The following is a 138882-nucleotide window of genomic DNA, read 5'->3' as shown; positions in this document are numbered from 1 at the left end:
AGTGACCTTTTGAGTTTGCTTGGGAGTAAAAATCCTCAAACTACAAACCATATTATGTTTGTGGTCACAGTACATAGTTGAATAAAGTCTTGAGCCCAGGCCTCCTGGTTTGTTAGTGGTTTGCACAGTGGAGTACTCCAGGTCCTACCTTCATCCACATCCCTGCCCATGCATCACTGGGGTGGTGTATGTTTGAGTTTGAAATAAGTTTAATGGTTAAGATCACTTGGCTATTCCAGAGGAACTGAATTCAATTCCTAGATCTGTAATGAGCAGCTCATAATTGCTTCAGTGCTTCCAACACATATTTATGGCTTCCCTGGTCTTATACATGCAGGTACAGCATATATGTGTACACACACACAAACACTTGTTTTGAGATAGCCTTACTGTGTAGCCCTAGCTGACCAGGCTGGCCTCCAAGTTGTAGAGAACCTCCCACCTCTGCCTCTGAAGTTCTGGAATTAAATATGCATGCCACCACATCTAACTAAAAAAATAAATAATAAAAATTAACCAAATCTTTTGTGGGGGGGCTATGAGAGATTGCTCAGCAATTAAGAACACTGGCTTCCAGAGGAACTGGCTTCTGTTCTCAGCACTCAGATAGTGGCTTACAGCCATCTGTGATTCCAGTTCCGTCTTCTAGTTTCTTTAGGCACATACTTATATGCAGGTAAAATATTCATACAGATAATAATAAATGTTTTGTTTTTTGAAATATGTTTTCTCTGTGTAGCTCCGACTGTCCTGGAACTCACTTTTGTAGACCAGGCTGGCCTGGAACTCAGAGATGGGATTAAAGGCATGTGCCACCACTGCTAAATTAAAAATAAAATTTAAAAAAAACAAAAAAGCAAAATCCACTGGGTGGTGGAGGTGCAGGCCTTTAATCCCAGCACTTGGGAAACAGAGGCAAGTGGATCTCTGAGTTCAAGACCAGCCTAGTTTGCAGACTGAATTCCAGTATCTGCATGATTGCCTTGTGTGCACCCTAGTATTCTTCCCTGACTTGCTGCCACATGCTCATATACTATAAGAGTAGGAGGTATGGCTCTGGAAGGGGGTTCAGGCAGGAAGTGAGTTGCTTGGGATGATTCTTTTTGTTTTTATTTTTTGTTTCTGTTTTTCAAGACAGGGTTTCTCTGTGTAACAGTCCTGACTGTCCTGGATTTCACTTTGTAGGCCAGGCTAGCTTTGAACTCACAGAGATCTACCTGCCTCTGCCTCCCAAGTGCTGGGATTAAAGGCGAGCTCCAGGTCCACCACCTGGCAATTGGGATGATTTTTGAGCAGGTATTTCTGGCTAGTTACCACATTTTTATTATATATAGGCATCTAACATAGGCACTGTAAGACACCCATAGTTTTTTCTATGTTTGCATGCCATTACAGCAGAAAGCAGAGGACATACTGAAAGAAAAGGACAGAATATGTCCCCTAAGGGACCACTGGGGAAAAAAATCAAAATTAATTACATCCACTTTAGTGTGAGAATCAGGGAAGGCTTGGTATATCTGACTTCTGAGCTAGAAACTACTGGCAAGAGAGAAATGGTATACTCAGTGGCTGGAAGGCCAGGAAATGTAGGGAACTAACTGGTGCAGATGGAGGAGTGAAGGAGGAGCTTAGATCAGCATTAATGCCTCAGGAGATGGCTTGCAGGGTGGCTTTTCAGGTCTTGGTGGCCTCTAGGTTTGTAGAGCTGCACTTGGGTCTGTCTACAATACTTGAATTGCTGAGATGGCACTGTCCATTGAACTAGGTGAAGTAGAAGTGAGAGGGCAGTATAAATAGGCCACTTTTGATAAAGTAGGTCTTAAGAATGTTCTGAAATACTAGGGAAGAAACATCAAGAAATCCATTTGCCAAGTGGTAGCTAAGATTAGTATATTCTGGGTTATGTGCTAGTGCTAGGACTATTGTTAGTATTGTTGATTTGTTTTATGAGTGGGCTAATGCTTTACCACTGAACTATACCTGGCCCAAGTGATCTCTATTTTTTCCCTTACTTTATTAAATCATATAATATTCTTTCAAGGACAAACATAACAGCCAAGGATGCTAGAATGAGAGCAAAGTCACAAGGTAATTCCAGGTGATGCTCTTTATCATTCTGGGAAGTCAGGAAATAATCCAGCTACCATAATGCAGCAACTCCCCATTTGAACGCTTTTTTTTAACATTCTTCTGAAAGTGACAATTGTTTGTAAAGCTGCCTCTATATCGCCAAGCCTCGTGAGCCAGTGGATCCCTCAGCCCTCGTGCACCAAGCTTCTTCTGGTCTGTTTCTAATGATGTCCCTTCTGTTTTCCACTGTCTGTAATCGGAAAGTACCAATTTACCATGACCGTGTCTGTGTTTGTGTCTGCATCTAGTGGTCATATCTGACAGCCATCTGACCTCTCAGGTCACTCCTGAGTGATCTCTTTATCTGTGTGTCTTTTGGGGAAGTTAGTCACTGAATGCTCATGGGAAGGGGCAAGTCGAGAGTCTTTATCGAGATGCGTGTGACATGCTCAAAAAGTTTGGGCCTCATCCAAGGACAGAAGTGTCTGAGTCTCGGGGTCTGAGGTAATTTGGCCAAAGACCAAAGATGCTCTTTGGGCTAGGGATGTAGCTCCATGCTAGAGGCTTGCTTAGCATGTCTGAGACCCCAGTTCCATAATAAAAAGAGAGGGAGCACAAGTTCTGAGGCATCCATTATGCTGGAACAGACTAGAAATGAGTTAGAGATTGATACAAACCTGGATGGCTATAGGAAGCCACTGAGAGCAATGGGGTGTGGGATTCACATATGACAGGTTGTAGGAGCCTGACTTCAATGGCTTATTTTACCATTGGAGCCAGATGTTTGCAGGGGCCCCCACCCTAGTTAGTGTGTGGCAGATGTGCTCTGCTCCATTCCTCAGGAGAGTATGAGTGGCTAGATCTTGGTTCCCCTAGCCTTGACTATGCGTAAGCTATTGCCCCCACAGAGACCCTTGCCACTGTGGAGCATGGTGAATGTGGACTGCTTCCCCCTCTCCCAGTATTGTGCTACCCACCAGGCAACTCTGCTCCACCACAATGAACACTGCCTCTCTGCCTTAGACACCTTGCTGGGATCTAACTAACTTCTCTGGTCTCCATGGATACCTGTAGATACCCCTACAACACATTAATATACTAATAAAAATATAAATATTACTTGTTTATTATATATGATATATTATAAATATATACTAATATATATTATTATGTATTGTTATTAAATAAACAGAAGCCCTTTTGGTCTCTGCTTGTTTAACATTCCCCAAAGGGCCACTGCTAAGTAGATGTGGAGGGAGTGTAGAGTAGCCTAGACTTTTCTCCATTTCAAGGCTCTGCCACTTAGCTTTCATGAAGACCCTGTGTCTTTGAGAAACTAGGGTAGGTCTCCTTTTCTCTAGCTCTTCTCTAGGAATGAGGGCATCTGTTCTGGTGTACCCATAATCCACTGGAGGGTTGGGTAGATGCTCCTAGAGAAACTGCAAGTCTGACTGCAATGCTGCCTTCTGTGGCTGAGAGTTGTTGAATTATCTAGGGTCGAGAAAAAACTAGGCTAGCTAAAAGATAGACCTATCATATTTTTCTTTATTATAAGGGGCAAACTCACAAAACAGGAATGAGAAGTCCCAAGCTCAGCTGTATAGTGCAGGAACCACAGAGAGAACGAACTTTGGCTATTTTTCTCACACCTTTACCTGATCCCACCCCTTAAAGATCATTGGCTGACAGTGTCCCCATGAGAGAGTGCCCTGAGGTCTGTCTGCAGGCATAGCACACATTGGAGGTATCTAAACAAAAGTTATTCCCATTCTCCACTTCTAGATCTGAAAGTGAGAAAGATTCTCTGGAAGTCACTAGACCAATATCTAGTTGAACCACAAAGAGATCAAGGCACAGAACACAGACTGCTGATTTGCAGGCCAATCCAGTCTTTGCTGGAGATAGATCTTTTCTGATGGGACTTATTACCAGAGGAGCTTTTGAGATCCTGTGTGTGCTTCCTTTGCAGGACAAGATTAGATGCACCGCGTTTGGAAACAAAATCCCTGAGCAGCTCCACATTGCCACCCAACTATGCTTCAGATCGCCTGTCAGGAAACAGCAGAGACCCTGCGCTGAAACCCAAAAGGTCCCACCGCAAGGCAGACCCTGATGCGGCCCACAGGTACTTAAACCCTCAACAAAGGCCAACAATGCAGCTGGTGGTCTACCTCAAGGCTGGTTAGGAGCCTGAGGTTGTCCATTCCTTCAAAGCCTTGTCCATTAGTACATAATCCCCTTAGAAGAAGGGATTCAGCAGAAATTCTGAGAAGTGTCCCGTGACGTGCCTTGTTCAGTTCCATCTGGGCACACTCATTTGTAGGTTTATACTTAGTTGTTAAGAGAGCATCTTGGCACTTAGAAGTGAACTAGGGATCTCTTGGAGAGGGTTTCTGAAAGGGTAATGTTTAAAATGACACCAGAAGGGGCTGGGCGGTGGTGGCACACACCTTTAATCCCAGCACTTGGGAGGCAAAGGCCAGCAGATCTCTGAGTTTGAGGCCAACCTGGTCTACAGAGCAAGTTCCAGGACAGCTAAGGCTACACAGAAACTCTGCCTCAAAAAGAAAAAAAAAAAAAAGACCAGAAGGATGAGAAAGCTGTGTGAAGGGTGTTGTAGGAAAGATCTGTTTAAAAGAGCATGTTGGTTTCAGAGACAGGGTTCCAGGGTTTGCAGGGATGATTATAAACAGGAGAGTAGAAAGTAGAAGTACATGGCAGGACCCTGCAGGGGTTTGAACCTGAGGTAATAAAAGCCCAGCCCAGCAGACCTTACAGGTTACTGAGCACCAAAGTCAGAAATAAGCATACACTACAAGGTGACTAAGAGACATTCCCAAGAAAAGGACTGGTCACTATCACTTAGTGGGCAGGCCCCAATACTGTTAGTACATCTGGATTCAGATCTACTGAGAAGAGTAACCCAATCCAAGAATGGGGGCCTTCTGAATCCCCTACAATGGTGGCAAGACTAGACCACTCTTGACTTCTCTGGTAACAGCTTGTTCTCACTGTTTGCAGACCCCGGATCCTAGAGATGGACAAAGAAGAAAACCGGCGGTCTGTGCTTCTGCCCACACACCGGCGGAGGGGTAGCTTTAGCTCTGAGAACTATTGGCGCAAGTCCTATGAGTCATCGGAAGATTGCCCAGAGGCAGCAGGCAGCCCCACCCGCAAGGTGAAGATGCGGAGACACTGAGGCCCTGTGCCCACCTGGAACTCTGGCTAATCCTGATGTAGCTGCCCCATCTTCTGTTTTGTTTGAGTGTTTTTTTTTCTTTGTTGTTTGTTATTTTGGTCCTATATACGTTTTCCTTGCTTTGTTGCCTATTAAGGCTAAAGAACAGAATTGGCGCAAGACCTGGGTTCTTATGTTTTTGGCTTTTCTCCTTTATGGAAAAGGCTGTTAGCTTCTGTAGGGGAACACTCATACCAGAGTAGCCAGTCGAGACAGTGGGGACAGCTGTCTTCAAGTGGAAATGTGTCAGACTAGGTTTATTTAAACACACAAGATGTTTTGGTTAAGGAATTCTAGTTTGGGCTTTACATGTAAATCTTTGCAGTGTTTTAAACAAAGGTGATTCTTTTGCCAGCCCTTTTCTTCCACTGATGCTCATGCTTGGATGAGGTCTCTTGGAGCCATACGGGTCCTGCATTGGGCCTGCTACCCCTACATCTCACCTGCTGTCCAGGTTCTGGAAGCTCATGCAAATACCCTGTTTTCCCCACTGTTCAGGTTGGCTGGATATGGGGCTTAAACAGTACCAGCCCCTGCCATCCCATTTCTGAGTCCCCAGGCTTCCTGCATGCCCTCCAGCTTGCTCTGCCCACCAGTCCTAGGTGGTCAAGAGACTAGCACAGTGGTCCTGACCTCTTGCCAAGAGCATACCTGTTTGCTGGGTTGCTCCTTTTAGGCATATGTGTGTGGTTGTATGGGACAGTTAGACTTGCTGCAGTGGGTCATTTGTAGGAATTGTTTCTAGCTAGAGGAACTGATTTGCTTCCAGTCTAGCGTTTGGGTTGTGGGAACTTGGGGTGTGTGGTAGGGCTTTGTTTCTTTTGTTCTGAGGTGTTTCCCCTCCCGTTAGTCTCTTGGCTTTCTCCTTTTCTTTTCTCCTCAGTTGGCCATCTTGGTTCTTTTTTCCCCTATATCATCTATCTAAGAAGGTGTGTCCGTCCTCTCTTGTCCACGTATAGCTTATATCCAAGGCCAGAAGTCAGACCTGCATATTGGGTTAGTACTTTGTCTGCCTCAGGGGCATGGGTGCTGAGGAAGGAACTTTGAAAATAATAGAAAGTTAAAATCTTTGACACTTTCGGCCTGCTCAGATCCTGGAAAGCTGTAGGGTTTTGCTGATGCAGGTTCATTAAGACTGTCTTTGGCAGCCAGACAAGGACTAAGCCTGCCAAAAACAGGCCTTCTGAGCAACCATGCCACCACCACTCCAGAGGTGCACAGAGGCCTGACCTCGGGCCTCAATGGCTACAGAGATGGAGAACAGCCAGCCAGCAGGAAATCCTTCTTTGGGGTCAGAATTCTTTTGCCAATGTAGAGAGCCTTCAAGTTGAGACTGCATAACTGAAGCAGTTGCAGGTCTTCTGTGGTTTTGGGATGTTTTTGTTTTATTTTTGTTTTTGTTTTGTTTTGTTTTTTTACTGCTCTTTTTCCCTCAAAAAATGATTTGTAGTTGTGTGTGCAGCACTTTGCCCTAATATGTGTGTGCTCTACAATAAAAAACAAATCTAATATATTTTGAAAAAATTGTCTGATGCTGTGGTAAGAGAAAGCTTGACCTTGGTTTGTCCCTTAATTTATTTTTTTAACCTTCCAACTGGATTTGGAGAAATCAAATTTATTCCTTCCAGTACGCTGACAGTGGCCACTAATATTGGCCCTCTTGATTCATGGCGAAAGGTGGACTTGCCCTTACTCACTGCCCTCTCCCCTTCAAAGAGGGTGGTCTTCATAAACCAGGTGACCAGGAACACACCTTGTTGAATTCTAGAAACCACACCCTCCCCCTGGCCCAATAGAGAGGCCGCAGACTAGTGCAAATGCCACAAATGGAGCTGGGGTGTGGAGAGGGGAACTCTGGTAGATGACACAACAATTCTTAGACTCAGTAGCCAGATTCTTGAGCTCCCTGGCTGGAAACTTGGTAGACAAAACAGGAGAGGATGAGGCTGGGCCTTAGTGGACCCCAGTCTATTGGGATCTCTAGTGATGTAGATCCCAAGGCGTTGCCAACTATCTCTGTCTACCCAGCTCTGCTCCAGTGATCTGAGCCACTTTGGTCAAATTGCCAATGTGGACTCTTGGTCAAGCCATTTCACTGCCCATAGAATGACTGACCAGGCCTCTTTATGATCTGTGCAATGGACTGGGATGACAGTGGAACTGAGGAAAGCACCAAATGTCATCCCAACCATGATTTTGCAGAAGTGGTCCCACTCCGTGCTTGGGCACCTTGCCCTAGGGGCAAACAGGTGGGAGAGACTCTTGGCCTAGGTTTCAGTCTGTACTTGGATAGTACCCCCATCTGCGTGAAGTAATAGCCTTAAGCAGGTTTCTCAGAGTCCCACACCTGATTCTTTGAATCTTGCCTGTTCAGTCATGGCACTGGGCCAAGAGCTTTGGTCCATCAGCCCCTGCCTGTCTCAGCCTTCCTGTTTGATAATAGTTGCTTCAACAGTAACTGGTACCAGCCCTAACCACCTAGGAACTCATCCCATTCCTCTAGCCCTGTTGCATGGAGGAGGAAATAGGTCTAGAGAGTTCAGAAAAGTAAAGTATCCTATAGGCCAGGCTCAGTGCAGGAGAGAAACCTGAATATGACATGCTTAGGTGCACATAAGGTGTTCTATGATGTGTAAATACAACAGCAGTAGAGCCCAGTAACTGTAAGTGTAAATAACATGTACAGTGTTCTTGTAAATCTCTATAGCTATTGTTGCCCACAGAACACTTTGACATTTTGTTGAAGTGTGGGATTCATTCATCATCTGTGGTTTTAATTCAGATACCATGTGAAGGAGATGCATTTTACGAGTTTGTCTTAGTTCTCTATTGCTTCCAAAACATTACTTCAAACTTGAGAGTGCTTAAAGCAACAGAATTAGCTGGGTAAGGTGGTGCATGCTTATAATTCCAGCAGAGTCTGGGGCCGAAGGATTAAAAGTTCAATGCCAACCTGGGCTAAAAAGCAAGACCTTGTCTCAGAGAGCACAGTGACTGGCTAAGCATGGTACTTGTCTATAATCCCAGCAGAAGCCATAGGAATATTGCAAGTTTGAGGTCACTCTGGTCCATACAGGGAACATGAGGGCAGCTGAAGCTACATAGTGAGACCCTATTTCAAAGCAACAAAAACAAACTGGTTCATCCTCTGAGGCTCTGGTAGGAAACCAATTCTTGCTGCTTGCAACTTGGGATGGCTCTAGCCAGTCAAGAAGCAAGTTCTCTAGATCCATAGTCACATGGCCTCTTTTGTATGCTACATACTTCTCAGTGCCTCTCTGCACCCCCTACCCCATTTTGTGTGTGTGTGTGTGTGTGTGTGTGTGTGTTTGTATAGACAGGGTCTCACTCTAGCCCAGTCTAGCCTTGAACTGGCAATCCTGCCACTGCACACATTTTCTGTCCCTGTCTTAATTGGGCATCGTAATTAGTTACAGGAAGACCCACATAATCCACAGCTACATGGCCTCCACTTTCTTTTTGTGGCAGTGCCAGGGATGGAACCCAGTGCTAGGCAAGAACTCTACCACTGATCTACACAACTCCTTGTGGAAGTAAGTGTATGCCTTCCAAGAGCTAGGACCTAAGAGCCTTGGGGGCCACTGTGCAGCTTACCACCTGCTATTACTTCAAAAACTTATTGATCCCTCAAAGAAATTGTATTGATTGGATTAAAATTTCTCAGCCTCAGCACTATTTTAAAATTGAATCTGGATCATAATATTTACTCCATTGCTTGCTTGCATTTTTTTTTCTTTAGTGCTGGCCATCAAGCCTAGGGCCTTGTGAATTCTAGGCCTTGTAAGTGTTAACTATGCCCCCAGCAGTTCATTGCTTTCATAAATTTAGACCTATGCTGTCCAATCTGGAACTACAGGACTCTGCCTTCTGAGCACTTGAAATGTGGCTAGTTTCAATTGAGATATGCTTTATACACACCAGAAACTGAAGTTAGTATGAAAAAAGAATGTAAAATATATAATTGATAACTTTATATTGATTACATGTTGAAATACTATTTTGGACATACTGAGTTGAATAAAATACATTATTTAATTTCACCTGTTTTGTTTGAGTTCTTTAAAGAAGTTGTTTTTAGTTGTGCATGTCTAGTGAGGGCTTATGCACATGGGTGCAGGTGCCTAAGGAGGCCAGAAGAGGTAGTTAGAGCCCCTGAAGCTGGGGATAACAGATGTGAGCTGTTCTGAGAACCATCCAGGCCCTGGTTTCTGTATTTAATCAGGCTATTTGAGTTACTTGTTTGCTGGGTATTACAGAGAAATGGATAGATTGCTAACCTAGCATGTGTTCAATCCCCAACACCGTACACAGACAAAAAAAAAGAGATCTTAGAGAACACTGTGCAGCTAGTGTTCACCTATAATCCCAGCACTCAGAAACTGAAGTGGCGGGGGTGGGGGGGGACTGGAGAGATGGCTCAGAGGTTAAGAGCATTGCCTGCTCTTCCAAAGGTCCTGAGTTTAATTCCCAGCAACCACATGGTGGCTCACAACCATCTGTAATGGGATTTGGTGCCCTCTTCTGGCCTTCAAGCATACACACAGACAGAATATTGTATACATAATAAATATTAAAAAAAAAAAAAAGAAACTGAAGCACGGGGATCATGGGTTCCAGGCGGAAAGAATAGTAAATGTGAATGGAAAATCTTTATTTTTGAATATTAGTATCTTAGTTTTTAATATAATTTCAATTTTCTCAATTTTTAAAAGACTTAAGTATATGAATGCTCTATTTGCATGTATGCCTTTATTCCAGAAGAGGGCATCAGATCCTACTATAGATGGTTGTGAGCCACCATGTGGTTGCTGGGAACTGAACTCAGGATCTCTGGAAGAGCAGCCAGTGTTCTCAACTGATGTGGGTTTTCCCTCTGTATGTTGTGATTACTATTGATAAATAAAGAAACTGCTTTGGGCCTATAGCAGAGCTATAGGGGAACAGAGCTAGGTGGGGAAAACTAAGCTGAATGCTGGGAGAAAGGAGGGTGGAATTAAGGAGAAGCCATGGAGCTGCCGCCCAAGAAAGACATGGAGATGGGTTAATATGTAAGAGTTAGCCAATAAGAAACTAGAACTAATGGGCCAAGCAGTGATTTAAATAATACAGTTTCTGAGTGATTATTTCAGTTCTGGGCGACCAGGAACAAACAAATGGCTCCCTCCTTATGACACTCAACCACTGAGCCATCACTCCAGCTTTGTAACTTCAATTTTATATAATTTTTTCTTCCATCCTCCCTCAGTGCTGGGGACCAAACCTAGAAAGGGGAATATGCTAGGAAAAAACAATAAAACTGAGTCCAGTCTCAGTCCCCAGTTTTCTTTTGCTGTTTTAACTGGCGCAGGAAGCCTGTGAGAATAAATCTGGCTTATATACACACACTTTATTTACTCATTGGTGCTAGGAATTGAACCAAAGACTTGATATGTACTAGGCAAGTGCTCTCTCACTGAGCTACATTCTCTAAAACATGATACTTTGCCAGTTGAGTTTTGCAGCTACCTCCAGATCATAGCAGGGTTCCCATTTGGAGGCTTTTGACAGAATGTGGACTAACTGAGGATTCTACGACTGTTGTGAAGACAATCAAAATTAGTAGGAAAGCCGGGTGATGGTGGCGCACACCTTTAATCCCAGCACTCGGGAGGCAGAGGTAGGCGGATCTCTGTGAGTTCTAGACCAGCCTGGTCTACAGAGCTAGTTCCAGGACAGGCTCCAAAGCCACAGAGAAACCCTGTCTCGAAAAACCAAAAAAAAACCCCAAAAAAAATTAGTAGGAAAGCCACTGCACTGGCAAGCACCGAGGAAGTGTAAAGCCAGCAATCTGAGGACCCCAGATGTGTGGGTGGGTGCTGGAGCCCTGGAGCCCTGGAGCCCTGTCTGGTTTGAAGTCTACCAGCCCCATACCAGACATTGATTGCTGCAGTTCTCCCTATGCCCTTAGAGTGGCAGCAGAGCCTAAGTGATGGTGTTTTACAGCCAGTCCTCCCTCATCTAAACTCAGGTCTAGCTGCTCCTTGGGCACCAAGGAATACCAAGTACCCAGAGGTCATATAAACTGTCTGGGCTTGACCATTGCTTCTGTTCTACACAATCAGGGGCCTTGTGGCTAGTGCTTGTATTATGGGGACAAGCAGACGTCCCATGAGCTGTGGACAGAACTGTGAAGAATGCCTCCAACATGGGTCCCCCTATCCTAGGGAAACTGTGTACCTACCGCATCTCCTGCTTCAGGAAGTACCGCTCCGGCTCTTTCTCTGGCAGGACCCAGGCTCCTTGGTTACTGGGGGGTGCCTCATAGTACTGGCTTCCCAGAGTGCGCTGTGCAGCTCCCACGTTCTACCCTTTCCTCTTTTTCACTGTGAGCGAGGCTCCCTCCTTAACTTGTTGTCCCATTCAATTCTCACCACAACTTCTAATGTCACACTTAGAGTCAAATCTACAGCTGGGTGGTGGGCAAGTGGCATCCTCTCTGGCTGCAATGAGTATACCCTTAGGCAGAGTGGTGGTGGCACATGCCTTTAATTGCAACACTACACAGAAACCCTGTCTCGAAAAAAACAAAACAAAACAAAATAAAAATGAGTGTAGCCTCAAAGGAATAGTTGCCTGCATAGAGTAAGTGGTTAGTGTGAAATGGGGGAAATATTGCCCCTCTCCCAAGCAATGCATCCCAGGGGGAAATACTGCCCCCTCCCTCCGTTTTGCAATGAGAAAATGAAAGCCTGAGAGGGGAGACGGCAGGGGTAGTACCTGATTAGAACCTGGATCACAGACAGGAGTGAAGCGTACAGCCCCACTTCCCAGCAGCCCTGTGATAATACCCAACACCCAGCCCCTGCAGCCTCAAAGCTGCCCTCCCAAGCGATGCATCTGGTCCGAGGCCTTAGGGCTTGCTCACAGTGTGAGTCAAATAAAGAACACTGATCTGAGTTCAAGCTCCAGAACCCAAATGCAAGGTAGGAAAGAGCTGACTCCACACAGCTGTCTTTTGGTACCCTAGTCCTGCATCGTAAATATATGCACGCATACACGTGTGCCTACAGGTGCAGGCACTAATGATAATAAATGGTCACTATCCAGGCAGTGCCTATGTCAAGCTGAATCCTACCTGAGGAGGAGGATGACTGAATTACCTATCTTTGACCTTTCCTTTGTAGGGAAGGGTGAAATTCAAGACAGAGGCTCAGGATCTATTCCAGTCTGGCCTGGGACTCACCATCCTCCTTGGTAAGGTCCTTCTGAGAGCCCATTTCCCCGCTCTGTAAAGTGAGGACAGAGAGGGCGCCCCACCCCAGCCTTTCTTTCCCATACTGCCTCTGACTGGAGTATGCCACTGTATCAGGCATGCCCTCCAATCTGCATGCCTGGGAGAATGGGGTACTCAACTGCTGCCCTCTGGCTGGCCTACTGACCCAGCCTTGTGTCCCCCTCATCCTCTCACACACAGCCCACCCCACCCTTCCTGGATCGCTTGCAGGAATTCTAGTCCTGCCAGGCCTCCAGACACCACCTGAAAGAAGCTGCTGGTGTGGGTGAGCCAGCCCCTGTAAGGTTGAGCCAAATAACTGCCAGGCCTTTTCCCTGCCCTTCTCTGCTCCCTGGAACCTCCTCCTTGCCACTTAGGAATCACCTTCTCCTCTTCCCTTTGCAGGGATGTAGACCAAGATAACCTTGGACCAAATTGCTTCTCTATCCTAGGTCTCCCCTTCTGTTTTGTTTTTGTTTTATTTTGTTGTTTTTTGTTTCTTTTGTTTTTGAAGACAGGGTTTCCATGTGTATCTGTGGCTATCATAAAACTCACTCTGTAGCCCAGGCTGGTCTTGAACTCAGAGATCCGCCTGCCTCTGCCTCCTGAGTGCTGGGATTAAAGTCACGCGCCACCACCGCCCGTTTCCATTTACTCTCTTTAGAGTGGAGGGGATGTTGTTCCTACAAGGACTACAGTTGAAGTATATGCATTTCCTAAGGTGCCTGTCCCTGAGAACTCCATTAGAGTGTGCTAGCTTAGCTGAGGGACATCCCTAGTCACCAGACCCTGGCAGCCCTCACTTCAGTGGGATCAGTTCCTGAGCAGTAGATGATGATTACGTTTATTATTTTGCAACGTGTGGTCCCAGAGATGACACCCAGCACTTCATGTACAGTAGGCATGTATTCTTACCTTAAACCTGCTCTGTAGGCTTGAATTTTTAAACTTCTAGAGTGCTGAGATTACAAGCATTTATTAGCACCCAGTACATTTAGTGCTGGGAATTAAATCTAGACCCTCCTGCATGCTAGGAAAGTACCCTATCAATTGAGCTGTGAACTGTGCACCCAGCCCTTCTCCTCTCTCTCTTTCTTTCTTCCTTCCTTCCTTCCTTCCTTCCTTCCTTCCTTCACTCCTTCATTTCTTCTTTCTTTCTTTCTTTCTTTCTTTCTTTCTTTCTTTCTTTCTTTCTTTCTTTCTTCTGTCACTCTGTAGTCCAAACTGGCCTGGAACTTATTAAGCAGCTCAGTCTGGCCCTGAATTTGCAGTAATCCCCTTGCCTCGGCTTCCAGGTACCTCCAAACTACCTCACCTGGTTTGTATGTTTTGTCGTTTGTTTGATTTAGTTTAGCTGTTATTAAAGAGGGCTGGCGAGATGACACATGGGGAAAGAATACTTCATGCCTGGTGTGGGAACCCACACCTTTTATTCCAGCACTCGGGAGGCAGAAGTTGACAGAATTCTGTTTGAGGCCAGCCAAAGCTGCATAATGAAAACCTATCTCAAAAAATGAAATCGAGGAATACCGGGCTGGCGAGATGGCTCAGAGGTTAAGAGCACTGACTGCTATTCCGGAGGTCCTGAGTTCGATTCCCAGAAACCACATGGTGGCTGACAACCATCTGTAATGAGATCTGGTGCCCTCTTCTGGCCTGAGGGCATACATGGAGACTGAACACCGTGTACATAATAAATAAATAAATCTTTAAAAAAAATCGAGGAATGCCGGCGGTGGTGGCGCACGCCTTTAATCCCAGCACTCGGGAGGCAGAGGCAGGCGGATCTCTGAGTTTGAGACTATGAGTTTGAGACCAGCCTGGTCTACAAGAGCTAGTTCCAGGACAGGCTCCAAAACCACAGAGAAACCCTGTCTCGAAAATCCAAAAAAAGCAATAAAATCAAAAGAAACACAACACAGATAGATGTGAGGCATTGCTCACGTCTATAATCCCAGCACTTAGGAGGAGGCAAGAGAATTACTGCAAGTTCTAAGGTTGTCAGCTTATGTGGAAAGAACCTATCTTAGCAAGAAAATACAAGCTGGTTCAGAACATGTGGAAATCCACCAGCCTCAGGGATAGAGATACAGTACAGCAGTTAAGAGCACTGCCTACTCCTCCAGAAGACCCGGGTTCAATTCCCAACACCCACATTGGCAATCTCGTAGCTATCTGCAACTCTAGTTCCAGGAGATATGAAGACTCTGGGTTCTGCCAATACCTGCCATCATGTGCACATACCCACCCTGACACAGACACACACACACTCACACACACGCACATGCACACACACACGCACACACACACATGCACACACACGCACATGCACACACACGCACACACACGTACATGCACACACACGCACATGCACACACGCGCACACACATGCACACACACGCGCACACACACGCACACATGCATATGCACATGCACACACATGCACACGTGCACACGCACACACTCACACGCACACACATGCACATGCACACGCACACACAACTTTAAAGATAAATAAATCTTTAAAAAACTATTAAAAGGTTTTGGTTGTGGTGGCTAGTTTCATGCCAACTTGACACGAGAACCTCAGTTGAGAAAATGCCTCCCTAAAATCTGACTGTATGGCATTTTCTTATTAGTAATTGATGAGAGAGGTCCGGTCCATTGTGAATGGTGCCATCCATGGACTGGTGGTCCTGGGCCCTATAAGAAAGCAGACTGAGCAAGCCATGCAGGAGCAAGTGAGTAAGCAGCTCTCCTCCATGGCCTCTGCATCAGCTCCTGCCTCCAGGTTCCTGCTCTCTCAGCTTTGGATGACAAACTGTTCCACGGAACTGTGAGTGGAATAAACCCTTTCCTTTTTGGTCGTGGTGTTTCATCACAGCAGCAGTAACCCTGACTAAGACAGGATGTGGTTCAAGTGGTAGGCTGCTTGCTTACCTGGCAGGCATCGAGTTCTGCATTTGACATGGGGCTCCCGGCTCGGCAGCGCACACTGACAACCCTAGCAATAGAGAGGCAGTAGAGAGCGGACCAAGAGGACAAGTCCAGACAGGCTACACAGAGAAGCGTGTGTTAAAAGACAGCCTCGGTGTTACACAAAGAAACGCATGACAAATGCTTTCTGTGAAATGGGTGCACTGTGATGGCCTCTCTGGCTTTCATCCCTAATGCGGGGGGCATGCTGCTCTTCTTCCTAACAGTCGGCTCTTGACAGACTAGTCTGGAAAGCTGTGGGAAGGAAATGAAGGGAGTTGGGAAGGGGGTTGATCTCTCAGGGCTACCTGGCTGTGGGGTGCAGTACACCCGTTGTATAAACAAGAGTTCTTGTGTTCTTGATTGTTGTTAGGTTTTTTCCCTTCCTAATTTATACAGGATTTCTAGAAAAAACAGCCTGCCTCTGCCTCCCAAGTGCTGGGATTAAAGGCATGTGCCACCACTGCCCAGCATGGATTTTTTTTTCTTCTTAATCTTTATGTGCATAGGTATTTTGTCTGTATGCTTATCTATGTACCATATTGTGCCCATGGAGGCCAAAAGAGGATGTCAGTCAGATCCCCTGGAACTGGAGTGACACGTGGTTGTGAGCCTCCGCGTGAGTGCTGGGAATCCAATCCCATCTCTCCAGCCCCAGGAATCAGAATCTTTTCATCGCCTCCACCTGGTAAAATTTTGTTTACACATGAGCTGGAGAGAGGGTCCAGTGGTTAAGAGCACTGGCTGCTTGCTCGTCCCAAGGACCTGAGTTCAGTTCCAAGCACCCACGTCGGGTGGCAGACACCTGTAACTCTAGTTCCGAAGGATCCCAGGCTGTCTTCTGGCTTTAATGGGCTCCCACATGTATGTGACAAGCACATGCACATTCCTGCATGCAGCTCACACATACGCACAAACATACACATAGATAAAAATAAACCTTAAGCCAGGCAGTGGTAGTGCATACCTTTTATTGCAGCACTCAGGAGGTTGAGGTAGGCGGGTCTCTGTGAGTTTGAGGCCAGCCTGGTCTATAGAGGGAGTTCCCAGACAGCCAGGACTACACACAGAGAGAAAAACCCTGGTTCAAAAACCCCAAAAAATTAATTAATTAAATCTTTAAAAAGTTGAATTCCTTTGCATAAAAGTTTTAAAACATGGGAGAGATTTAAGGTATATTAGTCTTGGTAGGCTAGCCAACTTTTTAAAATAATTATTTTTATTCATGTGTCTTTGTGTTTGTGTTTACATGAGATGCTGTCTCATTTTAAAAAGAAAAAAAGAGAGAGCGAAAAAGAAAAAGGAAAGAAAAATGGTGCAAGCCCAGCACTTGGGAGGCAGAAGCAAACTGATCTCTGAGTTCAAGGCCAGCCTGGTCTACAAAGGGAGTTAGTTATAGGACAGCCAGGGCTACGCAGAAACCCTGTCTGGAACAACAAGAAAAAAAGAAAGGAAGGAAGGAAGAAAGAAAGAAAGAAAGAAAGAGAGAGACAGAGAGAGAGAGAAAGAAAGAAAGAAAGAAAGAAAGAAAGAAAGAAAGAGAGAAAGAAAAGGGGAATGGCAGATGGCTCTGTGTGTAAACAACCCAAGTTTGAGCCCTGGGACCCACAGTGGAAGGAGACGACTACCTCTCTAGAACTGTCCTCCTACCACACAGTATCCACCCTGGCACTCGTGAGCTTGCACACAAACCTATCCCACACACATTAATAAATACATTTTAAGTTAAAAAGAAAGAACGTTGATGCTGGGCCTGGTGGTAAACAGCAGAATGTGAGGAGGCTGAGGAAGGAAGTCCATGAGATCAAGGACACGTGGGCTATATAATGAGACTAGTCTCAATAACAAAACCGTAGCCAGCTGTGGCGCCAGGTGTGGTGGCACAAGTCTCTAATCCCAGCACTCCAGGGGCCACTCTGAGTTTAAGGTCAGGCTGCTCTGTGTAGTAAATTCCAGGTCAGTCAGTCAGGGCTACCCACAAATAAGTAAGTAATGTAATAAGTAAGTAATGAATAGATAAATGGAATATTAAAAAATCATTCTTATTGGCCATCAAACAACAGGAGTTACTAGTTGTTTTTGTTGTCGGGTTTTATTTGTTTGTTTGTTTTTTTGTGACTGCGTGTCAGATTCCTGGGGTTTGGTTACTCGGGGAACCTGCTAAACTTTTACCTCAGCATGGAGGGTAGAGGATGTTGCAAGCTGGAAACCTAGCTTGGGGCAGGGCAAGGACTAACAGCCATGGCCTCTGAGTTGCTTCTAGTGATGGCTGGTGACCAGTGGGGTCTGGTCTTGATCTGTGCCGGTTGTTCCGGTTTCATCCTCTGTGAATCTAGGGTGATATCTCTGTAAAACGGTGTGATAGCTGTGCCTCTCTCAGGGAGCTCTTAAAACCATTAAACCTGTTGAGACCGAGAGGCCCTTTGCTGTCAAGACAACCACTTTAGCTACAGCAGCAGAAAGATCTGCGTGGAGTGAGCCTCAGCTCACAGGGTTGGCTGAGCAAATCTTGTCGTGGGCAGCTTGGGGGTAGCCAAGTCCTTGCTGCTGAGCAGCTACCGCAGGGTTAGAGGTCAACTCCTCCTCTCTTGACACAGCTGGGGCGGCGGGAGGAGGGGGAGCGAAGGAGGCAGAGGTGGGGGGGAGGAATGGGGAACGGGGGAGGCGGTGATGGATCTCTCTCAGTATTGAGCCCCTCAGCTTGCAGGAAAAGGTTCAGCATAGAGCCCATTGTCCAGATGAGAAAAGTCTTGGGAGGTGGGTGGGACAGGAAGAAAGTGGGGGCGACCGCAGCTTTGTTCTCGGTGTTTCTCGTTGGGATGGAAGAGGGGCAGGAGGGAAAGCTCAGTATCCAGCTCTTGTTCAGCCCCATATGCCACCTCCTGCCGCCCTCCGCCTCTTTTCTTTGCCTCACGTCCCTCTCAAGGATCTTCTGAGCCTGTGCTAACCGAATCCTTTGTGTTGGGTCGTGACGAATGTATAAGAGTTCCCCCTAGGGATGAGAGAACTTTTTTTTTTTTTGACATAGTTTTACTATGTAGCTCTGGTATGTAACTCAGAGATCTGCCTGCTTCTGCCTGCCTCCCGAGTGCTGGAATTAAAGGTGTGCAGCACCACACCCGGTTCCTAGACAGGAGTCTTTACTAATCCATAGTTGAGACAAAAAGCATGACGTGGGAGACACTCTGGAGGAATAGACAAAGTAGTGATCCGTGAAAACTGGCCACACAGACTTGGTAACCTCTGGACAACGGAAAACATAGTGGATGTAGGGCCCGGAGAGGACAGAGAATTGTCCCTGGCATTATGAGAATGTGCACGTAGCTCAGTCGCGAGTGGAAAACAGCCTTCTCTAAACCACAGCCCAGCTTCCCACGCTGGAGACCCACCTCCGGACTACAAGTCCCAGCAGGCCCGCAGAGATGCGCATGCGTGACTGGGGCCCCCTGGCGAGCCCGGCGAGCCCGGGGGCCCGGTCCTTGCCCATTGTCTGGCGAGCAAGGGGCGGCGCGGTACCGCGGGCACGCTCACGTCGTGGGTCGGGCGGGCGTCCGTGGCGTCCCGCGCCTCCGTGCAGGCCCCGCCCCGCGCCTCAGGACCGGCGGGGCCGGGCGCATCCCGCGGCGGTGGCGGCGGCGGGCACAAGATGATGAAGTTTCGGTTCCGGCGGCAGGGTGCCGACCCGCAACGCGAGAAGCTCAAGCAGGAGCTCTTCGCTTTCCACAAGGTGCGGCGGCGGGGGCGGCGGCGGCCCGGGCGGGCCACGTCGGGCCGCCTCTGCCCTGTGAGCGCCGCGCTGCTCGGGCGTGCCTGGTCGGGGTCTCAGGCTGTGCCCCGCGCTGCGCCGTGCGCTTTCTGGCTCCTCTTGTTTCTCTGCCTCTAGGTCTCTGAACTCCTGGTGTCTCTCCCGGGTGTCCCTTGGGCTCAGTGGGGTCCCCCGACTTACCTGCCTTTTACTCTTGGCCTTTTTCAGTTTTTGGTGTGTGGCCCCAACTTGGCCGAGGGGCATCCAGGGCCAGGTTTTGTTTTTCTTTAACTCCTGGGCGGGCGAGAGTGGGAGAAGTGGGGGGTGGGGCTGGGAAATCCCAGCACGGAGCCTCCACCCCCTCCCCAGGCTCAACCCTGCCTTGGGGTCCCTAGTCCAGGGGGTGTGCATGTCTGTGTGCCCAGCTGCATTTCAAACCGTAGTTCCCCAGTTTCCCCCGCCATGAAATGAGGCCAGTTTCCTCCTTGTGGATTCTGGATCTCCTTGCAACCGGGCAGGCCTGACCTTATTAAAGTTGGAAAGACGTGAGACAGAAGGGGTCCCGGGAAAGGCCTCAGTTCCCACCTTCCTGGCACTGACGGTATAGAGCCCTGCAAGGCTAACTCCGATCTGGAGAGATGGGAGTAAGGTTGGATGTTACTTTTATCCCAGAGCCCGTGTGTGCTTCTGCCATTGAGGATCCGATTTCTCAATTCCATTATACACATGAAAAAAATTGAGGTTCAGTAAGGAGCGGACTGCTAATCTTTCTTACCTTGATGTGTGATGGCAGTGGAGTAGGGGTCCGGAGACTTGAAGCAGCTACTTCCATCCTGAGCAGAGCTTAGGTACCTTAGACTTCACTTAGGAGATGCTTCATGGGAGGTGCTGCCATGGCTTAACTTTTGCTGTTGAGGTCCCAGGCAGCAATGATGGGACTGCCAGGATTCACAAACACAGTGACCTGCCAAAGACCTGAGAGGAGAGGTCCCCCAGATGTGAGCCTCTGCTCTTGCTGGTGAGCCCCCTGAAGCAGGAAGGAGGACGGGGTCTTAGCCAGTGTGTAGGGGACCTGCAGAGATGGGGTGAGCCTCTGAATCAGCTTGCCTCACCCTGGCTGGTACTACAGTGGCAGTTGAGGGTGAGGCACAATTTGAGTGGGCAGGGCTGGAGAGATGGCTCAGAGGGTAAGAGCACTGGCTGCTCTTCCAGAGGTCCCGGGTTGATTCCCAGCAACCACATGGTGGCTCACAACCATCTGTAATGAGACCTGGTGCCTTCCTTGCAGCAGTATATTGTATGCTTAATAAATAAATAAATCTTAAGAAAAACAATTTGAGTGGGCAGCAGTGATAGGAGCTAGGTCACCTCTGGGCAAAGGGTTTGATTGCCAAGGGGGGTGTTAGGAGATCCCTAGGAAGCAGGCCCCGGATTCTTGAGTTTGGAGTTCTGATCAAGAATGAACATGAACTTTTACCCTGGGTGTCGGGTTCAACTCCAGCCTAGACCACAAGTTGCCTGTAGGGTGTGCATCTCATGCTAATTCCCTCTTCCTTGGTGCTAGGGACACAGTGGAACCCAAAAGAGACAGCTCTTCATTGAAGGTGTGGTTTAGTCATTGGGAAGAGGATAGGAACAAAAAGTCAAAACAGAGAAGTAAAGTACATATTAGTTCACAGGGCGGCTGGTGCTGTGGATAAAACATGGTGTGGTGATGACGTAGGCAGGACCAGCTCCAGAGGCCTTTTGGAGCTGGCCATTTGGGAGTTCCAGGTAGAGCAGTGTGGTGGGGGAGGGGGCAGAAAGAGTGTGGTGTCAAAGCCCTGCAAGCAAAGAGCTTTGGGATAGCAGTCAGATGAACTGAGATGCCCAGAGGGGCCTACACGGTGAGGACCTGGCTTTGGCTGTGGATCAGCATGGAGCTGCTGGAGGGCCCCAAGTGAAGGAGGTAGGAATGGCTGGCTGGTTTTCCTAGGGACGTAGGGAGCACTGGTCCAGGCAGGCAGTGGATAGGCCTGGAGCAGGGTGTGAGCAGGATGACTTCTTTGTGTCTTGAAGGTAAGACGGTAGGGCTCAGGAATTGATCGGACACGAGATGCAAAGGGATCTAGCCTCTCTTCCATACAGCAAGCCTGATGGTGCCTACTCAGGGCTTGTGGGGGCCTTGCCATGGTGCCATGCTGCCATGCTAAAGGAGGTCAAACCCAGACAGGGCATGGCAGTGCTCGTGGGAATGGGAATTCCCTGACCAGCTGGGCTGGTTGGTGGTGCTACTTTCTTGGATGGGCTCATGCCAAGTGGAAACAGGGTGGATGGAGTACTGTGATCAGCCCAAGACGGCATAGTTATGTATTTATTTTGGAGATAGCATCTCACTGTGTGGCTCATGCTGTCTTCTAGCTCAGGATCTTCCTGCCTTAGTCTTCCAAATACTAAGATAATTGCCATGTGCTACTAGGCCGTATTTGACATCTCTTGAGGGTATTCATGTCCCAGCCATAATTGGGCATGGGTGGGAGGAAGCACACCCAAAGAAGGAATAGGTACTGAAGCTTAGTGTGTAGGGAAGGGCCCTGGACCTGAACTCACAGAGCAGGGAAGCAGGTCGGGAGCATCAGGACCCCAGGTGCTGTCACCACTTCTGGTGGCACTGGGATTCTTGTTCTCTGACTCTCTCCATGTGGGGAGGTGGACAGTACCTCCAGGGCCTGTAGAAGCACAAGTCCCAGGGTATTTTGCCCATGTTGCCCTCTCCTCCTTCACAGACTGTGGAGCATGGCTTCCCCAACCAGCCCAGCGCCTTGGCCTTCGACCCCCAGCTTCGCATCATGGCCATCGGCACCAGGTCTGGGGCTGTCAAGATGTATCCTTTGCTACTGTGGCGCCCAGGGGTCGTGAGGACCTCTCGTGTCCCACCCACTTCCTGCTGGGATCCTAGCGTGGCAGGTGCTTCTTGGAGTCACGGGTCGTCTGATGAGGTTGACTGTGCATGTGTGCCTGTGACAACTCCTTTCAGAAATGAAAGAGGTGGGTGATTAGAGGGGTCAGTTTGACCACTGGTGTGCCTTGTTGTCTTTCAGCCTGCCAATCCTTAGGTGACTCTGCCGTCACCTTGGCTACCGTGACTGGGGTAGTTAGGGTGGCTGATGGGCCCAGATGCGAGGGTGAGCATGTCACACACACACACACACAAATACGAAGATCCATGTGTTCACCCAGGGGGTGAAGGCAGTGCCAGGCTCAGCATGGTGAGTGCAACAGTGCCCCCATCTGGACCCTGCTCCTGTACAATGGACTGAGTTAGCGGTACAAAGCATGCATTTTCCTGCATTCCGGGCTGGGGGTGGGGCAGCACTGTGTTGGACTGCTTATCCACCCTGGAAATGCCACCCTAACCTGCCTTCAAGAAAACCAAGGGTAGATTCTTACTAAAAAGTTGCTTAGTAGAGGTTCCTGCCCTCCCTCTCCTTTCCCAAAGCTAGGGACTCTAGTCAGGTTGGGGTGGGAATGTGGCCCATGGCTTATGAGCTGATAGCCTGTGTTAGGGAATGGAGCTGGACGGGGATGGCCTTCCCTCTATTGTGGGCCACTGGGTGTGTGTTGGGACAGTGACCAGCTGACCGCTCCAGGCCCTGAGGGTGCTGTGCTGCCACTATCCTCAAATGCTGCAGCTTTGTACTGTGTTGGACGTGTCCACTTCTGAGGCGCCCACAGTCCTCACTGCCTGGTGCTGGAGCTGTCCTTGTGGGAACTGGTTCCTCATGCTAGCGCAAGTGAGGAGGCCAGATCCTAGTTCCCCTTCTCTTCCCTCAGGTTGGGAAACTGAGGCTGGAAAGCGCCACTCTTGTGTCTGAAGCCTCCCCTCCCCCTGCAGGGTAGGCCCCATCTCCTGGGAGACCCTGCTTCCCGCCAGCTGCCCCTGCCCTCTTTGTCATCCTGGCCAGGCTCTGCAGGGAGTCCCAGCTCAATATCCAGGCAACAGCTCTTGGCTTGTCACTAGGACAACGTCACTGACCCATCTCGTAGCCCTCTTGGGCCCCTTCAGGCTTTGTTGGCCACCATCAATCCTGGAGTTGCTGGCTCTCAGGGCACTTGTTCAAGCAGGTCACCTGTTTTCTAGTCTGTGGAAGTGTCTGGGCAGTGGAAGCTGTTGGCTGCCTGCTCTGGGGTTCTTGCCCACAGCTAGAGTTGGCTTGGTCTGTTGCTGCTGTGTTCTGGCTAGGCCTGTTTAACTTCTACCGCAGGGCACTTGGTCCATGCAGCTGCATCAGAGGCCCCATGTGCACCATGCTGGAGCTACAGTGCTGAGCAGGATTTTATCTCACTCCATCTGCACCAGCTTTTTGCATTTGAGTCTTTAGGCTGCTGTATAGACGAGGGCTAGAATATCTACAACAGCCCCTACTGGGGGGGGGAGCGCTGTCTGGAGTCTGTGGACAGCCTTGAGGGGACAGGAGCAGAGCTGCTTCAGAAAAGAGCCTCATCCGGAGACGGCTGGCCCGGTGGAGAGGTGTTGGGAACGGCCTGCTGGAGTGTCCTGGCTTGGCCTGCACGTGCATGTCCTTGACAAGTCACCTCAGCTACGGTGCACCTGGAGTGGAGTTTACAGGGCTGCATCGGGATGCAGCCACCGTCACCCAGATGCATTTCCTGCCTGGTCAGGTAAACATCTGCCTTCCACCAGCAGCAGGTGGTCCTCATCCCCGCTTCCTCCTGCCCTTCAGGCCAACCCCATTTTGGTCTCTGCTCCTCCCCCATCAGGGCCGCCTCCTGACCCTGCTAGATGACAGCAGCCTGCATCTGTGGGAGATCATCCATCATAATGGCTGTGCCCACCTGGAGGAAGGGCTCAGCTTCCAGCCACCCAGCCGGCCGAGTTTTGACAATGCCAGGTACTAGAGGAGCAGCCTGGGGCTAGCCACTGGGCAGGAGTATTGGAGAGGGCCTATGAGCCTGCTCTGCTCAGGTTCAGAGTAGGGTGTGTGGAGCCCTGCCTGGGCAGAGTCCTGCTTGACAGTGGTGTCATTGAGTCTGAGGCCTGTCGGTAGGGTCTGTGCTTCTTGCTATGGGAGCCTTTAGTTTGGGAGTCCCAGTGAATAAATATGTTATAACCCATCTCCTTACACCTGCAACTAGCACTGTGTTCTCTAGGGGTTTGGGACAGTTTTGTGCCAAGGTGACGTGTTGACAGAGGTTTCTGTCCCACCAGGTCCCACAGTTGTTCAGTCCCAAAGAAATATACAGAGGTCTACATTAATTATAAACTGATTGCCCATTAGCTCAGGCTTCTTATTAACTCTTATAACTGATATTAGCCCATAATTCTTGTTTGTGGGGGCTGGAGAAATGGCTCAGTGGTTAAGAGCACCACCTGCTCTTCCAAAGGTCCTGAGTTCAATTCCCAGCAACCACATGGTGGCTCACAACCATCTGTAATGAGATCTGTGCCCTCTTCTGGCCTGTAGGAAGAGTACTGAGAATACTGTATACATAATAAATAAATCTTAAAAAAAAAAATTCTTGTTTGTGTTAGCCATGTGGCTTGGTACCTTTTTCCGACAAGGCAGTCCTCTGTGTCTGGGTAACAACTGCAGACTGAAACTTTCCTCTTCCCAGAATTCTTGTTGCCCCACCTCTACTTCCTGCCTGGTTGTCCCACCTATGCTTCCTGCCTGGCTACTGGCCAATCAGCGTTTATTTAAAATACAAGTGACATGGTATAGACCATTGTCCCACAGCAGTGACATTAGCAAAGTCTTAGGCTAGCCCTGAATTCTCAGTGGTCTTCCAACCTCAGTCTCCCAAGTATGGTATTCTAGGTATGCGCCACGACGTCTGGCCTTCCTCCTGGCTTCGTGAGTTGGGAAGGGAGATGGGCTACTGGACCATTGTCACTCGGAGGGTTCCCCAGAATGGACTTGGTGAGGCAGTAGGAAGATGTTCTAGGTGTACACAGCAGGCCAGGCTTCCCAGGTAAAGGGCTTTGCCTACAGGTCAGCTCCTGGGCTGTCCCAGACACTGTAGGCAGGCCCCTGAAGTCTGAGATGCCTGGAAGGCTGGTGTTGGGTACCCTGGCTGGAGCAGGGCTCTGACTCTGCCTGAGAGAGCAGAGCAGTGAGAGGACCTGCGAGTCCTTTGGGACCCGGGGAACGTATTTTTATCCCTTTCTTTGCCGGCATGCTGGGGAATAATTGAGTGGGCTAATTACACTGTACATTTCCCTCCCAGGGTGCCAGCCTGTGCTGTGAACAGGCCCTGTGAGTGCAGAGGGGTACAAGAGAGGCCACAGCAAGGGCCCAGCCCATCCCGCCTTCCCCAGCAGGTAGATGGGCTTGGCCTCACTTTCTCCCTCTTTCCTGCAGTGCCCCTGCCAATCTTACCCGTGTCACTGTGGTTCTGCTGGTAGCTGGCAACACAGCAGCCCTGGGAACCGAGAGTGGCAGCATTTTTTTCCTGGACCTGGCGACCCTGACTCTGCTTGAGGGGCAGACTCTCAGCCCAGATGCGATTCTGCGCAGGTGAGCAGCAGGCCAGCAGCAGGCAGGGGGAGCTTCCCAGTTCTGGGGCGTTCTCCTGACTCTCTGGGGCACTCTCTGCAGTGTGCCAGATGACTACCGCTGTGGGAAGGCTCTGGGCCCTGTGGAGTCACTTCAGGGACATCTGCAAGACCCCACCAAAATTCTCATAGGCTACAGTCGGGGCTTACTGGTCATCTGGAGCCAGGCCACACACTGTGTGGACCACATTTTCCTAGGTAACCAGGTAAGTGAGAGAGGCCTGCATGCTCCTCATTCTGGGCCCTTGTACACACCCGTTGGCTCATGCCATCCTATCCTCATCCGTAGCAGCTGGAGAGCCTGTGTTGGGGGCGTGGTGGCAGCACCGTTATCAGCTCACACAGTGATGGCAGCTATGCCATCTGGTCCACAGACACTGACAGTCCCCCAGCGCTGCAACCCACTATAGTGACCACACCCTATGGTGAGCCCTGGGGAGACTTGAGCCAAGAGTGGGGACTGAAGGGCTGTCTGGTTTTGATGAGGGTACTGGCTAGCCAAACCTACAGGAGACTCTGGGGGGTATTGCTGGGTCTGGGCCATACCGTGGGGAGAGGCACATGGAAGAGGAATGGGAGGTCTGACGCTCTCCCCACCCCCAGGCCCCTTCCCCTGCAAGGCCATCAACAAGATTCTGTGGCGGAGCTGTGAGTCAGGGTAGGTAGAGGGGGCAGTGTGGGAGGGGCTTGTCTGGCTGGGGCCTAGAGGATTAGGCTCTGGGTATATAGGGGTGAAGCCCTTACTGGGTTATCCAGCGTGCGCCTGGTTCTGCAGGGGCTCCTGGTTCACATGGCATCTCTCCCTTTGCAGAGACCACTTTATCATCTTCAGCGGTGGCATGCCCCGAGCCAGCTATGGTGATCGCCACTGTGTGAGTGTACTGCGAGCAGAGACACTGGTGACCCTGGACTTCACCTCCCGTGTCATTGATTTCTTCACAGTGCACAGCACACAGCCAGAGGATGGTGTGTATTCCATCTCCTCATCCCAGCTGGCCCAGTGTGGCTTCAAGCTGAGCTCACTCGCCCAATTCCACAGAATTTGACAACCCTCAGGCCCTCGCTGTGCTTCTGGAGGAGGAGCTGGTGGTGCTGGACCTGCAGACACCAGGCTGGCCAGCTGTGCCCGCCCCTTACCTGGCCCCACTGCATTCATCGGCTATCACTTGCTCTGCCCATGTTGCCAATGTCCCCAGCAAGCTGTGGGCCCGCATTGTAAGTGCTGGTGAGCGGCAGAGCCCACAGCCTGCCTCCAGTGCCTTGGTGAGTGTGGATGTTTTATGACCCAGGGGTAGTGGGGTGGGGTCTGTTCCTGGTGGGGGCAGTGTCTAGCCCAGACTGGAGATGGAAATGTAGTAGGCGTGTGGCCAGAATGAGATGGAGACCTTCAGCTTAACTTGGAGCTCTCATCTTTGTTGTCTTTCTTAGAGCTGGCCCATTACTGGGGGCCGGAACTTGGCCCAGGAACCCTCGCAGCGTGGGCTGCTACTGACTGGGTAGGTGTGGGTGTGGGTGGCAGACAAGGTCCTGCAGCCATGAGGCCTTATTTGCTGTTTGAATGTCCCAGGTTCTTTGGGTGCTGAAGTGCGTGGTGACTCAGGACTAGTCCTAGCAGACCCAGGTTGTTCCTGTAAGGAAGCCTCCCTAGATTCTGGCTCAAAGCCTTAGTCCGCACTTCCTCTTTGCCTGGGACTGAATTCCAACACAGCCCAGGCTCCACCCACCTGACTTGCCTGCCATGGACTGGAAAATCTGGGTTGGCCTATGGTGACTCCTCTAGTCAGGTGCTGGAGAGCCAGGCTAGGTCTGGGCACTGGTGACTCAGGCCTTACTAACTGCCCTGCCCTGCCCTCCTGCCTGTGTTGGGACCCTTAGGCCTCTTAAGGCAACTTGCCCTTTCCTGTTGAGAGCCTGCTATGGCCTCAGGGATGACGGGGAGCCTGAACCACCTCCCTCTATAGCTCCTTCTCAACTGCCTGGCACCCCGCTGGGGTTCTGCAGCTGTGTCCTCTCCCCACCCAGCTTCCCCCTCTTTTGCCACTCAGCCTTCCCGCTGCTTTACCTGGAAGGCCCCCTTGGGCCTCTTGCTCTTCCGGGGTTTCTACACCTACTGTGATTCCTGGGTACCCATTTCTCCCCTCTGTCATCTCCTAGTTAGTAAGGTTGTCATTCCTTTACCCTCCAACCTGTTCAGAGGGTTCGGGCATGTGCGAGTGTAGCCCTGATGTGCTGTAGGCACTGAGTACCCATTTGTCCTGTGTAGCAGGTGCTTGCTGCTGTATGTAGTACAATTCCAGCTAGTGTTGGACATATGCAGTAGGTCCCTATAGTGACCACTGGAAGAATAACTGAGGGGGTGTGGATTTCCCAGGGGGGGGTCTGACACCTACTCTCTCCACAGCCACGAGGATGGCACTGTGCGATTCTGGGACGCCTCTGGTGTGGCACTAAGGCCACTCTACAAACTGAGCACAGCTGGCCTCTTCCAGACGGACTGTGAACATGCTGACAGCTTGGCCCAGGCTGTGGAGGATGACTGGCCACCCTTCCGCAAGGTGCCTCTTCCCTCTTCCCCCGGCTTGGCCTTTGAACCTGACCTAGTTCTGCCTAGTATCATCATTCCATCTTGTCCCCTCAGGTGGGCTGCTTTGACCCCTACAGTGATGATCCCCGGCTAGGAATACAGAAGGTTGCGCTTTGCAAGTACACAGCCCAGATGGTGGTGGCTGGCACCGCAGGCCAGGTGGGATTGGTGGATTGGTGTCCCCAGGTGTGGCTATTGGGTGGCCTTCTGCAGGAGATGGCCTTGCAGGGTGTGGTGGTGAAATAGAGAACCCAACATAGGCTGTAGGTCAGAGGGGGAATGGAGCATCAGGTAAGGTTGGCCGGGGCGAGGACAAATGGAAAGGGGGGGCTGCCACTTGAGTAAGGGTAGGGGAGCCCATAGAGGCTTGAAACTGGGAGCAGGACTCTGGGCACGAGATAGGCCCAGCAGCAGCGGAGCACAGTGGGTCTTAGTCATAGACCACCGTTAGCACTGGACTGTATGGAGGGCTCAGTGTGCGGAAGACAGAGACTCAGGAAAGAGTCACGGGCTCCAGGAGGGCAGGGGCCCCAGATTAGGTCACCCGTCTCTTGGCACTCAGGGAAAGCTTTTGTATATAGTAGGTATTCGAAGGGTACTGGCTGGGTAGGTGAATTCCGGAGCTGCTCTGGCAGTGTCTGGAGAGGGTCCCGAATGCCCCTCACCTGAGTCCTCTGCCTGTGGTGGTCCAGGTGCTGGTGCTGGAGCTCAGTGACGTGCCGACAGAGCAGGCTGTCAGTGTGGCCAGTGTGGATCTCCTCCAGGATCGTGAGGGCTTCACATGGAAGGGCCATGAGCGGCTGAGCCCACACACGGGGCTGTTGTCTTGGCCTGCCGGGTTCCAGCCTCGCATGCTGGTGCAGTGCCTCCCACCCGCTGCCGTCACTGCTGTCACTCTCCATGCTGAGTGGAGCCTTGTGGCCTTTGGTACCAGTCACGGCTTTGGCCTGTTTGACTACCAGCGCAAGAGCCCCGTGCTGGCCAGGTATGTGGTATGAGGTGAGCAGCTGGCGGCTGAGCCCTGATGAAACAGTCTGGGATTCAGTTTATTTCCAGAGGTTGCTGTGGCAAAGGCAGGCTGATTGGGAAAGCCTTTATAATCTCTCTATCTGCGAGAAAACTGGTCACCCCATCCAGCTCCTGGGGTCGTAGGTTCTAGGACCAAATTGCTCTGGTTCCCTGACCTGGGCTCTGATACCTAGCTTCAGGCTAGCAGGAGTGCAAGGTAGTTCCATAGCACAGCTGGCCCTGTCATTCCTAGGTGCACCCTTCACCCCAACGACTCTTTGGCTATGGAGGGGCCACTATCACGTGTGAAGTCCCTCAAGAAGTCACTGCGACAGTCATTCCGGCGTATCCGCAAGAGCCGTGTCTCAGGCAAAAAACGGGCTACTACTGCCAGTAGCAAGGTGAGCAGGGACTGGCGGCCATGTCTGTGCCCGGCCCAGAGCCCTCAGATTTGCTTGGTTGCCATGCTCCCCCTAGTGAACTGGGAAGCAGGTGCTCGGATGGCGATGCCTGCTGGGTACTGGCCAGAAAGGAAGACCACTTCTAAGATCCTCTGGCCTTCCAGTTGCAGGAGGCCAATGCACAGCTGGCGGAGCAGACCTGCCCCCACGATGTGGAGATAACACCTGTACAGCGCCGCATCGAGCCTCGGTCTGCTGATGACTCCCTTTCTGGTGTTGTACGCTGCCTCTACTTTGCTGACACATTCCTTCGAGATGGTGAGGCCAGGGTAGGGACAGGGGTTGGAGAGGCTAGAAGGCCTTTGTACTGGTAGGGGAGGTGGTTTTCTGAGCACCTGCTATGCTGAGCTATACTTTGGGACACTTTGACCACCTGTATAGCCCAAAGGGACATATTTTGGGGGTTTGCTAAGTGGGCTGCACAAGCCTTGTAGAGCTGAACAAGAAGCAAGGGTGCTATGGTGAGGTGGGCAGTGAGAGCAGGGTGGCCAAGGCCCTGTGGTGGACAGGTCAGTCAGGGACTTGCCATCGCCTCCGGTAGAACGACCCCTCTGTGCCTTAGGTATGTTGTGGCCCTTTTTTTACATTGTATTATGGTAGCATGAAACACAGAATTAGTGTGCTGTCACCTACAAACTTCAGCTGCCACCTCTGGGGAGCTGCTGCCATCGTGTGCCCTCTCCACACTTCACTTTACTCTTTTAGTTTTTTGAGCTACGACTTCTCTGTGTAACAGTTCTGGCTGTCCTGGAACTCGCTTTGTGGACTAGACTGGCCTTGTGGACTGAGATCTGCCTGCCTTGGCCTCCCAAGTGCTGGGATTAAAAGCATGCGCCACTCCCACTCCTGCCCAGCCACTAGACAGGGTTCCGTTGTGTAGTGGTCCTGGCTGTCCTTGAGCTTGCTCTGTAGGCCCGGATGTGAGCTACCACTGTCCGGCTTATGTATTGCTTGTTTTTTAGACAGAATCTCACCACATAGTCCTGGCTGCCTGGAACATGCTATGTAGATCAGGCTAGCAGAGATCTGTTTCTGCTTCCTGAATGCTGGGATTAAAGGAGTGTGCTACCGTGACCAGTCTTGCAGGAGAGAGCTGCATTTGCTGGAATGAGTTGAGGGTGCAGCTTGATAGCTTGATGGTATCAGAGACCAGTTTGTGGCCTGATACCCACCTTGCAGGTGTCCTTAAGGTGGCCTTTGCCTCTGGATCAGAGCTACTCTGGTATCTCAGACTAGTGGGTTGAAGCCATAGAGCAGGTGCGAGATAGAGGGAGCACAGATTCTTGAGATCTGGTCCTACAACCAGTTAGGAAGTAAAGGTAGAGGTGAGGGGAAGGCTTTGTTAGGAATGGGGTCCCCAGGAGGCCCTTCTCACTTGGCCTGTGCCCCCACAGCAACCCACCACGGGCCCACCATGTGGGCAGGGACCAACTCGGGCTCAGTGTTCGCCTACGCGCTGGAGGTTCCAGCAGTCGCAGCAGGTGGTGAAAAGCGGCCTGAGCAGGCAGTGGAGGCTGTGCTGGGCAAGGAGGTACAGCTGATGCACCGGGCACCTGTGGTGGCCATTGCTGTGTTGGATGGTCGTGGCCGTCCACTGCCTGAGCCCTATGAGGCTTCTCGGGATCTGGCACAGGCCCCTGACATGCAGGGTGGGCACGCTGTGCTCATTGCATCTGAGGAGCAGTTCAAGGTAAGCGTCCATAGGTGATGGAGATCCATCCAGGTCCCCATCTTGGAACCTTAGAACCTCTTCTCTGCCCATTTCCCCTGCCTGCTGAGAGTTAAATCCCTCCTATTCCACCAAAGAGCCTTCAGCCGGTAGAGGTCCTTGAAGGACCTGGGTACACCCTAGGTCTGCCAGGTTCCCCTAAGGCCTTCTATCTCACAGCCATCTCCAAGAGCCCTCAGGGACTTGTTCGGGTGCAGGCATAGAACATATGAATATGTCTAGTTAGTCTGGCTGTGGGTGAAGATGAGGAACGCCGTGAAGCCTGGACTGAGCCTATGGGGGCTGGCTGGTGCAGTGGGTGTCATTTCTACATTTACGGGTGGGTTGGGGCATGCAGGGCCAGTTGAGGGTCTGTAGCTGAGTGAGGAGTGGGTAGGACAAGGCTGGGCCTAACTCATAGGCTGTCTGTCACCAGGTGTTCACACTACCCAAGGTGAGTGCTAAGACCAAATTCAAGCTGACAGCCCATGAAGGCTGTCGTGTGCGGAAGGTCGCCCTGGCTACATTTGCCAGTGTGATGTCTGAGGACTACGCCGAGACCTGCCTTGCCTGCCTCACCAACTTGGGCGATGTCCACGTCTTCTCTGTGCCTGGCCTGAGGCCTCAGGTGCACTACTCCTGTATCCGGAAGGAGGACATCAGTGGCATCGCTTCCTGTGTCTTCACACGCCATGGCCAGGGTGAGGTGGGGCAGGCGCTTGGGAACAGATGCTGGTACAGAAAGGTCAGGCTCAGCCTTCCTTACATGCTCCTTTTCTCCTGGTCACAGGTTTTTACTTGATTTCTCCATCCGAATTTGAGCGCTTTTCCCTGAGTGCTCGCAACATCACAGAACCACTCTGTTCTCTAGATATCAGCTGGCCTCGAAATGCCACCCAGTCCAGGTGTGTGAGGAGTGGGCCCCTTCACCTCGGGTTCTGCACTCCCTGGGGTTAATGCCCATTCCTGGTGTGAGGATGGGAGGTAGCACCTGTAATAGCTCCCATCACATTCCCATCTATTTCTGTAGCCATAGGCTTCAAGAGTCACCCAAGCTGAGCCAGGCTAATGGGACCCGAAACATCACCCCGGCCCTAGAGAGCTGTGAAGGAAGCCCTAACTCTGCCCATGGCAAGAGATCTGGTGAGAGGGCACAGGGTTGGGGCAGGCATTGGCTTTGAGGGTACCTGTGTATGCATGTGCACGTCCGGCTGTGGGCTGGTCTCTAGATGCAGAGAGTAGATACTGAGGAGCACTTGTTCCAACAGACACCACAGAGCCAGCAGAGGCCACACTCTCACCTGTGTCCATTGACTCAGCGACTAGTGGAGATACCACGCTGGACACGACAGGGGATGTCACAGTGGAATATGTGAAGGATTTCTTGGGGTGAGGCCAGCTGCTCTTTCCCAAGCCTCCATCCCCAGGGCAACTAGGGGTCTTCCTACCCCAGCCCCTCTGATTACTGCCCCTCCCCAGCTCTCCTGAGGACTCTGAGAAGAACCTTCGGAACCTGGAAGCAGATGAGGCCCGGGCCTACGCCCTTCTGATTAAATGAGGTGCTGTGAGGCAGCCGAGCCTTACCATGCAGCAGCTGCCATCCCTTGCCCCGGCTGGGACCCTGGCAGGCCTCTGGCAGGCCTCTATAGTGGTGACACTCCTGGAAGCCTAGCTGCCTTTCCCTAGCTGTCAGAGGCTTAGGGGACCCACAGTCATGATCATCACCGTTCAGTGCTAGAAAGGGGCTGCCCTGTCAGCCTTGAGATCCTGGACATGTAGAAGGCCACTTCTGACTGGGTGTAGGATTCAGGCTCATCTGTTCAGTGAGCCCATTTCACAGGACAGTCACTGAGGCTGATAGGTCCTGCCTGTTGAGCCAGCACATGGAGCTTATGTGCCTACCATATCCTGCTATGGACCCAACCTAGCTGGAGCTATTTGGACCTTGGGAGCTAGTGCCTCTGCACCCTACATTGGGCATAGATACTACCCATACCCTCTTCTACTTGGTACCCTCCTAGATTCCTAGCAAGCCCATCTCAGGATGCCACGAAAGGGCCAGGGTTTGCTCCCCCGAGCCATCACCATCTGCTTATCCCAACCCACTGTCTGCCTTGCCTGGCTCCTTAACATTGAAGCCACACCTATTAACCTGTGGGATCCAGTCTTACTGATGCTGGGCCCTAAAGCCACCCCCAGCTTGAAGGTCAGTTGGAGGGAGTGTGCTAGAATCCTGTCTTGCACTCCATACTGCCCTTTATTTCTCCTCAAGCAGAGTATTTTTCTAATGCCTGGACTGTGCTGGCCAGTCATTTCTAAGCAGTCTTGGTACTTGCTCTGGGCCTGTGTGTATGCTCATGTGACTGGAAACTGCTAGGCACCATAACTGGAGTCAGTCGGGAGTGTGCATGTGTGTGGGGCCGTGAGGATGGGCTTCCCTGTAGACTCCACCTTGGGCTTTTCTGTCTTTTTTTAAAAACTAGTTTTTAATATTAAAAGTACTGATTTTTAATATTGAAAATAAAAGCATTTAATATCTTTAAAACCACATCTGCTGCACACAAGTGGACACACTGCTGGGGCTTTCGAGATGTGAGCAACACTGGTGGAGAGCTGAAGCAGACGCTGGGAGGCCTCTTCCTCACTGGAGTCTCAAGTCTAGGCACTGTCTAGGCTGGGGCTTGGCGGAAGGTGCTCCAGGCATGGAAGCAGCGGGTGAAAGCCCGCTGTTCATTGCCTTTGCGGACCAGGCGCAGGCGGCGTGGCCGCTCATTTTCTTTAGAACGTGTGTGCTGGATATATACCTGGTGAGGAAAACAATGGGCCTGAGTAGTCTTCTGCTGGACTACCTGCAGTGCCCCTTTCCAGACTTCTGCCCAGGGTGATGGAAGGGGCAGGTGGTTCCTGAAGTCATCACGCTGGCTTTAGTATCGTCCCTTTCTTACCTGGCAGGCCTTCAGACTCAGTTTGATCTCCACTTGACTTGTCTGGGTCCCAACCCACATGTAGACCTGAGGATGTAGTGGAGGAAATGGTCACGTGGGTGTTTTGTAGTGCATCCCTGGGGCTGGTGGGAACGCTTCCCTTCTGGCCCCACTGTCCATCTACAACAGGCAGGGGCTGAGGTGGGGAATGTCTTACTTCCTGGCCATTGTCTAGCAACATGATGTCATCATCTGCCAGGTCATCTTGGCAAAAGTCAGAGCATTTCTCAGTCACTGCGAAGTAGCCCTTTTCATTGGAACACCTGAAGAAGGGCAATGGTCAAGGTGAAGGTAGGGTACTCCGTGTCATTGTCACCAGGGCTTGTGTACCCCGATGCCTACACAAGCTAGAGGAGGGGATAGGGCACTCACCGGAAGAGCCTTGTGTGTTTCATGTACTCTGCGTCGTCATCATAGGGTTTCTGTGCACCAATGCCTACCCAGAAGAAGTTCTCTGGCTCTTCCCCTTCATTGATGACCTGCGGGAAGGGCCAGTCAGCCAGGGCCCTCATCTGCTCTCACCTCCATGCCCACCCCCACCTCTGTCACCTGTTTGCTGTAGGAGGCATCAAACATGGTGTTGAGGATGTCTTCTGCCAGCTTGGCTTCATCAGGGTCTGATGCCCGGCCCACCCAGGCATACACAATGCCTTGGTTGTCCTCACTTTCAAAGGGGACCTGTGTGCACAAGGGGCTTGGGTCAGGCCTAGATTCTTACCCACCACCCTCCTCTGCCATCTTGCCCACAGCCTCACCTTGAGGATGAAGCAGAACTCAGAGTTGAGAAGGCTGGAGTCAGTGTTGATCTGGATGCACCTAGGGGATGGGGAGTGGTCAGCAGTGTGATCCCCACCATGACATCCTGCCCTTTCCCCAAGCCAGGTACCCACCGGGTGCAGAGGGCGCTGCCATTGGTACGGATCTGATAGAGGCTTGGCTGAAGAGTACCCTGGGCCACTTTCCTCTTGCCCCGGTGAATGATGAACTTTCTTTTGAAATGGGACAGGAACTTGGGGTTCTCCTGCTGCTGTGTCATGCGTACTACCTGGGGATCAGAAGTGCTGGGTAGTTCCCTAGGCCCTACCTGCCCTTTAAGGGTTAAGCACTCTCAGGTCAGGTGTGATCACCCTACCATCCCAACCCTAGGCTAGAGGGCACACCTCCAGCTTGCCAGGGAACAGACTCTCGAATTTCTTCTGAAGGCTAAAGGTGAAGGTGAGCCAGCCCATGTTGGAGGCCTCCCGGCCCTGCCAGAAGTAAACGATGCACTGGAAATCCTCCTCTGGCTGCTTCTCCTCTGCCTCAGCTACTGCTTCCTCCCCTTCAGTGCCCTCTGCCGAGGCCTTCCCCTCCTTGTCTTCTGTCTTCTCTTCCTCTTCATACTCCACAGGTACCCAGTACCTGTGATTTAGACAGTGGTGAGCAGGGGTTGCATAGGGAGAGGACAAGAGGGTGAAGTATTACTGTAGTACCTGCAGAGGAAGACATAGCAGTCTTGTGTGTAGAAGTGGCCAAACTCCTCCTCCGGCAGCCGCGTGAACTTCCTGCCCTCCAGCACGAAGCCTTCCATGCCATCCAGGTCCTCATTCCATTCCTCCATCAGCTGCTCTGCCTGCCATCCCATCCCCAAGTGAGGTCTGAGCACCATGCTGTGCAGAGCCCCCCACCTCTCACATTCCTCCCCTCACAGGCTTCATCCCACCTCAGCCAGTGCCATGGGTGGCTGCCGAGGCAGGAAGAGTGCAGTGAGGTCAGCCTTCATCTGGTCTTTCTTCTCAGTGTCACGCTTCACTTTCCCAGAGAGCCCTTGGCCCTGCAGCACGGCCTCGGCATTTCGAGTGTAGTCTACCGTCAACACGTCGTCCCAGTTTTTGAACTTGGCCTTGAACACCTGTGGAGAACAGTGTAATGCCATAGCTGGAAAGGTACAGCACAGTTAAGGTTGGGGCTGAGGGATTCAAGCAAGGTTTGGAAAAGCTGGTCAGAGCTCAAGGAGTGGGGTCTAAACAGGAGCTGGAGACGGCTTGGGAAGGGGGAACTTAGCAAACAGAAGTGGGGACAGGCTATAGAGTGGATGGTTCTGCAAAGGTGGATTTGGGCCCACCTCTGCAGCACAGTAGTGCCAGCAGGCCAGAAGAGGGGTTAGGGCACAGTGGGCAGTGGAAAGCAAGCCACTGGGTGTTGGGACATACCTGAGCCTCAGTGCCCTCCAGGCTGCGGCTGACCACTGCATGGCGCGGCCGGTGCAGCATCCCACACAGCTCCTGGCCCAGTTTGAGTGCAGCGGCACGCACTAGTCGTGGGGACTTGCGGCCAAGCCAGATGAATACATCAGACCAGCAGTCCAGGATATACACGCACCGTGTGTCCAGCAGGCTCTGCAGCTGTCGGACGAGAGGCTGGAGGTCAACACCTGGCCAACATAATTAGACAGGACCTGTGCCCACCTGCTGCCACCTCACCAGTCTCATTCCTGGCATCAGTTCCACCTTGGGCTGTTTTTTATGTTCCACTGAGAGCTTGTAGTTGATCTGAGGAAGTTCCAAGTAGCCCAGGCCCAGGCCCACCTGGCAGGAGAAAGAGAAGAGTATGGCAGACCCCACCACAGTTGCCCTGATCTGGGGTCAGGCTCCCCAGCTTGCCATTTGGACCTGCTTCCTTTCAAACTAAAGCGCTCCTACCAGTGGAAGGGCCTAGTGTTTGCTGGGCTTTTTCTAGTGCAGGGAGTAGTACCAGGATTTTGTCCGCACCAGACAAGTGTTCTACTACAGAGTCCTACTCCAAACCAGGGGAAGACATTCAATTTTTTTACTATTTTTAAGTAGGCATATTTTGCCTGTGTGTGTGTGCATCACTTATATCCTTGGTGCTTATGGAGGGAAGCCAGAAGGCGGTGCTGGGATCTCCTGTAACCAGAGCTGCCATGTGGGTCCTGGCACTTGGATCCAGGTCCTTTGGAAGAACAAGTGCTTACCCCCCTTTTCTTTCTTTCTTTCTTTTTTTCTTTCTTTCCTTCCTTTCTTTTTGGTTTTTCGAGATAGGGTTTCTCCGTGTAACAGTCCTAGCTGTCCTAGAACTAGTTCTTGTAGACCAGGCTGGCCTTGAACTCACAGAGATCCGCCTGCCTCTGCCTCCCCAGTGCTGGGATTAAAGGTGTGCGCCACCACCACCTGGCAGAAAAAGTGCTTTTAACCACTAGGCTATCTCTGCAGCCCTGGAAGGACTTACTGGGTTTTGTTTGTTTGGTTAGCTGGGTTTTTTCTTTTTTTTCGAGACAGGGTTTCTCTATAGCCCTGGCTGTCCTGGAACTTGATTTGTAGACCAGGTTGGCTTTGAACTCACAGAGATCCACTAGGCCTCTGCCTCCTGAGAACTGTGATTAAACGTGTGTGCCATCACTGCCCAGCTGGAAGGGCTTTTAAATACTTGTTTTCCTTGCTTTATGCAAGCTAGGTTCTTACTTTTGTTTCTGATTTCTTTTCTTTTAAAAAGATTTTATTTATTTATTATGTATACAACATTCTGCCTCTATGTATACCTGCACGCCAGAAATAGGGCACCAGATCTCATTACAGATGGTTGTGAGCCACCATGTGGTTGCTGGCAATTGAACTCAGGTCCTCTGGAAGAGCTGCTAGTGCTCTTAACCACTGAGCCATCTCTCCAGCCCCTGTTTCTGATTTATCTTGTTTCTTTCCTGCTCATAAGAACCATAATCTCCTGCCACTCACAAAACTAAGGCGACCTTCTCAGCTCCAGTATCCAGGAGCTCTGGACCTTTGAGAAGAGCATGCCAGCTCTATCCTCAAACTGGCTTCCAGACTGGAAGAATGCCCTCTTCTCCCAAAGCCCACAGCACACCCAGCCAACTGAAGACAGGCTTACTCTGTGCCCTAGCACCATGACTTACCTTGTATAGCTTGGGCTGGGGTGGCCAAAAGTCATCCGGCACATGTTTCTTGATCTCAGAGGGCTCCCCACCCAGCACCTCCCAGAACTCTGGGGGCTCTTGGCCCTGCACCAGGAGTGTGATTTCTGCCTTCCCTTTCCGCTCATTCTTGTTAATTTTCTCTGCAAAGAGCCTGAGGACAGATGCAAAGTTCTCAGCAAGGCCAGGTTGTTCTCAGGAACACCTTCCTTTGCCCAGAACATTCCAAAAGACCCACTTACCTGGCCTTGGTGGTATTGCTCAGTGTGGCCTGGACCCCCCGCCACACATAGATATCCAGTCCTCGGTCCAGGAGGAACACAAATCTGGATAGGACGTAAAAGCTGTACTGTAACTCCCTGTCCCTGACCCAAAAGGCGGGGCTCTGGCCCTTTTTTGGTAGACCTCAGGCTTTTCTTCCAAGCTCCGAGGAGACAGTTGAGATTGCTTCTTCACAGGTGAGAAGGCAACTGAGGGCAAGCACTACTACTTCCTCTCTTATCAGGGTGCTCACCTGGGATCCAGTGAGGCCCCCTTGAGGGGCACAGGCTCCAATTTGATGTTTTTCTTCCCATACACACGGTACATCCTGGGGGCAGGACAAGAAAGATTTGATTTGGACACCAAGGGCAACCTGACCTTATCACCCTTGCCTCCACCCATCCCTACGTGCTTACCTGGTGACATAGTGCGTATCTTCCACAGTATAGAAGCCACTGGCTGTGCCGCCCTCAATGTAGGAGATGTCGTTGTCAAACACCTATTGTGCAAGTATGGTTCTTCATCACTGAGTTGTTCCTTGCCCCCATCAACTGCCTCTGTCAGACTTGGTAGAGTTTACACAGCTCGAGTGGGTACAAACCCACAGTGACTCTGAGCAGCCTGGGGCACATGCACTGGAGCCCAGGGCAGATGGGACACAGTCTGAGAGGGGTTTATGGAAGCTTGCAAACCTGGGTAGCCTGGGGTAAACTCTCCAGCTGCATGCCATATCTAAAGGTAACCCAGGTGGCAGCAGGGGAAAGGCCAGTTTGTCAACTGGCTTTGCGTTTTTTTTCTTAAGCTTGGCCCTGCCCTTAGCCCCAGCAGTCAGAGGCGCCACCCTGTCTCTCAGCTACTCTCCTTATCCTGTACTGGTTCCTATGCTGACCTGCTGACCCCTCTCCCTCAACCATGGATTTCTGGCTCTGACCACGAGGCCTCAGACCTCACCTTGCTGTCTCTCAGCTCCCTGCCCCACCTCTGTACATAACGCCCGCCCAAGTTCCCAGTCTGCTGGCTGCACCTGCAGGAACTCCTCGCTTTCGTCGCCCATCTCCTCTCGAACCGTACGGCACTCAGCACCCAGGTAGTTGCGCAGGTTGACTGCATGAATGGCAGAACAGGCTTTCTTGTCCAGTGTGGCCTCCCCACCAATCCAGTAGTAGATCTCCCAGTTCAGGGAGCCGCTGTCATCCAGGAAGGTCTGAGGAGACCAAGGCATCAGCCACGAGGGCCTTCATGGGCTATTCATGGTTTCCCAGCCCCAGGAAATGTATGTGGCTTTCCAGGCTACATGCATGCTGACCACTGACTGACTGCCGAACTGCCCCTGGCCTCACTGAAGCCCCCCATGCAGAGCACTAGGGCTCCAGGAGCCAGCCCACCTTGAGCACAATGCAGAGCACTAGGGCTCCAGGAGCCAGCCCACCTTGAGCACAATGCAGAACACTGGGGCTCCAGGAGCCAGCCCACCTTGAGCACAATGTAGCAGTCAGCCTCGTAGAACTTGCCATGGAAGGCTTCCTCCACCAGCACAGGCACAAAGTTCTCAATTTGCCAGATGGTCAAACCAGGCAGCTGGCCCACATCCTCCGTGAAGAACTCGGAGTAGTCAAGGCGTGGCTTCTCCAGGCCTTGGTCCCAGCGCCTCACCTTCCCCCCGGGTGCCCGGGCATCTGTGCTTTCCTGGGGACACAGGAGCAGTACTTGACTACTGAGACACTAGGACTGACCTTTGCTTGCCACCGCCACTCTCTGCTCAGGGTTCCTCTTGCTGACTTACCTCTTGTTTCTTGTTTTTCTCCTGGGCGACATCTGACATGCCCTTTAGTACTTGCTTGGCCTGGTCATCCTGGGCTGAGTCCTTGCGCCTCCGTAGCCGCATCTTGCGAGCCATGGGGTCTTTGGACCCGCTCCCTACTTGTGGGAGGTGCAAGCATATGAGCCCTTGCCAATGGGAAAGCAAAAGTCCAGAGAAGTGCCCTGCTCCCAGGCTAGACCATTCTCCTCACCAGCCGCAGCTGCAGCCACTGTGGCAGGGGAGGCACCGGCCAGCCTCAGCTGGTTCTGTAGTGAGAAGTCAATGTTGTACCACTCAGCAGTTCGGTCAGCAGGCTTGGGCGGCATGACCAGACTGGGGTTTTCTCGCACATCCAGGACCTGTTAGGTGAGCAGAGACGGTGCTGGGCTGGGCGCTCATCTTCAAGCCACTCATACCTGGTCTCCAACTGTGGTCCACAGCTGGAACCAGGAACTAAATCCTTACCCCGGGCAGCTACAGCTGCTGTGGGGCTTCAGTGACACTACAGTGTGCTGAGAGAGGGTGCTTTCCCCAGTGGTTCCTGGGCACTGCCCCTACAAGGCTACTACTAGGTCTCACTCCAAGACATAGGCACACCCTCTGCTCCATCTCTCTTGATACCCTGTCCCCACTGCCTGACCTCAATCTCTGTCAGGAAGTGGATGGCCTCTGGGAGGGTCACCAGGCGGTTCTTGTTCAGGACGAGTTTCTTCAGCTTAGGGCACCTGTAAAGACAGGACCAGCCAGAGCCTTAGGGGATATGGTGTTGCAATTAGGGTCGTCCCAGTTCTTGTCTCAGAGCAAGGGATCCACATGATCCACATGAGGGTCAGTGACTTTCAGAAGAGGACAGAAGCTACAAACTTACATGGTGCTGGACCCCGTCTGATCTCGACCCTAACATTAGACTAGGAAACCCAAGCTGGGTGTGGGATAGGATGGGACAGGCTACTCAGTCATTAGCAGGATGCTGGCGGATCACCAAGCTGCAGCATCGGCTCCATCTTGAGCTCCCACTCTGGCTCAGCCTGCCCAGTACCTGCAGAGGCTCTCAGGAATCAGCTCCAGGTTGTTGTTAGCAGCCATGAATTCCTCCAGGCTGCTGAGTTTGCCAATGCCAGAAGGTAGTCCATCAAAGTCCAGCTTGTTGGAGTTCAGGTACAGCTTCTTCAGCTTGGTCAGCTTGCAAATGGCTGACTGGAGGGGCAGAGCATCAGTTAGGGTAGAGCCCAGCACTCCTGCCCAGCCCACCCATGTCCCAGGCACAGGCTCACAGGCAGGGAGGTGAGCTGGTTGCGGGACAGATTCAAGGTCTCCAGGTGCACCCACTGGTCGATGCACAGGGACAGCTCTGTAATCTGATTGCTACTGAGGTTGAGGCGGCGCAGGTTAGGGAGGGTGTACAGGCACTCCGGCACCCTTGTCAAGTCGTTGCATGAGAGGTCCACATCTGGGCATTGGAGGGGACATCAGTTAGGACCACATCTGGGGCATTGGAGGGCACATCAGTTAGGACCACATCTGGGGCACTGGAGGACACATCAGGCAGAACCACATCTGGGGCATTGGAGGGCACATCAGTTAGGACCACGTCTGGGGCATTGGAGGGATACATCAGTTAGGACCACATCTGGGGCATTGGAGGGCACATCAGTTAGGATCACATCTGGGGCATTGGAGGGATACATCAGTTAGGACCACATCTGGGGCATTGGAGGGATACATCAGTCAGGACCACATCTGGGGCACTGGAGGGCACATCAGTTAGGACTACATCTGGGGCACTGGATGGGACATCAGTTAGGACCACATCTGGGGCATTAGAGGGGATATCAGTTAGGACCACATCTGGAACATTAGAGGGGATATCAGTTAGGACCACATCTGGGGCATTAGAGGGGATATCAGTTAGGACCACATCTAGAACATTAGAGGGGATATCAGTTAGGACCACATCTGGGGCATTAGAGGGGATATCAGTTAGGACCACGTCTGGGGCATTGGAGGGCACATCAGTTAGGACCCATACAACAGCCACCAGAAGAAACAAGCCTCATTGTGAATCCCTATTATTTATTTTACCACCAGGTTGTGTGGCCTTGGGCAAACCTCTGTGACTAAAGGTGTGTTATCTGAGAACCTCAGAACAGCTTGTGGTCTGGGGGCAGAAACCCAGAGTAAATCGATCACGGTGTGCAAAATTGTAATCCCAGCACATGGAAAGCCAGGAAAGAGGGACTGCTATGATTCAAGGGCAACCTGTCTACACAGTGAGTACCAACCAGGCCAGGCAGCCAGTCACACCACAAAGCCCTATCTAAAAAGCTGTTAAATAGTAACCTAATGTATCTGTGAGATGTGACTGCAGAGGCAGGACTCCACCCCTTCATTCCCAAGGAAGTAGACAAGCTCAAAGGAGTGGAAACTTAGGAGCACACCAGACAGTCCAGACCTGAAAGGTTGCTCAGGCCCTCCAGGCTGGTAGGGAGGTTGCTCTGGGTGCGCTGAGTGTTCCGCAGGTGCAGGGTCTGTAGGGCCGTCATGGCTGGGAGCTGCCTGTTAGGAAAGGACTTATCACCCTAAGGCAAGTCCATTCAAGGGGTGTAGCTGGGGACGGGGTGGACAGGCGGGCATGATGTTCAGCAAGCACAAGACAGAGCTGAGGCCTGAGGCCTGGGGATGGGAAGAGCCAGGACCTCTGGGATGCAAGGGAAAGCAAGGCACCTACCGGAGCTGTGCGTGCAGCAGTGGGTTTCCACTCAGCACCAGGGTCTGAAGGTGCACGAGGCGGCGCATCTGAGGGGGAAGGCTCTCTAGGCGGTTCTCACTGAGGTCCAAGTACAGCAGGTCCGTAAGATTGATGAAGAGCTGGTTGGGGATGGAGTCGATGCTGCAGAGCAGAGGGGAAAGGCTGAGGTCAGCCTCCATCCCACCTGCTTCGTGCTGCCCACCTGCTGCACCCGGGGTCTCCCCAGCACCTGTTATGGCTCAGGTTGAGCACCAGCATGTTCTTGGCATTCTCCAGCTCCCGTGGGCATTCTGTCAACTGATTATGGCTCAAGTCCTAGGGAGCAGGGGCAAGGTCAGGCTAGGGTGGCCCCACCTCATGCCTCTGCCCTACTCAGGGATCTAGCAGAACACTGCACAGGGAGTGATGAGCATTCAGAACAGGGAAACAGAGATCCTGAGAGGAAGGGGCAGGGTTAGGGAACGGATACCATGAGTGATACTGGCCCAGCACTGGCTATTTAAGGGATGATGATGGCCCCAGAGGCTGCCATCATGAGTGAGGACCAAATGCCTGGGCATCCTAGGGGCCAGATGGGCAGGGAACCACTGACCAAAACTGAGAGATCATCCAGTTTGAAGATATCATCAGGGACTCCAGAGTTCTTCAGGCTGTTGGCCCGAGCTACAATAGCCTAAGGGCATAAGGAAAGAATTTATGATCATTACTTTCTGCCAGCAGGGAGAAACGCAGGTCAGGTGGAGAGGTCTTCAGAAATTGGAGGTCACACCTGAAGACTCTCCCACCTCTGACCTTTGCTCACAGTCCATCCGAGGGGCTCATCCTACCTTCCTGTAAATGCCTATTTAAACTGTAAAACCTAATGTGTCCCAGAGCCCAACAGGGGTCCCCAGAGCTGTGGGCTTGGCAGGTGACAAGCATGCACTGTCACTGAACTGCATCCCACCTACTCTTTTTCTTTTTTCCAGAAACAGGGTCTTACTATGTAACTCTCTCTGTCCTGGAACTTGCTATGTAGACCAGGCTGGCTTCAGACTCAGAGATCTACCTGCCTCTACCTCCTGAGTGCTGGGATTAAAGGCGTGAGCCACTACTTTCATCTCCACTTTCTACTTTTCATCCTGAGTCAGTTTCCCTAGCTTGTCCAGTGGAGCTTGAGCTCACTCTGTAGCCCAGGAGAGCCCTGAACTTTCCGTTTATCTACTTTAGCCTCTCGTAGCTGGCATTATAGTTTCTATGTCACTGGCTCAGAAGAATACGTGTTCTTTTTTCCTTTTATGTGTATGTATGGATACCTGCATGCATATATGTGTACCATGTGCAGCTGAATGCAGGCATAGTAGACTAGTCATGGCCTTGACAGACTGAGGCAAGCCAGCTAACTCCCCAGCTATGTGATGGTGATACTAGATAAGACACTTCATCACTGTGTACCCCTGAAACCTCTCTTCACTGAGGTGTAGAAATTTGAGCGAAGCCGGGCGATGGTGGCCTTTAATCCCAGCACTCGGGAGGCAGAGGCAGGCGGATCTCTGTGAGTTCGAGACCAGCCTGGTCTACAGAGCTAGTTCCAGGACAGGCTCCAAAGCCACAGAGAAACCCTGTCTTGAAAAACCAAAAAAAAAAAGAAAAAAAGAAATTTGAGCGAAGACTGAGGCCAGGGAGTGCTGCTTCACCTGAGTCTGGGTGTCTAATGCAGCAAGAGCCACATCTGCTGTCTCCCTACACACACCCTACCTGCTGGAGGAAAAGGATGACTTGCCGAGAGCTCTTTAGCCAATGTGGAGTGTGAATAAGAAAGGCCCCCACAGGCTCATATATGGAATGCTTGGTCCCCAGTTAGTGGACTCTGTGGAAAGGTTAGGAGGTGTAACCTTGTTGGAGGGGGCGTGTCACTGGGGCAGGCTTTGGGGTTTCAAAAGCGCACACCATTCCAGTTAGCTTTCTCTGCTTTGCGGTTGTTGTCTCAACATGAGCTTTCAGGTATTGCTCAGCACCATGCCTGCCTGCCTGCTGTGCTCCTGGAACCATGAGCTCACGAATAAGACACTTTCTTTTATAAGCTGCCTCAGTCCTATGTCTTTTCACTGTAACAGAAAAGTAACTAAGACAGCTAGGAGGGGGCAAAGTCCTGGTTTACAGTCAGTAAGCCAGGTCCAGAGCCTGGTTCCCAACATCTACAGGTTGTGGCCCCGTAAGGACAGCGCTGGCCGGAGCCTGTAAAGCTGGCAGGGGTCTGATTTCCAGGCAGTCATCCCAGCTACACTGCTGTCTGAGAAGTCACCTGTCTGTGTGGCACCCAACAGACAAACACGGACCGGTACCATGCTCCACCTGCCCACAGCCTGGCCGAAGTCCACTCACCCGAAGTGAAGGCAGGCTGGACAGCTCCCCGTGCAGCGTAGTCAGGTTGTTGTGGCTCACAGACAGGTGCTCCTGGACAAGACAAGAGCCAGAGGCTCAGGGGGGTACCTAAGATGTGCAGCTCCTCTGTCCCTGTAACTCTGCCCCATGCCAATAGGTCCCTCTCCTTTACACACCCTGTTTCCCTGTTTACCTCCTAGGCCGGGTGTCCACTCCCACTCCAGATCTTTCTGTGTTCTCTCCATGTGTCACCAGGCCCAGCCGCAGTGACAGGGGCCCTCCCCGCTGCCCACTATCCTTACCAGCTTCTGCAGAGCCGCCAGTTCTTCAGGCAGGTAGCAGAGGCCTGTGCGGTTCAGCTTTAGCCATCGCAGGCTGGTCATGGCCTTAACATTCTCAGGGAAGTAGCCACCCTGGTGGGAGCAGGCATGGTGAGGACAGTGAGGGAGAGGGGTCCCCAGAGTCTAGAGGCCAGAACTGTTTCTTACTCACAAGATTGGAGGAATGTCTCTTCTGCTGCTGGAGTGTCCCAAGCAGGCCAGAATAGCCTGCTGTGTTTCAAGGAATACCCAACAGTCTACTCTGGTTAGTGGCACTCACTTCCACACAGTTTGGGGCTATCTGGGTAGGAATCCCCCTGACACGACCCAGATTGCACTAAGAGCCCAGCTCCCCACCATTCCTGGTACAATCTCTTCATTCATTCCTTATATGGAATGCCCACTTATTCCCCCCCCCCCCCCCCCCCGGCCATTTTTTTTTAAGATTTATTCATTTATATGCCTGCTGGCCAGAAGAGGGCACCAGACGTCATTACAGATGGTGGTAAGCCACCATGTGGGAATTGTACTCAGGACTTCTGGAAGAGCAGCCAGTGCTCTTAGCTGCTGAGCTATCTTTTGTTTTTGTTTTTTTTTTTTTTTTTGAGACAAGGTTTCTCTGTGTAGCCCTGGCTGTCCTCGAAGCCAGAGATCCGCCTGCCTCTGCCTCCTGAGTGCTGGAATTGAAGGCATGCACCACTACCCCACCACCGCCCAGTGGCTAACCCTGATCATCTGAGCAGCGTGAAGCTTAATTGCCTTCTGTTACTGTCTCCTCCTTCAGCCACATTCCCCAAGGTGACTCAGACGTTCCCAGCCCAGAGAGGACACACGGAGGGGAGACCCCAGGTGGAGATGGTGGGGATGTGGACAGGGCAAAGCAGTGACAATGGTGTGCTGAGTCAAATGTTCGTCCATGTGCAAGCAAACTCAGGAGGAGCCCACCTCCTCCCCCTTAGCCCCCCAATCTGACATCTAAAGGGATGCCAGGCCTCTGAGCTGCCCCTCCAGTCCAGCTTTCCTCTCCCCTGGGCTCACAATCAGTCTGCCTCATTATTATTATTATTTTCAAAGCAGGGTTTCTCCGTGTAGCTATGGCTGTCCTGGAACTCTTTTTGTAGACCAGGCTGGCCTCAACTCAAAGAGCCACTTGCCTCTGCCTCCCAAGTGCTGGGACTATAAGCGTTTGCCACCACGCCCATAGTCTGCCTCTTCCTTGACTATCAAGAACTTGGGATGCCGATGACCAGTGCCCTGGCCCATCAGTCTAGCAGCTGCGCAGACACACCGCGGAGGACCTCGCACACCTGTCAGACACCTACATACTAACAGATCCCTTTCCATTCCACGCCTCCAAACAGGCTGGTCCAAAGGGGCAGGTGAGAACCCCAGGGCTGCCAGAGGAGAAGCGACTGGCCCGAAAACACAGGGTGGGGCGGTAGCCGGCTAGGGCGTGTGCCCTCGGTGTCACGGGCTCGGGCGCGAGACCCGCCGGGCCCCTCTCCTGGGCCACCCCGGTCCCCCGAGCCCCGGCTCCGGTCTTCCGCCGCGGGCGGGGCAGGCCCGGGAAAACTCGCCGAGGCCCGCCCGCCCCGCCCGCCGGTCCCGGAAGCGCAGAGGGCGCGGCCCAGAGGGACGGCCTCGGGGTCACCCTCCTACTACCCCCCCCGCCCCCCGCGAACCTTGAAGTCGTTGCCGCTGAGGTCCACGCCGCGCACGAACGGCAGCACCCCGGTGGCCTCCATGGTGGCGCAGCTCTCGGGCGGGCAGGGAGAACGCTGGGCGGCCGGCAGCCGCGGGCTGGGTCAGCGCCGGCCCCGCCCCTTTAACCCGCGCGCGCCTCCTCCCGGCCGCGGCCTCTGCGGGAAGGGCGGCGCGGCGGCTCCGGGACCTCTAGGCCTCGCCCGGCCCAGACTTCTCGCGAGCTCGGGCACCGGAGAGGTCTGCGGGGCTCCGGGACTCCCGCCGGAGGCGTCCGCCACCTCCGCTGTCCTGTCGCGGCGTCGAGGATGGGCTCCAAGCACTGTTGCTTGGGCGGCTGTAGTCTGGGAAGCGGGCCGTGACCCCGGAGAGATCACGGTGCCGACGTCAGGGGCGCAGGCGGCTTGTGGGTGACAGATCGGCGGTAGTGAGACTTCCGGGTCTTTGGGGCTTAGCCCTTGTGTTTCTGGCCTCAACTTTGCTCCTGGGTGACATGCTTCCCAGAGCTGTCGGGAGCAAATGGGCTCTCAAAGTGTAGCAGTTTAAGGACCCCGGTGCACAAACACTTCAAAATAATAGCGAAGCTATGTGTTACTCTCGCCTGGCACCAGGACTCCCGCCACTGCTCTTTAGTGGCTTGTTTCTGGCGCTAGAAGACCCGGCGTCTCTCTGGGGCCAGGCTGTCAGTGCCTGGCTAGCACACGGTAGGTTTCCCATAGGCAGACATGGCTGTCCTATGGCGTTCGAGGGTCTGGCCGCCGGTGTTACAGCAGGGAACACGGGGCCGGTAGGGTTCGCACGACAGATGGCAGAGCTCTTTAGCTCTTTGGCTGTGCGGTTCCGTCTGCCTGGCTCACCAGAGGAGCCTGGGCCCGGACAGCGCTCTCCACACCGAGGCTCCGAGCACAAGTACACACAAGGTCAGACCGGAGGCTTAGGCGGAACTGCCGAGAATTCGAGATCAGCCTTGGCTTCAGTGGGATGCCCTTTGGCAACAACAACAAAAAGTAAATGAATTAGATCAGGCCCTGAATAACTGTCACTCCCTCACAACCTGCCCCCCCCCCCCATTTTGTGCAGACAGCATAACCTTGTCCCTTTAAATCCGGAGAGCGCCCGTGGTTGCCGCCCCCGACGGTCAAGGGGCGTGCCTGGCGATCATTGGCTGAGCTGCGCAGTTTTGAGCACGTGTGCGCACGAGTTGTGCTCTCGGATTGGAGCGAGGGCTTGCTCGTCCAGCGTGCCTTTCGGGTCACCTGCCGCCCCGGGGCTCGGCGTTCGGTTCCCGGGCCTTGCACGTTCCATTCCCAGGCAGGTCCTGGGGCTCCAGGATCCTACTCGCTGCGTCCTCGGGTCGGTGTGTTCAGGCCGGGACGCAGGTACGGCTGCAGCGCGCGGGGAGGCCCGGGGTCTCCCCGCCCTGGGCGTGACACGCGTCCCTTGGCAGGTGGAGGCGTGGCTTGTGGTCGCACCGCGGTGGGAGGGAGGATTTAGGGACTGAAGACCTGAGTTCGAATTTTAGCGTTGGCCCTTCCCTACTTGGGTATAGCACATGATTTCCATGGCCTCAGTGATGTCCCCCTTGAATAGAGTTTAAGAGCCGTTTATGTGTGGTTACACCTTTCTGCTCAGCCCTGATTCATCCAGGACAATCGGTTTTGGCCCAAGAGGAAGGACAGATAACCAGGCTATTTTGCTATTTTTGTTTTGAGCAGGGTCTTTATTATGTAGCAGCTCTGGCTGTCTTCCAACTCACGAGGTAGATCAGGCTTGCCTCGAACTCACGGAGATCTGACTGCTTCTGCCTCCTGAGTCCTGTGATTAAGGTCTATACCACCACCCTGGGCCTGCGTTGGTTATTTTTAATCACCCATTTTATTCCCTCCTGCCCGGAGTTCGAATACAAGACCTTTCCACATGCAGGGCTGAGGCCCACTTTAGACAGGTGATGGAACGGAAGCCCCTTTCAGTTCTCAGAGTGGGTTCCTGGTCCGAGGGCAGTGGTAGACAGTAATGGAGGAGGAGAAGCGGCTTCTGAGATTATCATAGGCCCCCTGGCTGGCCTTTGACCTTGCCAGGCCCCAGGACAGGGTCTTATTTTTAGTCTGGGAGAGCAGACAGCTGTCCATCCCAGCTGAGTCACAAAGTGCCTCAGGGTTCAGCTACTCCCGGCATCTTGTCACTTGGCAACTGAGCCCCAAGGCACCCATGGCCCCAAGGGAGGGCTGAGGTCTTTGCTGTCCCAGCAGGCAATGACCTTCTGGCTTAGTGGACTGGGCCCTGGGAATTTCTGTTTCCTTTCCCAGGTTCCTGACCCTATCCAGCTTTCCTTACTGGTGCTCTCGTGCAGAAAAAAACAGAAACCCTGGCCTATGGGCCTCCCTCTCACCTTCCTATCCCCAACATTGTTCTGAGTTTAAGGGCCTGGCCAGCTTCTCCTCATTCAGTGGGCTATTTTGGGTTACTTTGCTCACCACAGGACCATGGGGCCTTTATCCTTGACTTGTACATGCCCTCAGCTTGGCATCTGATGGGGTCACCCTGCCTCTGGAAGTTTTCCTGTCAAGATTTGGGGGAGGGGCCAGTAACTGGATCCCTAAATTTGCTGAGGATCTATCAAAGGTCCGACAGGTCCCACCCAAACAGGCTTTCTGGAAACCCACATTGCAAGTCTTTCTGGGGGCTTTGGGCTCCTCCTGACAGGCTGTCACACAGTGGCTGTTGTGGGCGGGTCTGGATTCGGAGTCTAGAGCATGACTGGGAGCCATGGGGAGTAGAAATACCCAGGCTTTGCAAGTGGATGAGGCTGGAAGTTGTGTTCTGAGCCCCGAGCTGTAACATTCACTCTGTTGGCTTGGCAACTTGTGTTTGTGTAGAGTAAGGGTAGCGATGGGGAGACCTTTTCTCAAGGTCTTGGCAGATGTCAGAGACTTTGGAGGGTGAAGCCAGGAAAGAGGCTTGAAGCCTTCCTGTGTGAGCCCCCTCCAGAGGGGGGAAGTGTGCGGGTTTGAAGTAGGGGCCTGGCAGTTCCCTTATTTCCGTCTAAGGAACCCTTTGAGCATCGTGAGGCCCCAGGAAACACCATCTTGATTATTGCTAAGCATCTATGCATGTTGGCCCTACCAGTCCGGCTGTCCTCTCCCTCCGCAACACACCCCTGCCTCTCTTGCAGGCGACCATGGCAGAGTTCTCACAGAAGCAGAGGAAGCAGCGTGGCGACGAAGGCCTGGGCAGTGTGGTGGACTTCCTCCTGGCTAATGCTCGTTTGGTGCTAGGTGTGGGCGGGGCTGCAGTGCTAGGCATTGCCACCCTGGCTGTAAAGCGGGTAAGGCCAGGCTGGCAAAGCCTGCCTGAGACCTCCACAGGAGGAGGTGGGAACTGGGGGGTGGCGGGACTTTTTTGTTGTTTTGTTTTGTTTTTCAAGACGGTTTCTCTTTGTAGCCCTGGCTGTCCTGGAATTCACTCCAAAGACCAGGCTGGTCTGGAATTCACAGAGATCTGCCTGCCTCTGCCTCCTAAGTGCTGGGATTAAAGGCGTGTGCTACCACCGCCTGGCAGTGGTGGGACTTTTTGAGGCTGGACTGGAACAACACGGGCCCCCTCCTTTTTCACTCTAGCTTCCTGGTGTGCTCCCCCCCAGCTTTGCCACGGCTCCCGATGCTCTGATCTGTGTCACTTTGCCTATAGCTCATCGACAGGGCCACTAGCCCTCGGGATGAGGATGACACCAAGGGGGACAGCTGGAAGGAACTGAACCTGCTGAGAGCCACATCACACCAACAGCCCCAACCCCCCCCTGCTGCCCTCAGCCAGCCCATACCTCTTGTGTCCCCCTCACCCTCTGTCCCAGGTGAGCGGTACTTCTTCCTAGCCAATGTGGTGAGTCCCGTGCAGGAGATGCAATCTTCACAAGGTTTTGCTCCTCTTTGGGTTGGGTGCTTCTCAGGTGGTCCATAGGTATCGTAGGTCTCTGTTTCTCTGTTGTGCTAAGGATAAAACCCAGAGCCTCGCAGATGCCAGGCCAGTACTCCACCACTGAGTTGCTCCACAGCCCTGGGCTCCTTGATTTATCTGTCTGCTTTCGACCATAGCAAGCTCGCACCATATAATGGTGGAGAGCCTCAGATGGGGAAACTTAGCCTGGAGAGATCAGGATATGTCTTCCCCATTCTCCGTGAAGTTGTTTTAGTTGTAGGAGCCAAAGTGTTGGGACTCTGGGCCAGTGGGACTTTGTCCTCCTGTCCTCACTGTCCTAAGGACCTGAGCTCAGGGCTTTCTCAGTGACCGTCACAGGTGAGGAGGAAGCCCAGTGCGGTCATACAGCTAGTGACCAGGTAGTTTTCCTAACTTGTTAAGGGACCTTCTGATCTGTCCTGGATGCTTCCCTCTGCAGTGGAGCCCACACCCGCTCATTCTCAGACCACACCGACGCCTCAACCCAGCTCCCTAGCACCCTTGTGCCTGACGTTGCAGGAGAAGCTGCTGGCATTTGAGCACAACCGCGTGACTGTCCCAGAAGCCCATGTGGCTTTGGTGAAACAGCTGGCTGGAGACATTGCCTTGGAGCTGCAGGCCTACTTGAGGAGCAAGTTCCCAGAACTGCCCTTTGGTGCACTGGTGCCAGGCGGGCCTCTCTACGATGGGCTACAGGCAGGGGCTGCTGAGCGTGTGCGCCTGCTAGCACCCCTGGAGTTAGAACCAGGGCTGTGGAGCCTGGTACCTGGCATGGACACTGTGGCCAGGGAACCTCGATGCTGGGCTGTGCGCAGGACCCAGCTTGAGTTCCATCCCCGTGGGCGCAGCCCATGGGACCGCTTCCTGGTCGGGGGTTATCTTTCCTCCCGTGTCTTGTTGGAGCTGCTACGGAAGGCTCTGGCAGCCTCCGTCAACTGGCCAGCCATTGGTAGCCTACTTGGATGTCTGATCCGGCCCAATGTGGCTTCTGAGGAGCTGCTGCTGGACGTGCAACATGAGTGTCTGGAGTTTACTTTAGCTGTGCTCGTGGTGGTCCCTGGGGCCAGCACTGATGGTCGCCTTCTGCTGGCTTGGCCCCTGGAGGGGCTGGCTGCCAATCTCTGGCTACAGGATCTATATCCTGTAGAGGCTGCCTGTTTGCGGGCCCTGGATGACCAAGATGCTGGCGCTCGCCGGAGGTTGTTGCTGCTGCTATGTGGTGTGTGTCGTGGCCATCCGGCTCTGGTGCGGCTGGGCTGGAGCCACCTGACCCAGGTGGTTCTGCATCTGGGTAAAGAGGAAGTAGCCTGGACCGAGGAGGCCTTGGGGGATCGCTTTCTGCAAGCCCTGGAGTTTCTGGTGGGCAGCTTGGAGCAGGCTAACCTGCCCTGTCACTTCAACCCCAGTGTGAACCTCTTGGACAGTTTTCGGGAAGAGGAGATCGATGACATTGGCTATGTACTGTACCGTGGTCTGCAGGTCCCTGAGAGCCTACTCTAGGTAGATGAGGCCCATCATTGACTTGTTCTTCTGATGCTGGAGAGCAGCAGCTACCTCCCTCCAGGGACACTGCAGAGTGTGGTTTGCTTTATTTTAGCCAGAGTGGAGGGGAGGATGCATTACCTAAGCCTGTGGGTAGGCATGTGCCTGGGTGATGGTGACGAGAATTCCCAAATCCAGAGAGTCTGGGTTCATGTCACCTAATGTGACTAGCCTGTCCTGGCTTTTAGTGCCAGCTGCACTGATGCCCCTTGGCCCTCTGGGGTTATCTTTTGATCTTGGGCTTAGTCTGTCATCACCAGCAATGAACATGGCTTTTGATTTCCTAGACTTCACCTACATTTTGCCAAGAAGGACACTTAATGTTCTTGGTTGGGTAAGAGCCCCAGGTATCCTGGAAGCACCCACAGTTGGTCACTGAGTCTTGTGTTTGTTACTCTCTGGGGCAGGAATCATCTGGCACCCTGGAAGGTAGCTTCTTAGCTGTTGAAGGATGGCGTTCTCCTGCCGGTCATGCATTTGTTTCTCTGGTTGAGTCCTCGGGCATTGAAATGGAAGTGGTCTTCCTTGCTGCCTGCCTGCCTGCCTTATACCCTAGGGAAGAAAGGTCTTGTTTCCTCTTGCTAGGTGGGTTTTTCTGTAGGTCACAAATTACCTCTGGGAGAGCCCCTTCCTATTTGGGGGCTGAGCTCTGTGCTGCCTGTGTAAGGCTATCTCATAGTGGCTGCTCCTGGGCCTCACTGCAGGGTAGAGGACATGCCCCTCCCAGAGGCCTGCGTGCAGCCATGGCCTATGCAGCGTGCCAAAATATTCATGATAAATGTCTGTGTCCTCACCTGGAACCCTGATTAAGGTGGCATGGCTGGAGGAGGGATATTACCTCCCCTGCCAGGGGCCCTTTATATTTTTAGGTCTCTCCCACCACACACACACACACACAGACACTGAAACAATGCTATGCCTTGAAGAGTGAATAAAAGAAGGATCATTTTTATACCTGTGTGATTCTTGCTGGCAGAAAATGGTCTTAATACCTTCACAGGTGGCTGCTTGAAGCTTCACAAGTCTTGTAGCTGGCTTGATGTGGAGGCTTGAGGTCATCATGGAGATGGTCAGATTCCATTTTCAAAAGTCCTTTCAGGAGCCGGGTGGTGGTGGCACGTACCTTTAATGTCAGCACTCGGGAGGCAGAGGCAGGTGCATCTCTGAGTTTGAGGCCAGCCTGGTCTACAGAGCTAGTTCCAGAACAGCCAAGGCTACACCGAGAAACCCTGTCTCAAAAAACCCCAACAACAAAAAAGTCTTCAGGCTGAAGAGATGGCTCAGCAAGTGCACTTTTATCCCCTACTCACCAGGGCTGAGGTGTGCCGTCTGCACTATGGGAAAAGAGCTGTTGGGTCCCAGCCTGAGAGACCCTCGTGTGTGTGGCCTCAGTAACAACTGAGCATCCACTTGATATACAGCTGCCTTGCTCAAGTACCAACCACTCAAGGGACACTGTTCAGTCTTTGGTTCAGACCATCCCTGCTTCAACTTAGCCTTCAGTCATGGTTTTATCTGGCCTTGAACTCATGCTATATCCAGTTGCAGATTTCCAGGTCTGAGAGAGGTCTGGGTCATAAGTATGCCCCAGTGTCCCATTCTTTGGAGACAGTGTGGACAAAGAGGGGGAAGAGAGCTGCCTCACTCCTCAGGTCTCTAAAATAAGCCTTCAATTCCATGCATAGCCTTTGACACTTGTACTTCTGTTTGTTTTTCAATTCAGGCATCTCCCTGCCTCTGCCTCCCAGATCCATAAGGCGTGTGCCACCACTGCCCAGCAACGTTTGCACTTTGAATGCTACAGTTTTCCTTTATAATCATTTACATGTCTTTAAGAACAGCCTTTATTTGATGAGTCAGCCAGTTGCAGCAGAAAATGCCTGGCAACACCAGCTACTTTGGTGACAAATTCCTTGACACTGCTTGACAAACTCCAGGGCAAGTTTTTAGTTCACTAAGGCTGGGCCTTAATGGGTGGATGCCCAATGCCCGGGCCTTTTCCAAATTTGGATTGCAGGCAGTTATTACCACCCTCCAGTGTGGAAGCTGGCATTTGAGGTAGGGTTATTTGGCCTCAGTAACAACTGAGGGGTTGACCTGTCTCTTGGTGGTAGGAAGTGGGTGTCCCAATTTGCCAGAGCTGTTACGAAGAATGAGAGAGAATCTTTCAGGGCACCTTGGGGTCCTGAGCCTGTGAACTCTGTGGTACAAATATACAGTGTCCCTAAGTGTTGAAATTTGGTCCATGGTGGCTGATTCTGTCAAGCTCAAAAGAAAATTTCTCTATTAACAGGAGTGGGCAGGGGCTGGGGCACAGCTTGGGGGCAGAGCCTGTGTTTAGTATGAGGTCCTGGCTTTAGTCCTCAGCACAGATTAAAGGCAGTGGAGCTCAGCAGTGGAGGACCTGCTCACCACACAAAACCAACAAAGGATCTACAGGCATTGAGGCAGACATGATTTGTCTGCCAGACTCTCTAGGATTGAAGGGGCCTATTTGGCATCTGCCTTTAAAGTTGTTTTCAGAGATGGGTTTCACAGCTGTGGTGGTTAGTTTTTTTTGCCAAGTTGGAACAGCTAGGGTCACCCAGGATGAAGAAACCTCAATTGAGAAAATATCTCATTAGACCAGCCTATAGGCAAGGTTATGAGACATTCTCTTGGTTAATAATTGATGTGGGAGGGTTCAGTTCATGGTGGGCAGTGCCAGTCCTGGGCAGGTGGTCCCTAGTTGTACAAGAAAACAGAACTGAGCAAGCCATGGGGAGCAAGCAGTATTCCTCCATGCTCTCTTAAAAGCAGAAAGGTAGAGGGGGGGAGAGAGGGAGAGAGAAAGAGAGAGAGAGACAAGAGAGATGAGACCTATGAGCACACGCTGGACAGGGTGAGTGGGTGTACAGCTGTGCGGTCGTGGCCGCTCTCAAGTTACAACTCTAACCCTACTGAGAAGGATGTCCCTCCCCAGTTCTGATATTGCTCAGTGTGGCCTTGGTGCTCATTATAGCAGCACATACACTAAACAAAGATTAGCATGGCCCTTGCACAAGGATGACATGAACATTCACTTTTTTTTTTTTTGTCTCTTGGGTTACACTCATGTCTGTAAACTCATTTGTGATAGTTTTAGGGAAGGTTTCTGAGGGTGCTGCTGGGGTTTAGAGAACAGGTTGTGCCTGAGACTCAATGGGATACATGACCCTAAGTGAAGGCAAGCCTGCTTACTGCCCTGAGTGTCTTCTGAGTACACCTTGCCTCCACGAGCAATTTTGGTTTTATCAGTGCTATCTGAAATAGTTCAGCTGGGCCTGCAAGCCTGAAGCGCCTCCTTCCTTTCCGCCTCAAGGTGACGGTAGCAGCACCCCAGACCCTGTGGCCAGCAGAGCAGGTATAGTGGTGCATGCCTGAGGCAGGAGGATCAGGGTTCAGGATCATGTTACTGCATACATACTAGCATGGCTGTAAGATCATGAAAAAAAGGGGTGGGAGAACAGTAACTTCATGTTGTTCATGTGCAGACACTACAAGCCTTTAAAGTTAGCTGAAGGTTTTAACATTTCATTGCTATACAAACATCCAAAATGACTGAGATGGCCACCCAGATAGCAGTGATGAACGTCACAGCAGCACGGCTCACAAGCATGTGACACAGCAGTCCCTCTCATTCGATTTGGTGCCCCGCAACCTACTGGGGGCACAAAACATCTGAGGGAAGGCAAGGGAGCCATCACTTTCCATTTCATCACCATCAGCTTCTCATCTTCACTGTGCTTCCATTGCATGCTGCTGTGAAAAACATACATGCCAACTGGGGCTTCCTGCTACTTCAGGATGTGGGAGGAGATGGCCCTACATATGAGCAGGACTACTGCCATACCAAACGGAGCTTACTCAGACATAGAGATGAAGTATGGGGGCTGGAGAGATGAAGTGTCAGTTCGGAACGCTTGTCCTAGAGGTTTAGAGTTTGGTTCTGAGCACGACATGTGTGGCTTAACAACTGCTTGTAACTCCAGCTCTAGGGACTCGAGGGCCTCTTCTGGCCTTGGTCGGTACCTGCATACATTCCAACACACATAATAAAAATAAATCTTTAAAAAAAAATGAAGCAATGCTGGGCAGTGGTGGCACACACCTTTAATCCCAGCAATCGGGAGGCACAGGTACAGTCTCAACAAATCCTGTGAACGTTATGCTAAACCAAAGAAGCCAGGCACAGAAGGCACATGAGGTTCTTATGTGAAGTGATCAAACAGGTCAGCCCGGCAGGGACAGATGCTAAATGCAGGCTGCAAACTGTCCTCACTGAGCAAGTCCCTCACTGTTGAAAGCCTGCTGTTGGTCAGGCTGAGAGCTACTGGTCTAAGTGAAGGCTACTGTTCAGACCTGAAAACTCTACTTGCTTCATGAACTAGCAACTCGAGCAATCCACATTTCACTTTTCAACTGTAGGAGAAGCTAGCACAGCTCTTCTAGAAGTTTATGAGGGGGAAAAGGTACACGGCCTCTTCTGGAAAGTATGAAGGAAGAAAGTCAGTGTCTCAATCTGCCATCTTCAAGGGACAAGCCACAGCAGGAAAGAGCTGGGACAAGAGGGTGCTGAGATGGGTGGAGTCCCAGGAAGAAGCCCCCGTGGCCTTCACTGGCTCTTGCTGGCATCCCTAGACCGCACACCATCAGAAAAAGTGGATGAAGTATTTTATTAAGGCACATGAGCAATGAGTGTCCTAGGTGGAGCAGGGACGGTAGCTTCTGCAGATACATTAGGAGAGCTCCTCCTCAGACAGCTTCACAGAGCCTGTGTTGGCTGGAAGCACTACCCGCTTCTCACTTGGCAGACAGCAGCCACAGTCAGGGCTCGGATGTCAACAAGGTCAGTTTCTGCTTACACAATGACTGACCATCTTCTCACGTTTCAGCAGTGCAGCAGCTGGAGTCACTCCTGAGCAGAGCTGGATGGACTCCTCAACAAAGGAAGGTCAGCCCCCAAACCCAGCACATCCCTAGGTTTTCAGACACCGGATGGCCACCTGGTCCCAGTTAGCTCATTTCCTGGTCTAGGCAACGACCTCTACCTTGCCTGCCCTCATCTGTTCTGAGGACAAAAAGGGCGGGTGTGTCCAGGCTGGTGGCAAAGGCTACATTTCCGGGGCTTTTTTGCTGTAGATCCTGCATCTGAGGAACCAGCTCTTAGTCTTTTGCTTGCAGCCTCTGGTCTCTGGGCTTTTCCTCTGCCTCCTGGCCATGGTGGGGCTGTAAAGTTCCCTGTGGGAGGAGACAGGAAAAAGCTGAATTCACAAATGATACCCTCAGGTAGCAAGAACAGACTCACTCCAAGTTGTGGTGGTGTAGACCTGTAATCCTAGTACCTGAGAGGCAGGTCAAGGGCTGCTTGGCCTACATAAGCCCTTCTCTGAAACAAAACCCAAACCAAGGGACAGTGCTGGGCAGAGGTGGCGTCCCTCTAACAAGTCAGCTGAACCCATGTGTTAGACTCCCTTTGCTCTGTGAAGGTCAGCTCCATGTCAAGAATATGGTATATCCTACCCTGTTACCTCCTTTCTTTTTCTTTTTTAATTATTTTACTTTACCCATCTTTAATCCCAGCATTCAGGAGGCAGAGGTAGGAGGATCTCTGTGCTATGAGTTCAAGACCAGCCTGGTCTACAAAGTGAGTTCCAGGACAGCCAAGGCTGTTACATCAAAAAACCCTGTCTCAAAGAAAAAAAATAAAACAAAAACAAAACACAAAAAAAAGATGTCCCTAGGCTTTTATATATATACACAGCCTATGTGTGTGTGTGTGTATATAAACTTATATGAGTACAGGTACCTGCAGAAGGGGACAATGGATTCCCTGGAGCTGAAGTTCCAGGTGGTTGGTTGCGAGCCACCGGATATGGGTGCTAGAACTGAACTCAGGTCTTCTGGAAGAACAGCAAGTGTTTCTAACCACTGAACCAACTTTCTAGCCCAGCTTTCTTATTCTAAAGAAACAGAAGCTCGGGGCTGGAGAGATGGCTCAGTGGTTAAGAGCATTGCTTGCTCTTCCAAAGGTCCCGAGTTCAATTCCCAGCAACCACATGGTGGCTCACAACCATCTGTAAGGAGGTCTGGTGCCCTCTTCCGGCCTGCAGGCATACACACAGACAGAATATTTAAAAAAAAAAAAAAAAGAAAGAAACAGAAGCTCTCAGAGATACTGTCCCGATGAGGAGGCAGTGGTGTAACTTTCTACACCGTTACTATGTCAGGAGCAGATGGGGAGCCTGTGGTCACCAGCCAGCTCCCCACTCCCTGAGCACCTCGCCTGCAAGGAACCTTCTAGCCTATAAATAAGCCTCAGTGCTGGCTGCTCTGTCACTGGAGACATCTGGTTGTCTGGCTTGGAGGTCATATGTCACTTCTGGTGGCTCCAGAAAGACTCAAGTGTGTACAAGGCTAAGGGCTCTGTAGTTATTTAAAATATGGGCACAGCAGAGGATGCACTGAATGGGGGCCTGAAGTCCGGTGCTCTTTACCAGACCTTCTGAGCACTTCTTGCATCTGGTGGCCAGCATACATAAATCATTGGAAGTCAGGCATGGTGGCACATACCTGCTATTCTGGTACTGAGGAGGCTAGGAAAGGTTTGCAAGATTGAAGCCAGCATGGGCTACATATATAACCTGCCTCAAAATGTGTACCCCAGCCACAAATAAATGAAAAAAATGAAAGATCATAGTCTGAGATTAACAGGAGTCCTATGGAAATTAGTGATACCATCTATTGCTGAGGGGACTAAGGCTGACAGTCAGCTATGTGAAGGTAAACACCTGGGATCGGAAAGATCTGCTTAACTGCAAAGTTGCTGCTCAGCCTTGGTTTACTGCTATGCATTGCCATGGCAAGGACACATCTGATCCAATGTCTGGATGCCTGTCCTTTAGCAATCATTCCTGAGACACTAGTTAGGCTGTGTAGCTCTGGACAGGTTTCTACAAACTACCACAGTCAGGGTGCCATCAGGGTGTGGCTGACATCAATGACCTAGCAAGGATGACAGTCTGCAGGGGAGGAAGACGCTTATCTTACCTTGGGCCTTGTCACTGTGACACCAAATACAGTCCTTCACTGACCTGCACCTCACCTTATTTGGAAAGCTGTGATCTAATGCAGATGAAAGATGCCTGCCATAGAAGGGGTATTTATCACAGCACTGGGCACAGTAGCTACTCTTTAATGTGAACACAAGATCCTATGGTTCCTACCTCGCTGAACAATGAGAAAACTGAGTCAAAGTAATGACCCTGCTGATTCTGCACTAGACTCATTTGCCTTCCCTCCTTTGGTCTCTGCAGTGGTAGCTACTGTGAGAACCTACATAGGGACCTGCTGCCCTGCTCCCTCACCTGGAGCCACGTTCTCATCTACCCACTGAAAGAAACCACACTGCTGCTCTCGTGGCTTGGCACAGGTGTGGAACTGGCGTCCTTTGTTGGGTCCATCCTTCTGCACAGTCCGTGTGACAACAGGCTGCCCGCACAGGCAGGACGTACTTCCATCACTGTCACTGCCAAGGCTGCCAAACCCATCCATGTTGCTGTCTGAGGCTGACGGCCATCCCACAGAGTTGCCGGGGAGTCTTGATGCAGAGGTGGGGGGCCCTCCTCCAGTGGGATGGCTGCTGTCAGCCCACAGGAAGAAGTTGCAACCACCACCACTGCACTTATAGAACTGCCGGCCCTGGTTGGGGCCCTGCTTGCGGACAGTGAGCAGCACAGCCTCCTGGCCACAATTGCAGGTCACAGAGTTGCTTTCACCAGCAGCAGTGGGTGGTAGGAAGGTTTGAGCCATTGCCTTTGAAGGTCCAGTATGTCTGTTGACCAGAGGCTGAGAGAGATTATGCTGACTGCTGTCCATCCTGTTGGTGACCTGGCTGGCCTGCAGGTGGCCAGAGGGCTGGGTAGCTCTTGTTGGGGCCCGTGAAAATCGCAGGCCAAAGATTTCCTTCAATGTCTCATCACATCCACCTATGCAGCCAACAAACTCCAGGGGCATGGTTGGGGGAAGGCTACCACGCTTAAACTTCAGCTTCAACCTAGTGAGGCCAAGATGAGAAAAGATGTGAGTTTTTGTCTGGTGCATGGTCAATCACAGCCTCCCTGCATACCCAGGAAGCCCATTCAGAGTGCAAACGAACTCTCAGATGTAACACACCACCCAAATATAGGCACCTCCACAAAGGTCGACTTCTCTACACCACTGGCCCCTCAGGGATCTGGGCTCTTTCAAGGTAAGGACGTCAAGACAGGAAGAATGCATCTAGTCTACTTTCATGTTTTCATGTGTGCACAATACAGACTTTTCTGGAAATAATGAACCATGATGGTTCAGTGGAGTACAGGGACAGAGATGGACACAAATCCAGTCTTGCCTAAATGAAAAGCAGTATTATTCCCTTCAGTAGTGCTATATATCTACCTTGGAAAGTAAGTATTTTATCCTATACATCATTTTCAAATGTTAGTAAGAAATGCATGTGCGACTGGGCGGTGGTGGCACACGCCTTTAATCCCAGCACTCGGGAGGCAGGGGCAGGCGGATCTCTGTGAGTTTTAGGACAGCCTGGTCTACAAGAGTTAATTCCAGGACAGGCTCTAAAGCTATAGAGAAACCCTGTCTCAAAAACCCCCAAAACAAAACAAAACAAAAGAAATGCATGTGTGAAGCTGGCATGGTAGCACACGTCTTTAATCCCAGCACTCGGCAGGCAAAGGCAGGTGGGTCTTGTGACTTCCCCAGAGCACAGCTGAACTAGACCAGTCAGCTGCTGGGGCTGCTGCTCTGACTGCAAGCTGAGAACAGTATTCCCTAGGGCAGTGGTTCTCAACCTTCCTAATGCTGAGGCCCTTTAACACAGTTCCTCAAGTTGTGGTGACCCCCAACCATAAAATTATTTTCACTGCTACTTCATATATTTAATTTTGCTACTGTTATGAATTGTAATGTAAGTATTTTTGGAGACAGCGGTGTGTCAAGGGGGTCGTGACCCACAGGTGGAAAACCACTGCCCTAGATACTCCTGCCTGGGTTCCAGTGAGAGGACAGGAAAGAGATCTGCAGCGCCCACCCCAAAGACACCCAGCTCACCTGTACACAGGGGATGGCTGACAAATGGGACACACACTGCTGTCCCTGCTGGCCTCCAGCACCGAGTCAGGAAACCACACAGCTGACCGACATTCTGGGAACCCTGTGCAGCTAAGGTAGAACCTGGAGAGCAGAGTGGACAGGTCAGATCCAGGAATTCGGAAGGCACACTGATTACACCCATCTGCCAGGAAGATCCGTCTTTCATTTTCTTGGTTTTCTGAGACAGGATCTCACTGTGTAGCCCTGGCTGGCCTACAACTTGCAATGTAGATCAAGTTAGACTGATCATAGAGATATACACGTCTCTGCCTCCTGAGTGCTGGGATTAAAGGTGTGTTCCATCATATCCTACCCTAAGAAAACCCCTCTTGTATGCTTCTCATGTCCCTAAAAGAATGCAGCTATAGCCAGGCAGTGGTGGCACACACCTTTAATCTCAGCACTTGGAAGGCAGAGGCAAGTTGATCTCTGTGAATTAGAGGCCAGCCTGGTTGTGGTGGTATGAAAGAAAATGGCCCCCAAAGGGAATGGTCTTATTAGGAGGTGTGACCTTGTTGGAGGAAGTATGTCACTGTGGGGTGGGCTTTGAGGTCTCTTCTGTTCAAGTGTCCCTCAGTGTGACTGTCAGTCAACTTCCTGTTGCCTGCAAGATGTAGGTCTCTCAGCTATTCTTCCAGCACTATGTCTGGCTGCATGCAGCAATGCTCCCTGACATAATAATGGACTGGAGCTCTGGAACTGTAAGTGAGTCCCCTCAAGAAAACTCAAAGACACTGGTCAACAGAGCAAGTTCCAGGACAGCCAAGGCTACACAAAGAAACCCTCGGGAGGTGGGGAGATATGCAGCTATTGCTGAATCTACTTAGGCCTACACCACCAGTGACTACGTTGGTATTTTTTCTAGTAAATAACCCTAGCACCTGGGAAGCTGATGAAGATTTAGCAAATGTGAGGCAGGCCTAGGCTACATACTGAGTTTCAGGTTTACCCATGCTATCTAGTGAATGAGACCCTGTTTCAAAAACAAAACACTACTGACTAAGGTAAAGCCATGTACAAAGTGCCCTGTGCATACTTCCATAGTACTATGTTTTGTCTTACCTCTTTAAAAATTGCCACTCTTGGGGTTGGAGAGATGGCTCAGTGGTTAAGAGCACTGACTGCTCATCCAGAGGACCTGGGTTCAATTCCAAGCACCCACATGACAGCTAACGACTGTCTGTAACTCCAAGATCTGACACTCTCACGGACAAACATACAGATAAAACACCAATGCACATAAAATAAAAATAAATAATTTTTAAAAATTAAAAAAAAAAGGCCACCCTTAGGTGGATCTCTGTGAGTTCAAGGCCGGCCTGGTCTACAAAATGAGGTCCAGGACAGCCAGGGCTACACAGAGAAACCCTGTATCAAAATACAAAAACAAAAAAAAAACAACCAAAAAACTTTGCCACTCTTAGCCCAGTGTGGTAATATATGCACATATTCCAGGCACTTGGTGCGGGAGTGGGGAGAATTTAGAGATCAGGTTCAGCTTAGGCTACATAACAAGACCCTGGCTGAAAGACAAAACAAACAAAACAGAAACCCATTTTGGGTTGGGGTAGCAAGTAGGAAGCTGCCAAATATGAGACCCTGGGTTCTACTCCTATACTTCAAATAACAAAAATGAAAATAGACAAAACAACAACAACAAAAATCTCTGGGACTAGAGAGATTGAGCCATGGTTAAGAATACTACCCATTCTTGCAGAGGGCCCAGGTTTGGCTCCCAGCACTCAAACTGGACAGCTCACAACCACCTGAAACTCCAGTTCTGGAGATTCAAACTCTCTTCTGGATCCTGCAGGCATCTGCATCCTTGTGGTGCACATACATAAAATAAAAACAACAGTTAAAAAACAAAAAAATCCAAAAAAACAAAAATCCCACCCTTAATGCAGCATTGTGAAGTAGACACGCCCCTTGTGCAGGGGGTGTAGGGGTGTGAGAGGTGTTGGCAGCAGGGGTGGATTATCTTATTTCATGTGCCTGTTGCCCACAGAGGTTAGAAGAGGGCATCAGATTCCTTGGAACTAGAGCTATGGATGTTGTGAGATGCCTGCAGGTGCTGGGAACCAAACCTGGGTCCTTTGCAAGAGCATCCACTGGTTGTAACTGCTGAGTCATTACTCCACCTGCCTCCTTTTAATGGAATATAAATTCCTAAAGCACTTGGCGCCACGATGGTTCCTTGCTACCCTCACAGTTCTGTCACCTGGCCCAGTGTCTGCCAACAACAGGCCTGCCTCTAAAGAATGACGGGCTGACAGGGCCTTTGAGAGCTGGTGGTTAGCCCAGCGAACACTGGGTGAAGAGAGGTTAAGAGGGAGCCAGGTACTAACCCACCACTCTTCTTGGTCTTCAGGACCATATCCTTGTTGCACTGAGGACACTTTCGAACAGGCTCTGGCATGGCTGGGTAGAGCTCTTCTTGCTGGGCCACCTCTGTTCCTTCTCCTAAGTATTGAGACAAGGCTTCATCCAATCTGGAGAAAAAGCAGATACACAAGCCAGTTTCCCAAAAAAGGCCTTTATTGCACTCTTAGGCATCCATAATACACAGGAGACTAGAACCAGTTGTCAGGGAGCCATAGGCCAATGCAGAAAACAGAGAGCAGAGAGGAGATAGAGCTCTCCATCCTACTGCCCCTGGATCCAGGCTCCTAGCATGATGCCAGCTCTAGGCAGATACAAATCGTACAAATTTAGCAATGTCCATCTATATTCCTGCCACCGGGTAGTCTCAAGGATTAAAAACTGGGAGCTGGGCAATGGTGGTGCACACCTTTAACCCCAGCACTCGGGAGGTAGAGACAGGCGGATCTCAGTGAGTTCGAGGCCAGCCTGGTCTACAGAGTGAGTTTCAGGACAGGCAGGACTACACAGAAAAACCCTGTCTCAAAACAATCACACAAACAAACAACAACGAAAACACAACTGGGGCTTGCACAAAGGATCAGTGAGTAAACATGCAAGCCTGACACTGACAACCCGAGTGTGATCCCTGCAACACCCACAGTGTAAGAAGAGAACTGTCTTCTCAGAATTGTCCTCTGACCTGCTTACACTTGCCTTGGCATGTATACAGTCACACGGCACACACACACGCACATGTGCACGCATGCACACTCGCACTTACATGCATAAACATATGGAGATTTGAGAAAAAAAGAAAGAAAGAAAAAGCTAGGTGGTGGTGCACACTTTTAATCCCAGCACTTTGGAGGGAGAGGCAGGTGGATCTCTGTGAGTTCAAGACCAGCCTGGTCTACAAAAGCTAGTTCCAGGACAGCTAAAACTGTTACACAGAAAAACCCTATCTTGAAAAACCAAAAAAGAAAAAGCCCCAAACTGCCATTCATATAACAGCCATATAGAATATCGTCCCTACACACCAAGCAGTTGTCCAGTGGATACTGGCTGGGTACCCTAATCTAAACCAGTCCTGCACTACCTGGGGTGAGTCAGACCCCAAAGGATGAGAGCTCAGTGACCAACACTGCTCCTCTTTCAGACACTAGCTACAAATTTCAGGGTGTGACCATAAAGGGCGCTTCCCATGGTCTGAGTCACTGGGTGGCTAACATAACTCGGGACAGCCGGACAGCTGAGATGCAAAGGATGAAGTATACAAGCAAGACTATTGCTGTGCTTCTCCTGGGTGCATCGTTTTCACGTACTGCATGTACTGAGCTACCTGAAAGCACAGGACACACTCGTTATGATGTCGCCAACACTCAAACGCTGCTGGTGAACCATGGCCACTGGTGACCAACCTTCAGTCTCACCCTGGAGCTGCTGGAAGAACTAGCCTCCTAGCCTTATGGAAGCTGCCCTGGGAACTAATCCTAGCTTGTGACTCAACAGGTGTTTTCCATCAGCCAGGTGACTGGCAAAAGAAAGACATTATCACTCTAGAGTCCAAATGTGCCAGAAGATCCAACTAAAAATGTTTCATGCTGGTGAATCATAGCATCAGGGCCAGAAAAAAAAATTATTTTTCCTTTTTTTTTTTTTTTGAGACCGCGTATTATTTTGTATTCCTGGATCTCCTCGAACTCAGAACAATCTTCCTGCCTCAACCACTCAAGTGATAAGATGACATACAGAAGTCACCATGCTTGACTCGAAAACATCCTTTCTAACAAAACACATACTCTGTTCACTAGCTGGCCACCTCCGAATGCTCCGGAGAAAGGTGGATTCCACACTAGAACCTGGTTAACTGGTTTAAAGGACTGCTGCCTAACTCAAGCTAGAATAAACAGCAGAGAACGGCACTACTGAAGCTCAGCACTATTAGAGACAGTTTCCCTAGAAAGACGTGAACTGAGCTCAGAGTGTTGTAGCTAGCCCCTCCCACAGGGCAACTGGTAGATATGAGCCAGGAGGGTCTATATCACCCCACTCTGTTGAACCTTCTCAGGGCTCCCAGTCCTCTCTGGGAAGTGCTATGGCATGGCTGGGAGCTACAGGACCACTTGGACAGGGGAGCAGGGTTTGACACTCACTTCTTTGCCTTAGCCACTGCTTCAATGAAAACCTGCTTGTATTTCTGCACTTGCTGTCTTAGAACCTGAAACTTATCCTTCTTGCCCTCACAGATCAGCTTAAGATCAGCTTCCAGCTCGGCACGGAGGTCAGGCTTGGACATCTCATAGCCCATGGAATCGTAACCTGCAGAGAAAGAGCAAAGCTGCGAGGTTCTAAATGACACCACCAGGGACTTGGACACCTTGCCCTCTCCCTTGTCCACTGCAACCTCCCTCCTGCTTTACCTTCCACAAGTCCCATGCCCAGGTGCCCAGGAAGGAACCGCTTGTCTGAGGTGAGTCCCACATACATCCGGGCTTTGATGGTTTCAATGTGTTCTGCATGAGTTGCATCAGTACCTAGAAACCATTTCCTTCTTATCATCATCGTCATCATCATCATTGTCGTCGTCGTCATCATCATCATCGTCCTCACTGACAGGGTCTAGTATAGTCCCAGCCGGCCTGAAACTTGCCGTGCAGTCAAGGCTGGCCTTCAACTATGAATCCTCCTCTGCATCCCAACCGCTGGAACTGCAGATGTTTGCCACCATGGCCATCTCATACCTCCATTATTCTGAGGTGACATAGATAGCAGCACCAGCACAGCCTGTGGGTTCCTCATTTATCTCTTTTGCCTGGGCAGCTTTTGCAGATAAGATCTCTTATTCATGTCTGACTTATGCTAGCAATCTCAGAGACCACCTTGACTCTCCTCCCTCCTAACACTTGAAGGCCCATCAGAATTGTCAATCCCAGTCTCACAACTTCTCACTTAAATTCTCCTCTGCGGTGTCAGACTGTGGCTGAGTAGCCTCATTTACATGTGTGCAACCTGCCCTTCTCTAAAATCACTCATTGTTCCCCTCTAGCCAAAGCTATTTAAACTGTGCTCTGAGGGACCTTTTAAATGGAACCGTGCTGACAGGAGATACAAACTAAAATCCCAGTGGAATGTAAAACCACACTTGGCTTATTTTAACTTTAGGTCTCTGACTGAGCACACACGCGTGGGTGCAGGTGCCCATGACGGGACATCAGATCCCCTGGAGCTGTAGTTAGGAAGAGAACTCAAATCCTTTGCAAGAGCAGGACGCTCTCTTCACTCCTGAGCCCTCCTTCCAGCCCCGTATTGTACTTTTATCTAAGGATAACCTTGAATTCCTGATCTTCCTTCACCCTCCCAAGTGCTGGGATTATAGGCCTATAAAGGCTACTCCTTTAAAAGCATGTGCCACCACCACCCAGCTGAGTTATTTGTTTTTAATCAAAATGAACAACCAATCCAAAGGACATGAGGTACCCTCAACTGACTCTTAAGTCATAATAAACACCTGTATCATCACACACATGGTACAGTGTAGAGAACACTGGAAAGACTGGGGTCCCCTGGCTCAATGTTAGAGTACTTGCCTAGTGTGCACAAGACTCTGCGTTCTAAGCCTAGCACTATAAAAACAAATTTAAAAAGCATATTAACCCTGGACTTATTTGTAGCAGACTAACAATATACAGATTGCTGAGGTTAGCTAAGTTCTTAACCTTTGCCGGTTTAACTTCACTGGTTTTTCTTTTTGAGTTGGGGTTTGGAGTGGAATCAGGGCTTCATAAATGGTAGGAAGATGGTCTGCCACTTAATACACTCCAGCCCTTCATTTAACCTATAGAATAGGGATAGGAATATAATGCCATCCCTGAGAGGAGGTCATGCCTGGCTCCCACACAAGATACTGACCGATACCATGCTTCTCCATGAGGGCAATGAGGTCAGCCTCGGTAAGCAGCTGGGGTGGGCTGGTCTCCCCATCCACCATTTCCACAGTGCTGGGCTGAAAGCGGAAGCCTTGCTCATAGACAGGGAGGAGCTACAGGAGGAGCAGGTGTGGAGTTCAGACCATTTTGTCATCACGCCCAGGTTAGCCCTGCTCCAACAGGCAGCACAGCTGGAGCACACCTGCTGCCCTCTCCCTGGGTGGGCCCACCTCCTTATCACCTTGTCACTCCAGTGGTCATATGGATACACATCCAGGTAGTTACGGGCCAGAATTACGAGGCCGTGGGCTACAAAGCGTTCCTGGGCAATGTCAATCTCTACAGTTGTCTCTTGCCCCTGAGCATCCTGGGAGCAGCAAGCCAGGAAATGGCGAACGATGAATTCATATAGTCGCCGTTCATCTCCCTGAAGAAAAGAAAGAATGTGAGACTCCTTTCAGAACAGCATGTCTCAAGGAGCACAGTGCTACTGAGTTTCAGCTTGGTTTATGCCACTGCAATCTAGAAGTCTGCACAAAATAGAACACAAGGCTCCTTAAGCCTGCAACACTGTGAGTCCTTGGGAAACTAAACTCTTGTACTTTTTTTTGGCGATAGTGTCTCCTTACGGAGCTTTTCTTGGCCTAGAACTCACAGAAATCTGCTTGCCTCTGTCTCATGGGTGTCAGGCTCAAAGGTGTAAGCCACAAGGAAAAATTCACAACCATAACCAGGCAAAGATAAGCAACTCTCATTCTTTTTTTTTTCTTCGAGACAAGGGTTTCTCTGTAGCTTTGGGGACTATTCTGTATCCTGGAATTAGCTCTGTAGACCAGGCTGGTCTCAAACTCACAGACATCCGCCTGTCTCTGCCTATTGAGTGCTGGGATTAAAGGCGTGTGCCACCACTGCTTGATGCAACACATTCTTTGATATGAGCCGCACAGGAGGTGAAAGTACAGGTAGCACTGGACACGAACACTACCTGCCTGCGTGCACTCTAGCAGTGATTTGTTGAGGTAACATTTCATCAGTCAGGTAAGCAGGATTTAGTAAGGCTCCCCATACTAAAAAAGCCCAGGGCCGGGCGATGGTGGTGCACGCCTTTAATCCCAGCACTCGGGAGGCAGAGACAGGCGGATCTCTGTGAGTTCGAGATCAGCCTGGTCTCCAAAGCCACAGAGAAACCCTGTCTCGAAAAACCAAAAAAAAAAAAAAAAAAAAAAAAAGCCCAGGAGACACTCACACACATATCTAACAATCCCAACCCACCTTCCCCCTCCTTTTTTTTTTTTTTTTTTTGAGACAGGGTTTCTCTGTGTAGCCCTGGGTATCCTGGAAGTCATACTCTGAAGAGATCCACTGCCTTTGCCTCCCAAGAGCTGGGATTAAAGGTGAGTACCATCACCACCCAGTCACAATTCCCCTCTTAAGGATTCATTTACCCCTTTCATCTCCCCAGCCAAAATGTTATTGTTTATAAACAGTAAACATATAATGTACATATAAATACATAGCTATTTGTATAGATCTCCAGTTACTTCCTCTGAGTAAATTCTGACCTCCACACATGTGCTGTGGCATGTGTGCCTTTCCCGACAACATATAGAATGTAATGAAAACTAAGGCCAGGCATGGTGGCACACACTTTTAATCCCAGCACTTGGGTAGTAGAGATAGACAGATCTCTGAGTTTGAGGCCAGCCTGGTCTACAAAGTGAGACCTTATCTTAACACAAAGGCTGAGAAAATTTAAAACAAAAACAGAGTCACTGATGGTTTCCTTCATCCCTCTCTTGAAATGAGAGACATTTTGGTATCACTGTTCCAGAGCCAAAGTCCAGTCTTACTCCTCACCCTGTACCTGTGCTGTGCTCCAGCGGAACTCACACTCAGAAACTCACCTGCAGGCCACTGGTGTATTTGGTGGGGTGAATGGGGGGGTGAGCTTGATCAGATTTGTTCCCATTACGTGGAGTGGGGCCACCTCGCTCTAGAATGTTCTGAGCAAATGCCCCCCAGTGTGGATCCTGGGTCTGCTGTTCCACCAACGCAGCCAGGTTTAAGTCTTTAGGGAAGATGTTTGTTTCTGTTCGTGGGTAGCTGATATACCTAAGAGAAAGGTACACCAAAGGACACTGTTAGGCCTTTCCATTGGTTTGTAACCACTGGAAGTTGTAGTCTTCTGACACTGCCGATGTGACTGTAAACTATCTAAGCTGGTAGCTGGAGATAGGGCCCCTTACTGGGTGAAAAGCAGCAGGTTTTCCTGTTAGGTCATTCTGGAAACATACAGACAAGAAAGCAGAAGGATAATGTAGGATAAAGGTCTTTGACTCTCAGTTCCTTGAGGCCAGGGACACACCACTGGCCCCTCTTAACAGTCTGACAGAGGACGCTATGTGTTGTGAGCCTCAATAGATTTGACTGTTCCGACAGCATTTTCTTCTAAAACTGTTTGTTTTTTGAGACAGGGTTTCTCTGTAGCTTTAGAGCCTGTCCTGGAACTAGCTCTTATAGACCAGGCTGGCCTCAAACTCACAGAGATCCGCCTGCCTCTGCCTCCCGAGTGCTGGGATTAAAGGCGTGTGCCACCACTGCCTGGCCTTCTATAACTTTTTTTTTTAATTTATTTATTTGTTATATATACAACATTCCTTCCATGTGTGCTTGCAGGCCAGAAGAGGGCATCAGATCTCATTTCAGATGGCTGTGAGCCACCATGTGGTTGCTGGGAGAACTCTGGAAGAGCAGCCAGTGCCCTTAACCGCTGAGCCATCTCTCCAGCCCCTTCTATAACTTTTTTAAAATTAATTTTATTAGTTTACTTATGTGTTTTATTTATATATACACCTATGCACCATCACTGTGCCTGGGCTTCCAGAGGCCAGCATTGGATCCTTGGACTTGGAATAAGAGATGGTTGTAAGCTACCATGTGGGAGCTGGGAATTGAACCTAGGCCCTCTGTAAGAGCAGCAAGTGCTCTTAACCACTGAGCCATTTCTCCAGCTCCTGAATAGCTTTTCTTTTCTTTTTTAAAAGTTTTTTTTTAAGGTTTATTTATTTTATGTTTTGTCTGCCAGTATGTATATGTAACAGATGCATGTCTGGGGCCCTTGGAGGTCAGATGAGGGAGTCAGATCTTCTGGAACTGGAGTTACAGATAGTTTGAGCCACCAAGTGGGTGCTGGGAATTGAACCTGAGTTTTCTGTAAGAGCAGTCAGTGTTCTTAACCACCAAGCCACCTCTCCAGCCCCCTATTGCTTTTCTTATAGCATATAAAGAATAGTTGCTCAGGTGTTGGAAAGATGTCTGGGTACTTCTTCAAGAAGACCTGGGTTCAATTCCCAGCACCCATAAGGAAGCTCACATCTGTCTGTAATTCCAATTCCAGGGAATCCAACTCCTACTTCTGGCCTCTTCTGGCACCAGGCACACATGGTGCCCAGACAAAATATCCTTATGCATAAAATGAAAACAAACAAACAAACAACAACAAAAGAGCAGTACAAGCAAACAGAACTGCTAACATGGCTCAGTGGTAGTGTCTAGCATTCTAGCATGCATGAGGGATGACCCAGACTTAGTCCTTAGTGCTAAAAAAGGAAAGAAATCTCAATGTTTTATTTTCAAAACAACTTTAACATATACAATGTATTGTATCCTTACAGCACTCAATTTGGACAACCCACCCCTCACGTTCTCATGCAGTGGTGAGTGGACAGTAAGGGCACTCAACTGCTAGGGCACTCACTGATCTCAGAGGTAGGAGGAGTCTAACAGGATCCTAAAGGTGTTGCCTGCTGGCTGACACTTTCCAGGACTCAGGACAATTGCTGAGGGGTCAACAGTGGGGTTTGGCATAATGATAGTATGCTTACCTACTGTGTACAAGCCCTGGGATAAATCCCGAGCATGAAGGCAGGGGAGGGGCTGGTTTAAGATTGCTCTGTGAACTTATACCTACCCTTGTGTGTAGAGTTTTTCTGCAATCCTCATGGTTTCTTTAGCATTTATTCTCAATTTCCGAGAAGCCAGCTTCTCCAGCTCCTGTCAGCAGAGACAGGATGAAGTTTGTGAGTCAGAGCACAACACAAGCACCTAACTCATCTTCGGGCAGGTCTGGCCCTGTCGCTTCAGCTACAGCCATCATGCCAAGAGAGGAAGACTGTCCAAGGGAAGATTTCTGGATTCAGTCGGCCAGGCAGATCACAACCAGTTGGGGTTTTGTTTGTTTAAAATGTACTTTTAACAAGAACAACAACAAAACCAACCAACTAAACACCAAAGAAGAAAACCCAAATAAGAGCATGGTGGTTCTTGGGAAGCAGAGATGGGCAGATCTGTGTGAAATCTAGGTTAGCCTAGTCTATGTGAATTCCAGACCAACCAGGGCTACATAGTAAAATTTGTTTAAAAGAACTACAAAACATAAATAAAAATATTTTTCTTTTTGGCTTGAAACAGTAAACCATAAAGTCCAGGCTGTCCTTGAACTTGTGGGTCTCCTACCTCTACCTCATAATGCTACAGTCACTGATCTCTGGTATCCAACACGTGTTCCTAAGGAAGCTATCGAGTAGTTCTTTTTTTTTAAAAATATTTATCTATTTAGTATGTATACAATATTCTGTTTGTGTGTATGCCTGCAGGCCAGAAGAGGGCACCAGACCCCATTACAGATGGCTGTGAGCCACCATGTAGTTGCTGGGAATTGAACCCAGGACCTTTGGAAGAGCAGGCAATGCTCTTAACCACTGAGCCATTTCTCCAGCCCCTTCGAGTGATTCTTAAAGATAATGTGCAGCTGACACTTGCCCAAGGAGTTGGCAGGTTTACAGCACCATGCCCAGATAGTGTGTATGTGTGGATTTTTTTTTTTCCTTCCTTCCTCTTTTTTGGAGACAGGGTTTCTCTGTTTAAGATTAAAGGCATAGGCCTAGCCTCAATTGGGATTTTTCCTTTTTTAAGACAAGAGCTTTGTATGCAGTGCAGGCTAGCCTTAGCTATCATCAGCTTCATGACAGCTAAGATCACAGACAAGTGCTACCACTCCTAGCAGAAATCTGTACTTTTATTAAGTAGTCTGACAAGAGAATTAAGCTAATGAAGGCAATATGAGAGCCACACTTAAGAGACCATGACTCGAGTCTCAAAAACTGAGAACATCCTCTGAGGCTTTCTAATTCTGCAAGCTCTTCTTTTCTATTGACAGTCCGACAAAGGCTGGGCATGGTGGTACAGGATTTGAGCCTCATACTCAGGAGACAGAGGAAGGCAGAGCTCTCAGTTTGAGGCTAGCCTGGTCTACAGAGTTCCAGGACAGTTAGGACCCCGTTAGAGATCCCATCTCAAAAAATCAAAACAAATAAAAACTTTAAAAAGGACCAATAAGACATCAAAATTATTTGACTATATATTCATATATAAACATGAATGGCTTGCATTTCTCTTTTGGTTTTAAAACCTTATAGTTGTATTAAGAGGCTGAGCTAACTCAGGTCTTCTGCGTGCTTTTCTGTATGGTCTTGAGATTTGAATGACATTCTTTCCTTCCACTGGACCATAACCATGCAGAATCATAGCCCTAACAACAGGAAGTAACTGTTCCTTAGTATCTGGAACATACATACCACAGTGTCCAAAGCTTGAGGCCTCCACTTGCTTTTTGGCTTAGACCTGACCTCTACCACGGTTGCCATGGGATCCTAGAAAATCAAGCACACAAAGCCCACATTAGCCTGGAGTATACCACTTCAAGTTCCCATGATGTAGCCTTTCTCAAGGAGCCTTCCACGTAACATCACGCATTGAAACTGTGGGATGTTATCACTCCTTCCTACTCAAGCCAAGACTTGGAAAGACATTTTCACAAGTTGTTAAGTGGTCTAGATCTCATGAAATTCTGAAGTCTTTGATCTGAGACTTGACTTACATGCTCCCTGTTACTTTTTTTTTCTTTTCTTATTTTTTAACTTTTTAAATTAAGGATAATGGGGCTGCAGTGTAAGTCAGGGCACTTGCCTAGCATTCATGAGGCCTGGAGTTCCAACCTTAGCATTATATACCTTCATACTCGAGATATAAACAGTAGAAGTTATACAATAAAAACTGCAAAACTTTCAAAGACACTGTAAATGGACATGAATTTAAACGGTTTACTAAGGAGGAGTTTGTATATCCCAATTCAAATTTTTCTTTACAAGAGAGTGGGGACCAGCTGCTCTTTCCAAGAAGCTCAAAGACTGTCACTTGTCACTGAGTAGCCATTACAGCCTAACAGAACAGGTGTTTATGATATGTCTGTGTGTGTTGAGGTAACCTGTGCCATAACCTGTGTGCCATAAGCATATGTGATGGTCAGAGGACAACTTGCAGGAGGTGGTTTCTTCCTTCCACTATGTGGGTCCTAGGGATAGAACTCAGTTGCTCAAATGTTACTCTCCTATCATCTGGAATAAACAGTCCCCACGCCACCCACAGGCCACCTTCTATTACTTTCTCTTGTATTTTTGTCCTGGCATTATTGTTTTCCAAAATTACCTATTTCATTTGTGACCTTTACTTCCTCGTGTGACCAATGGAAAGAGGTTAGAGCAAATGCTTAAGTTCTTTCCCAGATCCTGAGGTCCAGCTCTAAATGGGCTTAGATGACTCATCCTAATCTCAGTTCAAAGTATATATTTCAGAGGGGGATTTCAGCGAACTACTTCTAAAATTTTTGTCTTGATCTAAAAATTCTACTTAAAAAATTTTGAGACTTGGTTTCATGTAGCCCAGGTTAAACTCAAACTCAACAGGGGCTGAGCTGATCCTCCTGCTTCTGCCATCCAAGGGCATACACTGTTATACCCAGCTGTCCTTGCTGTCAGATCAGGACCTACTTCCTAAGTTCCTGCTGTGACTGTTAGCACACAGGCCTCAGGCTGGGTGTCTATGGGGAAGAATTCCCAGACTCCCCAGGGACCACCTGTGAATTACGACCCAAAAAACAAAACAAAAAAAATAACAAAATTTCTGATTCTGTAAGAAATCAGAAATTCCCCTTTGTCTCCAGAATTGAAAGCGTTCCTTTAAGACTCTGTCATGAGCCGGGCGGTGGTGGCGCACGCCTTTAATCCCAGCACTCGGGAGGCAGAGGCAGGCGGATCTCTGTGAGTTCGAGACCAGCCTGGTCTACAGAGCTAGTTCCAGGACAGGCTCCAAAACCACAGAGAAACCCTGTCTCGAAAAACCAAAAAAAAAAAAAAAAAAGACTCTGTCATGCTGCCATGGTATGTTCCTAAATCTCTTCTAATGGTCTCCTGTTTTAAGAGCATCATTATGGCTGGCCATGGTCATAGCCTGTAACTTTAATAAAGTTCATTTTAAGGTAATTTCATGTCAGCATCCATCTATGAAGCACCATCAGTTTCTTTATTATTTTTTTTTTGTTTTGTACTGTATTTCGAGACAGGGTTTCTCTGTGTAGCTTTGAAGCCTGTCCTAGAACTCACTCTGTAGACCAGGCTGACCTTGAACTCAGAGATCTGCCTGCCTCTGCTTCCTGAGTGCTGGGATTAAAGGAATGCACCACCATCCTTTAATGCCTGGTACACCATGAATTTCTAACACTTGCACAACCCAGGGTCTGACTCCACAGACAATGCTGGCCCTGAACCTGCCGCAGCCTCCTAAAGGCTAGCATTACAAGCATGTCCCATCATGACTGGCCACTTCACACACTTTTAGTGCTGGCTTTCTAATCATGCTGGTTTCCAAAAAGTGTTGTGTGTATGTGTATACATGTAAACACGCACACGCACACGCACGCACACACACACACACACACACACACACAGAGGCTCACATGTAGAACACACAGCAGCCTTCAGGAGTTGGTTTTTTCCTTTCACCATCTGATTCCCAAGCATTTATTCAGGTTTTCAGGATTGGCACAGGCACCGTCCTGCAGGCTCTGGGGGTATAAACTCTAAGCCAACAAACAAGCCTAGTTCAGTGGGAAATAGAGCAGGAAAGAGTTGCTGGGAGCGCATACAATGCTTCTGGAGCCCTAAGATCTCAAAGAGCTCCTTACCTCCATACACAACTGATAAAGGACAAGACAAGCTGTGTGGTTAAAGAGACGGTATCTTTTCCAGTTGAACTCTACAGTCCCATCTTTGTGGTCATGAGTTACTGTATCGGAGAGAAACAAACAGAGCTGCCTCAGAGGAGCCACCATATGACAGAAAATGATACATTACAGTGAAAAATCAAAGCTTTTTTTTAAATTAATTATTATTATTTTTTTTTTTTTTGGTTTTTCGAGACAGGGTTTCTCTGTGGCTTTGGAGCCTGTCCTGGAACTAGCTCTTATAGACCAGGCTGGTCTCGAACTCACAGAGATCCGCCTGCCTCTGCCTCCCGAGTGCTGGGATTAAAGGCGTGCACCACCACTGCCCGGCTAAATCAAAGCTTTTGATACAGGGAGGGGCCTTGGACACATAAGACCCTTTCAGTAGAGTCTGGATGATGACGGGGCAGGGTGAAGGGCAGTAAGGCTGAATGATAACCATACCTTCACTAAGCTCTGCAGCCCCGTCTTCCCGGAGCCTGCAGATCCCAGAGCAAAGAACCTTGGGGCTTTACCTTTAATTCTGTGGAAGACTTCTGGCACAAAAGCCTGAATGGCTTTGAACCTCTCCACCACAAACCCCAGTGTTGGGAACTGGCAACTGCCATAGCTGATGAGCTGCTCTGCCAGAACCTCAGGGAAAATCCGCTGGAGCCGCAGGGTCTGGAACCTTGTGAAGGCAGCTCCTACAAGAGGAGGGTGGAAGAAGGAAGAACCAGACAGCAATGAACCATAAAGTTATTGTTGGCCCCATGAGCCAACACAAGGACCCACTTAGGCAGCGGCAGCCCCTCCGGCTCCTCACCAATCCGCAGATCCAGCTCCTGCCTCACATCCACTGCATCGCTTACTCTCTGGTCAGGCTCAGTCAGGTTTTCACAGGCTGCCCTGACGGCACGTGGCGTGATCTCAGAGAAACGGGCCCGCAACACCTGTAGACTGGGCTTTACTGTAGAAGAGAAGGAAGCACAGATCCAAACTCAATCCGAAGTGCATTAGCACAAAAGCAGGTGCTCTTTTTTTTTTTTTTTTAAAAATTTCCAAGACAAGGTTACTCTGTGTAGCTCTAGCTGTGCTGGAACTAGCTCTTGCAGACTAGGCTGGCCTTGAACTCACAGAGATTCATCTGCCTCTGCCTTCTAAGTGCTGGGATTAAAGATGTGCCATCACTGCCCAGCTTTGTCTTTGCTCTTCTTAAACTATCATGACATCCAGGCAAACCAAAACAAGAACCTGGTTTGCCTTTCACCTCTTAGTTTAAATTAATGGAAAAAAATAGCAAAGAGGGAAAGGATTTCATAATCCTTTATAACAATTTATTTATTTTACATCTCGACTACAACCACCTCTCCCTGCTCACTCTCCTCCCACTCTCTCCCCACTTCACCTCTCCACCCCCCTCCATCTATCCCTCCTCCAAAATCACTCATAAAGAGACAGGCTTTCCCTAGGTTTCAAGCTGCCATAAGACCAAGCAGCTCTCCCTGTATTCAGGCTGGGCAAGGTATTATAATCTTTAGGTCTTGTCAGAAATAACAGTGGAATCCATTTCAGCTATGAACTAAGATACTTTAGGTGAACCTTTTGAGATTTAAATCTTACTTGGATCTTTTGGCTTAAATTTAGGAAAAAGAACAACTTGAACAGTTAAAAGATCTCTTAAAGTTTTATTTTAGGAGGCCAATCAATGGTGATGCACGCTTTTAACCCCAGCACTCAGGCAGAGGCAGGCAGATCTCTGTAAGTTCTAGGCTAGCCTGGCCTATAGTGAGTTTCAGGACTGAGACCCAGAGAATCCCTGTCTCGGGGGAAAAGAAAATTGTAATGATGTGCATGTATATGTGCGTGGTTCTGTGTATGAGTCAGGAGGAACTGTGTATGGAGGAACTTGACCACGCCCACTTAACGCCCCCAAGCAGAGACACTCAGCAGGAGACTCACCAGCCTTGCACACGTGGATAATCTCAAACCCGATGTTTTCACCTTCTCTGTCACAGTCAGTCCAGATCATCAGTGCCTGACAATGCTGTGCCTCTCGCTCCAAAGTCTTCTGAAATTACAAGGGAGAGTGCAGTGAGCAGGGAAATTACTTGGCTCCTTTATGCTACAGAATCTGATTTAGGAGGCTGCAGAGATGGCTCAGTAGCTGTTCTTTGGAGGGCTACAAGACAGTTCACAACCATCTGTTCCACGGGATCTGACACCCTCTTCTGGCCTCTGGGGGCACCAGACATGTATGTGGTACACTGACATGCACACAGGCAAAATACCTATACACATAAAAAAACTAAGTTAAATTTAAAAGAAAGAAAGAAATCTGACTTCGCTAGGCAACATAGCTCATGTCTATAATCCCAGCTCTGGGGAAATTGAGGTAGACTGCTATAAGTTCAGGTTAGCCTGGGTCACAGACTGAAACCCTGTTTCAATAATAAAACAAAACCCCAACCAACCAACCAACCAAACAAACAAACAAAAACAAAACAACATCAGAGTCCACTGAGAAAGGTGACTGAGGATCAGCGCTGGCTGTGGCGTATTTAGACTTTTGGGGAGGTATGCAAGGTCAGAGCAGAGAAAATTGCTCATGGTACGGTATCTGCTACAGTCCTCCAGACCCGTGTGTTTATAGAAACTGAGGGTTTCACACAGCTCCATCAATATGATGAAACCCAAAACTCAGCTCTAAAACACTTCTGCCATCAATTCTGATCAAACGTCAGTCACTGAGTAAGTTCCTCCCTATTCCCCTCCCTGACAGGGTCTCAGATAGCTATAGAGTTGAGGATGATCCTCAACTCTGGCTCCTTCCGTCTCCATGTCCCCAGTGCTGGGATTGCAGCTGTTTTATGGAGAACGATGATGAACTGAGTCATACATACCAGGGAAGCACTCTACAAAGTGTTCAATCCCAGGCCTGTTCCTGGAGGTTCATTCTAACAAACTTTCCCAGGTAGAACTAAGTGCCTTGAACTGGTCATTTACCAGTATTATTATTCTTATTATTGTGTGGGAGGGCATGTGGATGCCACAGAACAACTTTGAGGAGTCAGTTCTGTCCTTTCACCTTAAAAAAATACTTAAAAATTTTTATTATTCTTAATTAGGTGTATAGTGTGTGTTGGTGTGAGGATTATGTGTATTTGAAAGCAGGTACCTGAAGGGGCCGGAGGTATTGGATTCCCCAGAGCTGGAGTTCAGGTGGTTGTGTGCTGCCTGGTGTGGAAACACTTTTCAGCACTGAGTTCACTGCTCTTTCCACCTCTGGTCCCAAGCAGTGAACACAGGTCACCAAGTCAGGCTGGCCTAACAATTTTCTTTACTTTTCTTTAAGACATGGTTTCTCTGTGTTCCTTGGCTGTCCTGGAACTAGCTCTCTGTAGACCAGGCTGGCCTTGAACTCACAGAGACCCGCCTGCCCCTGCCTCCCGAGTGCTGGAATTAAAGGTGTGAGCCACCACTGACAGTTTACCTTTTTGAGACAGGGTCTCAGTATGCAGTCCTGGTTGACATGGTACTTGCTATGTAGACCAGGCTGGTCACAAAGTGAGAGATCTACTTCATAATAATTTATCTTTTAAACAGCCAATTATAGTTTGTAATTTTTTTCAAGACAAGATCTTGCTAAGTAGTCCTCACTGGTTTTGAACTTGCAACAATCCTTCTGCCTCTTCCTTGGAAGTAAGAGATGTGAGTCCATATTACTCCATCTTACTTTAAAGCTTTTAGAGTTTACCTGAGGGTGAGATGGGGGCTAAAATTAATTATTTAGTAACATTTATTCCTTGAATTTCATTTGAAAAGTTCCTTGGGTACTTAGGTGGCTCACGCCTCTCATCCTAGCAATTTGAGAGGAAGAGATAGGAGTATTTATGCAAGGAGAAGTCAACCTGGGCTATATGGCAAGACCATTTCTTCCAAACAAAACACTTCATTTACAATATACAATATTCATATACAATAGGTGGAAGAAACATTTTAAAGTCATGATACTGGTTGGGCATGGTGATGTACACCTTTAATCCCAGCAGAGGCAGGTGAATCTCTATGAGTTTGAGGCTAGTCTGGTCTGTATACTATATTCAAGGCCAGCCAAGGTTACATAGTAAGATTCTGTCTCAAATAAACAATCAATCAATTAATTATGATACTGAGGTTGGTAGGAAATTTCAGTGCAATAAAAATATAGGAATCACTCAGTTCAATGACTTCTGATTGTTTAATCTCAATGTCTTCCAAAGATCTTACCTTGATGTCTATAAAATTTTCTGGGCAGTACTTTTCAATTTCCGCTTCAAAGAGGACTAGGGGATTGCAGCTCTGCCTAGAATAGAAACAGAAACAATAAGGCCTTTACCTGCATGGACAGAGAGCCCCTCTCCATTAAGAATGTCTAACTACAGCAGACGCACAGGAGACCCTCCCATGGGAAATGGCCTAGAGAGCTGGGGACAGATGCTACTCAGAAGGCCGAAGCAGAAGAATCACTAGATCCCAGGACTTCAGAGCCAGGCTGAGCAACATAGCAGGCCATGGCTCAAAAAAAAAAAAAAAAAAACACCAAAACCAACCAAACCAAACCAACAACAAAAAAAGGCTGGGCAAGGTAGCATGTGCCAAACATCCCGCACTCGGGACTATTAGTTAGTCAGAAAGACTGGAGATAGACCATGTCTCAAAAGAGAGAAAGGAAAATTGACCAGATGATTATAAACAAAGCTATGAGTTTGTACATAACACACTGTCCACTCTCCCAAGCAGATGGACAGATGCAGAGAAGAAATCGGAAGTCTTTTATGCACATCTGTAATGGAATAAAGACTGCACTGAAAAAATTTATTTAGGGGAACACCTCAAAGTGGGTATTTATTCTAAAGGGATGATAAAAACTTATAGTGGGGTATATAGCCCTAGGTAATTTTAGTATTATAAATTAGTATTTACGAATTATTATAAATGACATGGTAACAAAAACATGCTTCAAAATCCCTGTAAGATTTGTCACAGCTTACTTCCCATACTAATTGTACTGACCATTTCCGAAACCTCATCTGGAAATCATGAGCCAGCAAATGTCCAGAGACTGAAGTCATTATCATAGTAACATTCTGAGAAACAACAAAACAAAAGTTAGTCTTTCTGTAGTTATACTTTGACAAATAATTCAATGAAAGGAAAAGAACAGACAATGAACATAACAAATGTAACTCATTCACTCATATTCTCTCGCTCTCTTCTCTCTTCTCTCCTCTCTCTCTGTTGAGAAGGGTCTCTCTATTGTCTTCACTGTCCTGGACTTCCCTATGTAGTAAAACAAGCTAGCCTCAAATTTACAGAGATCCATCCACCTGCCTCTGTCTCCTGATTGCTGAGATGAAAGATGCATGTCACCATACCCCACTACCGTTCTTTATTTTTAAAAAATGTATTTACTGTACTTTATGTGCATTGATTATTTTGCCTGTATGTATGTGCACCATGTGCCTGTCTAGTGCTCTTGGAGGTTAGAAGAGGGCATCAGATCCCCTAGAACTAGCGTTTAGAATGGTTGTGAGCCCTGGATTGGTGCTGGGAACAGAACCTTCATTCTCAGCAAGAGCACCAAGTGCTCTTAAGTGCTGAGACATCTCTCCAGCTCCAATAATCACCATTCTAATACCAGTTCCATGATGCCTTTTGGATCATTTAAGATTTACTCAGGAGGACAGACATGGTGGCACATGTTTTTGATCTCAGCATTTGGGAGGTAGAGGAAGATATATCTCTGTGTGTTCTAGGGCACTCAGGACTACATAGTAAGACCCTATTTAAGAAAAAAGTCGGGGCTGGAGAGATGGCTCAGAGGTTAAGAGCACTGCCTGCTCTTCCAAAGGTCCTGAGTTCAATTCCCAGCAACTACATGGTGGCTCACAACCATCTGTAATGAGGTCTGGTGCCCTCTTCTGGCCTGCAGGCATACACGCAAAACAGAATATTGCATACATAATAAATAAATAAATAAATATTTTTAAAAAAAAGAAAAGAAAAAAGTCCACAGGGATGAGAGTTATAACAGTTATCAAGTGACTCAGTACTTGGTTTGAGGTCCTATGTTCCTTCCCCAACACAATGTCTCGAAATGTGTGTAGTAGAAAGATGAGGGCTTTTTTTTTTGTTTGTTTGTTTGTTTGTTTGTTTGATTGATTGATTTTTTGAAACAGGGTTTCTCTATAGCTTTGGAACCTGTCCTGGAGACCAGGCTGGCCTCGAACTCACAGAAATCAGCCTGCCTCTGACTCCCAAGTGCCGGGATTAAAGGTGTGTGCACCACCACCAGCTGGACCTTTAGAACTTAGGTAAAACACAAGCAATTTAGAGAGGATCTGGGTATCTTTTTCATTTTTATTTATTTTAATTAACTTGTTCATTACTATGTGGAGATCAAGACAAGTGTCAGCAGTTGGTTTTCTCCTTCCACTAAGTGGGTTCCAGAAGTTAAATTCGGGTCATCAAGCTTGAAAGCAAGAGTCTTTACCTGCTGAGTCATCTTACCTGTCCCTTTTATTTTTTGCAACAATGTCTTATTACACAGCTTTGGTGTCCTGGCTAGTTTTATGTCAACTTGGCACAGGCTAGAGTCATCTGAAAGAAGGGAACCTCAACTGATAGATGCCTTCCTAAGATCTGGCTATGACCAGGCTGTGGTAGCACACACCTTTAATTCTAGCACTTGGGAGGCAAAGGCAGGCAGATCTTTGAGTTGAGGCCAGTCTGGTCTACAGAGTGAGTTCTAGAACAGCCAGGGCTACAAAGAGAAACCCTGTCTTGAAAAACCAGAAGGGAAAAAGAATGACGAGGGAGGACCAAGTTCATTATGAGTGGGGCCACCTCTGGACTAGTGGTCCTGGGTTGTGTAAGAAAGCAGGCTAGGGGGCTGGAGAGGGGGCTGGAGAGATGGCTCAGTGGTTAAGAGCATTGCCTGCTCTTCCAAAGGTCCTGAGTTCAATTCCCGGCAACCACATGGTGGCTCACAACCATCTGGAATGAAGTCTGATGCTCTCTTCTGGCCTGCAGGCATACACACAGACAGAATATTGTATACATAATAAATAAATTAAAAAAAAAAAAAAGAAAGCAGGCTAAGCAAGTCACAGCATCCCTCGGTGGCCTCTGCATCAGCTCCTGCTTCCAGGATCCCGCTCTTACTTCCTTTCACAATAAATCCACAGGAATGTGGATCCTGGAAGTGGTGGCATGCATCTTTAATCAGATCCCTGTGAGTTTGAGGCCAGCCTGGTTTACAAAGACAGTTCCAGGACAGCCAAAACTGTTACACTTACAACAACAATAAAAACAAACCCAAACAACAATGAAAAACTGTGATGTAGAAGCATAACCTGAATAAACCCTTTATCCCCTAGTTGTTTGGTTATAGTGTTTCATTACAGCAATAGTTACCCTAGCTAGGCTGTATCTTAAAAATAACCCTTCTGCCTCAGCTTCCCAAATGCTAGGATTAAATTATGGGCTAGCCACCATGCCTGTCTTATATATCAGCTTTATGATGGAAACACTTTAGTACCTACTTGCCCATACAGATGATAGTCAAATTCATAAATCTTGTTGAATTTTGAAAGGCCTTCTTTCTGTAAAACAAAAGAAAAATACGTAAAAATTTCAAATCATATTTTAAAAAAATGACCCCCCAACAAAAGAATGAGCAATACCCAGAGGATGGGAGAAAAGGATATGAAAAAAGCAAATGCAACTTGACACTCGAGCATTCAAGAGGCTATGAATATTATAAGCTTGAAGCCTGCCTGGGCTACAGAGAACAAGATCAAACAAACAATTTCCTAAAATATTTCCTAAATATAAAGACTAAGCAGGATGGGCTGTAGCTCAATAAAACACAGTTTGCCTAGCGTGCACAAAGCCATAGGTTTGATTTCCAGTTGTGTGTGGTGGCAATGACTTCAATTCCAGCACTTGGGAAACAGAGGTAGGTGGATCTCTGTGAGTTTGAGGCCAGCTAGGCTAAATAATTAGGATCACTTATTAATATTGCTACCAAGCATTAAACCTATAGAGTTTGTATCCAGAAGGTAAATTTTGAATCCAGCTAATGGAATGCAGATGAGGAAGTAGACTTGTCCAAGGTCACATGACAAGTCAATGGGTCACTATCTTGACCACCTGTTCTTTTCTCTCTTCACATTTTTGCTATTTCAGTCATACAACCAATAAACCAATAAACTTCCAATTCATGCCAGTGACTCTTCTGAGCTTCAATTTATGTCTAAATAAAGTTGTTTTTGAGGCTCCTTCTGATTCTCAAACCCATTCTTCAGCTACAGTTGGGAAGGAACAAGACCCTCTCAGTACCCACGCTTCCCTCCTCAGCCATCAGGACAGTCTTAGCAGCTCCACACCTGCTGCATGTCCATGCAGAATACAACAGTGAGGCCGCCTAGAGGCTGAAACACTCAGGGGCCCAGAAGGAATACAACAGAAGATTGTCTCTCAGCCTCAAAAATACAAAATTTCTGCGTGGAACACTAGGTAAATTGGCCTTTATGGCAAAATGGTTTGTATATTTTTTCTTTTTGATGTGCTGGGAATGGCGCCAGGGCTTGGAGCATACTTGGCTATACTCTCAAACCTGTAAGGACAAATTTTGAAAGGGATATTATCAATATCTGATAATTACAAGTACAGTGTTGACTAACTCTAGGAAAAGGCTGGGTAACAGAGGCTTATAATCCCAGATACTTATAAAGCTTAGGTAAGAGGATGGAAAGTTTAAGGCCATCCTGGGCAACCTAGTGAGTCCTGTCTCAAGGTAAAAAGTTTAAAATGACTGAGCATAGTTCAGTCAGTAAAGTATTTGCCACACCAACCATGAGGAACTGTTTGGATCCCCAGCACTAGTGTCCTCAGCTGGGTGCTGGGTGCTGGGTGCTGGGTGCAGTGGCCCCTGTAATCCTGACCCTGGGGGGGAAGCGGAGACAAGAGGATCCCTAGAATTTTCTGGCCAGCTAGCCTAATCAAGTGGGCAAGTTCCAGATTCAATGAGAGACTTGTCAAAAAAAACCAAAAAAACAAAAACAAAAAAAACGAAGTGAAGGGTAATAAATGAAAACATCAGACATATCCTCTAGTCTCCATGAGCACACACATTTGCATATATAAAATGTAATGGTTTGAGTGAGAATGCTCCCATAGGCACATGTATTTTAAGGCATAGTCACCAGGGAGTGAAAAGATTTTGAAAAGATTAGAGGGTGTGGCCTTGTCAGAGGAAGTGTGTCTCTGGGGGCTTAGAGGTTTCTGAGACCCAATCTCTTTCTGTCAGCTGCCTATAGATAAGGATGTGAAGCTCTCAGTTCCTGCGTTAGGATCATACATGCCTGCCTGTGCGCCATCATGCTCCCAATCATAATAATGGACTAACCCTCTGAAGCTATTAGCCGCCCCTAATTAAATGTTCTCTTTATAAGAGTTACCTTTGTCATGGTGTCTCTTCACAGCAATAGGACAGTGACTATGACATAAATTCACACACACACATGATGCCCACATGCAGGCACTCGAACCCTAAACACACACACACAAATGCTAAGTGCAATGATACACATCTTTAAACCTAAAACTTGAGATGTGGAACTAGAAGAACCATGAATTTAAAGCTATCTTTGACTATATAATGAGTTCAATGCCAACCTGGTTACATGAAACCTGGGCTTAAAAAAACAAAAAGGAAACCATGTAATATAACAGCTTCTGATGTAGGAAGGTCATCTGTCTATACGTTACTTTCATTGGTTAATAAAGAAACTGCCTTGGCCCTTTGATAGGCTAGCCCTTAGGTGGGTGGAGTAGACAGAACAGAATGCTGGGAGAAAGAAAGCAGAGTCAGGCATACGCCATGAAGCTCCGCCCGAGATGGATGTAAATTAGAATCTTCCCGGTAAGCCACCACCTTGTGGTGCTACACAGATTATTAGAAATGGGTTAATCAAGATGTGAGAATTAGCCAATAAGAGGCTGGAATTAATGGGCCAGGCAGTGTTTTAAATGAATACAGTTTCCATGTAATTATTTTGGGTGTAAACTAGCCGGGGAGCGAGATGGCGGGAAGCGGCCCGCCACTCCTTCTACAAGCTTCTGACTCCTTTTTATTGGTTTTTTTTTTATAATAATTTGGTCTCATTCATTCGTGCCTTTTTTCTTTTATGTATGTGAATGAAGAAGGAAGAGGAGGGCTGGGTGGTGGTGGCACATACCTTTAATCCCAGCATTTGGGAGACAGAAGTAGGTGAATCTCTGAGTTCGAGGCCAGCCTGGTCTACAGAGTGAGTTCCAGGACAGAGCTACACAGAGAAACCCACTCCAAAAGCCAAAAACCAAAAAAGAAGAAGAAGAAGAAGATGATGATGATGAAGAAGAAGAAGAAGAAGAAGAAGAAGAAGAAGAAGAAGAAGAAGAAGAAGAAGAAAAGGAGGAGGAGGAGGAGGAAGAGGAGGAGGAGGAAGAGGAGGAGGAGGAGGAGGAAGAGGAGGAGGAGGAAATAGTAGTAGTCAGGTAGTCAGGGGCTGGAGAGATGGCTCAATTCCCAGCGGTTCACACTGTCTGTAACTTCAGATACAGGGGATTTGGTGCCCTCTTCTGACCTCCACAGGCACTAGGCACACACATGGTACACTTACATGCGGGCAGAACACCCACCTACACACATCAAAAATTTAAATTAAAACCAAAAAGATGAAAAGCAAAAGCAAGGCATGGTGATGACTTTAACCCCATCACTTAGGAGGCAGAGGCAGATGGATCTCTGTGGGGTTGAAGTCAGTCTAGTCATTCAGCCAGAGCTACACAGATAAACCCTGCCCTGTCTCAAAAAAAAAAAAAAAAAGAAAAGAAAAGAAAAGATCAGTAACACCACTAGTACACCCATTCTTGGTCCTGCTCTTCAACACTATCCTAGAAGTTCCAGCGAGAACACTGGCAAGAAAAAGAAAAAGAGGACAACAAGATTAGAAAAGAAAAATTTACAGACACCATGACTGTTTCGCTATATAGCCCTAGCTAGCCTGGAACTCACAGAGATCCCCTTCCCTCTGCTTCTGAGTGCTAGAATTAAATACATGCACCACTATGCCCAGCTTAACATGATCCTCTCCGTGCAGGGCTGGCCATCCTAGAACTTGCTCTGCAGACCAGACTGGCCACTAACTCACAGAGTTCCACCTGTCTCTGCCTCCTGAGTGCTGGGTTTAAAAGTGTGCGCCATCACCACCCAGCAACATGATCTTTTTCTTATTTATTTGTTTGTTTATTATGTATACAATGTTCTGCCTGAATGTATGCCTGCATGCCAGAAGAGGGCACCAGATCTCATTACAGATGGTAGTGAGGGACCATGTGTTGCTTTGAGCATGAGATAGGGGAGTGGTTTCTGGTGGGCTTACAGCTGACTCCCCCGCCCCCCCAGAGCTAGGGTATGGCCATTAGACAGGGAAGGCACTATATAAGCTGCCCTGAAACACAATAAAGTTGGCATTCTTGGGGAATTCAAGGATGACTGTGTCTCTGTCTATGTATGTTTCAATCTCCAGCCCCTTGCCCGGCTTGCAAATCATAAGCTAGGTGTAGAGTGCAGGACAGGCTTAGTGAGTTACAATGTACCAACTGGGTTCTAAAAGAAACTTAAAACAGTTTCCCCTGTACCTCCAAAAGGTGTGCCACAATAGGCAGCTTTCCCTGCCCCCTGGTTGCTTCTTCATAATGTTAACTTGACAAAATAAAGGAAGAATTCATCAAGGTTGCAGGGTATTAAAGTCAGGGAGAGTATGTTGGTGGAGTGGCTAGTTGGACATAGGCTTCCCTTCTGCATGGCTGCTAGGAAGGGTGGATGGGATTCAGGGAACCCAGGTATCACTGTTGAGTGTGGCCTTTTTGCTTTCCTTGTGGTTGCTCATGGAAGGGGAAGGGAAAGAGGAAAGTCAAAGGGAAATCTGCAGAGGATGTTCTAGAGAAGAAGACAAAGGAGATATGGAGGATGTTTCAGTGTATATTCTTTTGTAGAGGGCAATGAGACACCCCTAAACTGTAGTAGTTTAATCTAGACCTTCAAAGAAAGAAAGGCCTGGTACTTTTCTGCATTGATCTTGACCTAAATTTTGACTGGAGGATAATAAAAATGACTTCTAGAGAAAAGTATCTATCCTAGTATTTCCTTATCCTACAAAAAGAGCTTTGTAGAAGGAAGGACACTCAGTTTTTTAGATTGCCCGTTCACAGATACAAGCTTTCAAAGTCTGAAAAGGGTATCTGAAAGCCAACACAGATAAAGGCTTCTGTCTGCTTGATCCACCTTGACCAGGAGTGCTGGCTGCCACATGTCCATGACCTTACAAAATCTAAAAGTTCCTTTCTATTGCTGTGATAGACTGCCAGGACCAAGACAACTTAGAGAAGAAAGTAAGTTTGGCTTATGGTTCCAGAGGGTTAGGGATCATAATGGTGAGGACAACATGGCGGCAGCAGGCCTGATGGCTGAGGCAGCAAGCAGAGAGCACACATCTGGAACAGCAAACACAAAGCAGAGATGGAGTGTGGCTTTTAAAACCTCAAAATCTGGGCATGGTGGTCCAAGCCTTTAATCCCAGTACTTGGGAGGCAGACACCAGCCTACTCTACACAGGGAACTCCAGGACAGCATAAAGAAATCCTGTCTCAAAAAAACAAAAACAAAAACAAAAAAACCCACACACACACAAAAAAAACCCTACAATAAAAAACCCAACCAATCCCCCAAACTGAAAAGAAAATAAACAAAACCCCAAAACTGACCCCCCAGTGACATTATTTCCTCTAAACCTACCTAAATAGCACCACCAACTGGAGACCAAGTATTCAAATATCTGAGCTCAAAGGGGACATTTTCATTCAAACCACCATTTTTTTTTTCTCTTCAAGACAGGGTTTCTTTGTAACTTTGGAGCCTGTTTAGGAACTAGCTAATGTAGACCAGACTGGCCTCAAACTCACAGAGATCCGCCTGCCTCTGCCTCCTGAGAGGCATGCACCACCATCACTCGGCTTGTTTTTAAATTTAAGACACAAACTTTATTAAAGATTTATTTTTATGTGTATGATATTTTGCTTGCAAGCATGTCTGTGCATCACATTCATGCAATGTGAGGCCAAAAGAGGGCATTAGAAGCCCTGGAACTGAAGTTACAGGTGGGTGTTAGCTACCATGTGGGTACTGAGAATTAAACACAAGTCCTCCAGAAGAGCAGCCAGTGCTCTATTTTTTATCCCATGATATAAATATGCTTGTAGTAAAAATGGATAACTGGAAGCTTATCAATGGAGAGGGCAGAGAGGACCCTGCCTGTAATCCCCTACCTAACATGTTTCTCCAAGAAGAGTTTAACAGGGCTTCCTCAGCTGACTTCTGCTGAGCGCATAAACATCAGATTTGGTGATGTTTTGCTATAACTGCTGCTTCTCTATTTGCTACTTGCTGCTCATTCAAAAGCAAACCATTATAGATACATTCTGAACTGTACAAAATACAAAAGGTGTTTGGCTGGTATGTGCTTTCTTTCTTTTCTTCTCCTCCCTCCTACCTTAGGAAAATCTGTTTATTGAGCATACTGAAAAGGGTTACAGGCTAAGAACTGTCTAGAATCCCACTGTAGGCTGGCTTGCATTTTTTATGAGCTTTGCCTGAGTGCTTACAAAACCTCATAGTTTAACAATATTCGTACAGGTGATCTTAATCTATTACATGCCATATATAGTTTGAACTTAGTTGTTCTTTAATAAGATGGCACATTTTCTTAATTGTTCTTTAATAAGAGGGCTAATGTAATATGACTCATGATATTAAGAAAATAAATAAAAGGGGGAAGTAAATAGAAAAGGCAAATGTTTGGAGGATGTAAGAAAAAGACATTTTTAGCAGAAAAGGATTTCTGTATGACGTATGATAAGACTTTGCCCTGGGTTAAGATAAAAATGTATTTATAGAATGAGAAAGCTTGCCTGTCCGTGGTGGTGTACACCTTTAATCCCAGCACTCAGGGAAGCATAGGTAAGTGGATCTATGTGAGTTTGAGGCCAGCCTGATCTACAGAGTGAGTTCCAGGACAGCCAGGGCTATACAGAGAAACCTTGTCTTGAAAAAAAATAAAACCAAACAAAAAACTGAGACAAAACTTGGAAGCCTTAGCAAGTCAGGAAAGTCTGAGTAAGTGACAGAAAATATACAGAAGATGAAGCTTAGAAATAATACACAAAATTAAAATTTCTAAAGTCAAAGTTCAATCAACCTCTACTAAAACCAATAGAGCTCTCAAGTTATTGTTCTTTGTAGCATTCACAAAGACTGGCTTTTAGAACAAAAATGTATGTTTAATCAGGATTTATGTAAAAGTGTTTGGTTTTTCCCACTTTTTAAACTAAATGTTACACAAAAGTTAAATGTACCAGACTGGTATAACTGACCTCAGTATTCAATAATGTCTAAAGGTCTATATTAATGTCAATAGAGGGACCATTCTCAAAGTCAGCTAGGTCCCAGGAGACTATGGGACATCTCTTAAAGGGTCCTGCAGCCCTTAAAGTCTCCTGTCCTCTTCATCAGAGAGGCCATGGTAACGTCACAGGGCCTCTAAAGAAGGGAACCAGAGAGGAAAACACCCTCAAGGCTTCCATAGAGAAGCTACACATCTTTACACAAATGCAACAATGCAAAGAAATAAATCATAAAAACTACAGTAACTAAAAATATCAGATTTAATTTTAAAACAAAAAACCTATAGTAATCATGAGAGCTTAGAATATAACTCAATGGTGAAACTTGACTCGTTGGCTGAGACCCTCCACACTATGTGTAAAGGGCAGAGGTCAATGTCAGGCATCCTCTTCTTTGCTCTTCACCTTGATTGAGACAGGGTCTCTCACTGATCTTGGGAGCTTCACGATTTAGCCAGACTGGGTGGCTGGCAAGCTCCAGGGATCATTCTGCCTCTGCCTTCCCAGCGCTAGGGCTACAGGTGCATGTCTGTCACCGCACCCAGCTTTTTATGTGGGTGCTTGTGATCAAACTCTTGTTCTCACACTTGTGTAGCATGTGCTTACTGACAATCTCCCTAGCCCATTTTGTGTTTTTTCCCCTTAAATTCAAATTTGAAAGAGAATGTGTGCCACATGTACCTGGGTACCTGGAAGCTAGAGGAGAATGCTGGGTCCCTTGGAGCTGGAGTTACAGATGGTGGTGAGCCATCTGACGTGGGTTCTGTGAAGAGAACTCAGGCCCATACAGGAACAGCCAGTGCTCTTAACCTCTGAGCCAGCTCTCAAAACTCTCATTTTGTGTTTTTTGAAAGAGTCTCACTATACAGCCCAAGTTGACCTCAAATTTGCTTTCCTGATTTGTTTTCTGAATCCTGGGATTAAGGCTTTTCCTTGCTAATTGATCTTTGACAAGGGTACCGAGTCTGTTCAAAGGACAGACTTCATCAAATGATGCTGGGACAATATAGATCTCCATATATCAAAAGAATGAGGTGGGATACATATACAGAAATATGAGCTTAAAAAGTGGATCAAAGACAACTAAAACTTAGAGCCAGCAAGATGGTTCAGAGGATAAGGGTGATTGCTGCCAAACTTGATGATCTGAGTTCGATTCCTGAAAAGCACATGGTAAAGAGAGAACTGACTCCCACAAGAGTTCCTCTGACCATTATACACATGCTGTGACACGTGCACGACACAGTACATGAATGGATAAAACTTTAAACTGTGAGGCTCTGAAGGAAAAAGATATGTACATACATTTTTCTGACAATGGATTTGCTAGGCTGTTCAGGATAGAACAGTTGCCATGCAAGGTTTTGAGTTTGTTGCACAAAGTTCTTCAAAAAAGAAAACCAAATGGCCAACAAATACAAGAAAAGTAAGTCAGTATCATTGGCCAATAAGTCATTATGAAATTGTAAATTGAAAACACAGTATCTTTCACACCTGTAAGGATGGTGATAAAGTAAAAACAAGAAAAGCCGGGCGGTGGTGGCGCACGCCTTTAATCCCAGCACTCGGGAGGCAGAGGCAGGCGGATCTCTGTGAGTTCGAGACCAGCCTGGTCTACAGAGCTAGTTCCAGGACAGGCTCCAAAGCCATAGAGAAACCCTGTCTCGAAAAACCACAAAAAAAAAAAAAAAAAAAAAAGAAAACACAAGAAAAGCAAGTATTTTTTTTTCTTTTGTTTTTTTTTGTTTTCTTGAGGCAGGGTTTCTCTGTGTAACAGTCCTGGCTGTTCTAAATTCACTTTGTAGACCAGGCTCGCCTCAAACTCACTGAGATCCACCTGCCTCTGTCTTCTGAGTGCTGGGATTAAAGGCATGCGTCACCACCATCTAGCAAAGCAAATGGAAAAGTTTGGTGCTTTCTGAACAAACTAAAGGTAGCGCCACATACCCCAACAATCCCGCTCTAGGACTCCAGAGTTCAAGAGAAGAACATTACGTGCTTTAGGCTGAGGGAGCAGTGAAGACAGAAATTTATTTGGGGGCAGAATGAGGAAGTTAGCTGTTTCCCTTAGATAAGCTGTTTGTCTGTTGTCTCTTTTTTGCCACTACTGGGTGTCTGGAATTGGGCCAGTTGCCTTCTGCAATCCTCAAATACCTGCTTCCTGGAACTTTGAGGTAAGTTTCAAGGCCTTGGCTATGCCAGGGTGAGGGTAAGGAGGTGGGTGTAGGGGGTGGAATTCATGTTCAGTTTGGAGGAAATGTCTCACAACAAAGCTTAAGTGTGTCAAGTTTAAGCATTATACTCTCTAGTTCCAGAAGGTAAGTTTGTCTCTTTAAAGGTGTGCCGTTGTTTGCTCTGTCATGCTCACCACCATTAACCTGCTCTGTTGTTACTGAAAGGAGAAGTATTGGCTCAGGACCCCCAAGAGCCATGCTGGCCATGCTCGAGCTGGCCAGAGTCCCTTCAGTTCTGTTTTTGTTAGTGGGGGGTTGGATTTTCTTCTTCTTCCTTTTTCCTGACCGCCTTTCTTTCTTTACTCCCCCCCACATAATCTGCCAGCTGGAGATGAGATGGAAGACTGTCTTCACAGATTACCAGCTTCTGAAATAAAGCACTGGTTTAAAGATTCAGTGCCTGGGGAGAGATGGCTCAGCGGTTAAGAGCACCGACTCTTCCAGAGGTCCTGAGTTCAATTTCCAGCAACCACATGGTGGCTCACAACCATCTGTAATAAGATCTGGTGCCCTCTTCTGGGGTGCAGGTACACATGCAGGCAGAATACTGTATACATAATAAATAAATCTTTAAAAAAAAAAAACCAAAAGATTCAGTGCTTGTGTACTCATGGGTATCTGCAAAGCAACAGCAAGCTCTGCTATTCCAGATTCAGCCCTGCCCTCTTCTGGCATGTAGGGAGAACACTATATACACAACAAATAAATAAATAAATAAATAAATAAAAACTTAATTTTAAAAGGAGGAGGAGGAGGAGGGAGATGCAGCAGCAGCAGCTTGGCCTACATAGTTAGTTCCAGAACAACCAGGGCTACATTACCTGTCTGGAAAAACAAAACAAAACAAAGAAAGGAAAGGAAAGAGACAAAGACAGAGAGAGATAGAGAGAAAAGCATCCCAGGCCTAGTAGGGAGAACAATGTGGGGGGAAGACGTCTTAAAATAAACATTTAAGGGGCTGGAGAGATTGCTCAATGGTTAAGGGCACTTGTTGCTCTTCCAGAGCTACCTATGTTTAATTCCTCGTGGCTCACAACCATCTGTACTTTCAGTGCTAGGGGATCTGATGCCCACTTCTGGCCTCTATGGCACACATATGAAACACATGTATGGCTCCATGGGCATACATGTGAAACAAGGCATACATGCAGTCAACCCTCTTCCCCGCCCCCCCCCCCCCAAAAAAAAGAAAAAAGAAAGAAAAAAAAGACATTTAAACAGTAGTTAGGCTGGACGTCAACTGTAACCCAGTGCTTGGAAGACAGAGGCAAACAGATCTGTTTGTTCAAGGCCAGCCTGGTCTACTTAGCCAGGGTCACACAGTGAGACCCTGTCTCAAAAAAAGAGAAAAAAATTACTACTCAACGCTTTTTTTTTTTTTAACTATTCGACACTTTGAAGAGGTGAAGTTGGGGGCCCGCGTCCGCCCAACCTTGGCTCCCCTCCCACTGTTTCAGAACTGGAGGCAGAAGTCTAGAGATCCCGCTATTTACAAAGAGAAGGAATGGCTCGTAGAAGGTCCTCCAACTGAGACATAATGCAACAGTTCTTGGGGTTCTGTCTTTCATCTTCCGAGACAGTCCTATCTCTGTGTATCTTGGAATCAATCTAAAGGAGTAGTAAATAATTTCCCCTCTAGCTCCCAAACCTTAATATTATCACTGCCACCGAGACCTAAAGTCACTGGGACCGTAGAATGCATAGGAACGATAAATAAAGTTGGGACGCTAAGTAAAAGGAGTTTGGTACGGGTTTCCAATTCAACTGAACTTCAGCCTCACCAAGAGAGAACGCGAAAATACATGTTTGCTCACAATCGCTTCAGACCCATAGAAGACCCATCGTCCATATGTATTTGAGACGATCACACAGAGACAACGGGCAAAGATCTATTAAACACCGTTAAAGGGCTACATTTAAAGCGGCCTGAAGTCCGAGGGGAGCCCGAGGCGTGAGGACGGGTGGGAGGGGGTCCCGAGCGGGCTACAGGCGGAGTCGCTTTCGCCTACGTTTCGGGTACCCGGCGCCACTTTGTGGGCGTTCCTCAAGGAAGTCGAACAGAAAAGCTCCTTACCCGTCGCATGCGACCATTGGACAGCAAGTCGGCGATCCCCTTGGCTGCGTCGTTTTTCTCAGCCACACAGAGAACTTTTCGTACTCCTCGGAAGGCCACTTCCATGGCAGCGCGGGACAAGGCACGGCCTCCAGGCCGTCGCTGCCACCGGAACGCTAAGAGGGTGATTGGGAAGATCATTCCCTAGGCCCTGCGCCAGCAGCAACTCCACGGTGCCCCGTACATGTTGGGGAACACCTCCGAGAGTCACTTTAACAGTGCACCTTTTCCAGGCCACTGGCTGCCTCAGCGTGGAACCCACGCCTCAGAGATCCGCTTAAACTCGCGCTCACTGACAACTTCCGCTATCCGAGCAGCCTCGAACTACAACTCCCAGAATGCTTCCTGCCCCGGCACGCTCACCCAACACCGTTTCTCCTCCCTCCCACCTCACTGTATTCTATTTTCCCTTTCTTTAGGACTGTAGTTGGTTAATGGGACTTGTCCTGAGGAGGGACTGACTGACAGTGCCTCTTAAAAGGCACCACTTATTCGGAAGTTAGTGTGAGCGTTTCCGGGTCACGCGACGCTGATGCTTGGGAGTCATGTGATACCAAGATGGTGGTGCCGCGGTAGCTTCCCTGGGACAGTGCAGTCCTAGGAGCCTCCAACAGTTTCTGCTCTTAGGTTTTGGGGAGGCCCATTTAGCTGACTCTGCGGCCGTCCGTGACTAGTATTAAGGACCTGATCAGAGCTGGGACTGTTGATGTCACTGGTAGGTTCCGGGGAGTGCTAGTGATTTCGGTTCCAGAAGCCTTGTGACAGCCGAGGGGAAAAGCGAGAGAGTGGCTAGCCTCCTCCGTCATCTGCGCTTGCAGCTTTGGAGTTCATGAGGCTTCCCAGGGTTTCCCAGGTCCCAAACCTTGATAATCTTCGGGAATTTGAATTCTTGGGTGTGTGAGAGGCATTTTAGGACCCCTGAAAGTCCAAAGAAGGCCGTAAGAACTTTGCTTCCTCATCCAGAGGCTGGACTTCCCCGCCGACTAACCCCGCATTATTTTCCATTTCCTCTCAATGTTCTCTCCGTATTTCAGGAAATATGATAAGCGCCCCTGATGTGGTGGCCTTCACCAAGGAAGACGAGTACGAGGAAGAACCTTACAATGAGCCCGCCTTGCCGGAGGAGTACTCAGTACCTCTCTTCCCCTATGCCAGCCAGGGGGCTAACCCCTGGTCTAAACTGTCCGGGGCCAAGTTCTCCAGGGACTTCATCCTTATTTCCGAGTTCTCTGAACAGGTGGGACCTCAGCCCTTGCTGACCATCCCCAATGACGCCAAAGTTTTTGGCACTTTTGATCTCAATTACTTCTCCTTGCGGATCATGTCAGTGGATTACCAGGCTTCATTCGTTGGTCATCCTCCTGGTTCTGCCTACCCCAAGTTGAACTTTGTGGAGGACTCCAAAGTGGTGCTGGGAGACTCTAAGGAAGGGGCCTTTGCATATGTGCACCACCTCACCTTGTATGACCTGGAGGCCCGTGGCTTTGTGAGGCCCTTTTGTATGGCTTATATCTCTGCGGACCAGCATAAAATCATGCAGCAATTCCAGGAGCTTTCGGCTGAATTTTCCAAAGCATCCGAGTGCTTGAAGATGGGTAACAGGAAGGCATTTGCCGGGGAACTTGAAAAAAAGCTGAAAGACTTGGATTATACGAGGACTGTGCTGCACACAGAAACCGAGATCCAAAAGAAAGCCAATGACAAAGGTTTTTATACATCTCAGGCAATTGAGAAAGCCAATGAACTGGCCAATGTGGAGAAGTCCATCATTGAGCATCAAGATTTGCTGAGGCAGATCCGCTCATACCCTCGCCAGAAGATGAAGATACCAGCTTTGCATCCTGGCGATACGGAGCACACCCAAGACCAGGCTGCCCAGGTCTCCACTACCTCCAACCCCGAGGAGTCAGCTAATGCAGACCTTTATACGTGCAGACCGGCTTACACCCCGAAACTCATCAAAGCAAAGTCCACCAAGTGTTTTGACAAGAAGTTAAAGACCTTGGAGGAACTCTGTGACACTGAATATTTCACTCAGACCTTGGCCCAGCTTAGCCACATTGAACACATGTTCCGGGGAGACCTATGCTACCTCCTGACCAGTCAGATTGACAGAGCACTTCGAAAACAACAGCACATAACAAATTTCCTCTTTGAAGACTTTATGGAGGTTGATGACAGGATGGAGAAACAAGAGAATGTGCCCTCTCGGCCCAGTCAGGACAGGCTGCCATCCAGGCCTGTGGAAGAATGTCCCATTCCTAAAGTGTTAATTAGTGTTGGTTCATACAAGTCCAGTGTGGAGTCTGTTTTGATCAAGATGGAGCAGGAACTTGGAGATGAAGAATACAAGGAAGTGGCAGCAGCAGAGTCAAGCAATTTTGACCCCCAAGAAAACCTGGACTACCTGGATATGGATATGAAAGGGAGCATCAGCAGTGGGGAAAGCATCGAGGTTCTGGGCACCGAGAAGTCATCCTCTGTGCTGTCTAAATCTGACAGCCAGGCCAGCCTCACGGTGCCATTGAGCCCCCATGTAGTCCGTAGCAAGGCAGTCAGCCACAGGACGATCAGTGAGGACAGTATTGAAGTCTTAAGCACCTGCCCATCTGAGGCCCTCATTCCTGATGACTTTAAGGCCAGCTACCCAAGTGCCATTAATGAGGAAGAAACCTATGCAGATAGTGAGGGGGCCATCCATTTCGAGGCAAGTGTCTGCCCACCAGAACTGGGTGAGACTCAGGAGGGCAGCTTGGAAAATACCCCATCCCAAATAGACTCCAGCTGCTCTATTGGAAAGGCGAGTGAAGGTCAGCTGGTTCCTCTTCCCACCCCGGCTGACACTCTTTCTGATGAGGATGGTGTGGTGAGCATCCCCCCACAGAGCTCCAGGCAGAAAGACCAGGGGTTCCATGTGGACGTCGAGATGGAAAACATTGACCCTTCTCCCCGAGACAACAGCTGTGAAACGTTCCCAGCTTATGAGCTGGATCCAAGCTGCCTCCTGGCTAGCCGAGATGTTAGTAAGACAAGCCTGGATAACTACTCGGACACCGCAAGCTACATGAGCAGTGTGGCCTCTACCAGCTCAGACAGAACCCTCTCTGCTCACTCTGCTGGCCTATCCTCTGAGAGACACAAAAAGAGAGCTGGCCAGAATGCCTTAAAATTCATCCGCCAGTACCCCTTCGCCCACCCAGCCATCTACTCCCTGCTTAGTGGGAGGACGCTTGTGGTCCTGGGCGAAGACGAAACCATAGTCAGGAAGCTTGTCACCGCACTGTCTATCTTTGTTCCCAGCTATGGTTACTATGCCAAGCCAGTCAAGCACTGGATTTCTTCCCCTTTGCATATTATGGATTTTCAGAAGTGGAAGCTTATTGGCCTACAGAGGTAACTGGTTCCAGGTGGTGGGGAAGAACACTAGACATTAAGAGATGAAGCAGGTTGTTCTGTGGACCCCAGGAAAGGGAAGCTTGCTTTTTGGACAATGGATAACCAACTCATATTCTTACCTTTGGCAAATTACTCTTGATTTTGTTGCCTTATCTGTCATGGAGAGGGGGTTCACAGTTGCTAAGTGATTGCCAGTGCTGGGGGCTCCTTCCCACTTTCGTGTCAGACCGTTTGGGAGAATTATTCTTTGTGTATGTTTGGTGCTAGCCATAGAACCCAGGGCCTGTGTATGCTAGGCAGATATACTACTTCTGAATTATATTCCCATCCCCTGGGAGAGTTTTAAATCGTGAAATCCCAATCAGATTCTGAATCAGTTGGTCTGTCTGAAATAAGAGCTGGAGTCTTGCTTCAGTGAAATCAGAGAGTGAGTGGACTTGAAGATGCTATGTTCGTTCTGACTGCAGCTCACATTGGCATAAAGAATGTCACTGTGGGAGATGTAGAACTCCAGTAGCTTGTACTCTGCTGCTGTATTTGCTATGGAAGTGAGCAATCACAAGAGCTTGTCTTTTCCCTGTTTGAAGTTATGGTGTTACCTTGCTGTGGCTCATTCATACAAGTGTTTGGGCAGGTCAACTTTCTTGCCTGTGTTCCAAGAAAATTGAATGGTCATTTGCTAAGTATTATGAGGCTAGTGAAGAGCCAGCCTCTGCCCAGTGCCTGAATTCCAAGGTAATCCAGCCATGTTGACTCTGGCCCCCATCCTGCCACCATGCCACCAGCTTAACTTCTCCGAGGCTTTTGCCTTCACTGTAGTCAGCCGGTAAAGCCTGTCTTACGATACAGGTGCCTATCGTTGACTTGTCTCTACAAGTGTGCATTCTAAAATGAAGGCAACAGGCAGGGCACATGCTGTAGCATATGAGATAGTGTATCCTACTGAGGGGGGCACAGATGTTGGGACACTCCTATGAGTGTCAGTGCCTACACAGTGCTCTAAGGGATGATTTCCCCGGACAGGAGCCAGAAGTGGCATGGCGATGGGAGGGTCTCAGCTAAGCCAGAGAGGCCCTGGGAAGTGGCCTCTTCTCCTAGCAGAGACAATGCATTTCACTATTGCAGTTGAAAGGGAGCTGGAATCTTCCTGAAACCATGAGGCTGGGACACCTGAGGTGAGAGCTGTCAGAGAAGGATGTGATGGCAGCGGGAGCGGCAAGGTCTAGGTCAGTGCTGGTGCTGCCCCCTCACCGTGGTGGATCTGGACACCTCAAGTTACATTGTGTGCCTCTGTTCCCAGTGCCACCTTCCAGAGCTGGAAAGGGGCCCGGATTGGGGGATGTCATTTTAGAACAGTTCCTGGCCTTAGTAACCGGTTAGCTACGTGGAGGCCAGTCTAGACTGTAGTAACAAGACATTGGCTTTAAGAAGAACAAAAGGGATGCAGAGTGAGAGCTTTTGTGAAGTGGCACTCTTGTCCACAGAACCGTGAGCTACCGCAGGGCTATTTCTGTGAGCAGGGTTTGTCTGAATCCTCCAGTCTTGGCTTCACCTGGAACTGCTCAAGAAGCTTTCAAAGAATGTCACCTTGAACCACCAGCTCCCCTGGCTCGATTCTTTTTCCCCACACAGGCCTTCTGCCAGACAACAGAAGGTTGGGTCAGCCACTGATGAGCCTCCCATCATTTTAAATGAGCACCAGGGACAAGTGTGGGACTTGCTGAACAGCAGTGACAAGATCAGGAATGATGGGTAAACAGGACCCAGTTCTAGCAGGAGAGAGTCAGGGGAGTTGGAGGCTTAGGCGAGGTCCTGGCTGGGTGACCTCAGACTCCTCAATCCTGGTGGCTTCCCTAGTTTGGATGGTGACAGTGACTTGGGGGGAATAGGCTGTGTTCACTGTAATGGAGCACAAGGCCTGGGGCCTGACTGTGTATTTGGCTTCCTGAAGAAGAGTTTTATGGGGAACAGAAATGGGAGATGTTGGAAGGAGCCAACATCTAGGAGGGAGTGCCAAGGCTGAATCTCAGGAAAGGGCCTAGGCTGGGCGTTAACACAGAGATGGAGGGTCAGACAGGGAGAGCTGCGCCGAGCCTAATGGAAAGCCAGAGGAGCAGACTCAGGTGTGCCTGTCCTGAGATAGAGAAGCTGGTGCGGGGTGAGGCACTGGAATTGGCAGAGGGTGAGAATGCTCTCTTCAGATCTCTTACTGCCCTCATAGACTGCTTCTCACCTGTAGGCCCCAGTTCTCCCTTGTGCATGGGGTGTGCTGTCCACCCACTGGTTTAGAGCCTGTGTGTGCCTGCCGTTGGAATTCTGAGCTGACCTTGTCGCGGTCTTCAGGCCTTCCACAAGCCCCAGGTCCCATTCTCTTTCAAGTCCAACACTCCCATGAAGAGGAACAAGTCAAGACTCTAAGACATCCTTCATTGCAGTCTCAGCTCCCAGGTCAATGCCTGGCTAGGTAATAGATGCTTAGTAAATAATTATGAGATGCACCAAGAAGGAAAAAATAGCTGTGGTCCCAGTGGCGTCTCTTTTCGCATAGTATCGTGCCCTAAATGTTAAGAGGAGGGTCGTCTGTAAAATCTTGTCTGTTCTGTTTGCTAGGCCTGTGGGGAATGCCTACACTCGTGGTTAGACTGCTCTAAAGGAGAGCTTTTGTTTTCTTGTGCTGGAATGAAAACCCTGACGTGTGCATGGCAGGCAAATCTTCCACCTACTCTACCCCACCCCCCTTGAGGAAGGCCATTTTTGTTTTGTTTTACTTCTAGAAGTTTATTACAGACTCAAAGGTGGGAGTTTAAAGAGGAGATACTCAGAGCACCATGCTGTCTGAACTAGGCATGGAGGTCAGCCACATGGACAAGAAGCCAGCTGGCAGGGAGGGGAGCCTTGGAGAGCGAAGCTCAGTATTAGGGAAAGCATGCTTAGAACAGAGATGGGAAGAAAAGGAACTTACGCCTGAGAAACTTGAGGACTTTAGGGAGCAGCCTCGGAAGGCTGAGCACTTGGCCTGTTCACTTCACCCCGGAACACATGCTGCTGGGCACTGGGGACATAGCACCAACGGAGATGCAGCCCAGGGCTCTAGAATGGAGAATTCCCTATCAGCCACCACACTGGGTGGATGTGGGCACAGAGTAGTAACAGTGATTGCAGCACCCACTGAAGGCCAGGTCCCATCCTAGGTGACTTAGTTTGTCACACTGGTGACCCAGATCTCAGAGACGAGACTTGGAAAAGGTAAAGGAGATTGCCTAAGCTAATAGACCAGAGAAGAGGGAGACATGAAGGTGCTTCCATCTCTGTGAGGGACTCCAGGGACAGCAGATGGCCAGGCCCTCCTAGAGCACCAGTCAAAGTTTGGTTCACTCTGTGGAGCAACCGTTTAGTCAAATAATAGATGTTTCAGAGGCCATCAGGAATCAAATTGCCCAGGGCCTTGGGAACCAAAGCATTTGAACTTCCTCTAGTTGGGTGGGAGTTAGTTTGGGGACAGTAAGCCCTATCTCTTAAGTATCTGCCTCCACTTTTCTAACCCTTGCCTTTTCTGACCTTGGCCTGTCTTTTTCAGAGTGGCCTCCCCTGCCAGTATGGGTACCCTCCATACCCTGAGCCGTTATAGCCGCTATACGAGCATCCTGGACCTGGACAGCAAGACCCTACGCTGCCCCCTGTACAGGGGAACACTGGTGCCCCGCCTGGCGGACCATCGCACCCAGATCAAGCGAGGCAGCACATACTACCTGCACGTCCAGAGCATGCTCACCCAGCTCTGCTCCAAGGCATTCCTCTACACCTTCTGCCACCACCTGCATCTGCCTGCCCACAGTGAGGAGACACAAGAAGCCGTGGCCAGCAGACAAGCCAGCTTCCTAAAGCTCAACCTGGGACTCGTGAATGAGGACATCAGAGTGGTGCAGTACCTGGCTGAGCTGTTGAAACTGCACTACATGCAGGAGTCACCTGAGACCACCCAACCCCTGCTCAGGTTTGACTATGTCCCCAGCTTTTTGTACAAAATCTAAGAGTTCCAGCCACCGTGACCAAGACCTGTGACTTGGTATGGGAAGGGAAAAGGCCGGTGTGACTAAATGGTTGCCTGAGCTGGAGTGTTGAGCTTTCTGGTGTCAGCAGGAAGGAAACAGGTGGCAGTCGTGGTTCCCATCTAGCCCTGGGCAGTGTGTGAAGTGGGCCAAGCAGAGGTGGAGCCTGGCTCTCCAGAGGTGGCTGCTCTGGGGAAGTAGCTGTCAAATAGGGGTTGTCCTTAATTTTCCAAGGATCAACAGTCTGGGCAGGAAGAAGAAAACTCCAGACCCTTGGGGCTGGAAAAGATGAGGCTAAGTAGCCAAAGCCCAGATGACACCTGAGTGTCAGCCTGGGAACTGGTGTGTGTAGGAACAAGACAGCCATCACCTCCGTCTACCTCTACCAAGGCCCTTTACTTGGCTTCCTGGAGCCCAATAACTGAGGGGAGGCTCCTGAACAAGGACCAGGAGGAAAAGTGCTCTGGTCAGTTGGAGAAAGACACATCTGGGCTCTGGGGGATACAGAAGTGGCCCCCTGTCCTATCTTCCCCTCTGTCAAGGAAGTGCTTATTGAGTCCCTGGAGGTCCTTCCTTACAGTGGTCCTGGATGTGAAGCAGGTATCAAATGGCTATAGCCCATATGAGAACCTTGGGAGCAGTAGAAGAAGCAGGCCCTAGCCCATTCCCCACTTGTATGGCAGGAGCTGCTCACTGGCTCTTCTCGACCACACCATTAACTCGAACGCTCCTGGAAAGGGATGCAGCACTCTGCTACCTCTCCTGGGGCCTAGGGGCTTGGTGACCACTGAGTTCTGACTAGAACTTAGGAGCAAGGCTATGCCATTCCAGCTCCTGGGTGGCTGTCGTAGACCCATACCCGAGAGGCAGTGTACACCTCTATCCTTACAATCATCCCCATGTGTGTCCCTTCCAGTCCCACTGGTGGCCATCGTCATGACCTCCCGGGGACTCCTGTTGCAGCTGTTTCTGCTGGGCCTCATGTACTACATGGAGCACTCCTCAGTCTGGAAAATGTGAGACCTGTTTAAAAATGTTTTCTCCCTAAACAGGGGAAGCTCTGGTTATTAGTGCTCCTTTTTAATTTGCAACAAAACTGCAGTAAACTGGACCTGGATCAGCCCTGTGCACGCATCGATTAGATGCTGTGTCCCCTGCACTCAGGTCTCTCAGCTGGCCACACCACTGAGGTCTCTCACAAGAAGGAACCCTGTAGAAGCCAAGTAACCAAAGATGGCTTGGCAGCATGTCACTCCTGCCTTTGACACGAGGTTGGTTCTGGTCCACGGCTTCAGGTCATGGTCCCCATTTCACTTTAGACAGTTTGTGGCTTTCTAAGGCTTTGACAGAGATCCAGGATTTTGTCACTGTATTTACAGACACCTTAGCAACTGTGGTTTCTCCTCATGGGCTCCCTCATCTGCTGCTGCTTCTCAGTGTTCTAGATGCGACTTTGGCTGGTTGGCAAGGTGGTGTTTCCTCAGGCCTCCAAGGATGAATGTGTTCTGGAGCTCAAGAGCCAGGCTGGGAGGTGGTCAGTTTCTGGTACTGCCTCAGCACGGGGACTCGGAGGTGAACACTGTTCCCTACGCTGAGAAAGGCGGATGAGCTGCAGCCACACTTGGCCTTCTGGATACTGAAAACACAAACTCCAGTGGTCTGAAGTGGAGCTCCACGTGCAGGTATCTCCTTGGCATTCAGCCACATGGTGACTCAGAAGACAAAGCCATGACTGATGTGAAGTGGGCACAACTGTCTTGTGTAGCAGCTGTGGAAATGGCCTCTCTTGAACGGCTCCTCACCAACTACAGACTCACAAGGGGTCAAACTCTAGGATTTACTTTTTTTGTTTTGTTTTTGAGATAGGATCTCATGTTAACCCAGGCTGGGTGAAATTCAGTATGTACCAAGGATAACCCTGAATTCTTGATCCTTCTGCCTCCCCATCCCAATTGCCGAGATGATAGGTATGTGCCACCAGACCCAGTGACTGGATTTAGGCTTGGTGATTTGGAAGGATTACTTAATGCTGAAAGCATGCTTCCTCTCAGGATCTTAGTCACAAGGACTGAGTTTGGACCGAGGCAGTTAACACTTTTTTCCTCTGCTGTAGAGGACTGGAATCCTCTAGAAGTATTTCTACACACCTTGATGCTGTGGAGACCTATGCAGCAGGACTCAACTCCTTGAACTTTCATTTGTCATTGGGCGTGGTGGCACACATCTTGAATCCCAGCATTCAAGAGGTTGATCTCTGTGATCTAGAGGTTACCCTGACCTACACGATGAGTTCCAGACCAGCCACAGTCACATGACACCCTGTTCTCAAAGAACAAAAGGTTTCCATCTGAAGCGTTTCTCAGTTACTAGGCTAGTAAGGCTTTTGTTTGTTTTGCTCTTTTGAGACAGCCTCATATGGCCAACGATAACTCTGAACTTCTGATCCTCCTGCCTCCGCATGCTTTGCAGGTCTGTCGTGCCTAGATTATACAGTTTTGGGGAATGCGCCCAGGGCTTCATACATACTAGGCAAGCACCCTACCAACTGAGCTGCATCCCTAGGCTGGCTAATTTCAACTATCCTATTAAAAACACCTCACAGCAGGATAACAGAGCCCCTTCTTTATTCCTATCATTTTGAATTCTGGCAGTAAAACTGACAAGTCAGGTTTATTTCAGTTTGGCTGCCAAGCAATTATTTGCCTTCCTATTTTTAGAGCTGTCTAGTTTAAGAACCATCCAGTTGAGCTGGCACATTACTTTTACCATTGTACAAGTAATGCTTGTATGTTACTGGACATGCACATGCTCCATTGCTGAGGTCAGTCCACGGTCTTCCATACAGTGTTGGGGGACGTGGGAACATACTGGCTTGAGTTGCCTCACCATTTCTCTTCAGTAGAACCTTGAATTAAAAATGTTTTAATTCAGCCAGTTGGTAATGGCGCACGCCTTTAATCCCAGTACGAAGGACGCAGAGGCAGGTGAATCTCCGGGTTCGAGACCAGCCTGGTCTACACAGACCCTGTCTCAAAAACAAATGTTTTAACCCCTCCATGATTTGCTACTGAAGTGGCTGAAGTTACTCTTAAACTTGAAACTGGACTTCAGTCATGACCTGTCATTCCTGATCTGACCTTTAACTCCTTTATTTTAGATCAGTTGCCATATTTAAAGTACAGAGGATTTCAACATAATCCTAGGAAGGTCAGGAGATTTCCTTTCTCCCTTGCCAAGTATCAAAGCCAGCAGTGCTGTGTGGTACTGGATGGAGGCAGAGCTTCTAGGTTATCTCATATGCATCTTGGCTACCTGCCTACTTTGCTCAGTCTATGCCACTCCCCAGCCTGAGTGCTACATATTGGACCAATGTCCTGTGCTAGAGCCACCATGGTTTAGCTCTCAAATGGTTGGGTAGCAGTAGCTCACCCAGTCAGGGATGATGCATCATCAGGTGTGAGGCCTCTGGAGGTACCAAATCCTCATGGCAGTAGGCCATCCAGGCTACCTTCTACTTCCCTAGAAAGCTCCTAAGAAAGTGCCTTGGCTTGTACTCTGAAACAAATAGCCAGCTTTCTGGCTTTACCCTAAAACTGTGATCAAACTGGACACACTCACACTTAGGCTGCAGAAAGGAGCAAGGTTTAGATTCCTTTTGCTCTGAAAGCAAAGCCTTGCTTGAGCTTAAACACAGTTTCCCCGAGTCCTTGGCCCAGTAAGGTTTGGTAACGTTAAAGCTTAGGGAAGGAACAGCTGGGACAGATGAGGTGTAGCCGTGGAAAAAGCATCCTACGGTGCTGGTGGTTTACAGCATAGGTCCCCAAGAGGCACAGCTTGGAGCTGTGTAGTTTTCTTCAGCTAGGCAGGAATTAAGTTCCTGGATTTAAGGTTGCTAAAGTAGTACAGTGGCCCCACAATCAGAGGTGAGGGGACCAGTATGCCACCACACTCCCCGGAAACCAACACAACTGCCTTCACATGGTGGAGACAGCACCAACCACGGACCAGCTCCCAGGGAGCCTTGGCCAAACTCTTATACTGGCCAGCTAGAGCTGCAGGCTGGACTGAGGCATACAGCAGTTAGCAAGCAGCACGGTCTGCAATGAACTCTTGCTATTTTCTAAGAAGCTATTTTATTACTGCATGTCCCACCATGTCTGTGAATATGTGTCCCAACCTGCAAGTTGCAGTCATAGTACTGGAACCAGAGCACTGCTGATGTGACCGTGTACCACAGGCATTATGCACAAAGTTTAACCAGAGTAAATGCCAAACAAATAGTATGAGGAGTGTACTTTTAAAAATATTAATTTATTTGAGTTCAGATATTTTTAAAATATAAAAATTGGTTGTATTTTTTAAAGCTATAATTCTTGTAGACATTCTGTGGATAAAAATTTGTGTGTATTAAATTGGTTTGCAATTTAGCCATGTGAAAAATAAAGACTCTTTGGGAAGGTGGCATTTGGGTTCCTAATTACAAGCAGCTGATATAACACAAAGCCCTTGGCCTCTGCTGACTCTCAAACCAGAAAGGGATTTTCTTATCTATAGGGACAACCAGTTCTATAGTTTGTGTCCTAGGCATGAATACATACTGAGTATGTGCATTCCCTCTAAGTCACAGTGACACCATAGCCTTTCTATAAGGTAATTCAAACTGCCGCCGCAATTTTTTTCTTTAAAACAAAATGTTACGTGCATTGCTATTTTGCCTATATGTATGTCTGCAGCTCATGTTTACCTGGTGCCCTCAGAAGCCAGAAAGTGTTGGAACTGGAGTTACAGATGATTGTGATCCATCGTGTGTGGGTGCTGGGGGTCAAACCAGGGTCCTTGGAAAGAGCAGCCAGTGCTGAGCCATCTTTCCAGTGCCTGATCCTAACTCTTGCTTACAACTGTCTCATTTATAGTCTCAAGCTCAGAGCAGAAAACTCAGTGTTCCTCTCCATTCTACTGGGCAACAGAAGAGGGTGAACCTGAACATTTCCTTACCTGCCACAGGGCCACAGGGCCACTGAGAAAGGAGAAAGGAGAATTCTGGAATCTTTAATAGCTCTGCCTCATACTGCAATCAATAAGTGAGATCAAATGACTATACAGTACTTTTTCCAGAATAATTAATTATATACGGCTGTTGAGAAGTGAAGTCTCAAATTTATAGTCCTTGATAACCTGTCCCAGATTTCTGAAATAAGAACAGCCTGCCAGAAACACCCTCCAAAGCACAGGGCAGGCTCAGTGGCCTACTACAGGGCAGCTTGGTAGTCTCGAGGGAGCACAGGGTTCAGAGGGTCCCGGAACAGTCCTACCCTCAGAAGTCGGGCAAGCCTGGTAGTAAGAAGTTGGAAGCAAAATTCTCCACGTCTTCCCGGAGAGTCCTCAGAGCACTCTGGTACTTCTCATCCCCCGCCAGCTTCTCCTTGAACTCTTTCAGTGTGGCCTTCCCGGCCATGTCGCTCTGAATCTGCACAGTCAGCTCTATCCCTGTGCAAAAGACAGTGAGTGTCAACTGGGGCCTCCTTCACTACAGATCCTGCTGTAACTAGGTGATTCTGGGCCGTGTCCTTTGTCAACAGACATTTATAAACCTCATACAGGAGGGATTTGTAGACCAGCTTTCATCCATGGCTGGGTCTTGGCTACTAAAACACACGAGCAACTATACACACAAGCAAGATATTTGAACTCCCAATACTCGCCCTCCCTTACCTCTGTGGATAAAGTGTGCAACTTTTTGAAAGTCTTCCTCCAAAAGTCCACGGGATGTCAATGCTGGGGTCCCCAGTCGCAGTCCACTGGGCCGTAGTGCACTCTTATCACCTTTGAGACAAGCAAAGTCCTGAGCTGCGTCGAACACACTACTGTGCCCACTGTATTTTCAAAGGAAAGTTGGGTAAAGATCCTAGTCTGTGGATCCCAACTTGATCTAGCAAGGAGGTGACTGACTTCAAAACTAGGGTGTAGGACAAAGAAGCATGTGGGCCACTGTATTAACCAATGAAAAGCAGTCCTGTGGGGTGGCTCCGGGTCCTTCAGAGGTTAACATCTGTGTGGGCCTGACAGGAGAAATGCTACTTGGTTTTAAAAGTTCCTGTCTCTCTTACAGCTATGCCACTCAATTGTCCTTTCCTTTCTGCCCTTCCCTGAGGTGGTCTGTCTCCTAAGCTGAATACTTTCGTCAACTCCAACACTGGCTGAAAGAAATGCAGATAGGAGGGCCATGGAAGGAATGACCACAGAGGAGTCTCACCTGGGCAGGTATTCTTGTTGCAGGCAATAGAACAGGCTTCTAGTACCTTCTCAGCCCTTCCACCATCGGTACCCTTAGAACGGAGATCCACTAGGATCAAATGATTGTCAGAACCACCTGGAAACAAAGTTGGATAAAATGGAATTAGAAGGTTGGCCACACAAGGAAAAGAACCTGCGGTTCTGGAGAGGTGGGCAAAGATGTTCCACTAGGAACTGGGAAGAGGACATGACATAAAGAGGTGCAGAGCTTCTGCCTGTGCCATGACATGGAAGAGACCCACACAGGCTGAGGAGCACTCAAGTTCTCATATTCTGTGACAAATGACTCTAGGTAAACGTTCTACCACTGAGCCACATCCTCAGCCTTTCTGATGCCCATTTTAAGACTCTTTTTGGGATAGGCATGGCGTTACATGCTCTCAATCAGTCCCACCACTCGGGCAGAGGCAGGTGGATCACATATGAATTCAAGGCCAGTCAAGACTACATAGTGAGACCTTTGTCCCAAAAAACCAAAATAACAAAAGAGCTCCTTTTGAGTAGTGCCGGCTCAATTAACCATGCAGATGGGGTAATGACCATATATGTTCTGGAGGCTCTGTGCTTTTGTTCTAAACCCCATGGCAAAACAGACTGGATACCCGGCATTCATAATGTTCAAGACCAGAAGCAGTATTTTGAGATCTGAGGGTTTTTTTTCCCCCCACATTTTGGAATATTTGCTAGACCTTATTAGTTGAACACCCTAACACAAAAATGCTAATCCAAACTTTTTAGGCATCTGGTTTGTATTCAACGCCTTCAGATTCCAAAGGATATATATATATTAGTGACATAAATAATGCTAAGATTCAGATCTCGAGGGCTCCCTAAAGTTGATGGTGTTAAAGGCCTGCTCTCTATTCTAGCGTTACCAAAAGGTGACAGAGCCAGATGCTGGCCACTGTGGTGTAAGCCTATGTCATACCTAGCATTCTGGAACTGGAGGCCAGCCTGGGCTATGTAATGAAACCGTTTCAAAAAGACACTCACCCTGTCCCCCAAAAGACAGGCTTAGCAGTTTTTTTTTTTAAATATTTATTTATTATGTATACAATATTCTGTCTGTGTGTATGTCTGCAGGCCAGAAGAGGGCACCAGACCTCATTACAGAGGTTGTGAGCCACCATGTGGTTGCTGGGAATTGAACTCAGAACCTTTGGAAGAGCAGGCAATGCTCTTAACCACTGAGCCATCTCTCCAGCTCTGGCTTAGTAGGTCTTTAGGTCACTGAAGGACTGTGGGATCTCAGCCCCTTTTTTTCTTTCTTCTTCCCTGGCTGTGAACTAAATGGCTGCGGTTCGCCACAAGCTCCTACCATGATGTACCTGCTCAAAAGTAAAGGGGCTAACTGGGTTAATCTACTGTGGACTTGATCACACACTCCAAAACTGAGCTAGTCTGTCTTTGTGTTACGCTGATTACCTCAGGCACTTTTTTATAGACACAGCTGGCTAACAGATGAAGAGGACAGCAGTAATAACAGAACTTTCTGGACCAAGCCCAAGGTCATAAAGATCCTCTAGGTCTTTCCACTTTGAACTCTTTTTAAACCATGGTGTGGCCTTGGAAGATCACTGTTTACTTCAACCCCAGGCTGTACTGCAGGAATGATTCCAAAGATCCCAGGTCAAAAAAAAAAAAAAAGACTGGCGTGTCATAATGCTGTTATACATGACAGGAACCAGGGAAAGCCTACTGTGCCCTGGCCTCATGGATGGTGTGAGCTATCAGCAAGTGGAAGAATCCTGACTCTGTCACCTGCAAGTGGGTGCAGCTGTAACCTGACATCTCTGTTGTCCAGAATGTGCATTGGGTGTCACATGGCAGTTGCTAAAACACACAGAAGGGAAAGAACTATAGCTGAGGTATGCTCAGCTGTGTGAGGTGGCAAACCACACCCTGACCAGATAAACCAAGAGGCAAGACTTCAGTATACCCACCCAAGAAAGGTCAGCCCAGTTTTGTGAGCATTTAGTATACCTGTGACTATTTTGTAGCCTAGATCTGTGAGGGCCTCAGACAGAGCCCTGCAGTTGGCCACCACTTGGAGCTGATAGATTTTGAATTCTGTGGTCATGGCTTGCTTCAGCGCCACAGCAACACCTGGACAAGGAGACAGATTTAAATACAGGTATTGACTCAGGAGCAGGCCTTATTTTCAGGGAACCCAGTATCTGTGAACTATTACATCACCCCCCTCACATGACCAATTATCTATTTCTATTCTTGTACATGGCTAGGGACAGAACCCAGGATCTAACCCCCATACCCATTGTTTTAGCCCTATAATTACCCTACCACCCTTGCAGACATCACTAAAGCCACTCCCCAAGGACTGCCTTGGAGGTAAGCTTATCTCTGGGGATGAAAGCCCAGTGTATTCTGATTACCACAAGGATGGATTTTAGTCCTTTTATGCTTGATATATGGAGATGAATCTCTGAATGAACGAAGTCAGTGACATAATGCAGCATTCTGAGCTGTCCCAGAAGGAACGGCCTGCTTGCCCCCTCACCACCTCGGAGCACTGACACCCTTGTAATTACTCATGAGCACTGTCTGACTACAAGGGACGAGAAGCAGAGCACCATGCTCAATGCACACACTGATGTCCTGGTATGGAGCACCTGTCTGCTTGTGGAAGCACTAGGTTCAGTAGCAGGAACATGAGACCTAAGCAGACCCTGCAGTGAGGAAATCTGAAAACCCAGAGCCCATGCCCCACCAATGTGCTATGTTAAACTAAACTAGCTTCCAACTCAGAGATCTGTCTGCCTCTTCCTCCCCAGTGCTAGGATCAAGGCATGTGCCATTATGCCCCCATTTTTGTTTATGGGTGTTTGGCTTGCATGCATGTGTGTGCATCACTTGCATGCCTGGTCCCTGCAGAGACCTGAAGTAGGTACTGGATTCCCTGAAACTGGAGTTACAGATAGTTGTGAATCCCCTGTAGGTATACTGGAAACTGAGTCAGGTCTTCTGGAAGAGCAGCCAGTGCTCTTAACTGCTAAGCCATCTCTCCAGCCCCGATGTGCTGTTCTTTTCATATCAGTATACACACTAATGCCCTGCCTGAGAAACCCCACCTTGTCCTGGGTGCTTCAGTACCAGCAAGTGCCACAGTCACTGCCACAATGACAGTGAGATGATTCAGAATGTTAGTAGTTATCTAGAAGCCATGTGTCCAAATAGAGGGAAAAAGGAGAAGAGAGCCTGTAGGGCTCCCGTGGAACCCAGGAGTCACTGCTGTAGCCAGGGTTCAAGGTGTGAAGGCCATAAAGTATGAGCCTACACCCCCACAGGTGTGGGGATACGGAAGAGAAGCAGCTCGTCCCATAGGATTGGGTCCTAGTTTTCTTCTCTGCCAGCTCTACTCATCTTTCAGGTATCTGCCCTTCTGCAGTGTTGCCTAAGGATGGCCATCTGAGCACAACAGTCACTTCTCCCTGTCCTCCAGTGTACCACTTTTAATCACCTCCCCTTTTCCTATACACACTGTCTCTCAAGTTCCTTCTCTAGTGTGGAAGTCCAGAAACGTCCTCTGGAGGACAGCTAGTATGGGAAGTATAGACTTCATGGCGCTGTGATGTAGAGTGCAACCCAAGGGCTCTACAGTAGACTTGGTGATGTTACCAGCAATGGCATGGTTGTGGGGTCCCCCCTGGAGGCCTGGGAACACAGCAGAGTTGATGAGTGACTCCAGTTCATAATGAATCTCTTTGCCAGTCTTGGGATCCACACTGCGTACACCTGGTAAGGAAACTAGGATGTTAGCAGACAGACCTGTGACTCACAGCTAAATCGATAAGAGTGCAGGCAGTCCCACCTGGACAGGTTTGCAATGGCAGGGCAAAGGCCCTAGCAGATGGATGATAGACTGGATTGCTGGTTTCAGTTGTACACCTGGCTCCCCTCCCCACCCCACTTTTTGAGACAGCCTTGCTATGCAGACCAGGCTGTTCTAGAACTTAGAGATCTTCCTGCCTCTGCCTCCCAAGTGCTTGGTTCCCTTTTCCCCTTAATTAAAAAAAAAACGCACAACTCTAGCAAGGGCATGAGGTGTACACCTTTAATCCCAGCACTCAGGAGGCAGAGGCAAGAGGATCTCTGAGTTTGAGACCAGTCTGGTCTGCAGAGCAAATTCCAGGACAGGCAGGGCTACAAAGAAACCCTGGAGGTGGGGGTTCCTTGGACTTCCCACAGGACAGGGAACCCTGATTGCTTTTCGGGCTGGGGGGGGACTTAGTTGGGGGAGGGGGAGGGAAATGGGAAGCGGTGGCGGGGAAGAGACAGAAATCTTTAATAAATAAAATTTAAATGTTAAAAAAAAATAAGGAAAAAAAAAGAAACCCTGCTTCAAAAACAAAACCCACAAAGCTATTATTGTGTACGGACATGATATGCATGTGGATACACATGTACTATGGCAAATACCATAGCAAAGGTCAGAGGGCAACTTTGTGGATTTGGTTCTCTACTTCATGTAGATTCTGGGGACTGAACTCAGTCACTGGGCTTGTGTGGAAAGTGACAGTGACAGGAGGCATCAATGCTCAGATGACTATTCGTGAGAAAAAGTTAATAACAAAAATAATTCCTATTCAATGGTAAGCATCAATATCACCTACATATTCTTGTAAGCCAAGTTTGGCTACAGAAGCACTTGGTGTCAACTCACTGAATCCCCCAAACAGTCTAGAAGCATGGATGCTACTGCAGCACTCTCTGCTCTAGAGATAAGGAAACAAGACCCAGAGAAGCCGCCAGTGGCCCGAGATGGCACAGCAGCAAGAGGCCAGATCTACTCTTACTGGCTGAGGGCCAACAAATCCACTGAACACAGCAGATACAACAAAGGTCTCCTCAAATGCCAACCCAGGAACCTAGTCTATTGGCTCACACCTATAATCTGGTCATTTGAGAGGCTGAGATAGGATTGTGCTACAGTATGAGATTCTGTTTCAAAACCAAAACAACCAAACAAAAAACAAACCAACAACTCCACAACTCCAAGCAAGCTGACAAAAGTCCTCAGAGGCTGCAGGACCTTGAAGACTGAGGCGGCACCTGACTAGCACTTGCCCTCAAGATCCCACCAGGGTAAGACACTGGAAGGCTAATTTCCCTGGGGCTGCAAGGCTATGGGCTACATCACTGTTGATATGACTTTCACCATTGTGGGAACTCCAGAATAAGGGGAGTATTTGCAGAGGTGGAGTGTAAGGAAGTAGGAAGAGAAATACCTTACTAAACGATAAAACTCACACAGAGGTTATTTCTATTTGTTTTATGCGTGAAACATGATTCTGAACTCCCTAGCCCTAGCTGGACTAGAACTAGAACTTACTATAATAACCAGGCGGCCCCTAAAACTTGCAGCTGCCTCCTGCCTATGCCTTCAAAGTGCAGGGTTACAGATATGTACCACCGCACCACCACGCCAACCTCCTGTATCAGTGCTTTATAGTTTAGTTATTATTGGGTGTCAGTGTTGGTCTCACTGTCGCCCCCCACCTGTAGAGACAAAGTCTCAGGCCGGCCTCTGACCTTCCTGTTTCAAGCTGGGATTATAGGTGTGTACCACCACACCAACCCCAGTGAGTCTTTCTTTATGAGGTCCATGAAGACAGCTCAGCAGGCAAAGTGCTTGCTGTACAAACCTGCCAGTCTAATCCCTGGATCCCACAATGGAAGGAGAAAACCAGCTTCAAGAGTGGTCCTCTGTCCTCTACAGAGCTGTGACTTGGGACTTCCTTCAAAGCCCATCACTGCTCTTTCCTGAGACTATTCCAGGTACAAGATCCTGATCTTTTCCAGAGTCACAGTCCAGAGTTTTCCTGATTTCTTCCATACAGGAAACGTTAGCCCACCCTCTGCCTGTCCCAGCATGTAGGCACTTACCCTTTCTGTAGAATATCATACCAGCACGGCAGCCTCTCAGGGTTTTGTGTGTTGTGGTGGTCACCACATGGCAGTGTTCAAAAGGGGAGGGTACCACACCAGCCGCCACCAGCCCACTGATGTGTGCCATGTCTGCCATGAGATACGCCCCATTGTCATCAGCAATCTTCCGCAGACGTGCATAGTCCAGGTTCCGAGAGTAGCAGCTGGTCCCTGAGACAGAGGAGATGACATGGTAACATCAAAGGTGTCCAGGGCAGCTGAGCTGGCCTCTAATGTACACATCTGCAAGGAGATTCCCCCCTGATCTTTGAGGACAATGTGTAGTGTGCCCTCAAAACCATCTTTGGGCCGGGCGGTGGTAGCGCACGCCTTTAATCCCAGCACTCGGGAGGCAGAGGCAGAGGCAGGCGGATCTCTGTGAGTTCGAGACCAGCCTGGTCTACAAGAGCTAGTTCCAGGACAGGCTCCAAAACCACAGAGAAACCCTGTCTCGAAAAACCAAAAAAAAAAAAAAAAAAAAAAAAAAAAAAAAAACATCTCTGAGCTGGGTGTGGTGGTGCACACCTTTAATCCCAGCCCTTGGAAGGCAGAGGCCAGTGGACATCCAAGTTTGAGACCAGCCAGGGCTACACAATGAAACTTGTTTCAAAACAATAAACTAATAAAACAAAACCACCCCTATATTTTTACACATGATAAGAAAAATATAAGGCTTGAATCACTGATGCACTAAACACTATTGATGGCAAGCTGTTAAAATTTCTTGTCTGAAAGCTGGGCAGTGGTGGCGCACACCTTAAATCACAGCACTTGGGAAGCAGAGGCAGGCGGATCTCTGTGAATTCGAGGCCAGCCTGGTTTACCAAAAGCTAGTTCCAGGACAGGCTCCAAAAGCTACAGAGAAACCCTTTCTTGAAAAATAAAAACAAAAAACAAACAAACTAAAACTTCTTGTTTGAGAGGGATGTGAACAAGGTCTACTTTGCCCTCATGTGGTTCCAATAACAAACCAAAGTACAAGTTCACCCCGGGAAACCAGAGCTTCCTGGCCTTATGGGTGAGAAATTAGTGACAGAAGTGTAGGTGATCCAAATGCAGTTGCACTGGGAAGTCCTCGCCAGCATGGACGGCTTCCTCACAACAGCATAAAGAAAGTTCTCCTCCCCTAGTCTTCCCCAGCCTAGATACTCTAGCCTCCCATGGAGGCCATGTGCCTTGGGGCCGAACTGCACAAATGGCCGGGAAAAGTTGCCTGACACTCGGGTAAAGGTTCAATGACCCTCTGGCTCTCTCCTTTTAATAGGGCAAATGTCAACTGTCCACAGACCCAATCAAGATGGACCCTGGAAAGCAGGCACAGCTGACTTCATGAAGATGGCAGCAGCCTGGCTCAAAAAATAGCCAATCCAAGTCTTAAAAGGACAGAATGTGTCTCAAGTCTGATCTCTGCACAGTGAGCTGGAGGATGCGATATCTTTATATTCTTCTCTGGAGGAGGCAGAGGCCTTGCCCAGGAACCAGGCTGCTTCCAAATGCCACTCACCTGCGATGATTAGCTTCGGGTGAAAGAGGCTGGCATTCTCCTCCAGCTGGTCATAGTTGATGTAGCCAGTGTCTGGGTGCACCTGTTGGGAGCACAAAGACACAGGCTTGGCCGCTTCCTCTGGTCACACAGTGCCCCCTGCCCATCCACCTGAGCACATTCAACCTGCCACAACACAGACCAGGACCTGGGGCAGGGCAATGAATTCCGTTTGCACAAGGGTATAAAAGGGTATAAAATGTATTCAGTTCCCACACAGACTTGGAAGCCCTCACTGGGGTCTAAGGATAAGGGGGAGTCTTAGCCCTGGGTACTACACTATGCTACAGAACAAAAAGTCCAGGAAATGAGAAAGGCACAGCCAAGCTTATAATCCTAGCTACTAGCTGAGGCAGAAGGATTGTCCTGAGTTCAAAGTCAGCCTGGGATATAGCATAAGACACTGACCAACCAAAATAATAAAGACAAAGGCTGAAGAAATAGCTCAGTAGATAAAAGTATTTGCTGTTCTTGCAAAGGATCCAGATTCAGTTTCCAGCACAAGATGCACACAACTGTAACTCGAGGAGATCTGACACCCTCTTCTGACCTCTTCAGGCACCAGATACACACGTTTTATATATGAATGTACACACACACACACACACAGAGAGAGAGAGAGAGAGAGAGAGAGAGAGAGAGAGAGAGAGAGAGAGAGAGACTCATACACATAAATTAAATCTTAGACACCCAACAACAACCAAAACATACCAGCTGGAAGCACTGACACACTCCCAAGCTAGGAATCTTCTATCTGGCAGGACAGTGCAGAGGCCCCCACTGGAGACCAAAGAGAGGGACAGCCTCCATTTTCAGAAGGGAATGGAAGCAAGTATGAGGTGTGAAGTAGAAACAGTAACGGAAGGTCAGTGTTGCAGTCACTGAGGAGAAAGAAAGCACTGGCCCTCACCGGGCAGCTGCTAAGTCCAGGAGAGATGCGCAGGAGCTGACGTGAGAGACAGATGGCCTGAGGAAAGTGGACAGAAGACAGCCCTGGCGAGCTGCTAGCAGAGGCAGCCTGGCCACAGAAGCTGTGCCTCCTGGACCCAAGCCAGATCGTCCCGTCCACACCTGACATGCCACCACAGGTACTCTCATGGCCAAGGGCTGCAGCAAGTACAGTGCTTGAGAAAAACGGGGAATTAGAATACAGGAATGGGCTTCATGGAGTAATCAAAGATAGCACGAAGCTGGCCAACACCTCATCAAAGGGTACAGAGAAAATGTCAGTAGCCACTCTCTACCACAATTCTTTCACTGTCGTAAGAACAGAAATCAGCTTTTATGCTCTAATGTAAGACCAAAGAGAAGACTTGGTTATACTGTCCCATGTTTAAAAATCTGGTTTCCAAATTGGGCCTTTAATCCCGCACTTGAGAAGCAGAGGCAGGTGGATCTCTGAGTTCTAGGCCTGCCTGATTTACATACATGATAGAGAGACCCTATTTTCTTAAAAAAAAAAAAAACAAACAAACCCAAAAACCAAAAAAATCTAGCCAGGTGGTGGTAGTGCATGCCTTTAATCCCAGCACTCGGGAGACAGAAACAGGTGGATTTCTTTGAGTTTGAGGCCAGCATGGTCTACAGAGGAAGTTCTAGGGCAAGCTCCAAAGCAACAGAGAAACCCTGTCTCGGGGGAAAAAATAAGGAAAAAAATAAATACATAAATAAAAAAATCTAATTTCTAGACTGGCCAGTAAGATCTGTGAAGAAATCCTCAAGCTGTCCAGAAAAACAGTCACTCACACCCACAGTAGCTACTACAACTGAGACGTGGCCGATTTCACATTAAGATTCCACGAAGATGACAACATCATTTGTGTGTACACGCACATGAGTACCATAGAACACATGTGGAGGTCAGAAGCAACTTAAGGAATTTGGGTCTCTCATTTTACCATGTAGGTCCCAGGGTTTGAACTCAGGTCACCAGGCTTAGCAGCAAGCACTTTTGCCCACTTAGCCATCTTGCCAATCCTCAAATTTATTAAACAAAGAAAATCACATCTAATATTTAGCTCAGTAGAAAGAGTCAGTTATCTTTTTCCTGGTTGCCAAAAGAAAACAACCAGAGACAGTGTATTGAACATCAAATAACCCAAAGAGAGACACCAGGAAGGACACACTACCAGACAATAGAAAACATGAATGTTTCCCTCTTCTATCCAGTCACCCTTAGCTGTTTTCAGGATTTATTTACTGTATGTGTATGGGTGTTTTGCCTGCATATATGTGTGCCTGGTATCAGTGGAGGCCAGAAGGTGTTGGCTCCCCTGGAACTAGAGTTACAGGTATAAGTTACCAGGTGGGTGCTGGGACCTGAACCTAGGTCCTCTGCAGCTCGTAGACACCTCCAGCTCCCATTGTTGGTCAAATGGACAGATTGTAATGGTACATATGAGCCCTTGGGCCTTTTAGGTTTTAATTTTATTTTTTTTTTAAACTCAAGGTCTCACTGACTTGAAACTCATGCAGCCTCATCTGGCCTCAAACTTCATAATCCTTCTGTCTTAGCCTCCCAAGTGTTAGACCTATGTGGAGGCCTCAAATCTATCTTTCTTCCCCCTTTCCATTCTTTAGACAGGACTTTAAGCACCTCAAGGTTGCCTTGAACTTTTGAAACCCCTATAACTACCTTCTAAGGGCTGGGACTACATTAGGTGGAAGTCCCACTCTTGCAGGGCTGCGGATCAAACCTAGGGGTTTTGTTTGTTTGTGTTTAGTTTTTCGAGACGGGTTTTTTGTAGCTCTGGAGCCTGTCCTGGAAATAGCTCTGTAGACCAGGCTGGCCTCACTCAGAGATCTGCCTGCCTCTGCCTCTCGCGTGCTGGGATTGAAGGCACACGCCACCACCGCCCGGCTGAACCTAGGATTTTGTGCATGATAGGCAAGTACTTTTATCAACTGAACTATATTCCCAACCCCCTATTTGCATTTTGGGGGTTCATCTGATAATACAAAGAGTCACACGCCTACACACACCCCACACAAACATTTGCTGTGGGCACTGGCTCTAATGGAACTAATTCCAATGGGGCACATGGTCATAATAATGGCTGAGAACAGTCTGTGAAATAGGGTAGCGGTGGGCTACAGGGCTGGGCTGTACAGGCCTACGGCTATTAATGGTGAAGCTGCTAGTATTGATGCTGGAGGTGGGGACATTGCCATACTTGTACCCACTGACCTTGGTGAAGGCAGACCTGTGCCACCAGCTGCTGCTAGGGGGCTGGCTATCTGATCCCTTCCTCAGTCATAGCTTCCACCATGTTATAGCCTTGGCCCAAACCTTAACTCCCTCTTCCTTGTTGTCCACAGTGTGCCACGAGCCTGAGGAGTCCTTGGGACACGGAAGTGAGATCCAGTAGAAGAGGCTGCGGCAGTGCTGTGTAAATGCAATGACTTATCCCCACAGGTACCAACGCACAAGGGAAGTTCTGAGGAGACACACACACCCCTACCTTATAAGGCATAGATTCAAAGAAGATAGATGTAGCAGAGATCTTCTTCTTGTCTGTCATGAAGCCATGAGTCAAATGACCTCCATCTGGCAGATCCAAGCCCATGATTCGCCCATGGGGCTCTACCAGGGCAGTATACACAGCGAAGTTTGCAGGGGAGCCTGAAACAGGGAGAACAGAGAGGCCCTGAGTATTTCTACCCACGAGGCACAAAGGGGCATCCGGGAGCTTGGCTACACAGTTCAACAATCACTTGGGAGGTTATCACCACGATTTTCTTGAGCCTTAGAAAGTAATGCTGCCTTAATTTCACCGATTGTAAGTTCCAGGGCAGAATGCTACTTGGAAGGGGAGTGTAGAGCTAAGTCCAAGGGCAATGGGGATGAATGCACAGATTCTCTGTTACTTAGGAGAAGGCTTCTGTGGGACTTGACTTGGTGGCTGTAACCCATCGAGCTAGGCCTAAGGAGCTACCCAGGGTCTATGTGCATGCAACAATCACCTGAATAAGGCTGGACATTGACTCCCCAGCACTGAGGATCCAGATGATAGGCCTGCAAAGCACGCTTCTGACACAGTGTCTCTAGCTCATCAATGAACTCGGTCCCACCATAATACCTGCGAAGACAAGCAAGGTCCACACACATTCTAGGTCCAGTTTCTGTGCCTAGCGGAGGTCAAAGATGCCAAAGGGTGGGCAGAGTATGGTGGGGGAAGTGAGTCCTGCTCTAAGGCTGCTGTGAAGATCCAGTGACATAGTAGTAGCTAGGCCAGGTCTGGTGGGCACAGCTCCCAGCACTTGGGAGGCAGAAGCAGGAGGAAGCTGGTGCTATCTATATACAAAGACCCTGTCCCAAGAAAAAAAAAGAAAGGGAGGGAAAAGAAACAAGGGTATCTCATGACAGAATTGTGGTCTCTACAGGATCCACCCTTTCCCCATTTCCACTGGAACAAATGCATACATGTGCAAAAACCACTGTCAACTTCTGTATTTTGCCTTAAAATGACAAGATAGATAGATAGATAGATAGATAGATAGATAGATAGATAGACAGACAGACAGACAGACAGACACATAGTCTGATGATGGATGTAATAGACAGACACACAGAAGACCACTTGAACTTAGAAGCATGAGGCCAGCCTATGCTATGCAGTGAGATTCTGACTCAAGAAATCGGATTCAAGGTGGTGAGTGTGTAAGTCAGTGGAGGAGACTTGCCTGAGCACATAAAGTCCTAAATTCAACTCCCAGCAAAACCAAAAAAGATTAGGCATAGTGATGTGTTCCTGCAAAGCCGCCACTTCAAAAACAGGTAGGAGGATCAACACAAGTTTGCAGCCAACCTGGTCCACACACCACATTATATGGCTACATAGTAAGACTCACAAAACAAAACACCCAAAGTTTCAAGTTCTGAAGCACTAGTTTCAGATATAGAATGCTTAACCAAAGAATCAAGTAGATATTTTAATTAAAAACACTTCTGATTGTAAGCATTTCAGAGAAGGGATACAGGCTTTTTTTCCCCCCTCACATCCCAGATATAAAGGTTCTCAGAACAAAAGTCACTCTGTAGCTTTCTTACAGGACAATGACCCTTCCTAGCGCCTGGACCGCATCTCTCATAGACGAGCCTGCTTCCGACCACGTGAACTCAGAGGGACGAGGACAGCCTATGCTACACAGGTCTTACACAGGGACTGCTGAGTGTGACTGCTCTGAGAAGATCACAGAATCCCACCCAGCAGAGAGCTGGAGGAGTTACACCAGAGAACAAGAAGAGAAGACAAGCCTGTAACTGGGGAGCTACAGGTTTTTGAAAGTTACATATTAGTTGAAAGCCAGACACTGTAAATTCCAACTGCAATAGCACTTGGAAGGCTGAGGCAGAATTGTCAGCCTGGGCTATGCAGTGAGTTCAAGGTCAGCCGGAACCACAAACAAGAAATAAAAACAAAATGGTCAGAGCAGGGTCTTAGGACGACTCACTCACCTTTGGCCTGGATACCCCTCGGAGTATTTGTTATTTAAGCAAGATCCCAGGGCCTCCAACACAGCTCTGCTGGCAAAATTCTCCGAGGCAATCAGTTCCAATCCAACCCTCTGCCGGTTGCTCTCTTTTTTAATAATGTTGTAAACCTTATCAGAAGGAAACAGGCATGGGGTTGGAGCGTAGCTCAGTTGCTAATGTGCTTATCTAGCATGCGTTGTCCCTTGGGTTTGATCCTCAGCATTGTTAAATTGGGGAGGGTGGCACATGCCCGAAATCTCAGCCCTTGGGTTGTGAAGGAGGATCAGAAGTTTAACTAATTAGGAAAACAGCAACATAAAATAAATTTAAAACAAATTGAACAAACAGAACTTGCTGGCACTGAGTCTGTAATTTCAACATCTGGGAGTGTAGGTGGGATGACCAGAGGCTCAGGGTCACCCTCAGTTAGCTTTAGTACACCTGATTTCTATTGTTTGTTTGCTGAGATGGGGTCTCACTATGTGCCTAGACTGGCCTGGAATAAGGTCCAGGCTGGGTTCTAATTCAGTGATCCACTTGCCTCTCTGCCAGCATTAAAGGCATAACCACCTCCCCCAGTTAATTTTCAATTCTATCCTTACGTATTACTAAGTTCTTATCTCTGCGAACCTTATTCCAAAAAACATGTGAGCAAATACAGCAGAACGAAAACTCCACTAATGGCTGCCTGGGGTGGGAAATCTGGGGAGAATGGGGTAGCTGCTCATGGATTCCCGGGTATAAAAATGTCTGCACGTCACTGCGAGTGCAGACGCTAGTGGACAGTCTATTTCTCAGCTTTTGAGAGAGGCAAAGCACGGGGCACCTGGAAATGCCACTTCCAGCTTTGAACAGTCTCCTTCCCTGGCTAGAGAGATTCTGATCTCCCTTCCTGATGCTGGGCAGGGGCAGCAAGCCACAGTGCCCAGTGAACCCACGACGGGACACACTCCTAACCGTCATGCTCCACACCGCCACGCCTGGACATGTGACAGGTACGAAGCAGATTCAGTGCAGTCTGGCCCATTTTCAACTTATGTGGGTTTATTAAAACATAACTACGGCATAAATCAAGAACCATTATATGGGCCAGGCGGTGGTGGCGCACGCCTTTAATCCCAGCACTCGGGAGGCAGAGGCAGGCGGATCTCTGTGAGTTCGAGACCAGCCTGGTCTACAGAGCTAGTTCCAGGACAGGCTCCAAAGCCACAGAGAAACCCTGTCTCGAAAAAAACCAAAAAAAAAAAAAAAAAAAGAACCATTATATGCTAAAACACTGAACTGTAGACTGAATAATATAACAATAAAAGGCTGGAGAGATGGCTCAGAGGTTAAGAGCCTGCTCTTCCAAAGGTCCTGAGTTCAATTCCCAGCAACCACATGGTGGCTCACAACCATCTGTAATGGGGTCTGGTGCCCTCTTCTGGCCTGCAGGCATACACACAGACAGAATATTGTGTACATAATAAATAAATAAATATTAAAAAAAAAAAAGAAACAATAAAAATGTTATAAAACCAAATTGCTTTAGGGCATCTGAGTGTGTCTGTTCCTGGGCAGTGTAAAGGAAGGGCCAACCTTTTTCCTGTTTTCTAGAGCACCAAGCACTGAGCTCAGAAATACTTACATTTACCCCCAAAGGACTATCAACCACAGCTTCTCCATCTGCTCCCGTGGTGGTGCTGGAGATGTAGTTGGGAAAGAAAATGCTCCGCCACCACACTGTACCCCAGCCCCATCCGTCACTCTACAAGGCTGTCTGTACACAGTCCACTCAGGGTCCATGGTAAGGAGCAATTTCGAGGCCAGGAATGCAGTACAGCAGTGAACACCCGACTAACAGGTGAGGCCCTAGTTCCACCCCTCACAGCACCAAACAAAATCCCCACAAAGCAACAACAACAACAAAAAACCACCATGATCTAAACAAGGCCGTAGATGTAAAAGCCTGGGAAGGGGCCCGAGTCTCACCTCGGCGTCACTGTCCTTGAGGGGTTGTGTCAACATCTTCTCATGAGATGACCACAGGGTGATGTCCATGTCGGCTACTGCAGTGGTTCCTGTGTGAAACAGGGAAAACACACGTGGGTCCCAACGTCGACTCCAGCGAGCCCCCGGAGTGGGGAGTGTGTGTGTGTGTGTGTGGACAAGAGCATAAATCCCTGGAAGCCAGTTGGGGCTCCTTCCTTAACTTCGGACCTGATTCTCCTCATTCCAAAGCTCTGCCCTAGAGCCTCCTCCTTCCAAGCCTCCTAGGTGGGGTTCTCCACGGAACCCTGCACTGCCAGCTAAACATGGGTCTTTTCTAATCTCCCACGGTTTCTAGCACAGCACACTGGAAGAAGTAATCTCCATCTAAATGATCAATCAGACCCTTTACTTAAACCAATTCCACTGGCAGAGAACTGGTCAGTTCCTGTGAAACAGTACACATTCCTTACCAATGTCTGTCACTGGGTAAGCATAAATTAACAGAGAACACAGGCAACCCCACGGCTGCTCCTTCCAAGATGCCCAGCAGCACACTTTATAGCTTTGTTCTCACATGGTCCAGGTTGGCCTTAGACTCGGCACGTGGCTAGAAATGACTTTGAACTTCTCTTTCTTCCACCTCCCAAGTGCTAGGATTATGGGCACGTTCCACCACAGGCAGTAAACATTTTATAATTGAGTCCTGCGATCTTCAGTTCTGGACACAGTTCTCTCAGACTCCGCGGAAGCACACATGGAGCTTTGCTGCTCTCTAACTAGGCACTGAACACCAAGCTGTGTTGTGCGAAACGTTTAGCCATGCACATAAAATAAAGTACATAAATGTAAAATAAAAACACCATATTCAGTCTGGGCACGGTCGCGCACGCCTGTGATTTCAGCACTCAGGACGCTGAGGCAGGTGCCATACTGGGCTACAAAGAGTTCCAAGACAGTCAAGGATACGCAGAAACCCTGTCTCAAAAACACAAGCAACAAAGCAAAACGAACCCACTGCACCCACAGCTCTTCCTTTACACAATGGCTGGCAGCCCTCCTGTCCTTTTCTGTTAACGTGTGCAAACTTTATTTACAGGACAAGTAGTTAAGGACCTTCCACTGCCTACTACTCTTTTGTGCTGTGGTCGATAAATCCAAGGGGGGGGGGGGAGCCGACCTGCCTTTATGGGTCTTCCTCAGGGGGGGAATGACCATAGACCAACATAAATACTGAATACCTAAGGCCCAAAATAGGTGAAAAACTGAGGTGGCCAAGACAGGAGGTCTGCTGTGGAAAGGACACCCCCAACAGAGAACAGCCAATCCTGAGCAAAGAGCCTACTCTCCCGGAGGGCACACTCCCAACCCAGGACCAAAGTAGGGCTCCCTCTCTCTCTCTCTCTGGAAGAGGTAGACAAAGGAAGTGTCAATCATCTTTAAACAGAAAATTCCTAATTAGGACGTTCAGAGTAGTTATATTCACACCAGCATGGAATCATTAGACAAACATGTGGCCACACATGAGAAAGCACAGACGAGTCAGTTTGCTTCTGCAGCTGCAGTAGCAGCTCCCTGGGAAGGAGAAGTTTACGGGTGACCTCAGCAATGCATGCAAAGCACCCCATGAGTTTCTTCCCCCAACATCAGCACCCAGGAAATCCAGACACCTCTCTGGACCCTTGGTAAGTTAGAACCGAGCCTTTACCAGTCAGGTTGGGACCTTTGCTCCAGGAATCCTAAAGGGCAACAACCTCTTTATTACATATTAACTGCCGAAGGCCGGAAACGGAGTCTCTCCTAACCATTGGAGTCTCTCCTAACCATCAAGGCTCAGTGCTCTTCTCTGGAGAGCTGGACTCTTTCTTATCCTTTGGCAAGGTGTATTCAGTCCAGTCCTCCTCAGGAAGAACATGTCCCCACCACCTCTATCTAGGTACCACCAGCACCCCCATTCTGGTCCACAGATTCACTTGCTGCCCATTGGCCCACATGCAATGACTTTTCTGATCCAAGACAGCCCTAGGTGGGAACTGCAAGGGTGGCCTCCTTTCCGCCCCCCAACTCAGCAGTCTATTCTTGCTTCTACTCCTCTCCCTAGAATCTATCCTGGAACTCACTCTGTAGACCAAGCTGGCCTTGAACAAGCAGAGATCTGCCTGCCTCTGCCTCTGCCTCTGCCTCCTGAGTGTTAACATTAAAGACATGTACCACCACCACCTGGCCGCTTGTTTTGGGAACAGGATTTCTCCGTGGAAATTTAACAGTCCTGGTTGTTCTGTCCTGGAACTCTCTCTGTAGACAAGGCTGGCCTCGGACTCAGAGGTCCGCCTGTCTCTGTCTTTCTGAGGGCTGGGATTAAAGGTGTGTGCCTGGAATTGTCATTTTTGGCTAACTCGGGAAAACAAGCAGCTTTTTTTTTAAATTAAAGTCTATAGGTTTGCCAAAGTCCATATTAATTTACTACTATTATTGCTTTTAAATTGTAACAAGGACCAGGCTTGGTGGCCTTCCTTGTCTTGCACATAAATTTTTGTGTTCTGCGGAGTTACTTTATCGAACTAGGGTCATACAAATGAGCCAGAATCCGAGCTCTAGTTTACTTCTGGTTCTTCCCAGAACCCTGGGTAACAATTATTCACCTCCCTTCGACATTCCCTCAAGGAAAAAATTTAAAATGGATTCCGTAGGGAACCTAAACTGGTGTTTCCAGTCCAGCAACTGCCGAAGTCAACCAAACACATTCGTGTTTGTTTCAGTTAACCAAGGGTCACCTAACTTCCAGACCTTGAAACAGGCACTGAGCTCTAAGATCCCCACAACCCAACCCGTCTCCTAGACCAGGGTAACATACTGCAGACAAACAGGGACGTGCTAGTAAACCCAAGGTAGTGCTTACACAACCAGAGCCAAACCTCAGAAGCTTCACTAACACGTATAAATCAAGGGGTTCCATCCCCGGCACCCCATAAATCAGGAGTGGTAGCTCTCGCTGGTGAGATGGAGGAAGTTCAAGGTCATCCTTGGCTACGCAGCAAGTTCGAGGCTAGCACGTGCTACCTGGTACTCCCCACCTCAAAAAACAAAACAAAAAGAAACAACCGCAAAGATTAGACATTACATACCTAGTATTAGACGGATGGATTGTGAGAAGGTCTCAATCTGTGGTCCAGGATGACCTCCAATTCACTTGGTAGCGGGACCTGGACTCACACGCCTGAGCTTCCGGCCTCTCTGAAAGGGGTTAGGGTGGTGGGTTGGCACAGGCCTTTAATCTCAGCACTAGGGAGGCAGAGGCAGGTGGATCGCTTAGTTCCTGGAGAGCGCGCGAAGAGCGACCCGAGTCCCACCGCCAGCGTGAAAGCCACAGCGCGCTGTCAGGAACAACCCGCCAAGTCCCAACAGCTCAGCACGTGCCCTGGGAACCAGCCCACAGCCCACGTGACACGCGCGACCGGGGAAACCCAAACTTGGCGCGCAGAGGGCAGAGCTCCACTAGGCTCTCCCTAGCACAGCCTGCCCCGCCCCGCCCCCTCGGATGCCCAATCAAAGGGAGCGCAGTCAGGTAGAGCCCGCCCCCAACCGCCCAGGCGTGATTAGCTGCGACAGGCAAAGCGGGAAGGAGGAAGGGTGCTGGAGCTGGAGAGGGTGGGAGGGAGGAGGGGACTGGGCGGCCCTTCACCTCGGGATCTGGGACTTTTGGGCTTTAGATCTGGCTGTAGAGTGAGGGCTTGTGTGATCCAGAAGACCTGGGTAGGGCTGGGGATCGAGCCTAGCTCGAGTTCAATTCCCAGCAATTTTCACCACTGTAATTCCAGTCCCAGGGGAATCTGTCTCCAGAGTTCTGGGGTTAAAAGTATGTGCCACCATGCCTGGCTTAAATAAATCTATTTTAAAAGGAAAGAAGGATATCTAGGGCCCCGGTGTCTACCCACCAGCCAGTACAACATAGTCCCTGTCACAAAAACCCTTGAGACAAACACCTGACTAAACACCAAGATTCAGGCTAGGTGGCTGTCTCAAAAATAAAAGTAAGGCCGGCTGTGTGACTCAACAGTGGAGAGCTTGCTAAGCATATACAAGGGTCTGAATTCAATCTGAATTACACACATACAATCTGAATTACACAGGAAAAACTAATGGAGCAAATTATAATGCCACGGGGCTGGAGAGATGATTCAGTGGTTAAAAGCACTGATTGCTGTTGCAGAGGACCTGAATTCAATTCCCAGCACCCACATGGGTGGCTCACAACCATTTATACCTTCAGTTCCAGGGGATCTGATGCAAATGGTGCACGCATATACACACAGGCAAGCAGTTGTATGCATAAGTAAAATAAATATTTATATATATATACACATATAAATGCCACATATGCATAAAATATAAAAAATATTTTGGTAACAAAATTAATTTAAAATAATAAGATTTCGAAACATTTTAAAGCTGCTGGTGGTGACGCACTTCTTTAATCCCAGCATTCAGGAAGTGGAGACAGGCAGATCTCTGAGTTCAAGAACAGCCTGGTCTACAGAACAAGTTCCAGGACAGCCAGGGCTACACAGAGAAACCTGGTCTCTAAATTTTTTTTTTAATTTTTATGTGTATAAATGTTTTGTCTCCATATATGTATGTGTACCATGTGTGTGCCTGGTGCCCTTTGAGGTCAAAAGAGGTTATGGATGCTTGTGAACCACCATGTGGGTGCTGGGAACAGAACATTGACCCTCTGCAAAAGCAATAAGTGCTTTTAACCACTGAGCCATCTCTCCAGCACCTAACAGAAAGATTTTTAAAAACAATAATAAAATGTTATGGTTTTGGTCCCTTTAAGAGACAAGCCACGCCCACTCCCTCCCCCATCCGCTGAGGCAGGCTGATCTTCAGCTTCTGGCCTGAGCTCACTCCTCTTTTCCATCTTCCTCTTGGAGAGGCAGCTTCGCTTCTGCCTCTCTCCACACTTCTCTGCTTCCCCCCCTTCTTTGTCTCTTCTTCCTCCTCCTCCTCCTCCTCCTCCTCCTCCTCCTCCTCCTCCTCCTCCTCCTCCTCCTCCTCCTCCTCCTCCTCCTTCTCTCTCTGTCTCTCTCTGTCTCTCTCTGTCTCTCTCTGTCTCTCTCTCTCTCTCTCTCTCTCTTTCTCCCTCTCTCTCTGTCCCCCCCTTCACCCTTCCTCCTCCATAACCCCCGAATAAACATTCAACCTCACCCTGCATGTCTATCCATGTTTCTGTCTTCTGCCCACCCGCCATGTGTCTCCCTGCTTGGGGACCAGCAGCCGTCTCTGCCTGGGGCCCACTGTCTGCCGCCACATGGCCCGCCACCACCGCTCAGGCCACCACTCTGGGATACTGTGAACAAAGAAAACCACACTACTAGGAGTAAAAGGGTCCTTGTATAGCAGTTAACAGAAGTCACTTGGGCTATTTTTGCTTAATATTTACAAATTAAAGTTCAACTTAACTCACTAACTTGAGATCTCCCTGAAACTGGCCATTCAGTGAGGTGACAAGGAAAATTAGGGATTCTAAATGTCATTTATGACACTAGAAGTCACTATGGCTGGGTGTGGTGTTGCACACCTTTAATCTTAGCCCTTAAGAGGCAGAGGCAGGCAGTCTCTGAGTTTGATGCTAGCCTGATGTACATATATTAAAGAGTTCCAGAACAGCTGGGCAGTGGTGGCACACACCTTTAATCCCAGTACTTGAGAGGCAGAAGCAGATGGATCTCTGTGAGTTCGAGGTCACCCTGGTCTACAGAGCTAGTGCAAGACAAGCTCCAAAGCTACACAGAGAAACCCTGTCTTGAAACAGCACACACACACACACCTGCAGAAAAACAAAAAAGTTTCCAAAATAGCCAGGGCTACACAGAGAACCTCTGTCTAGATGAACAAAACAAGCCAAATCACCATGACTGGGCATGGTGACACACACCTTTAGTCCCAGCTCTCAGGAGGCAGAGTTCTCTTTGAGTCCAAGGCCAACTGATTTACACAGTGAATTCTGGAACAACTGAGGTTACAAAATAATCTTTATAATAAAAGAAGTCATGCTGTCCTCAGGCTTCAAATGGTTGGAATCCCACTGCTAAAATACAGAATTTTGCTTTCTATTTTTGGCCTCGTCTTTACACAGATGGGCACACCAGTTACTGGGAAGAGGAAGGACCAAATATACGACAGATGGAGCTGTAAAGCAGTTTACTTTAGGACTAATGGTTTCTCTTGGACATGATGTATGTGTTGGGTCATAGCAGTTTGGACATATAATGAAGTGAGATTTCTGTCTTTATAACCATATGAAGAAGGACTGCTTGCTGGACACCACTTTTTTGACTCCATGCTTAATCATTAACAAAACTTTGTTTTCCACGGCCGCTGTTGACTCAGGTGAGAGTCCACGCACTCTCCCCCTGTTCCCTCTGTGGCGAGCGTCAGCCAACAGTCCTGAGCTCTTGAGTGGTCACAGCTGTTCTGATGATGATGACGACGGTTGTTACGCTCAGAGACTATCATGCTATCACAGTGTCCTCCAATCTGCTTCCAGTCACGTGTGATGGGCATAGAACGGTGGATACGTGATTTCCCCTAATAGTTCACCGTGAGGACCCAGTTTACCTGTACATTCCACACTAATTCAGGCCGGATTGACTTCCTCCTCTTATGCCTGGACATAAGTGGAGATAACGAAATAAAATCTGTCTAATCTTAATGATTAAGGAAAAGAGAAACTTCTATTGTTTAGAATGAGATGTGTGTGCAGCCTGACACAGGTGAATTCCCTAGGTTGCTAACAAGTTACTAGATAGATTGTTTGAAGGGTGTGTGTGTGTGTGTATGTGTGTGTGTGTGTGCGCGTGTGTGAGTGTAGTGCATGTGTGTGTGTGTGTGAGTGTAGTGCATGTGGCTAAGTGTTCTAGGCTGCCAAGAACATTGTTAGAAGAGGGCATGTACATAGGCCAAATTAGGCAGAGTCCCTGGTGGCTAAACTATTCCCTAAGCTTATTTGTCTCAACTTCCCCAAGAGAATTTTCTCCTTGATTCCTTTGGCAGATCAAAGCAGATCAGCCTTCCTGGGACTGCTTGTTCTAAAAATTTTCACTGTGGGCTTTGTAGGGAATGCTAAGCAACATCTGCCCCTACCCCATTCAAGGTCCCAATGACAAACCAAAGCCTGATTCCACTAGAGCGCCCCTGGGGGTAATCGATGAGTAGGCTTACTCACAGAGCCATGGGTCGGGGCGTCGTAGGTCACCTTTTGGGGTGACATCTGCCACAGTCCAGTCACAGCAGGTTCGTATGTTCCAGGGTAGGGGTATGAGGATTAGAAATGTTAGGTAGGGGGCTGGAGAGATGGCTCAGTGGTTAAGAACACTGACTGCTCTTCCAGAGGACCTGGGTTCAATTCCCAGCACCCACATGGCAGCTCACAACTGTCTGAAGATCCAGTTGCAGGGGATATGACACCCTCACACCAATGCACATAAAATAAAGTTAAATAAACCATTAAAAAAAAAGAAACCAAGGGGCTGGAGAGATGGCTCAGTGGTTAAGAGCATTGCCTGCTCTTCCAAAGGTCCTGAGTTCAATTCCCAGCAACCACATGGTGGTTCACAACCATCTGTAATGAGATCTGGTGCTCTCTTCTGGCCTGCGGGCATACATGTATACATAATAAATAAAATAAAAAAAGAAGAAGAAACCTAAATACCACCCAGCATGACCAAAATCCGAGTTGAGAATTTGTAGTAAGCCGATCTACGAATGCCTGGAGAGAAACTCCTCATGGAGAAGCCTCAAATACATTTTTTTTAAAAAAAAGAAAAAGAAGGAAATGTTAGGTAGGAGAGCAGAAATAAGAAAGAAACACAGAGACACAGGATAGTACCAGGAGGGCAACTCAGCGAATCCTGATGCTGAATTCTGAGCTCTGAGTCTACCCACGTTTATTTTTCTTTTTTTTAAATATTTATTTATTTATTCATTATGGATACAATATTCTGTCTGTGTGTATGTCTGCAGTCCAGAAGAGGGCACCAGAACTCATTACAGATGGTTGTGAGCCACCATGTGGTTGCCGGGAATTGCACTCAGGACCTTTGGAAGAGCAGGCAATGCTCTTAACCACTGAGCCATCTCTCCAGCCCCCACGTTTATTTTTCATACAATTTTTACCCCAACACAAAAGAGGGGAAGAAGGGAAAAGACTGCTTTCACGTGACACAGAGGACACCAGAACAGTTACTTGCTTCAATACTTTGAGACATCAAGCCATTAATTCCTGAGTAGAACACTTGATATTTGAGGCAGTAAACACATCCTAGACCAAGTATCCTGCAGGTAGCCACTCCTTCTGTCAAACCTCCTATCTTAAATGAAGGAGCACAGGCATAGGCTTGACTTCTCTGACCTTTGATCTGTGTGGAGCGGATCTACCCCTATGGACCATCTTAATGTTCAAGACACCAAGTACCCACACTCTAGGTCAGGATATCTCTTTTTGTAGCCAACAACCTACTGTTGTCAACAACTCTGAAAGAGCAAAAATAAGACCGAACTTTCCAACCCTCAGGCAAGGTGGAATAGACTCTCATCTGTGTGTGCCCCACACAGGGGTTCCTGGAAGGAGAGTTGGTGACTTTAAAACAGCCACACTGGAAAGCCTGTGCCCTGCAGGGGTGATGGTTAACCCCCGGCCCCATAGATGGAACTTCCCTCAATGGGAAGAGGGAAGTTTCAGTCCACAGTTGTCATCCAGACACACACAGAGCAAGCAAGATGTGACTGCCTCGCTGAAAAAGGTACCAAGCCACATGGCTAACACGGACAAGAATAATGGGTTAATGTAAGATGTAAGAATTTTAATAAGAAGCCTGAGCTACTAGGCCAATCAGTTTATAATTAATGTAGACCTCTGTGTGATTTCTTTGGGACTTAACAACTGTGGAATCGGGTAGGACAGAAACCCCTGTCAACACCCCTTTCCTAGTCTTTTTTTTTTTTTTTTTAGTTTTTTTTTTTTTTTTAGTTTTTTCTAGACAGGGTTTCTCTGTAGCTTTGGAGCCTGTCCTGGCACTAGCTCTTGTAGACCAGGCTGGCCTCGAACTCACAGAGATCCGCCTACCTCTGTCTCCCGAGTGCTGGGATTAAAGGCATGCGCCACCACCGCCCGGCCCCTTTCCTAGTTCTTACACACCTATATATCCTAGTTCTTCCTCACAAGTCCCAAGGCAGAATTGCATACAACTTGTTGGGAGGGTGGCTGATATTCAGGTGAGGGTTTCATGACCTTTCCCATCCCCTCATGAGGAAGCATCAACAGTCTGCAGTCCCAACTTTGAATGGATGACTGTTTTTAAGCGGGTCCATGTGAACTGAGAATAGTAGCAGCTTGCTCAGAGGATCGTCCTGTAAAACTCTGCTTCATGCTGAATAGGAGCACAGAGCTATTTAGGGCAAAAATAATCTCTCTTACTCTGTCCCTAAAGCTGTTGCATCTCCTGGGGCCTCGTTGGAGAATGTGATAGCTAATCTTGGTTCTCAACTTGACTGCCTCTGAAATTAACTAGGCCCCACCCAATCTGCTAGGCACTCCGTTATTTGAAGACTCACCCTAAATCAGGGTCACACCTTCTGATAGCAGCCTAGATAAAAGGAGACTTGAGAGGAAGCTTTGCCTTTCTGCCTGCCTGCTTCCACTCTTGCTGGCAAGTTCACCTATCTTGTTGCTGTGAGCAGGTTCTAAGTTCAGCTTCTTTAGGTTTTCAATGTAAACTGAAGACCAGCAGCTCTCTAAGAATCCTACAGGACCCCAGCACTAGTTAAGATTGCTGAGACATCCAGCCTCACAGACTGAACTACCAGATTCTTGGCTTTTCCATCAGCGCAGGTGTTGGGGACTGCAGACCACCAGACCCTGAATTTCCTGTTAACAACTTGTTTTCTTCTGCTCTGAGCAGCCCGCAGCTGCTCTGAGCATGAGACCCTGATGGCAGGGGAGTGGTTTCTGGTGGCTTGCAGCTGAAAGTTCCCAAGAGCTGGGGCTTAGCCAGAGTCCTATATAAGCTAACAATAAAGGGGGCATCTTTGTTTTAAGGATGACTCGTGTTCCCCTGTCTCTGTCTGTGTGTGTTTAAATCTCCAGCGCCTTTCCTGCCTCAAAACCGTCCTGTAGTGCAGACACTACAGGTGGAGGCCCCCAGCGAGATCGGGAGCTAGGGAGAGGCTGAGAGATCACCCTCGGGAATGTTGAGGGTGGATTGAAAATGGGCATATGCATTTCAATTCCCTGGCTCTTGCCTGGTAGCGGTTCCAGTGGTGCAGGCGCCACAGCAGGAGGCATCGCTAAGATGGGGAACTAGAGATTTTCTGAGGAATGCCCTCTGGAAGAAGGCTGGCCAGCAGGAAAGTAATAAAGAGGAGGCGGCAGGGTGAATTGGAGGCCTACAGATGTATGTTAGTGGGTTTTTTTTTTAAATTATTATGTTTTCTTTTATGACTGGAGATAAGAGCAGACCCCTGAAGGTCTCCATGAAGGGCCCACAAACATACTTCGTCCAATAAACAGCAGGAAGTAGTCTGGAGAGAGAACTACGCCCAAATTTCCTACTGGAGCTTGTGGGGCTGAGGGGGACGCTGTGGGCGGCTGCTGTGATGAGCGCTGTTAACAGCCTTTGAGGCGGCAGGGAAAGGCGGCAGCGGTGGCTGGGTTTGGAGTCCTGCTCAGCTCCCTGGAGCAAGCACTGCTTGGGCCAGAAGGCGGCTGGAGCAGAGCTTTGCAAGGGAGGCAGCCGACTGCTGTGAGTGCTCGCGGAGAGGCCCAGAAGGTGGTGGCGGTGCTAGGAGCCACTGCGGTTCTTGGCTCTGCCTGCCCAGAAATTTGCTAGTGGCTTTCTCCCAGCGGCATTGGGAGGCCCATTCCCCCAGATCGGTCGGTGTCCCCCTGGTGGAGCCGACCTGGCTGAGAGAGACTTTGGGATAGTAGTCCTTTTCTGGTCTCTGATGGTACCGCACTTCTATACCTATTCCCACACAAACACTCCAACATGCATGTGATTCAAATAAAACGTATGAAAGGAAAGGAAGGGAGGTGGGTTAGCAGTAGCAGCGAATGAAGAAAGGAAAAAGTCTGTGGGTAATCCCACTGTATAATTGGTTTAGGGTTTCCAGCAGACTTCCCACCCTGGGAAAATCCCAAGAGTTGGGGCGTGGCTGTCAGTTAAGGATCCCTATGTAAGCTTCCCTGGAGCACAATAAAGTTCTTGTTTCAAGGATGATCCGTGTCCCCGTGTCTGTGTGTGTACGTGTTTAAATCTCCAGCCCTTTCCCAGCCCGTGAACTGTTCTATAGTGCAGGTGCTACACCTCTTCTTCTTTCTTCTTTTATTTTTCTGAGAGGGGTTCTCTGTGTAGTTCTGGCTGTCCTGGAACTTGCTTTGTCAACCAGTCTGGCCTCAAACTCACAGAGATTTGCCTGCCTCTGCCTCTGCCTCCCAAGTGCCAGAATCACAGTCATGTGCCTCCACTGCCTATCCAAGTTTTCTTTTGAGGGGCTTTGATTTGATGTAAGACCTTATGACCTCATAAGTCTAGGCACATATTCCATTTTTTTCTGTTTTAAATCCCATGAATTTCCCTATTTGTTTGTTTTTGAGACAGGTTCACTCTATAGCTGAGGAGGGCTGAGAACCCATTCTCTAGCTCAGACTAGCTTCAAATTCATAGCAATCTTCTTTAACCTCCCAATGAGGCTGAGACTACAAATGTTAACTATCACACTTGGAGAATGTCATTGATTTTTGTCTTTATTTCTTCCTGCTTTCTTCTGATTCTTGTAATATCTAAACTCATTAGATTTGAGACTTTGTAGTCATTCTTTCTTTGGACCACTAGCTCCCAAATAATAAAACAGAGACTTCTTATTAATTATAAGAGCTTGGCCTTATCCTGTTTATATTAATCTACATTCTGCATGTGGTTCATTATTTCTCCTCAGCACCATGTGTCCCATTTTCTCAGTGTCTGGCTGGTGAATCTCAGCTCTCTTCTTCCCAGATTTCCTATCTTTTCCTGGAAGTCCCATCTATCCTCTCCCACTTAGCTATTGGCTGTTTTGCTCTTTATTAAACCAATCAGATGGTGCGTTGGCAGAGACACATCTTCACAGTGTACAAAAAGATTATCTGACAACGAGTCTTCTAAGTGTTTGGTGCCATAAGCTTCCCTTTTGCACTGTCTTTGCTACATCTAAGAGTTCTGTTTCTTGGAAGTCTAAGTAGACGGCTCAGTGGCTAAGAGCACTGGCTGCTCTTCCAGAGGACCCAAGTTCAATTCCCAGCACCCATATGGCAGCTCACACTCATCTGTAATCCAGTCTCAGGAGATGCCTTCTTCTGGTGACCCTGGGCACCTGGCACATAAGTGGTGCATAGACATCCAGGCCGGCGAGACAACCATACACACAGACATTTGAAAAGAAAAGGGTTCAGTTTCTTGATTTAAAAAATGTATGCTTTTTAATTTTCTTTCTCATGCTGTGGATGAAACTCAGGGCATTGCCCATGCTTACAAGAGCTCCACCATTGTGCTATTACCCTGGCCTAAAGGGAGTGGTTTTTGACAGAAACCTGGCCTTCTGAGTTTATAAATTCTGAATCCTAGTTCCACTTTGCATTTAAGCTGGACATTACTTTGGCAGGGGAATTTTATGCCTTTTTGCTATTGGCAGAAGGGAGTGGAAGTCTATATGTTCCACATCACTGACACCTAGAGGAACTCTTTATTACTGTTTTGTACAAATAGAAGTCCAAGCTCCCAATAGACCTCCACTGACACCCCGTTGGTTGGGAGGGGAGGGGAAAGAGTACTTAGTTATTGCTTCCTGCCTGCCTCTTCCCATTTGTGGAAAGTGGGCTTGTTGCCAGTAAGGAGTGATGGAAGTCCTGACTCTCTACTTGGCTACTGCTGACGTCACACTGAGAGAAGGGGGAGGGGTGATTCCTTACATCTAAGTGGGAATGGAAGCCTAGGTTCCCTTGTTGACCAGTCCACTGACACCATTGGATAAGAATCCCCTTACAGTCCACTGGGAATGGAAGTCCCAGCCTGCCACGTGTCCTTCCCTGAGACTACCTGTGGAAGAGGAAGCAGTGGCATCGGAGGAACTCTGGGATTTCTTCTGAGCAAGCGTGGACGAGGGCTGAGGCTTCTTCATGGTTTTGGAAAGCACTGAATTGTCATTGTCTGCTAGTTGTTTTCCTTTCTAAGTTGCTGCTTTCCTGGTCCTTTGCCAGAGAGAACAGGTTTTTTCCTGGGACTTTGTGCTTGCCAGCCTCTTTCAGTGGCCGATTCCTCCAGTAGCTCGTCTGGGATACATGAAGCCACCATGTTCTATAGGGGCCGAGATTGTAGTTGGTCTATCTTTTCCCTCCCTTTTAGTTCTGATGATGTGCAGGGTGTGATTTATGCACAATGGGATAAATAGAAAAAATGTATTTAGTCCAGCTTCTTGGAAATTACAGTCCCCTGTCCTGTTTCTACAGAAGGTTATGTTGACCCCTCACCAGTGAGGTCTATTTGTGTAACATCCTGGCTGGAAAGTTCAAGTTCTAATTCTTGCATGTGATAAATCCAATTCAAATGGACTGCAAAGTACACTGAAATTTGTTGTTTTGCATCTAGAACAGTCTTTAAGCAGGAATGAAACGTGGGTTCACTAAGGTTTGGTAGACAGAATCAATCTTTCCAAATGATTATGGATCATTCTGAACTCGCAAACATGAGTATAGAGTTTTCAAAGCTGTGAAGAGAAGCCATGAGGTCACATAAACTTCTGTGGATATGTCAAAGGGAAAGATACGGAACATATTTGAAAATGTAGCTAACATATATTTGAAAATAAATTTTTTCCAGCTGCTCATGGTGATATATAGATATGTGTGCATGTGTAATATTATATATAAAGTATCTATATCTATCTATCTATCTCCAACTATTCAGGAGGCTGAGGCAGGAGGATGGCTTGAGTTCACTGAGTACAGCCTAGGCAACAAAATAAAACTAATAAAACAAACAATATCAACATAAGTATTCTACTACATTTCCAGATTTTGTGGATAATTGTAAGGATTTTAATTTAAACATAATTGGTTAATTAGGAACGATAGCTGTGGAAAGACATACACAGTTAATTACATTATGATAGGGAGATAAGGAAGGGCAGGGTACAGAGAATGGAGGGGAATATACTCAAAGCACATTTGTTGGCAACAGGCAAAAGCATTTTGCCCTGAGTCCTGTCTCATTTTGCTTGCAGGGAAAACAAAGTTCAAGTTTCCCAACTCTGGGGGAGCCAAAGACTCCCCAATAGCTAACCAGCTCCCCCTCAACAACAGAAATAGCCTGTTACACATTCTTTGTTCTCTAGAAACATGATGACGCTTCCTAACAACAAAAAGAACAAATGATTAATCCCAGCACTTGGGAGGCAGAGGAAGGCAGATCTCTGTGAGTTGGAGACCAGCCTGGTCTACA

At 48.6% G+C, this 138882-nt stretch overlaps 7 protein-coding genes and 1 pseudogene across 12 annotated transcripts in view; 5 read left to right on the top strand and 3 right to left on the bottom strand.

Moving 5' to 3' along the window:
- Positions 1–6832, top strand: part of Alkbh5 (alkB homolog 5, RNA demethylase) — a 20877-nt gene extending 14045 nt beyond the window's left edge. The window contains exons 3-4 of the mRNA XM_075992320.1: positions 4040–4195; positions 5092–6832. Of these exons, the coding sequence (XP_075848435.1) occupies positions 4040–4195; positions 5092–5269 (334 nt within the window). The 3' untranslated portion in view covers positions 5270–6832. The remainder of the gene's footprint in view (positions 1–4039; positions 4196–5091) is intronic.
- A 12203-nt stretch (positions 6833–19035) lies between these two features.
- Positions 19036–34145, top strand: Llgl1 (LLGL scribble cell polarity complex component 1). Of its 2 annotated transcripts, none has more exons than XM_075992312.1 (22): positions 19036–19284; positions 22068–22165; positions 23883–23964; positions 24064–24194; positions 25665–25820; positions 25902–26064; positions 26148–26283; positions 26462–26516; positions 26670–26824; positions 26898–27121; positions 27287–27354; positions 28260–28413; positions 28497–28601; positions 29135–29427; positions 29704–29851; positions 30016–30169; positions 31306–31601; positions 32056–32320; positions 32410–32524; positions 32650–32762; positions 32888–33008; positions 33099–34145. In XM_075992312.1, the coding sequence occupies exons 1-22, from the start codon at positions 19204–19206 to the stop codon at positions 33175–33177; spliced, it is 3192 nt and encodes a 1063-aa protein (XP_075848427.1). In that variant the 5' UTR covers positions 19036–19203; the 3' UTR covers positions 33178–34145. The 2 variants fall into 2 exon arrangements, with proteins under 2 accessions (XP_075848427.1, XP_075848425.1); XM_075992310.1 differs by having other exon boundaries at positions 19067–19284; positions 26151–26283.
- Positions 34125–47887, bottom strand: Flii (FLII actin remodeling protein). 2 transcript variants are annotated; one of them, XM_075992308.1, is made up of 30 exons: positions 47709–47887; positions 46009–46119; positions 45707–45778; positions 43935–44015; positions 43572–43657; positions 43322–43483; positions 43046–43149; positions 41868–42043; positions 41633–41790; positions 41234–41318; positions 40805–40952; positions 40576–40712; positions 40266–40478; positions 39817–39996; positions 39209–39291; positions 39046–39120; positions 38774–38857; positions 38514–38685; positions 37066–37170; positions 36796–36987; positions 36306–36494; positions 36076–36215; positions 35764–36004; positions 35494–35648; positions 35359–35419; positions 35153–35281; positions 34976–35082; positions 34761–34866; positions 34565–34630; positions 34125–34423 (listed from the first exon to the last, which is right to left on the bottom strand). In XM_075992308.1, exons 1-30 carry the CDS (start codon positions 47769–47771, stop codon positions 34289–34291), a joined length of 3816 nt encoding a protein of 1271 aa, XP_075848423.1. In that variant the 5' UTR covers positions 47772–47887; the 3' UTR covers positions 34125–34288. The 2 variants fall into 2 exon arrangements, with proteins under 2 accessions (XP_075848423.1, XP_075848424.1); XM_075992309.1 differs by having other exon boundaries at positions 40576–40709.
- Mief2 (mitochondrial elongation factor 2) lies at positions 47888–54175 on the top strand. 2 transcript variants are annotated; one of them, XM_075992318.1, is made up of 4 exons: positions 47888–48431; positions 50900–51052; positions 51415–51577; positions 52121–54175. In XM_075992318.1, exons 2-4 carry the CDS (start codon positions 50906–50908, stop codon positions 53179–53181), a joined length of 1371 nt encoding a protein of 456 aa, XP_075848433.1. In that variant the 5' UTR covers positions 47888–48431; positions 50900–50905; the 3' UTR covers positions 53182–54175. The 2 variants fall into 2 exon arrangements, with proteins under 2 accessions (XP_075848433.1, XP_075848434.1); XM_075992319.1 differs by lacking the exon at positions 47888–48431 and adding an exon at positions 48936–49106.
- A 2036-nt stretch (positions 54176–56211) lies between these two features.
- On the top strand, positions 56212–56298 carry LOC142832022 (U6 spliceosomal RNA; annotated as a pseudogene).
- A 1601-nt stretch (positions 56299–57899) lies between these two features.
- Top3a (DNA topoisomerase III alpha) lies at positions 57900–96004 on the bottom strand. 2 transcript variants are annotated; one of them, XM_075992313.1, is made up of 19 exons: positions 95638–96004; positions 84366–84425; positions 81835–81908; positions 81049–81124; positions 78742–78850; positions 77606–77749; positions 77316–77486; positions 76762–76862; positions 74318–74392; positions 72652–72734; positions 70586–70793; positions 68923–69108; positions 68665–68794; positions 67176–67289; positions 66909–67074; positions 64740–64883; positions 62350–62472; positions 60609–61297; positions 57900–58482 (listed from the first exon to the last, which is right to left on the bottom strand). In XM_075992313.1, the coding sequence occupies exons 1-19, from the start codon at positions 95815–95817 to the stop codon at positions 58304–58306; spliced, it is 3012 nt and encodes a 1003-aa protein (XP_075848428.1). In that variant the 5' UTR covers positions 95818–96004; the 3' UTR covers positions 57900–58303. The 2 variants fall into 2 exon arrangements, with proteins under 2 accessions (XP_075848428.1, XP_075848429.1); XM_075992314.1 differs by lacking the exon at positions 67176–67289.
- Positions 96005–96217: 213 nt separating this feature from the next.
- On the top strand, positions 96218–107583 carry Smcr8 (SMCR8-C9orf72 complex subunit). The gene is made up of 3 exons (XM_075992315.1): positions 96218–96391; positions 96711–99069; positions 102650–107583. The coding sequence occupies exons 2-3, from the start codon at positions 96716–96718 to the stop codon at positions 103101–103103; spliced, it is 2808 nt and encodes a 935-aa protein (XP_075848430.1). The 5' UTR covers positions 96218–96391; positions 96711–96715; the 3' UTR covers positions 103104–107583.
- A 570-nt stretch (positions 107584–108153) lies between these two features.
- Shmt1 (serine hydroxymethyltransferase 1) lies at positions 108154–127892 on the bottom strand. Of its 2 annotated transcripts, none has more exons than XM_075992316.1 (12): positions 127474–127892; positions 124352–124440; positions 122363–122508; positions 120868–120983; positions 120366–120526; positions 116866–116947; positions 115320–115532; positions 113052–113168; positions 111399–111521; positions 109375–109491; positions 108834–108944; positions 108154–108608 (listed from the first exon to the last, which is right to left on the bottom strand). In XM_075992316.1, the coding sequence occupies exons 2-12, from the start codon at positions 124418–124420 to the stop codon at positions 108436–108438; spliced, it is 1428 nt and encodes a 475-aa protein (XP_075848431.1). In that variant the 5' UTR covers positions 124421–124440; positions 127474–127892; the 3' UTR covers positions 108154–108435. The 2 variants fall into 2 exon arrangements, with proteins under 2 accessions (XP_075848431.1, XP_075848432.1); XM_075992317.1 differs by lacking the exon at positions 127474–127892 and adding an exon at positions 124926–125000 and having other exon boundaries at positions 108300–108608.
- Between the last annotated feature and the right edge of the window lie 10990 nt (positions 127893–138882).

This window comes from Microtus pennsylvanicus, chromosome 11 (genome assembly GCF_037038515.1).
Source record: "Microtus pennsylvanicus isolate mMicPen1 chromosome 11, mMicPen1.hap1, whole genome shotgun sequence".
NCBI lineage: Eukaryota > Metazoa > Chordata > Mammalia > Rodentia > Cricetidae > Microtus > Microtus pennsylvanicus.
This window is presented reverse-complemented; position numbering and strand designations above follow the sequence as displayed.

What these genes read in the sequence shown, in the direction of transcription:
- Llgl1 (XM_075992312.1), top strand. Translation starts at nt 19,204, where the DNA reads ATGATGAAGTTTCGGTTCCGGCGGCAGGGTGCCGACCCGCAACGCGAG. An exon ending in AAGAGCCCCGTGCTGGCCAG is followed by an intron (nt 29,428 to 29,703) that starts GTATGTGGTATG and finishes TGTCATTCCTAG; the next exon opens with GTGCACCCTTCACCCCAACG. An exon ending in TGCCCATGGCAAGAGATCTG is followed by an intron (nt 32,763 to 32,887) that starts GTGAGAGGGCAC and finishes TTGTTCCAACAG; the next exon opens with ACACCACAGAGCCAGCAGAG.
- Flii (XM_075992308.1), bottom strand. Translation starts at nt 47,771, where the DNA reads ATGGAGGCCACCGGGGTGCTGCCGTTCGTGCGCGGCGTGGACCTCAGC. An exon ending in TCAGCGGCAACGACTTCAAG is followed by an intron (nt 46,120 to 47,708) that starts GTTCGCGGGGGG and finishes TGCTCCCACCAG; the next exon opens with GGTGGCTACTTCCCTGAGAA. An exon ending in GGCAGCGCCCTCTGCACCCG is followed by an intron (nt 35,420 to 35,493) that starts GTGGGTACCTGG and finishes CCCATCCCCTAG; the next exon opens with GTGCATCCAGATCAACACTG.
- Mief2 (XM_075992318.1), top strand. Translation starts at nt 50,906, where the DNA reads ATGGCAGAGTTCTCACAGAAGCAGAGGAAGCAGCGTGGCGACGAAGGC. An exon ending in CCACCCTGGCTGTAAAGCGG is followed by an intron (nt 51,053 to 51,414) that starts GTAAGGCCAGGC and finishes CTTTGCCTATAG; the next exon opens with CTCATCGACAGGGCCACTAG. An exon ending in CCCCTCACCCTCTGTCCCAG is followed by an intron (nt 51,578 to 52,120) that starts GTGAGCGGTACT and finishes TTCCCTCTGCAG; the next exon opens with TGGAGCCCACACCCGCTCAT.
- Top3a (XM_075992313.1), bottom strand. Translation starts at nt 95,817, where the DNA reads ATGATCTTCCCAATCACCCTCTTAGCGTTCCGGTGGCAGCGACGGCCT. An exon ending in CCAATGGTCGCATGCGACGG is followed by an intron (nt 84,426 to 95,637) that starts GTAAGGAGCTTT and finishes TTTGTTTTACAG; the next exon opens with AAAGAAGGCCTTTCAAAATT. An exon ending in AGATGAGAACGTGGCTCCAG is followed by an intron (nt 58,483 to 60,608) that starts GTGAGGGAGCAG and finishes CTCCTCCCACAG; the next exon opens with GGAACTTTACAGCCCCACCA.
- Smcr8 (XM_075992315.1), top strand. Translation starts at nt 96,716, where the DNA reads ATGATAAGCGCCCCTGATGTGGTGGCCTTCACCAAGGAAGACGAGTAC. An exon ending in AAGCTTATTGGCCTACAGAG is followed by an intron (nt 99,070 to 102,649) that starts GTAACTGGTTCC and finishes TGTCTTTTTCAG; the next exon opens with AGTGGCCTCCCCTGCCAGTA.
- Shmt1 (XM_075992316.1), bottom strand. Translation starts at nt 124,420, where the DNA reads ATGGACATCACCCTGTGGTCATCTCATGAGAAGATGTTGACACAACCC. An exon ending in CCCGAAGCTAATCATCGCAG is followed by an intron (nt 115,533 to 116,865) that starts GTGAGTGGCATT and finishes CCTCTGTCTCAG; the next exon opens with GGACCAGCTGCTACTCTCGG. An exon ending in TATGATATTCTACAGAAAGG is followed by an intron (nt 113,169 to 115,319) that starts GTAAGTGCCTAC and finishes TTTCCTTACCAG; the next exon opens with GTGTACGCAGTGTGGATCCC.